The sequence below is a fragment of the Tachyglossus aculeatus genome, chromosome 4 (assembly GCF_015852505.1).
Source record: "Tachyglossus aculeatus isolate mTacAcu1 chromosome 4, mTacAcu1.pri, whole genome shotgun sequence".
NCBI lineage: Eukaryota > Metazoa > Chordata > Mammalia > Monotremata > Tachyglossidae > Tachyglossus > Tachyglossus aculeatus.
The window spans coordinates 43,120,323-43,242,218 of NC_052069.1; the positions used below are offsets into that span (position 1 = coordinate 43,120,323).

The 121,896-nt window shown below is 44.5% G+C and overlaps 1 protein-coding gene and 3 non-coding genes across 4 annotated transcripts; 2 read left to right on the top strand and 2 right to left on the bottom strand.

Annotated features, from left to right (window-relative positions):
- The first annotated feature begins 7,225 nt into the window (after positions 1-7,225).
- On the top strand, positions 7,226-7,363 carry LOC119927762. The gene has a single exon (XR_005450735.1). It is a non-coding gene; the product is annotated as a small nucleolar RNA SNORA7 (small nucleolar RNA).
- A 20,847-nt stretch (positions 7,364-28,210) lies between these two features.
- LRRC8B (leucine rich repeat containing 8 VRAC subunit B) lies at positions 28,211-116,933 on the top strand. The gene is made up of 5 exons (XM_038745525.1): positions 28,211-28,305; positions 79,740-79,796; positions 101,907-102,036; positions 108,380-110,538; positions 115,268-116,933. The coding sequence occupies exons 4-5, from the start codon at positions 108,406-108,408 to the stop codon at positions 115,538-115,540; spliced, it is 2,406 nt and encodes an 801-aa protein (XP_038601453.1). The 5' UTR covers positions 28,211-28,305; positions 79,740-79,796; positions 101,907-102,036; positions 108,380-108,405; the 3' UTR covers positions 115,541-116,933.
- Positions 44,029-44,166, bottom strand: LOC119927668. Its single transcript, XR_005450649.1, has one exon. It is a non-coding gene; the product is annotated as a small nucleolar RNA SNORA7 (small nucleolar RNA).
- LOC119927881 lies at positions 59,335-59,441 on the bottom strand. The gene has a single exon (XR_005450847.1). It is a non-coding gene; the product is annotated as a U6 spliceosomal RNA (small nuclear RNA).
- Positions 116,934-121,896: the final 4,963 nt, after the last annotated feature.

A 121,896-nucleotide genomic window follows, 5' to 3' on the forward strand; every position in this document is an offset into this window, starting at 1 on the left:
GCATTTAAAGTGAGCAAGGGGGGTTAGAGCTTGGTGTTAGTATGACACCAAATCTAAGCAGGGTAATCCCTATTCCAGGACATTTGAATATTTTTCTTCTATTGCCTGGGAAAGTTTCTGGGACTTCCCAGTTAAACCAGGACATAAAACCAGCCTCTGACAAGAGCCACATTTAGGGTTTTATAGCCTAGGTGATCAAAGACCAAGGTGGCTAATGAAAAGATATTAGAATCCATTAGATATACCTCCCTCATAATACCTACCCAAAGAAGTTTTACAATGTCTAGAAAAAAAACACTATTTCCTAATTACTAGGTCCACTGACCATATTCTCCCTGACTTCAGAAGAAGCCACAACAGAAAGTCTTGGTAGTGGATTTTTCACGTGCTACATCCTTAGTAGGGTGACTCAACATCCTGTCATGGCCCCGGGCTGATTTAGTGCCATAAAAAAGCTACCAGTAACAGACAGACCTTACTCAATTATGTAGGCTGAAAGGAGTTAATGAACAAATCCCCAGTCAGCCCTCAGAATAGAATGTTTTATTGTGCTAACAGCCTGCTTCAGCTCAAGTTCCAAATACCATGATTCTTTCTTCCCCAAATAAAATCTCATACCCAAAGCACCAATATCCATGAGTTTTCTCAACAGTGTCTCTTGCCCGAACCCTTAAGATTGCTCTATTCCTGGAAAATTATGATTCCAGACCATCATTTAACTTCCCTGGGCCTCCGTTTCCTCGCCTGTAGAATGGGGAGTCAATGCCTGTCTCCCTGCTATTCATTCATTCAAAAAACTGTGAGCCCGTTGTTGGGTAGGGACCGTCTCTGTTGCTGAATTTTACTTTCCAAGCACTTAGTACAGTGCACAGCACACAATAAGCGCTCAATAAATATGACTGAATGAATGAATTTATTGACTGCTTACTGAGTGCAGAGCCCTGTACTAGGCACTTGGAAAGTACAATTCAGAAATAAAAAGAGACAATCCCTGCCCACACCGGGCTTACAGTCTAGACGAGGGAAGACAGACATCAAAACAAGTAAACAGGTATCAATGTAAGTAAATAGAATTATAGATATATACACATCAAAATGAGTAAATGGGCAGCAATATAAATAAATAGAATTATAGATATATTCAGATGTACATAAGTGCTGTGGGGTGGGGAGGGGGGAGAGAAAATGGAGTGAAACAGGGTGACGTGGAAGGGAAGGGGAGCTGAGAAAAAGGGGGGCTGAGTTAGTGTGTGGGCCTTTGTGGGACAGTAACAGGGTCCAACCTGATTATCTGAATCTACCCCATCCCTAGAGAAGCAGCGTGGCCTAATGACAAGAGCACGGGCTTGAGAGTCAGTGGTAGTGTTTTCTAATTCCTCCTCCACCACTTGTCTGCTCTGTGACCTTGGGCAAGTCACTTAACTTCTCTGGGCCTCAGTTACCTCATCTGGAAAATGGGGATTGAGACTGTGAGCCCCACGAGGGACAACCTGATCACCTTGTATCTACCCCAGCGTTTAGAACAGTGATTGACAAATAGGAAGTGCTTAACAAATACCGTAATTATTATCATTAGTTATTATTACTAGTCCAGTGCTTGGCAGGTAGAAAGTGCTTAACAAATAGCACAATTCATTCTTCAGTCAGATTGGAACAATTCTAGGAAGGAGGATGGATTATGGGCAACTGGGGTATGTGAGGGTTTTAGCTTGAGTTGCCATTTTGGTACACTCTTAACTGTCGATCAGTCAATCAGGCGTCTTTATTGAGGTCTTACTGTCTTCAGTGCACTGTACTAAATGTTTAGGAGGATAGACTGCAAGCTCATTATGGGCAGGGAACGAGTCTACCAACTCTGTGCACTCTCAATTGCTTAGCACGGTGCTCTGCATACAGCAAGTGTAACAAAAATACGATTGGTACAGCGCAACAAAGTTGCTAGACATGTTCCCTTCCCACAACGAGCTTACAGTCTAGGGGAAGTGCTTACTGTCTAGAGAAGACTGTAAATTACTCATTGGAGGGAGATGCAAGGCTGTAGTCACACCTCACCCAAAATCATAGTTGCTCTAACAGCAAGGGACATCGCTAGCTGTGTCTTCTCCTTGCTCTTGGCACATCATTCAGTCAGTCAATCATATTTATTGAGCACTTACTGTGTGCACAGCACTGTACTAAGCGGTTGGGAGAGGATAATGCAACAATAAACAGACACATTCCCTGCCCGCAACAAGCGTACATTCTATAGGGGGAGGCAGGCATTAATATAAGTAAATAAATTACAGATAAGTACATAAGTGCTGTGGGGTTGGGAGGGGGGATGAATAAAAGGACCCCAAATTGGTGAAGTCCCTGACTACTCAGTGATGATGCTGGGTGAGGGGGAAGACAACGACTTTAAACTGTCTGCGATGTCTTTCATTCATTCAATCGTATATATTGAGCACTTACTGTGTGCAGAGCAGTGTGCTAAGCGCTTGGGAAGTACAAGTCGGCAACGTATAGAGACGGTCCCTACCCAACAACGGGCTCACTTTCACTCCCATGGAGTTGGAAACTGTGCAAGGAAAAGGTTGAATCGATTTGTCTCTAAGTAAAAACTTTTCACTGAATTTTGATTCTATCACATAAAAGGCAATTGACTCACAGTTTACAACCGGGCTTTGTTTTATTGCATCCTTATAATATTTCCTCTGCCATCCTTGCTTTCGATTTCTCAATTACTATTCACCATAAAGACAATCAATCAGTGGGATTCATTGAGTGCTTCGTTTGTGAAGAGCCAGGTACAAACACTTTCTAGAGTACAGTACAGAGAAGCAGCATAGCTCAGTGAAAAGAGCACGGGCTTTGGAGTCAGAGGTCATGGGTTCAAACCCCGGCTCCGCCAATTGTCAGCTGTGTGACTTTGGGCAAGTCACTTAACTTCTCTGTGCCTCAGTTACCTCATCTGTAAAATGGGGATTAAGACTGTGAGCCCCCTGAGGGACAACCTGATCACCTTGTATCCTCCCCAGTGCTTAGAACAGTGTTTTGCACATAGTAAGCTCTTAATAAATGCCATAATAATAATAATAATACTAATAATTCAGTACAATAATGTCAGTAGACATGATCCCTGCCCTCAAGAAGTTGCAATATGGTGGCCATTTGGAAATCAAAAGATACAGAATGGCCTATTGGAAAGAACAACAGACTTCGAGTCGGGAAAACTGGGTTCTAATCTAATCTAATCTTAACTTCACACTCTCAGTTTCCTCCTCTGTAAAAAAATGGGGATTTGTACCTGTTCTCCTTTCTACTTAGGCTGTGAGCCCCATGTGGAACAGGGACTGTCTGACCTGATGATCTTGTATCTACTTCAGCACTAAGTACAGTGTTTGGCACATAGTAAGCACTAAACAAATGCCACAGTTATCATCATGAGCCCTTTGTTGGGTAGGGGTTGTCTCTATTTGGTGCCGAATTGTACGTTTCAAGTGCTTAGTACAGTGCTCAATAAATACGATCAAAGTAATGAATTATCATGCTGTTGTCCATTCTTTTCTCAATTACTTCCGAGTGCAGTGTTTTAGTATTTTAGACTGTGAGCCCACTGTTGGGTAGGGACTGTCTCTGTATGTTGCCAACTTGTACTTCCCAAGCGCTTAGTACAGTGCTCTGCACACAGTAAGCGCTCAATAAATACGATTGATTGATTGATTGATTGCAGTGGTACTGTGGGTAGCTGAGCTTCAGTGCTAGGAAATTAAAACAAGGAACTAGAGACCCAGGGACAGGTTATTGAAAGCCCGGACACCTAACGAGTTGGACTGTAGACTCCTAGCTTGTTGTGGGCAGGGAATGTGTCTAACAACTCTATTCTACTGTTATAGCATACTCTCCCAACAGCTTAGTACAGTGCTCTACACACAGTAATAGCTCAATAAACACAATTGATTGATGGATTGATTGGCGGAAGAGTCTGAATTTATATTCCTAGCTCTCTCTCCATTCTATCCTTTAGTCTTGGTTACCCCTCTCCCAGTTCCCAACACCAAACCTAGAGTAAATAGCTGGGATTCATTTGTCCCTGATCCTAATGGCAAGACCTCCAATTCAGCCTTTGGCAATGAAAGAGAATCTGCTTATTTGCGGGAAATATTTTCCATAATCCCTTAAATAAAAATGATGAAATGAAAAAATGGATACCCATTCTGAATTTCGTACCTGGAATATATAGCGATTCAAGGATAATTCAGTTTTCAAGTGGCAAAGTGCTTTCATTTGTCTGTCAGAGGTCTGTAATTGCTCACTTCATAGCAACTGTTGAAATAAAATACAGCAACCTTGTGTGCCAGAGATTATGAACCCACAGGTTCCTTTCATTAAGGCAGGAACAAAGAAGCATTTCTAAAGCTGACATTTGCAGAGTCTTCAAAAACTGGAAGTCCAATGCCAGTGCCCCTTAAGAACAGCAATGTACTAAAATCCTCGGATACAGCTGAGAGGGAAGAAGATGATTTTTGGTGAACAGCTCTTTTTGTTAGCCATTTTACAATAATACAGGGCACCACTACCAAGGAAAAACAATGACTGTCAAAATAAATGACTAATAAATGACATTTGCCAAGTTCATGGGTTGAGATCCAATTCAAATAGTAGACAACCCTACGAAAACTTGAGCTTTTTCAGCAGACTCATCCATTCATCCATTCAATCGTATTTATTGAGGACTTATTGTGTGCAGAGAGAGCACTGTACTAAACACTTGGGAAGTACAAATCGTCAACAGATAGAGATGGTCCCTACCCAACAACGGGCTCACAATCTAGAAGGGGGAGACAGACAACAGAATAAAACAAGTAGGCAGGTGTCAATACCATCAGAATAAATAGAATTATAGCTATATGCACGTCATTAATAAAATAAAGTAGTAAATATGTACAAATAAAATAGAGTAATAAATATGTACAAATATATACAAGTACTGTGGGGAAGGGGAAGAGGGTAGAGCAGAGGGAGGGTGGGGAGCGATGGGGTGGGGACAAGGAGAAGGAGAGGGACAGACTTATTTTTGTTTAAAAATGAAACTAAATTACAAAGAAAACAGTGCCCATCCATATCACCAAAATAACTAAAAGCAACAGACTTGTAGTAAGCTTGTCGTGGGCAGGGAATATGTATACCGACTGCTGTATTGTACTCTCCCAAGTGCTTCATACAGTGTTCCACACAGAGTAAGTGCTCAATAAATGTCATTGATTGGTTGATTGACAGCAGAGAGTCAGTCAATCATATTTACTGAGCACTTACTGTGTGCAAATCACTGAACTAAGCACTTGGGAGAGTGCAATATAACAATATAATGGGCATCTTCCTTGCCCACAGCGAGCTTGCAGTCGAGAAGACTGTGAACAAAGAGCAGCTTCTCATTTAGAATGACAACATCAATAACCTAAATTTCCCTAGGTTTTGCATGATTCATTCAAATGAAGCTGAAGAATTAATAAGGTGGAAGGCTTCAATTAACATTCTTTGGTGGGCAGTAAATCCTCCTGCTTTAACATATAAAAAAGAACCAGAGAATCAAGCTTTGCTCATTGGCGATTGGATGAGGACAGAGAAGCAACGTGGTTTAGTGGATAGAGCACAGGCCTGGGGGTCAGAAGGACCTGGGTTCTAATTCAGACTCTGTCACATGTCTGCTGTCTGAGCTCCCCAAAGTCACTCCTTCGTCTACTACTCTCCCATCCTTCCCAGCAGTATCCTCAGATGAGATCTCCTCCCTCCTCTCAAGAGCTACTCTGGCCACCTGTGCTTCTGACCCCATTCCCTCTCATCTTATGAAATCTCTCGCCCCGTCCCTCCTCTCCTCCTTAATTTCCATCTTCAACCGCTCACTCTCCACTGGTTCCCTCCCCTCTGCCTTCAAACATGCCCACGTCTCCCCCATCCTAAAAAAACCCTCTCTTGACCCCACGGATCCAAGTGGATAGATGACACTGAAGGGAAAGGGAACTGGGGAAAAGAGGACTTAATCGGGAAAGGGTTCCTGGAAGAGATGTGACTTTACAAAAGGCTTTGAAGTTGGGGAGAGAGGTGGTCTGGCGGATATGGACGGGGAGGGAGTTGTAGACCAAAGGGATGACATGGGAAAGGGGTCAGCAGTGAAACAGACGAGATCAGGGCACAGTGAGCAAGTTGACTCTAGAGTAACGAAGCACGCTGGTTGGACTGTAGTAGTAAATCAGTGAGGGAAGGTTGGAGGCGACAAAATGATCAAGTGCTTTAAAGCTTATGTTAAGGAGTCTCTGTTAGATGTGGAGGTAGATGGCCATCCCTCGGAGGTTCTTGAGGAGTGGGGAGACGTGACTGAACTTGTTTTTAGAAAAATCATCAGGGCGGCAGCATGAAGTAGAAACTGGAGTGGGGAGAGACAGGAGGCAGTGGGGGTCAACAGGGAGGTGGATGAAGTAGTGAAGACCTGAAAGGATATGTGGGAAAGGGAGTGTCTGACTTGATCAATCTATCCCAGCATCTAGTACTTTGCTTGGAACTCAATAAGTGCTTAACAAATACCAGTATTATTAATTATGTACCATGGTTATTAATTATATAATCAATATTTTAATTACATATCATGATACCATACATTATAATACATTATATAATTAATAATCATGGGACTTGTCAATTATATACTTAATGAGAATAATAAAAATATGATCACCATTATTATTATTATTATTATGGGGTACTACTGGCACATCTCCCTGCTCTCTTCACTTAAACATACCTTAAAACATGGAATGCCCTCCCTCCACACATCCACCAAGCTAGCTCTCTTCCTCCCTTCAAAGGCCTACTGAGAGGTGAACTCCTCCAGGAAGCCTTCCCAAATTGAGCCCCCTTTTTCCCCTCCTCCTCCCCGCCCCCCTGCCCTACCTCCTTCCCCTCCACACAACACTTGTATATATTTGTACAGATTTATTACTCTATTTTGCTTGTACCTATTTACTATTTTTGTTAATGATGTGCATATAGCTGTAATTCTAGTTCTGATGATTTTGACACCTGTCTACTTGTTTTGTTTTGTTGTCTGTCTCCCCCTTTTAGACTGTGAACCTGTTGTTGGGTAGGGACCATCTCTATATGTTGCCGACTTGTACTTCCCAAGCGCTTAGTACAGTGCTGGGCACACAGTAAGAGCTCAATAAATACGATTGAATGAATGAATGAATGAATGCTCTCAGGATCACAGCTGGAGAGTTTCCAATACTCTACCAGTCTTGATTACGAGAGGGAGAATCAAGCAGAGGCCTACCCAATCCATTCCTAGCTTGGCCGGTGGCTAGCGAGTGGAAGGTAATCTGCTACAAGTCAAAACTCACCCATGCAGGGCAGCAGCGGCGTGGGAGAGAGCCAAGGGCGGAGATTCAAGTTTACCAGGTGGAAGAAAGCAACGGTGAACCACCTCCATATTTTTACCAAGAAAACTCTACGAATCCACGACCAGAACGATTGCAGACGGAGGTGGGACGTTCTGGGAGAGGTGTGTCCACGGAGTCACCGTGGTCGGAGACGACTTGACAGGACTGCCACACCAGGATAGGGGCAGGAAGAATCCCATGAAGTCATTGCTGACCCCGCACCCTTCCCCTCCCCGGACCGTTACTTAACCACCGCCTCTTCATTTAGAGTGTGAGGAACGTGGATGTCGGGAAGCCAATAACGGAGAATGATTTTTAGAAACAGAGTTTGTCGCTAGTCCAGCTGGTTTCTCCCACGTGAACAACCACCCCAGCTTTCCATCTGCCAGTAAAAGATTTTGAAAGTCAGGAATGTTTATTCATACTGCCTGTAAAAAAATCGCTCAGCGCTTGACAACCCTGGGCATAAGGGACCTTAATAATAATGATGGTATTTGTTAAAGTGCTTACTATGTGTCAAGCACTGTTCTAAGCACTGGGGTAGATACAAGCTAATCATGTTAGACACAGACCCTACCCGACATGGGGCTCACAGTCTTCATCCCCATTTTACAGTTGAGGTAACTGAGGCCCAGAGAAGTGAAGTGTCTTGCCCAAGGTCCCACAGCAGACAAGTGGACAACCCAAGTCCTTCTGACTCCCCAGGGTATCCAGTTCACCCTGCTGCCTGTGGGCAGGTCTACCTGCTCTACCTTGCTTTAAGAGATTCCCGGAAAATGTCTGTCAGGAATGATAATAATAATGATAATTCATTCATTCAATCATATTTATTGAGCACTTACTGTGTGCAGAGCACTGTACTAAACACTTGGGAAATACAAGTCGGCAACATAGAGAAACGGTCCTTACCCAATAACGGGCTCACAGTCTAGAAGGGGGAGACAGACAACAAAACAAAACATGTGGACAGGTATCAAGTTGTCAGAACAAATAGAATTAAAGCTAAATGCACATCATTAACAAAATAATTAGAAAAGTAGATATGGACAGGTAAATGGAGTAATAAATCTGTACAAACATATATACAGGGGCTGTGGGGAGGGGAAGGAGGTAGGGCCGGGGGGTTGGGGAAGAAGAGAGGAAAAAGGGGGCTCAGTCTGGGAAGGCCTCCTGGAGGAGGTGAGCTCTTAGTAGGGCTTTGAAGGTTAGAAAGAGAGCTAGCTTGGAGGATGGGTGCAACCTGGCTCAGTGGAAAGAGCCTGGGCTTTGGAGTCAGAGATCATGGGTTCAAATCCCGGCTCCACCACTTGTCAGCTGTGTGACTTTGGGCAAGTCACTTCACTTCTCTGGGCCTTAGTTCCCTCATCTGTAAAATGGGGATGAAGACTGTGAGCCCCCCGTGGGACGATCTGATCACCTTGTAACCTCCCCAGCACTTAGAACAGTGCTTTGCACATAGTAAGCGCTTAATAAATGCCATTATTATTATTATTATTATTATTATGTGTGGAGGGAGGACATGATTATACTGTTTGTAAAGTGCTCTCTATGTGCGAAGCACTGTCCGAAGTGCTGGGGTAGATACAAGCAGCATGGCCTAGTGGCAAGAGCACGGGCTTGGAAGTCAAAGGACATGGGTTCTAATCCCAGCTCCACCACTTGTCTGCTGTGTGACCTTGGATAAGTCATTTCACTTCTCTGTGCCTCAGTTACCTCATCTGTCAAATGGGGATCAAGACCATGAGCACCACGAGGGACAACTGGATTACCTTATATCTACCCCAGGGCTTAGAACCATGCTTGACACATAGTACCTAGTTCTCGCCTGTCCCGCCATCGACCCCGGGCCCACATCATCCCCCGGGCCTGGAACGCCCTCCCTCTGCCCATCCTCCAAGCTAGCTCTCTTCCTCCCTTCAAGGCCCTACTGAGAGCTCACCTCCTCCAGGAGGCCTTCCCACACTGAGCCCCTTCCTTCCTCTCCCCCTCGTCCCCCTCTCCATCCCCCCCATCTTACCTCCTTCCCTTCCCCACAGCACCTGTATATATGTATATATGTTTGTACATATTTATTACTCTATTTATTTATTTATTTATTTTACTTGTACATATCTATTCTGTTTTATTTTGTAGTATGTTTGGTTTTGTCTCCCCCTTTTAGACTGTGAGCCCACTGTTGGGTAGGGATTGTCTATGTTGCCAATTTGTAATTCCCAAGCGCTTAGTACAGTGCTCTGCACACAGTAAGCGCTCAATAAATATGATTGATGATGATGATGATGATGAGTAAGCGCTTAGCAAATACCATCATTATTATTAAGGTCCCTTATGCCCGGGGTTGTCAAGGTTGCTTGGCACATAGCATTAAACAAATACATCATCATTATTATTTTCATACAGGATAATCAGGTCCCTTTGGGGCTCACAGTCTGAGTAGTAGGGAGAACAGGTACTGAATCCTCATTTTGTGGAAGAGGAAACAGAGGCCCAGAGAAGTGAAGTGACTTGCCCTAAGGCCACACAGCAGATATGTAGTGGACTGGGGATGAAAACCCAGGTCCTTTGACTCCTGGGCCATGCTCTTTCCACTAGGCCATGCTGCTGTCTCTAGATCGGGACACCAACTGATCAATTAGCCTGAGCCCTAATAACGACCCTACTAGTCCCAGAGAACTGGAGTCCAGACACCTGACATTCTATGGGGCAATGGGAGGAGTCTTATATAGGTGATAGAGCAGGGGCCTGAGAGCCAGAAGGACCTGGGCTCGAATCCCATTCCACCACTCATCTGCTGTGTGACCTCGGGCAAGTCCCTGAACTCCTCTGTGCCTCAGTTCCCTCATCCGTAATATGGGGATTAAGACGGTGAGCCCCCCGTGGGACAGGGACTGTGTCCAACCCGATTTGCTTGTATCCACTCTAGTGTTTAGCACAGTGCCTGGCATGTAGTAAGAACTTAGATACCACAGTTATTAGTAGCAGTAATAATAATAATAATAATGGCATTTATTAAGCGCTTATTATGTGCCAAGCACTGTTCTAAGCACTGGGGAGGATACAAGATGATCAGGTTGTCCCACAGGGGGCTCACAGTCTTAATCCCCATTTTACAGATGAGGGAACTGAGGCCCAGAGAAGTTAAGTGACGTGCCCAAAGTCACACAGCTGACAAGTGGTGGAGCCGGAATTTGAACCCATGACCTCTGACTCAAAAGTCCGTGCTCTTTCCACTGAGCCATGCTGCTTTCCCAGTGGTATTTGTTAAGCACTGACTATGTGCAAAGCACTGTTCTAAGCGCTGGGGGGATACAAGGTGATCAGGTTGTCCCATGTGAGGCTCAGAGTCTTAATCCCCATTTTACAGATGAGGGAACTGAGGCCTAGAGAAGTGAAGTGACTTTCCCAAAGTCACACAGCTGACAATTGGCGGAGCCAGGATTTGAACCCATGACCTCTGACTCCAAAGCCCGTGCTCTTTCCACTGAGTCACACTGCTTGTAGTAGCGTGGCATAGGGAATAGAGCATTGGGCCTTGGAGTCAGAAGGTCATGGGTTCTAATCCCAGCCCTGCTACATGTCTGCTGTGTGACCTTGGGCAAGTCACTTCACTTCTCTGGGCCTCAGTTACCTCATCCGTAAAATAGGGATTTAGAGTATGAGTCCTATGGGGGACAGGGACTATGTCCAACCTGACTACTTTGTATCTACTCCAGCGCTTAGAACAGTGCTTGGCACATAATAAGCACTTAACAAGTACCATTATTGTTATTATTAAAACGTGGCTCAGTGGAAAGAGCACGGGCTTGGAAGTCAGAGGTCATGGGTTCTAATCCCGGCTCCGCCACTTGTCAGCTGTGTGACTTTGGGCAAGTCACTTCACTTCTCTGCGCCTCAGTTATTTGTTCATTTGAGGGTATTTATTGAGTGCTTACTGTGTGCAGAGCACTGTACTAAGCGCTGGGGAAGTACAAGTTTGCAACATAGAGAGACGGTCCCCACCCAACAGTGGGCTCACAGTCTAGAAAGGGGAGACAGACAACAAAACAAAACATATAAACCAAATAAAATAAATAGAATAAATATGTACAAGTAAAATAGATAAATAAATAGAGTAATAAATATGTACAAACATATATACATATATACAGGTGCTGTGGGGAGGGGAAGGAGGTAAGGTGGGGGGGATGGGGAGGGATCTTCTAGACTGTGAGCCCACTGTTGGGTAGGGACTGTCTCTATATGTTGCCAACTTGTACTTCCCAAGCGTTTAGTACAGTGCTCTGCACACAGTAAGCGCTCAATAAATGCAATTGAATGAATGAATGAATGAATTTTACAGATGACAGTTATGTCATCTGTAAAATGGGTCTTAAGACTGTGAGCCCCACGTGGGACAACCTGATAATCTTGTATCTACCCCAGCGCTTAGAACAGTGCTTGGCACATAGTAAGTGCTTAACAAATGCCATTATTATTATTATTATTATTGTTATTATGTGGCATCTCCGATCGTGAATTCCTGGCAGCCTCTTGCTTTCACCTCCCTTTGCTGAGCCATGAGGAAGCAGTTCTCTGGGGCTGGTGGAACGGGAGGCTTGGAGCTGTTTGGACTCCCTTTGGAGTTGGGTACAGGGAGACACTTTGGCAGGGGAAGAGGAAGAGGAGGAGAGAGGGAGAGATTTAAGGGAGGAAACTTTGTTCTTTCAACCTCTCCCCAGCCCAACCCCACCCACCCACTCATCGTCCATCTGAGTAACTGCCCGGTGCCCACATTCCCCTCGGGTCAGCTCTGGTCAGAGGTGACAGGCAGCTCATCCTGTGAACTGGAGAATAGATGGACGACAGCTGCCCAGCGGAAAACTGCCCAAGCCTATTTGCTGATTTCCCAAAAAAGATCAGTGGCTCCAAACGTAACTTAAGTGTCCCTGGAGTCTGAACCTAAGGACGTAAAAGAAATGCCAACCGGGATAGAACCACTGGTGCTCCCAGCTCGGTATGTTGTCCAGCAAAGAGAAGTTGGCATCCTCTTAACTCACTCCTTCCCAGAACTGATGTCTCGAAAAGTGTTCCTTTTTGGTTGTTCATTCCGGCTTAGTTCTGTGAGCTATGTGATTCAACCCTGAGAGTTCAGATTCATTCATTCATTCGATCGTATTTATTGAGTGCTTACTGTGTGCAGAGAACTGTACTAAGTGCTTGGGAAGTACAAAATGGCAACATATAGAGACGGTCCCTACCCAACAACGGGCTAGTTTTGAATGGGGGGGCCAGTCTCCTCTGCCCAGAGCAGTTGGCACCCTTAACTGGGTCACTCCCTGCCAGTTTACATAGCAACTACATGACCCTAGAATCATTCCTATTTCTGAAACTCGAATGCATTGCAGTCACCAGAGAAAACGGGGCATTGTCGTCAACAGCTCTGAGGAAGCCTTTCAAGGGGATTAAGTATGCGCTAGGAAGATCAGTCAAGACAGTCACAGGGCCCACAAGGAGCTCACAGCTGGAAAGGGGGAGGATTGGCAAAGGGAACAGTTGGAATATCATCAGAACATCTCATGAAAAGTTTGAAATTCAATCTTTTGAAAAGATCAACTGTAGGGAAAAAAATCATAACAGTTACTGCTGGAATGGCCTGGGCAGTTTTGGGCTCCTCACCCCTTCGTTCAGCCAATCAATGGTATTTATTGAGCCTTTACTGTCTGCGGTGCATTGTATTAAGCGCTTGGGAAAGTATAATACAAAAGACTTGGTAGATCATTCATTCCATCGTATTTATTGAGAGCTTCCTGTGTGCAGAGCACTGTACTAAGCACTTGGGAAGTACAAGTCAGCAACAAATAGAGATGCTCCCTACCCAACAACGGACTCACAGTCTAGAAACTGTGATACGATCCCTTCCTGCAAGAAGTTTACAGTCTTGAAGGAGAGACAGACATTAAATTAATTACAGCTAGGGAACATTGCAGACCATAAGGATATGTTATATTCATTCATTCATTCATTCAATCGTATTTATTGAGCACTTACTATGTGTCAGTCAGTCAGTCAGTCAGTCAATCGTATTTATTGAGCGCTTACTGTGTGCAGAGCACTGTACTAAGCGCTTGGGAAGTACAAGTTGGCGACATATGGAGACAGTCCCTACCCAACAGTGGGCTCACAGTCTAAAAGGGGGAGACAGAGAAAAACAAACATGCTAACAAAATAAAATAAATAGAATAGATATGCACAAATAAAATAAATAAATAAATAAATAGAGTAATAAATATGTACAAACATATATACATATATACAGGTGCTGTGGGGAAGGGAAGGAGGTAAGATGGAGAGGGGGACGCTATGTGTGCAAAGCGCTGTACTAAGCACTTGGGAAAGTACAATAGAACAACAGACAGGCACATTCCTGCCCACAACAAGATCACAGTCTAGAGGGGGAGACAGGCAATTAACATGAATAAATGAATAGATAGATAAATAAATAAATAAAATATAAATAAATATATATATATATGGAGAGAGAGAGAGAGAGCTGCTGTGGAGCTGGGAGGAATGATGCATAAAGGGAGCAAGTCAGAGTGGCGTAGAAGGGAGTGGGAGAAGAGGAGAGGAGAACTTAGTCAGGGAAGTCTTCTTGAGGGAGATGGGCCTTCAGTAAGGCTTTGAAGGCAGGGAGAGCAATGATCTCAGATGTCATGGGTTCAAATCCCGGCTCCTCCAATTGTCAGCTGTGTGACCTTGGGCAAGTCACTTAACTTCTCTGGGCCTCAGTTACCTCAACTGTAAAATGGGGATTAATACTGTGAGCCCCCTGTGGGACAATCTGATCACTTTGTAACCTCCCCAGCATTTAGGACAGTGCTTTGCACATAGTAAGCGCTTAATAAATGCCATTATTATTATTATTATCTGTCAGATAGGAGGCGGGAGGGCATTCCAGACCAGAGGTAGGAAGTGGGCGAGAGGTGGGCCAGGGGCGGGGGGTGCATTTGTGTGTGTTACAGATTGTACAGGCCAATGTGGGCCCCAGAGGCCTGAGTGCATTTTGTACATACTCAAGATACGATGATGAGAACTTTTATAACTGATCCAGATGGGAGCAATACAAATGGAATTAACCACATTTTAAGGGCACCCAAGGGGTGAAACTTCAAGAGGGAGGGAGTGAAGGAGAGAGAGCCAGAGACAGAAGCGTGGCCTAGTAGAAAGAGCCTGGGCCTGGGTTCTAATCCAGGTTGCCACCTGTCTGCTGTGTGACCTTGAGCAAGTCACCTCACTTCTCTGGGCCTCGGTTATCTCATCTGTAAAACGGGGATTAAGACGGTAAACCCCACATGGGACTGGGACCGTGGACAACCCGACCAGCTTGCTTTCACCCCAGCACTTAGAACGGAGCTCTGTATGTAGCAAGAGCTTAATAAATACCATAATTATTATTACTCCATCACTCACCCTCTAGGTTTCCATTTTTTCCTCCCAATTCCCTTTCGACTATTGAACAAAACTCTCTCTTGTTCCGATTTCCTTCTCGTCTTCTCCCGACTTGGTTTTCCACTTGACCTCCCGGGACTTTGGTGAATTACAAAATCGTGCAGAATTCTTCCTTCCCTCCCCTCCCATGACTCGAATCGCAGCTCCCCCGGCCCCTCCGCCACCAAAGGCAGGTCAAAGGAGCAATCTTAAGTCTTCCATCCAAAGGTCGGCCCCCTAAACACTGCTCCTTTATTCAACTTGGCGCTTATCACCTCCACATCCAACAGAGATGCCTCTAAAGCCCTCTTTCAGCTGCTTCCCTCCTCCCACACCTCCCTGCTCTCCTCCTCCAGGCCAGCCTGCACACTCCGCTCCTCTAGCGCCGACTCACCTGATCTCTTCCATCTCACCGCCGACCCCTTTCCCCATCCTCCCCCAAGCCTGGAACTCCCTCCCATTCCATATCAATCAATCAATCAATCAATCAATCGTATTTATTGAGCACTTACTGTGTGCACAGCACTGTACCAAGCGCCTGGGAAGTACAAGTTGGCAACATATCGAGACAGTCCCGACCCAACATATGGAAGCAACGGGGCCTAATGGTTAGAGCCCCTGGGAGTCAGAAGTCATGTATTCTAATCCTGGCTCTGCCACTTGTCAGCTGTGTGAATCTGGGCAAGTCACTTCATTTCTCTGGGCCTCAGTTACCACCCCAGCACATAGTAAGCGCTAAATAAATACCATATAATATAATATGTATATAATAATAGTAATGATGATATTTGTTAAGCACTTACTATGTCCCAGGCACTGTTCTAAACACTAGATGACAAGATAATTGGGTTGGACACAGTCCCTGTCCCACACAGGGCTCACAGTCTTAATCCCCATTTTACAGATGAGGGAATTGAGGCAAAGAGAAGTGAAGTGACTTACCCAAGGTCACACAGCAGACAAGTGGCAGAGCGGGGATTAGATTCCATGACTTTCTGACTCTCAGGCCTGAGTCTATCCATTAGGCCGTGCATATTAATGAGGGCTGAGGGTCGGGGGGAATATCAAGTGTTTTAACTCATTACCATAAACTTAACCTCCTTACCATAGACTTTAAAGTACTCAGTCACCTTGTCCTCTCCTACCTTACCTCCCTGATTTCTCGCTACAACCCAGCCCACAGACTTCACTCATTCATTCATTCATTCATTCAATCGTATTTATTGAGCTCTTACTGTGTGCAGAGCACTGGACTAAGCGCTTGGGAAGTACAAGTCGACAACATCTAGAGACGGTCCCTACCCAACAACGGGCTCACAGTCTAGAAGGGGGAGACAGACAACAAAACAAAGCATGTAGACAGGTGTCCAAATCGTCAGAACAAATGGAATTAAAGCTATATGTACATCATTAACAAAATAAATAGTAAATATGTACAATTAATAGAGTAATAAATCTGTACAAATATATATATATATATGCAGGTGCTGTGAGGAGGGGAAGGAGGTAAGGCAGGGGATGGGGAGGAGGAGAGGAAAAGGGGGGCTCAGTCTGGGAAGGCCTCCTGGAGGAGGTGAGCTGTCAGTAGGGCTTTGAAGGGAGGAAGAGAGCTAGCTTGGCAGATTCTGTTGTACTGTATACTCTCTACACAGAGTAAGCGCTCAATAAATACCACGATGTATTGACAGATCCAAGGGCCTAGGCAGTGCAGAGGGGAGGATGGTTAGGGAAAATGAAGACTTAGTTGGGGAAGTCCTCTTGGAGGAAATGTGATTTTAGTAAGGCCCTGAAGGTGGAGAGAGTGGCAGTTCATCATTCATTCATTCAATCGTATTTATTGAGCGCTTACTGTGTGCAGAACACTGTACTAAGCGCTTGGAAAGTACAAGGTGTCAACATATAGAGATGGTCCCTACCCAACAATGGCCTCACAGTTTGGGCTCACATCATATCAGCATGGCGTATGAGAAGCAGCATGGCATAGTGGAAAGAGCAAGGGATTTGGAGTCAGAGGTCATGGGTTCAAATCCCGGCTCTGCCAACGGTCAGCTATGTGACTTTAGGCAAGTCACTTCACTTCTCTGTGCCTCAGTTCCCTCATCTGTAAAATGGGGATTAAAACTGTGAGCCCCCCGTGGGACAACCTGACCGTCTTGTAACCTCCCCAGCGTTTAGAACAGTGCTTGGCACAGAGTAAGCGCTTAGCAAATATCATCATCATCATAGCGGCTGGAGCATGGGCCCGGGAGTCAGAAGGCCATGGGTTCTAATTCCAGCTCTGCCACTTGTCTGCTGTGTGACCTTGGGCAAGTCACTTTAGAAGCAGCGTGGCTCAGTGGAAAGGGCCCGGGCTTGGGAGTCAGAGGTCATGGGTTCAAATCCCGGCCGCACTGCTTGTCAGCTATGTGACTTTGGGCAAGTCATTTAACTTCTCTGTGCCTCAGATACCTCATTTGTAAAATGGGGATTAGGATTGTGAGCCCCACATGGGACAACCTGATCACCTTGTATCCTCCCCAGTGCTTAGAACAGTGCTTTGCACATAGTAAGCGCTTAACAAAAGCCGAAATTATGATTATTATTGAGAAGCAGTGTGGGTCAGTGGAAAGAGCCCGGGCTTTGGAGTCAGAGGTCAAGGGTTCAAATCCAGGCTCTGCCAGTTGTCAGTTGTGTGACTTTGGGCAAGTCACTTCACTTCTCTGGGCCTCAGTTCCCTCATCTGTAAAATGGGGATGAAGACTGTGAGCTCCCCGTGGGACAACCTGATCACTTTGTAACCTCCCCAGTGCTTACTTTGCACATAGTAAGCACTCAATAAATGGCATTATTATTATTATTATTATTCTCTGAGCCTCAGTTACCTGTGGGGTCTGTGTCCAGCCCCATTTGCTTGTATCCACCCCAGCACTTAGAACTTTGCTTGGCACGTAGTAAGCACTTAATAAAATACCACTATTATTATTATTATATGAAGAGGGAGGGAGTTACAGCACAGAAGGAGGACATGATTAAGGGGTGGGCCGTGAGATAGATGAGATCAAAGTGTAGAGAGTAGTAGGTTGGCGTTAGAGGAACAATATAGCAGGAAATCAGCGAGAAGGGGCAAGCTGATCATGTATTGCCTTATTATCTTCCCACCACCAGAAAAGCCACTCACTTTTTCTGGCTTGGGCCTGCCAACAGTGCCCAGGAAGATGAACAGAAACAATACGATAGGCAAAGGGAAGGGACCTTGAGAATCCGACTTCTCATAATTCACCTGAAGGTCAAACAGAGCTTGGTGAAGAGCAAGCTCGACATTCTAACAACTGCGCTGCCTTCTTGCTGCCTTTCCGCGGGCAACTCCCAGATCTCTGAGGGCACGGAGGGGCTTGGATATGCCCGGATCAGCTTGTGTTCACCCTCCTTAAAGCTTCAGGTCCCAGGGCTAACAAAAGTCAGGTTGCTCAGGCCTTGGAGCTGGGTGATGGGTGTTTGCTTATTTGTTATTTGTTGTAACACAAGAGCTGTGGCCTGAAAAGACCGAGAGCAGCTTCTCAGAGACTGGAGCTTTCTAAAGTCTCCTTTCAGCAGCCCTTCAGAGCTCTATTTTTCTGTGCCTGGAAAGATCAATAGTGTCTGATTCCTTTCCCTTGCCAAGCTCTCCAGCCTCCTCACAGTACTCTGCCCTCTTCATTCCCTTATCGACTTACTGCTTTAAATAATTAGATTTCCAGGTCTCCCCTGCAGTTGCCTTAAATAGGTTTCCAGAATCAATCAGCTAGCTGTATGTATTGAATGCTTATTAATAATAGTATTATTAATATTACTCTATTTATTGATTGATTTTACTTGTACATATCTATTCTATTTATTTTATTTTGTTAGTATGTTTGGTTTTGTTCTCTGTCTCCCCCTTTTAAACTGTGAGCCCACTGTTAGGTAGGGACTGTCTCTATATGTTGCCAACTTGTACTTCCCAAGCACTTAGTACAGTGCTCTGCACACAGTCAGCGCTTAATAAATATGATTGATTGATTGATTGATTAATAGTAATGATGACATTTGTTAAGCACTTACTATGTGCAAAGCACTGTTCTACGCGCTGGGGGGGGATGCAAGGTGATCATGTTGTCCCACGTGGGGCTCACAGGCTTCATCCCCATTTTACATGGTATTTGTTAAGCTCTTACTATGTGCCGGGCACTGTACTAAGCTCTACGGTAAATACAAGCTAATCAGGTTGGTCACATCCCTGCCCCACATGGGCCCCAGAGCCCCTCATTTTTCAGATGAGGTAACTGAGGCTCAGAGAAGTTAAGTGACTTGCCCAAGGTCGCACTTATTGTATGCAGGACACTGTACTAAGCGCTTGGGAGAGTACAATGTAACAGGGAACTGAATACATGTATATATGTATATATGCTTGTACATATTTATTACTCTATTTTATTTGTACATATTTATTCTATTTATTTTATTTTGTTAATATGTTTTGTTTTGTTCTCTGTCTCCCCCTTCTAGACTGTGAGCCCGCTGTTAGGTAGGGACCGTCTCTATATGTTGCCAACTTGTGCTTCCCAAGTGCTTAGTACTGTGTTCAGTCCCTCATTCTCTCTGGACTGAGCAAGGAGGAGCCTGAGTAACTGGGAATGTCTCGGAAAGGCCTAGGAAAGGAGCCCGAAAAGCAACTAGAACATTCCTGCTGAAAGTTGGATTTCCCCACCAAAGCCTCCCATTTATCGGTTCTGCTTGGATGTGAGAGTATTTCATAGGAGAGGTGAGAACCCAGTGGGGGAAAAGGCCATTGTAAGCGCTCAATAAATACGATTGAATGAATGAATGAATACGTTGTTCCCAGAAGGTCCCTTTCAGGCCGATCCTGATTGTGGATGCAGAAGAAAAAGGAAGAATTGAGAGAAGCAGCATGACTTGGTGGATAGAGCATTGTCAGGGAGTCAGAAGGACCTGGGTTCTAATCCCTCCTCTGCCACTTTGCTGTGGGATCTTGGCCAAGTCACTTCATTTCTCCATGTCTCAGTTCCCTTATCTGTAAAATGGAGATTAAGACTCGGGGGCCCATGTGGGACAGGGATGTGACCAACCTGATTAGCTTGTATTTTACTGTAGAGCTTAGTACAGCGCCCGGTACATAGTATGTTGCCAACTTGTACTTCGCAAGCGGTTAGTACAGTGCTCTGCACACAGTAAGCGCTCAATAAATACGATTGATTGATTGATTGATTAGTAAGAGCTTAACAAATACCATTTAAAAAACAAAAAGAATTCTCTGTGCCAGCAGGCAGGTATTTTCCCTCATTCTCTCTGGACTGAGCAAAGAGGAGCCTGAGTAACTGGGAATGTCTTGGAAAGGCCTAGGAAAGGAGCCCGAAAAGCAACTAGAATATTCCTGCTGAAAGTTGGATTTCCCCATCAAAGCCACTCATTTATCGGTTCTGTTTGGATGGGATAGGAGAGGTGAGAACCCAGTGGGGGAAAAGGCCATTGTCCCAACTCTCTCGTTGGATGATAATGATGATCCTGAAGAGGATGGGGGTCTCCAAGAGAACACACTACCTCAGGGGCTTTGGTGAACTTGATCTGATCTGAACCGCTGTTTGAATCCCTGGTTTATCCGGGGGAGAAGGGCAAACTTCTTTAGACTGGAAATTGCTAAACTAGACCTCCTGGGCCCAGTCCAAACCAGAGTGATCCCTCAAACACATTGAATTCCATTCATTCTTCATTCTAATAATTGTGGTGTTGGCCAAGCGCTTACTTTGATAAGCAACGTGGTTTAGTGGAAAGAGCACAGACTTGGGAGTCAGAGGATGTGGGTTCTCATCCCGGCCCCGCCACTTGTCTGCTGTGTGACCTTAGGCAAGTCACTTCACCTCTCTGTGCCTCAGTTCCCTCCTCTGTAAAATGGGGATTGAGACTGTGAGCCCCATATGTATCCAACCCAATTTGCTTGTATCCACCCCAGGGTTTAGTACAGTGCCTGGCACATAATAATAATGATGATGGCATTTGTTAAGTGCTCATTATGTGCCAAGCACTGTTCTAAAGGCTGGGATAGATACAAGGTATTCAGGTTGTCCCCCGTGGGGCTCACAGGCTTAGTCCCCATTTTCCAGATGAGGTAACTGAGGCACAGAGAAGTTAAGCGGCTTGCCCAAGGTCACACAGCAGACAGGTGGAGGAGCTGGGATTATCCATGAACTTCTGATTCCCAGGCCTGTGCTGTATTCGCTACGCCATACTGCTTCTCCAGACTGCAAGCTCTAGACTGTAAGCTCACTGTGGCCAAGGAACTCTGTTGCATTATAATTTCCCTCTGCATATAGTAAGCACTCAATAAATGCTATCAATCATTCATTCAGTCATCATCATCATCATCAATTGTATTTATTGAGCGCTTACTGTGTGTAGAGCACTGTACTCATTCATCACCCACCCTCAGCCCCCCAGCATTGATGTAATAATGATGATAATGATGATATTTGTTACACGCTTACTACATGCAAAGCACTGTTCTAAGTGCTGGGGGGGATACAAGGTGATCAGATTGTCCCACGTGGGGCTCACAGTCTTCATCCCCATTTTACAGATGAGGGAACTGAGGCTCAGAGAAGTGAAGTGTCTTGCCCAAGGTCACACAGCAGACATGTGGCGGAGCCGGGATTAGAACCCATGATGTACATATCCATTATTTATTTTGATGACTGTCTCCCCGTCTAGACTGTAAGCTCCCTGTGGGCAGAGAACTTGTCCACCACCAACTCTGCTATATAGTCAATTTTCTCAATAAAGTAGGTGGCCAGGTTATCAGGGGCAAAGGATCGGGGGGTATCGGGAGGACAAGGGGTTTGAGGAGGGAGTTAAACATTTGGGGAAGCATTAGAGAACATTAGAGAAGCAGCGTGGCTCAGTGGAAAAGAGCCCGGGCTTTGGAGTCAGAGGTCATGGGTTCAAATCCCGGCTCCGCCACTTGTCAGCTGTGTGACTTTATGCAAGTCACTTGACTTCTCTGTGCCTCAGTTCCCTCATCTGTAAAAATGGGGATGAAGACTGTGAGCCCCCCGTGGGACAACCTGATCACTTTGTAACCTCCCCAGCGCTTAGAACAGTGCTTTGCACATAGTAAGCGCTTAATAAATGCCATCATCATCATCTGGAACTACTGGTGAGGGTGATGGGCATGGGCGTCAGTAAGGATGGAGAAATAATTCTGCCAGGCAGAGGAGAGGGCAGAGTGGAAGCCTGTCTCACCATCGAGACTGTAAACTAGCTGTGGGCAGGGACTGTGTCTGTTTTATTGCTAAATCGTTCTCTCCCAAGCAGTACAGCAGTGTGGCTCAGTGGAAAGAGCACGGGCTTGGGAGTCAGAGGTCATGGGTTCAAAGTCCGGCTCTGCTGCTCGTCAGCTGTGTGACTTTGGGCCAGTCACTTCACTTCTCTGGGCCTCAGTTACCTCACCTTTAAAATGGGGATTAAGTCTGTGAGCCCCACATGGGACAACCTGATCACCATGTATCCTCCCCAGAGCTTAGAACAGTGCTTTGCACATAGTAAGCGCTTAACAGATACAAACATTATTATTATCATTACAGTGCTCTGCCCATAGTAAGCCCTCAATAAATACGATTGACTGACTGATTAGATTGTACTTTCCCAAGCGCTTAATACACACAGTACGTGCTGAATAAATATGAGTGATTGTTTCAATTAATTCATTAATTAATTCAATCCTTTAGTCAGTAGTATTTATTAAGCTCGTATTATGCAATAAAGAGAGCCTGAGAGCCTGCAGGTAAAGCAAATGGCAGAGTTTCTGCCCTCACATATTTTACCATCTTTAGAGAAGCAGCTTGGCTCAGTGGAAAGAGCCCAGGCTTGGGAGTCAGAGGTCATGGGTTCTAATCCAGGCTCTCCCGCTTGTCAGCTGTATGACCTTGGGCAAGTCACTTAACTTCTCTGTGCCTCAGTTACCTCATCTGTAAAATGAGGATTAAGACTGTGAGCCCCATGTGGGACAACCTGATTACTTTGTATCTCCCCCAGCAATTAGAACAGTGCTTCACACATAGTAAGCACTTAACAAATGCTGTCATTATTATTATTATTATTATTGTCAGCTGTATGACCTTGGGCAAGTCACTTCATTTCTATGCTCCTCAATTACCTCATCTGTAAAATGGGGATTACGACTGTGAGTCCCATGTGGGACAACCTGATTACCTTGTATCTCCCCCAGCAATTAAAACATCGTAAGTGCTTCATAATGATGGCATTTTTATTAACCGCTTACTATGTGCAATGCACTGTTCTAAGCACTGGGGAGGTTAGAAGGTGATCAGGTTGTCCCCAGGGTGGCTCACAGTCTTAATCCCCATTTTACAGATGAGAGAATTGAGGCACAGAGAAGTTAAGTGACATGCCCAAAGTCACACAACAGACAATTGGCAGAGCTGGGATTTGAACCCATGACCTCTGACTCCAAAGCCCATGCTCTTTCCATTAGGCCACTCTGCTTCTCTAGTGCTTAATGAATATTATTATTATTATTATTATTATTATTATTATCTTTGGGGATGACAAGCAGCCATAAATTACATGCATAGAGTGGGAGCAGCATAACAAGCTGTTAATCACAGCTCTTATCAAGCAGCTTAACAAATACCAAAATTATTATTATCATCATCATTAAGGGGTCAGTGGTAACAGAGTTGAGAGGGGTCGGTGTTAGAGGAACGAAGTGAGGAGGTTGGATTATACTGGGAGAGGAGAGTTGAGTCAAGGATAATGCTAAGCTTTTAGGCTTGTGATAAATGGAGGATAATGATTTGCCAGTAATGATGGGAAAATTGAGGGGAGGGGAGGGCTTGGGAGGGAAGCCGAGGAATTCACTTTTAGATATATCGAGTGTAAGGTGTCGGCGGGACATCCAAGTAGAGATGGGTAGATCCACGCAGCGACTTTATGGGGCAGATAACCAGAATATTTCTAATTTTAGGAACTGGTCACCCGCCCCAGAATGCCGATTCCCCAGAAGCCTGCAGTTTTTTCCCCTCAAGGATCCCTCCCTGAACCTTTGCTGGAACTAAGTCAGAACTGATGGGTTTTTGTACATTAAAAAATAATCCTGGAACACTCAAGGAGCCACTTGGAGCCAGGCCTGGAAGGGGGATTACCACCAAGCCCCCACTTCTACCCTTGCCGTCTCCTTGGTCAAAAACAGCCCCAACCTCACTTCCCTTGTCTTCCTCTGTACTTCCCAAGCGCTTAGTACAGTGCTCTGCACACAGTAAGCGCTCAATAAATACGATTGATTGATTGATTGATTGATTAAGGCCCTGAACTGTGTGACAGGTGTCTTCTTCAGTGACTGTTCACCGCCCCCTCATCCTCCCCCTCCTCCAGGAAAACCCATTTTTCTCACTAACAGTTCAGAAAGCTCACTAGCCCCCCTGGGCAGCAGGCACAACCTGCCTTCTGGAGATATATACGTATATATATAATATATATATTATATAGATATATTATTTTATCTATATTGTATATAGATGTATTATTATATATAATATATTATCCTATATCTATATTCTATAGATATTATATATATAATATCTATATTATATAGATATGTTATTTTATCTATATCATATATAGATGTATTATTATATATAATATATTATTCTATATTGATTTCCAGCACCTACCCAAAACCACAATAATGAAAGAAACAGGGACTAAATCTCCATAGCAACACAGATCTAAATCGAGCGTATTGAATTTTTGTGTTCCAGAACCCATACTGGGAAGAGAACTTTTCGAGCTAGACGCAGCGACAAACCCCATTAATTTAGGAGGGCGAAAAATCGCCCGGCGTTGATTGTAAACCAATCCTATTTGTTTTCTTCTGCACAGCACTCAGTGAGCCCACTGAAAACCCCACGAACCAGTACCAATGAGATTAGAGAAGCAGGGTGGCTCAGTGGAAAGAGCCCGGGCTTGGGAGTCAGAGGTCATGGGTTCTAATCTCGGCTCCGCCACATGTCTGCTGTGTGACCTTGGGCAGGTCACTTAACATCTCTGAGCCTCAGTTCCCTCATCTGTAAAATGGGGATGAAGACTGTGAGCCCCACGTGGGACAACCTGATCACCCTGTATCCCCCCCAGTGCTCAGAACAGCGCTTTGCACGGAGTAAGCGCTTAAAAAATGCCATCATTATTATTATTATTCAGGTGCTGTAGTGGAGATGCAATTCCCAAGTGCAGAAACGTGGGCAGGGAATGTGTCTACCACCTCTGTTGTGTGGTACTCTCCCAAGCGCTTAGTCCAGTGCTCTGCAATCAATCAATCAATCGTATTTATTGAGCGCTTACTGTGTGCAGAGCACTGGACTAAGCGCTTGGGAAGTACAAGTTGGCAACATATAGAGACGGTCCCTACCCAACAGTGGGCTCACAGTCTAGAAGAGTGGGCTCACAGTCTAGAAGTCTCTGCACACAGCAAGCCCTCACTAAATATGATTGATTGATAGATCTATCATTAGGAATTCCATATTACATTACGTGTCCCACAGCATCTAAACGGGATGGGGAATCTCACATCCAGGACTTGTTATCATTATCATTATTATTATTATTATTACTGCGTTTGTTAAATGCTTACTCTGTGCCAGGCTCTGTACTAAGTGCTGGAGTGGATACAAGTAACTCCGGTTGGACACAGTCCCTATCCCCATTTTACAGATGAGGGAACTGAGGCCCAGAGAGATGAAGTGATTTGCCCAAGGTCACGCGGCACGCAAGGACAGAGCGGGGATTAGAGCTCATGACTTTTTGTTGGACAGAGGAGCTCCAGGGGCATTAGAGGATTGTTCTAGTACCCAAGAAACTTTCAAACATGATAGTGGCTTAGTGATGCACATGTATGAAGGTTGGCGTGTGTATGTGTGAGATTCATTCAATCGTATTTATTGAGCGCTTACTATGTGCAGAGCACTGGACTAAGTGTGATTGTGCATGGGATGCCAAGGGAGGGAAACTGAGAAAGGGGGGAGGGGTGTTGAAGGAATATTCATTCATTCATTCAGTAGTATTTATTAAGCGCTTACTGTGTGCAGAGCACTGGACTGAGTGTGATTGTGCATGGGATGCCAAGGGAGGGAAACTGAGGAATGGCGGCTGTTGTAGGAATATTCATTCATTCATTCAGTGGGGTTTTTTTGAGCGCTGGGCTGTGTGATTGTGCACGGGCTTAGAACAGTGCTTTGCACCTAGTAAGCGCTTAACAAATACCATCATTATTACTATGAGCTGCCAAGGGAGGGAAACTGAGGAATGGGGGGTGTTGTAGGAATATTCACTCATTTGTTCAGTGGTATTTATTGAGTGCTGGGCTGTGTGATTGTGCGTGGGCTTAGAGCAGTGCTTTGCACCTAGCAAGCGCTTAACAAATACCATCATTATTGTTATGGGCTGCCAAGGGAGGGAAACTGAGGAATGGGGGGAGTTGTAGGAATATTCATTCATTCGTTCAGTGGTATTTATTGAGGGCTGGGCTGTGTGATTGTTCATGGGCTTAGAACAGTGCTTTGCACCTAGTAAGCGCTTAACAAATACCATCATTATTGTTATGGGCTGCCAAGGGAGGGAAACTGAGGAATGGGGGGAGTTGTAGGAATAGTCATTCATTCATTCAGTGGTATTTATTGAGGGCTGGGCTGTGTGATTGTTCATGGGCTTAGAACAGTGCTTTGCACCTAGTAAGCGCTTAACAAATACCATCATTATTGTTATGGGCTGCCAAGGGAGGGAAACTGAGGAATGGGGGAGTTGTAGGACTATTCATTCCTTCAATCGTATTTATTAAGCAGTTACTGTGTGCGGAGCACTGGACTAAGCGCTTGGGCAAGACACATACAATGGAGAGTGACAATCCCTTCGCGTAACAGTGATAATCATGGGATTTGTAAAGCGCTTCCTCCGTGCCAAGCGCTGCCCCAAGCGCTGCGGGACGTCCAAGGCCGCCAGGCCCCGCCTCCTGACCGAAGCCCCGCCCCTCATCAGGCCCCGCCCACGTCGCAGGCTCCGCCCCTCGTTAAGCCCCGCCCACTTACAGCCCCCGACCAATCCGCAGGTCCCGCCCCCTTTCCAGGCCCCGCCCCCGACCGAGGCCCCGCGCCATCATCAGGCCCCGCCCCCCTCGTTAAGCCCCGCCCACTTTACAGGCCACAGCCAACCCGCAGGTCCCGCCCACTTTACAGGCCCCAACCAATCCGCAGGTCCCGCCCTCTTTCCAGGCCCCGCCCCCTTCGAGGCACCACCCAATCCGCACGCCACGCCCACTTTCCAGGCCCCGCCCCCTCGTTAAACCCCACCTCAGGCCCCGCCCAATTTCCCGCCCCTCCCCCTCGGGCCGCGCCCCTTTCCAGGCCCCGCCCCTCGTTAGGCCCCGCCCACTCTCCAGGCCTCTTGTTCGGATCCCCCTTTGCAGGCCCCACCCCCTTCCGGGCACCCGCCCATCATCAGGCCCCGCCCCCTTCCAGGCCCCGCCCACATAGACAGGTCCCGCCCCCTTTCCCGGCCCGCCCAATCATCGGGTCACGCCCCCAGGCCCAGCCCACATCCGCCGGCCCCGCCCCTCTTCAGGCCCCGCCCCCTCGTTGCACCACCACAGGTTCCGCCCCTCGGTAATCCGCGCCCCTCAGGCCCCGCCCCCTCTGTAGGCCCCGCCCTTCTCTAGACCCCTCCCCTTCACCAGACCCCTGACGGAGCCCCACCCCCTCCTCTTCCCCCGCCCCTGCCGGGACTGCTCCCTGAAGAGGCCCCGCCCCTCGCTAGACTCCGCCCACTTTCCGGTCCCGCCCCCTCCTTTGGCCCCGCCCCCCTAGAGTCCGCCCACTTTTGGTCCCCGCCCTCTCATTGGGCCCCTCCTCTCGCTAGACCCCGCCCACTTTCGGTCCTCGCTCTCATTGGACCCCGCCCCTCGCTAGACCCCGCCCCTCACTAGCCCCCGCCCACTTTCTGCCCCCGCCCTTTCATTTGGCCCCGCCCCTCATCGGCCCCGTCCCTCGCTAGACTCCGCCCACTTTCCGGCCCCCGCCCCCTCAACGGTCCCCTCCCCTCGCCAGACTCCGCCCACTTTCGGTCCCGCCCTCCCATTGGTCCCCGCCCCTGGCGAGACTCCGCCCACTCTCCGGCCCCGCCCCCCGCCGAGGCTCCGCCCCCTCCGGCCGCGCGCAGCGGTTGGATTCCCCGCGCCGCCATTGGCTGCGGGGCGGCGTTACGTCACAAAGGAGCGGGCCGGCGGCCGCGGCGGCGGTGAATCCTCGGCCATCCTCGGGGATCTTCGGACGGCTTCGGAGGTCCCCGGAGATCCCCGGCCGAGCCGCGCAGCCCGGAGGCCAGCCCGGAGGCGGCGCGACGCCAGCAGCAGGTGCGTGCCCCCAATCCTCGCCCCCAGGGCGCCTCCCCCGTGCCCGGCGCTGTACTAAACGCCTCGGCGGCCACCGGCCCAGCCGGTCCCTGCCCTCCTCCACCCACCCACCCATTTCCCAGAGGAGGAAACTGAGGAACGGGCAAGGGACTTGTCCAAGGTCACCCGGCACTCATTCATTCATTCAGTCGTTTTTATTGAGCGCCTACTGTGTGCAGAGCACTGGACTAATCAATCAATCGTATTTATTGAGCGCTTACTGTGTGCAGAACACTGGACTAAGCGCTTGGGAAGTCCAAGTTGGCAACATCTAGAGACGGTCCCTCTCCAACAGCGGGCTCACAGGCTAGAAGGGGGGAGACAGACAACAAAACAAAACGTATTAACAAAATAAAATGAATAGAATGAATATGGACAAGTAAAATAAATAGAGTAATAAATACGTACAAACATATATACATAACCCCCTCCTCTCCATCCCCCCCGCCTTACCTCCTTTCCCTCCCCACGGCACCTGTGTGTGTATATATATATATATATATGTTTGTACGTATTTATTACTCTATTTTATTGTACATATCTATTCCATTTATTTTATTTGGTTAATACGTTTGGTTTTGTTCTCTGTCTCCCCCTTCCAGACCGTGAGCCCGCTGTTGGGTAGGGACCGTCTCTATGTGTTGCCAACTTGGACTTCCCAAGCGCTTAGTACAGTGTTCTGCACACAGTAAGCGCTCAATGAATAGGATTGAATGAATGTATTACTCTGTTTATTTATTTTATTTGTACATATTTATTCCATTTATTTTGTTAATACGTTTGGTTTTGTTCTCTGTCTCCCCCTTCTAGACTGTGAGCCCGCTGTTGGGTAGGGACTGTCTCTATGTGTTGGCGCTTAGTACAGTGTTCTGCACACAGTAAGCGCTCAATAAATACGATTGAATGAATGAATTTATTACTCTATTTTATTTGTACTTATTTATTCCATTTATTTTATTTGGTTAATACGTTTGGTTTTGTTGTCTGTCTCCCCCTTCTAGACTGTGAGCCCGCTGTTGGGTAGGGACCGTCTCTATGTGTTGCCAACTTGTACTTCCCAAGCGCTTAGTACAGTGCTCTGCACACAGTAAGCGCTCAATAAATACGATTGAATGAATGAATGAAATTATTACTCTATTTATTTGTACATATTTATACTATTTATTTATTTTGCTAATATGTTTGGTTTTGTTCTCCCCCTTCTAGACTGTGAGCCCACTGTTGGGTAGGGACCGTCTCCATGTGTTGCCAACTTGGACTTACCAAGCGCTTAGTACGGTGTTCGGCACACAGTAAGCGCTCAATAAATACGATTGAATGAATGAATTTATTACTCTATTTTATTTGTACATATTTATTCTATTTATTTTATTTTGTTAATATGTTTTGTCTTGTCTGTCTCCCCCTTCTAGACTGTGAACCCACTGTTGGGTAGGGACCGTCTCTATGTATTGCCAACTTGGACTTCCAAAGCGCTTAGTACAGTGCTCTGCACACAGTAAGCGCTCAATAAATCCGATTGAATGAATGAAATTATTACTCTGTACATATTTATACTATTTATTTCATTTTGCTAATATGTTTGGTTTTGTTCTCTGTCTCCCCCTTCTAGACTGTGAGCCCGCTTTTGGGTAGGGACCGTCTCTATGTGTTGCCAACTTGGACTTCCCAAGCGCTTAGTCCAGTGCTCTGCACACAGCGCTCAATAAATACGATTGAATGAATGAATGAATACAGGTGCTGTCGGGAGGGGAAGGAGGTAAGGCGAGGGGGGCCCACTGTTGGGTAGGGACCGTCCCTTTATGTTGCCAACTTGTACTTCCCAAGCGCTTAGTACAGTGCTCTGCACACAGTAAGCGCTCAATAAATACGATTGATTGAATGAATGAATGAGGGGGAGGTGGGGGCCCAGTCTGCTCACCAGCAGACAGGTGAGGAGGTGAGATTAATAATAATAAATAATGATGGCATTTGTTAAGCGCTTACTATGTGCCAAGCACTGTTCTAAGCGCTGGGGAGGTTACAAGGTGATCAGGTTGTCCCACGGGGGGGCTCACAGTCTTCATCCCCATTTGACAGATGAGGGAACTGAGGCCCAGAGAAGTCAAGTGACTTGCCCAAAGTCACACAGCTGACAATTGGTGGAGATAGGATTTGAACCCATGACCTCTGACTCCAAAGCCCGGGCTCTAACCACTGCGCCAGGCCTCCTCCCGCACCGGTTAATAATAATAATAATTAACAGGTATTTGTTGAGCGCTTACTATGTGCCAGGCACTGCACTAAGCGCTGGGGTGGATCCAAGCAAGCAGGTAAGCGCTTAGTATATAATGTTTGTATTTGTTAAGCGCTTACTATGTGCAAAGCACTGTTCTAAGCGCTGGGGTAGGTACAAGGTAATCAGGTTGTCCCATGAGGGGCTCACAGTCTTCATCCCCATTTTCCAGATGAGGTAACTGAGGCTCAGAGAAGTTAAGTGACTTGCCCAAGGTCACACAGCAGACATGTGGTGGGGCCGGGATTCGAACCCATGACCTCTGGCTCCAAAGCCCGGGCTCTTTCCACTGAGCCACGCTGCTTCTCTAGTATGTGCCAGGCACAGCACTAAGCGCTGGGGTGGATCCAAGCAAGCAGGTAAGCGCTTAGTACAGTGCGCTGCATCCAGTAAACGCTCAATAAATACGATTGAATGAATGGTCCAGCCCCAGCTGTTCCCGGTTTCATTCATGCGTATTTATTGAGCGCTTACTGGGTGCTGAGTACTGTACTAAGCGCTTGGGAAGTGCCTCGCCCTCCGAAAGACGATTGAATGAATGGTCCAGCCCCAGCTGTTCCCGGTTTCATTCAGTCGTATTTATTGAGCGCTTCCTGTGTGCAGAGCACTGTATGTACTAAGCGCTTGGGAAGTACAAATTGGCAACATCTAGAGACGCTCTCCTTTCTCCCCCTCTGCAGCATTCTGTAGAACACGGGCCTAACAGTCAGAAGGTCATGAGTTCTAATCCCGCCCCTGCCACTTGTCTACTGGGTGACCTCTCCGGTATATATGTTTGTACATATTTATTACTCTATTTATCTTGTACATATCTATTCTATTTATTTTAATTTGTTAGTGTGTTTGTTGTCTGTCTCCCCCTTCTAGACTGTGAGCCCGCTGTTGGGTAGGGACCGTCTATGTGTTGCCGACTTGTACTGCCCAAGCGCTTAGTACAGTGCTCTGCACACAGTAAGCGCTCAATAAATATGATTGATTGATTGATTCACCTCCTGGGCCTCAGTTCCCTCATCTGTCAAATGGGGATGAAATCCCTGAGCCCTACGTCGGACAGGGAATGTATCCAAACCGTCTAGCTTTAATTCTATTTGTTCTGACGACTTTGACACCCGTCTCCATGTCTCGTTTTGTTGTCTGTCTCCCCCTTCTAGACCGTGAGCCCGTTGTTGGGTAGGGACCGACTCTAGATGTTGCCAACTTGTACTTCCCAAGCGCTTAGTACAGTGCTCCGCACACTGTAAGCGCTCAATAAATACGATTGAATGAATGAATGAATCCACCCCAGCACTTAGTACAGTGCCTGCTAGTCTCCCCAGCCCACATCACTTATAATAATAATAATAATAATAATAATGGGATTTATTAAGCGCTTACTATGTGCAAAGCACTGTTCTAAGCGCCGGGGAGGTTACAAGGTGATCAGGTTGTCCCACAGGGGGCTCACAGTCTTCATCCCCATTTTACAGATGAGGGAACTGCGGCCCAGAGAAGTGAAGTGACTTGCCCAAAGTTACACAGCTGACAACTGGCAGAGCCGGGATTTGAACCCATGACCTCTGACTCCAAAGCTCGGGCTCTTTTCCACTGAGCCACACTGCTTCTCTGATTCACTTATGTATATATTTGTAATTGGATTTATTTCTATTGATGTCGGTTTGATTGTATTGCTGCCCGTCTCCCCCTACTTTAGATTGTGAGCTCACTGTGGGCAGGGATTGTCCCTCTTTATTGCTGTATTGTACTTTCCCAAGCGCTTAGTACAACACAGTAAGCGCTCAATAAATACAATTGAATGAATTAAATATTTAAAACACGACCTATATTCGTTCATTCAATCGTATTGAGCACTTACTGTGTGCAGAGCACTGTACTAAGCGCTTGGGATGTACAAGTCGGCAATATATAGAGACGGTCCCTTCCCAACAACGGGCTCACATGTAGATACACACTCATAGGGGTGTTTGTATAGGCATAGTCATTCAATCGTATTTATTGAGCACTTACTGTGTGCAGAGCACTGTACTAAGCGCTTGGGAAGTACAAGTCGGCAACATATAGAGACGGTCCCTTCCCAACAACGGGCTCACGTGTAGATACACACTCATAGAGGTGTTTTTATAGGCATAGTCATTCAATCATATTTATTGAGCACTTACTGTGTGCAAAGCACTGTACTAAGTGCGTGGGAGAGTACAACATATATACACACATTTGGACCACATGATTAACATAGTAAGCGCTTAACAAATACCACTGTTATTGTGTGTGTGTGTGTGTGTGTGTGTGTCCATCTACTATCCACCGCCCTAAATTGGGGGCGTGTTATGGTTATAGTATTTAAGTGCTTGCTATGTGTCAGTCACTGTGCTAAGCACTGAGCATGGCTCAGTGGAAAGAGCCCGGGCTTTGGAGTCAGAGGTCATGGGTTCAACTCCCGGCTCTGCCAATTGTCAGCTGTGTGACTTTGGGCAAGTCACTTCACTTCTCTAGGCCTCAGTTCCCTCATCTGTAAAATGGGGATGAAGACTGTGAGCCCCCCGTGGGACAACCTGATCACCTTGTAACCTCCCCAGCGCTTAGAACAGTGCTTGGCACATAGTAAGCGCTTAATAAATGCCATCATTATTATCATGTGGGCTGGGTGGTTGTTTGGAGGAGGGGGGATGCCTGGTGGAGGGAGGAGCCCTTCAAGGCCCTACTGAGAGCTCACCTCCTCCAGGAGGCCTTCCCACACTGAGCCCCTTCCTTCCTCTCCCCCTCGTCCCCCTCTCCATCCCCCCATCTTACCTCCTTCCCTTCCCCACTGCACCTGTATATATGTGTATATGTTTGTACATATTCGTTACTCTATTTTGCTTGTACGTATCTATTCTATTTATTTTATTTTGTTAGTATGTTTGGTTTTGTTCTCTGTCTCCCCCTTTTAGACTGTGAGCCCACTGTTGGGTAGGGACTGTCTCTATATGTTGCCAACTTGTACTTCCCAAGCGCTTAGTACAGTGCTCTGCACACAATAAGCGCTCAATAAATACGATTGATGAGGAGGAGGAGCGAGTCGGGGAAAATTTACCTCGGTTTCTTTGGAAGCAGGTGCCCAGGATCAGGAAGGAAAGCTCCCCGGCCGACCGGGGATTGACCTCAGCTGACTCACAGAGTCCAGAGGTTGCTTTTCCGTCCAAATGCCATTTCTGGATGATTTCCCGGTGGGTCAAGAAAGCAGGCTAACGAAACCCTCCTTTATCCATCACGGATTAACTCCTTCAACTGCTAACAAACGTTTTAAACGGATGCCCGATGAACAGAGTTGCTTTTAGCAGGGGGCACGATTTTAATAGCGGAGTCAACTCAAAATGGGCACCAGCTCTAAGAACCGAAGACAAACGGGGCCCACTGTGATAACCGCCCCCTGTTCCCCTCATCAACACCCCTTTGGGCAAACTCCTCCCCAAGGGAATCTGAAAATAATACCCCAAGCGTAGCCATGCTTGAGGGTACGGCTCAAGGATCGAGGGTGCTGAATGCAATAGGCCTCAGCTCTTGTTCTCTCTTATTTTTAGTCAACATTTTCATCCCTCCGGACATCAGCTCCTGAGCACGATTTTAGCTAATCATCTAGGATCAATCAATCAATCGTATTTATTGAGCGCTTACTGTGTGCAGAGCACTGTACTAAGAGCTTGGGAAGTACAAGTTGGCAACATATAGAGACAGTCCCTACCCAACAGTGGGCTCACAGTCTAAAAGGGGGAGACAGAGAACAAAACCAAACATACTAACAAAATAAAATAAATAGAATAGATATGTACAAGTAAAATAAATAAATAAATAGGATCCCCGGTTTACCTCATATAATTAAAGGTTTGAAGCGCTAAAGTTGACAGAATTTCCTCTAGCTCGAGGGCCTGTCGTGTTTTAAAAATCATGTGGTCCAAGTGTGTGTGCGTATATGCTGTACTCTCCCCCACACTTAATAATAATGATGGCATTTATTAAGCGCTTACTATGTGCAAAGCACTGTTCTAAGCGCTGGGGAGGTTACAAGGTGATCAGGTTGTCCCACAGGGGGGCTCACGGTCTTAATCCGCATTTTACAGATGAGGTAACTGAGGCACAGAGAAGTTAAGTGACTTGCCCAAAGTCACACAGCTGACAGTTGTCAGAACTGGGATTTGAACCTCTGACTCCAAAGCCCGGGCTCTTTCCACTGAGCCACACTGCTTCTCTAAATACGATTGAATTCACTCATTCATTCAATTGTATTTATTGGATGCTTACTATGTGCAGAGCACTGTACAGAACGCTTGGGAAGTACAAATCGGCAACATATAGATACGGTCCCTACCCAACAATGGGCTCACAATGAGTATGCCTATATGCCTCTGCCAACACACACACCCCTATGTGTGTGTCTATACATATATATATAAGTTGTGTTTTAAAAATCTTGTGGTCCAAGTATCCGTAACCAACCAGCTGAGCTTGTTGAACTTTCCTAATAATTAATGTCTGAATAGGTATTAGTCGCATTCAGAACAGCCATTTTTGTGTTGGGGTCAAAGTTGGATCACCTGGGAAGCCAGGCCTTTTTTGAAATTTGAAAGACATTCTAACCTGTTTTACCTAACAAAAATATCCTTCCGTTTTACTAAAACCCAGTCTGTCTTGTTTAGTACTGAGGTTTACCCTAATGCAAATATTCACTCAATGTCAAATTCTGTTGGAACGTTTCAGGTTTCTCAGAATGAGAATCCTAATCCTGATGAAATGAAAACCTTTCAACTCCATAATTCTTTAGAAGTACAGCAGGATACAAGTGCCATATTCACGGGAGAGAGAGTGAGAGTGTGAGTGTGTGGTGTGTATGTACACATAGGTACACACCTGAGGCTGCCTCCACTCTTCCTGTCTGGCCTGTCGGTCTGGCCAACTATTTGAAGTGTATACAATAATTATAACCTTCCAGAAGCTCACACTGAATGCAGGGCATTTGGAAATATTTTATTTGTAAATAAACTTTGACTTTGAGTACCTTGTTTTACATTCTGGCTCCCATTTTAATCCTAACCATGTATTTATATTAGTTTTTTTTGTCTTAATCTTCAGCTATTTGGCTTTATTTGATTTTTCATATATTGGTCTCCCCACCATTTTTCATTTGTAATGTTTTTCCCCCAAATCTTTCCAGCATATGTTCCTCTAAAGTAACTGATGTATTTGAAAAGCAGCTTGGCCTAGTCTGCTGGGTGACCTTGAGAAAGTCACTTCACTTCTCTGTGTCTCAATTACCTCAACTGTAAAATGGGGATTAAAACTGTGAGCGCCACATGGGACATGGGTTGTATCCAACCTGATTAGATTGTATCTACCCTCTGCACTAAGTACATAATAATAATGATGGTATTTAAGCGCTTTTTATGTGCCAAGCACTGTTCTAAGTGCTGGAGTAGATAGAAGATGATCAAGTTGGCCCACATGGGGCTCACAGTCTTCATCCCCATTTTACAGATGAGGTAACTGAGGCACAGAGAAGTTAAGCGACTTGCCCAAAGTCACACAGCTGACAAGTGGGATTAGAACCCGTGACCTCTGACTCCCAAGCCCATGGTCTTTCCACTAAGCCACGCTGCTTCCCATGCCTGGTACATGCTGGTAAATGCTTAACAAATACCATTTTAAAAAGTGACGGTGTATTAGGCTAAGCATCTGCAAAATAATTTACCATGGAATTATTTGTATATTCTTGTGACTCAGTTGACAAAATCTCTGCGTAGCCTGATTTTTGGGATTTTCTTTTTTTTATTATTGTCTTGCACCGTTACTTACATTTCCCACATTGGTTTAGCTACGTTCCTCATGACCAAGTTTTAATTTTTTTAATTTAAAACTACTCCCAAGCCCACGTTTTCTCCCTTTCATTATACCTGACTCCTCTCTGGGGTTTAAAAATGCTTCCTCCTCTAAATCACTCTCAGTCCTACTGAAATGGCTTATTTTATGCTCCCTCTGTTGAACTGTAAAGAAGGATCTTAAATGAGATCACACCTACCCCTGATCCCGGTATCATTACCCTAAGCTTCCTTATCTCCACTGTTCTTTGCAGTTGTCTGAACAAAAGGGTAATAATAAACGGTACCATTCTTCAGCTTACACTGATCCCACTCGCACAGACTCAATTGAAATTCATTTCTTCAGCGGCCTTGTGAGCTTTTGTAAAAGAAATGATTAAAAATGAGTGATAAGAAATAAAATCCTGGGCATTCTTCTGCCATTGATATCCAGCTCCTTGACTTTTTCAAAATTTGAATCCTATGACCTGTTTTAGTTCTTCCACCTTTTCACCTGTCATTTCGGCCTTCTGATCCTCCTGGATATCCTCCTCCTGTCTCCCCATTGTGTAACAGGAGCCCTCCCTCGCTTTGACAGTTTCATTTTCATTTTTTTATCTCTTCAGTCTCACTGTCTGTTGAAATTCGAAAGCTTAGACAAATTTCAAGCAGGGTATTGTGATAAGTGTGTGGACACATATACACACCCTGAATTCAGTAAGCGCTTACTACATATTAGTTTTACCGTGCATAGATAGGTGTGTTTATACAAATCATCAATGGTATTTGCGTGCTTAGAACCTAATAATAAGTCTTTTGAATCACATAATAATGATGGCATTTGTTAAGCGCTTACTATGTGCAAAGCACTGTTCTAAGCACGTTAATGAACGATATAAGTATATGTGTTCATTATACTGCTATTTTTCTTTTCTTTCCGTATTGACCTCTCTCATCCTTCTGAAACTAGATTGAGTCCAGAGGCGAGGAGGAGGTCTAATTCTATGTTGTATGCGATGCCTGAACGTTGACACACACTAACTGTTCATTGTTCTTAACAAGGGGTATAGTGAGTGGAGGGAAATATTTTAAATGCCATAATTCCTACTGATTTTGTAAATGTTAAGTGTATTTTTTTCAGAGGAGCTCAATTAGTGAACATCTGGGTAGATTTTAAGAGCTGCATTCTGTAGGAGAAAGAGCAGACTGGAGCTATTTGACTCCGAGCTGTATTCTCCCAAGCACTTAGTACAGTTTTCTGCTCACATTAAGCCCTCAAATATCATCGATTGATTTCATGTCCATGTGTGTCCTGAGCGGGAGAAGTAGTATGGCCTAGTGAATAGAGCACAGTACTGGGAATTAATTAAGACCTGGGTTTTAATCGTGGCTCCACCACTTGTCTGCTGTGTGACCGTGAGCGAATTACTTAACTTCTCTGTGTCTCAATTTCTGCACCTGTAAAATGGGGATTTAAATACCTGTTCTCCCGCCCCCTCAGACTGTGAGCCCTATGTGGAGTCAGGGTCTGTATCTGATCACATTTTACCTACCCCAGGTGTAGTGCAGTGCTTTTCACATGGTAAGCACTAATCAAATCCCATTATTATCATTCATTATTATTATTTTTGTTATCATTATTAAGCCCCTTAAATCATCATCATCAATGGTATTCGTGGGGTTTCGACTGAGTGCAGATCACTGTACTTTGTTCTTAAAATGAGTAAGTTCATTTTGGGCAGGGAATAATAATAATGATGGATTTATTAAGCGCTTACTATGTGCAGAACAGTGCTTTGCACTTAGTAAGCGCTTAAGAAATGCCATCATTATTATTATTATTCTAAGCGCTGGGGTGGTTACAAGGTGATCAAGTTGTCCCACGGGGGGCTCACGGTCTTAATCCCCATTTTACAGATGAGGTAACTGAGACCTAGAGAAGTTAAGCGACTCGCCCAAAGCCACACAGCTGACAATTGGCGGAGCCGGAATTTGAAGCCATGACCTCCGACTCGAAAGCCCGGGCTCTTTCCACTGAGCCACGCTGCTTCTCGTGTCTGCTAATTCTGTTGTAATAATAATTAATAATTATGGTACTTGTCAAGCGCTTATTACGTGCCAAGCACTGTTCTAAGCGCTGGCATAGATACAAGTCTCTCCCAATCGCATAGTACAGTGCTCTGCCCATCAAAGTGCTCAATAAATACCATTTATTGACTGAATAGAGCGGAGGCAAGACACGCATGCTGCCTCCAGGAACTCTACTCCTTATGTGGATCTGAGGAGGCAAAATCCCTTCCCTTCCCCGCCCCAGCCGCTGATGACGGCTCAGGATTTTCCTAATTCTCTCGGGATCAGAGAGTCTCGGAGTTTCTCTCGCAGAGTCAGACGTCATTCCCAGCTGCTGCAGAAATGGTCAGGGTGGGCTGCTATGAGTACTGGAGCCAGGAGAGATGGGCCAAGTCTAGGAGTTGTAAGCCTTCTATATACCGAACAAATTAAGCCTGCAGAGCAGGGTATTTTGGACAATTCTGTGTGAGTTTTCTCTACCTCCAAGGTCATCCGTTCTGGCAGCTTAACCAGATTTTGACCTGGCAATGTGAGCTGCATCCGGGTCATGGGTTCGAATTCCTGCTCCGCCACATGTCTGCTGTGTGACCTTGAGCAAGTCACTTCACTTCTCTGAGCCTCAGTTACCTCATCTGTAAAATGCAGATTAAGACTGTGAGCCCCCCGTGGGACAACGTGATCACCTTGTAACCTCCCCAGCGCTTAGAACAGTGCTTTGCACATAGTAAGCGCTTAACAAATACCATTATTATTATTATTATTATCCAAGTGACATTGAGAATGAAATCTGGACAAGGTTCTAGTCCCTAGTTCTGTAACCTTGAGCAAAAACCTCCTGCTACCTCAATTTCCCCATCTTCAAATTCATTCAATCATATATTTAGAGAAGCAGCGTGGCTCAGTGGAAAGAGCCCGGGCTTGGGAGCCAGAGGTCGTGGGTTCTAGTCCCTGCTCCACCACTTGTCAGCTGTGTGACTTTGGGCAAGTCACTTCACTTCTCTGGGCCTCAGTTCCCTCATCTGGAAAATGGGGATGAAGACTGAGCCCCCCCCGCCCCCCGTGGGACAACCTGATCACCTTGTATCCCACCCCAGCTCTTAGAACAGTGCTTCGCACATAGTAAGCGCTTAACAAATGCCACCATTATTATTTATTGAGCACTTTACGTGTGCAGAGCACTGTACTAAGTGCTTGGAAAGTACAATTCAGCAACAGAGAGACAATGCTTGCCCACACCAGGCTTACAATCTAGAAGGGGAGAGACAGACATCAAAGCAAGTAAACAGGCTCAATATAAATAAATAGAATTTTAGCTATATACACATCAAAACAAGTAAACAGGCATTAATACAAATAAATAGAATTATAGATATGTATAGTTATAGATATGTATAGATATAATATCTAGAAGATATTATAGATATCTTCTAGACTGTGAGCCCACTGTTGGGTAGGGACTGTCTCTATATGTTGCCAACTTGTACTTCCCAAGCGCTTAGTACAGTGCTCTGCACACAGTAAGTGCTCAATAAATACTATTGATATGTGAATATATACACAAGTGCTGTGGGGCAGGGGGAGTAGAGCAAAGCGAGCAAGTTGGGGCAACACAGAGGGGAAGGGGAGCTGAGGAAAAGTGGGGGCTTAGTCTGGGAAGGCCTCTTGGTGGAGGTGAGCCATCAGTAGGGCTTTGAAGGGGGAAAGTGTAATTGGCAGATTTGAGGAGGGAGGGTGTTCCAGGCCAGAGGTAGGACGTGAGCCAGGGATCGACAGCGGGACAGATGAGAACGAGGCACAGTGAGAAGGTTAGCACCAGAGGAGCGGAGGGTGCAGTTTGGAATGTAGAAGGAGAGAAGGGAGGTGAGGTACGAAGGGGTAAGGTGATGGAGAGCTTTGAAGCCAGTAGCAAGGAGGAGGGTGACATCTGAGAACGTTTCTGTACGAAGATAATCCGGGCAGCAGACTGAAGTATGGACTGAATGGGGAGAGACAGGAGGTTGGGAGATTAGAAAGGAGGCTGATGCAGTAATCCAGTAGGAATAGGATGAGAGATTGAACTAAAGTGGTAGCAGTTTGGTTGGAGAGGGAAGGGTGGATCTTGGCGGTTGTTGTGAAGGTGAGACCGGCAGGTTTTGGTGATGGGTTGGATGTGTGGGGTGAATGAGAGAGTGGAGTCAAGGGTGACACCAAGGTGGTGGGCTTGGGAGTTGGGAAGGATGGTAGTGCTGTCCACAGTGATGGGGAAGTTAGGGATAGGGCAGGGTTTGAGAGGGAAGATATGGAGCTCAATCTTGGACATGTTGAGTTTTAGGTGGCGGGAGGACATCCAGGTGAAGGTGTCCTGAAGGCAGGAGGAGATGAGAGCCTGGCGGGAGGGAGAGAGAACAGGGGAGGAGATATAGATTTGGATTTCATCCATACAGAGATGATAGTTGAAGCCATGGGAGCGAATGAGTTCACCAAAGGAGTGAGTGTAGATGGAGAACAGAAGGGGACCAAGTTCTGATCCTTTAGGAACCCTTACAGTTAGGGGATGGGAGGGGGTGGAGAAGCCCGCGAAGGGGGCCGTCTCTATATGTTGCCAACTTGTACTTCCCAAGCGCTTAGTACAGTGCTCTGCACACAGTAAGCGCTCAATAAATACGATTGAATGAATGAATGAGATTGAGAATGAAATTGGAGACGCTGCCTATCCAGACATAGGGAGAGGAAAGGGAGGGAGAAGAGAAGAACAGAGGAGGCGTCAAGGGGAGGAATGGGGAAAGGAAGACTTGCAGGGGAATTGGGGTGTGAGGAAAGAGTGCCCTGTTCATGCAGCCCTTTGTGTACTGGTGTCAAAACCACTGCCAATTAGGTGGTTGTGGTGATAGCAAAAGCTGGGTGGGGACAGCTGTGAGTTCTTTCACTCAGGATTTTAATTACTTCAGCTTAATGTAATCTCACCATGCTTTACTTCAGGCTAGGCGAAGGTTGTGGTGTCCGGTTGTGGTTACTGTAGAGCAGGTGGACTGCCTGAAGATCTAAGGGACTCCGGACAACACTCATAATTTTCTGCCACCCTTGTGGATTATCTACCCAGGATCAGGATTAATAGATTTCTACACCAAATCTGCATCAGGTTACTTGCCTATTCTAGAGGTCGGCTATTCTGTATTAGTAACAAACAGTACTCTGGGAGGTGTACTACTGTAAATTGCTACTGAACCCAAAAGTAAGGCCCTTGATGTGGCTTGAGAGGTGAAAATTGATCCTTATTTTATTTTATTTCTATTTTATAGCCTTGAGGTTCAGGTCAGAAAGACCTCTATTAAAGGATCTGGGATTTTCTAGCAATGATCACATCTCCCGTATTTCTGCCGTTCAAAGTATCTTTTGTATCTACTGCATTTTCAGAAATCTCTTCCTTTCTCTGTGTCTTTGGGCAATTCCTCCAACTTCTCTGTGCTTCAGATACGGGTGTGAATTGGGAAGGTACTTTTGACTGGTTTTCAGGGGAGGGCCTGGGTGTTCATATCGAATTGTCTTCCACCTAATTGTAGGGGCTGATTTATGACGTGATAATGCGCCACATGCTCTGATTAGTTCTTGTAGTCAGGATCTCAGTGATTGAAACCCATCCGCCACTTGCTCACAATTTTTTCTCTCCCATTGCTGCTTGTCATTACAGCCAATGGAAAGAAATTTCAGGCTAGAGATTTTTCTTTGCTACGGAACATTGCCGCAAGCTTCACAATGTGGCATCCCGGCTCCTTGGTGGGAGTGGGGTATCGGTCCCCAGGAGCCTCAAAATGCTGTTTCCTGCTTCCTCTGAACGTGCTCACAGTGCTGTATCCTGGCTTCTCAGGGTTGGGGGCCTCATCCTCACGCTCCTCACACACACGTGTGAGCCTCATCATCATCATCAATTGTATTTATTGAGCGCTTACTATGTGCAGAGCACTGTACTAAGCGCTTGGGAAGTACAAATTGGCAACATATAGAGACAGTCCCTACCCAACAGTCTAAAAGGGGGAGACAGAGAACAAAACCAAACATACTAACAAAATAAGATAAATAGAATAGATCTGTACAAGTAAAATAAATAAATAGAGTAATAAATATGTACAAACATATATACATATATACAGGTGCTGTGGGGAGGGGAAGTACTGTGTCTAGCTCCTCAACCTTAGAGGGTGTCATGTCCACCATAGCCTCACAGTGCATTCCTTTAATTCTGTTTATTCTGACGACTTGACACCTGTCCACATGTTTTGTTTTGTTGTCTGTCTCCCCCTTCTAGACTGTGAGCCCGTTGTTGGGTAGGGACCGTCTCTATATGTTGCCAACGTGTACTTCCCAAGCACTTAGTACAGTGCTCTGCACACAGTAAGCGCTCTATAAATACGATTGAATGAATGAATTCCCTTCCACAGTCCTTGGCTCCCGCTGCCCCCTCCCTTCTGGAGGAAAAAAAGAAGAGTCTGGGGCACTCTTGGGGGTATTGTCACCTCCACCTGTCCGGGAGATAGGCGGAGAGGAGGGCACCTAGCCACTCTAGGAGGGTTAGAAGCCGACTCACTTAGATGTCCCTGCTCCTTCTTTCCCAACTCCACTCCTTAGTCACTAAGTGGGCGGCTTACGTAGTTTAAACCATTTAGACGATGGATGAGGCAGCAGGACATTGCGCCACTTACTCGGTCATCTCGAAGGACTTTGCCAAACAAACAGGTTGTAGTTCAAAATTATGATAATCCTTCATGGAATTTTTCCACTCCCGTTTTGGGAATCCAATCTAATTATATTCTGTCTACTCCAATGATAATGGTATTTGTTAAGCACTTAACAGTGCCAAGCACTGTTCTAAGGTCATCAGGTTGTCCCACATGGGGCTCACAGTCCTAATCCGCATTTTACAGATGAGGGAACTGAGGCCTAGAGAAGTTAAGTGGCTTGCCCAAAGTCACACAGCCGACAAGTGGCGGAGACGGGATTAGAACCCACGACCTCTGACTCCCAAACCCGGGCTCTTTCTACTATGCCACGCTGCTTAGCGGTTAGTAGCTAACCGGTTCCCCCACAGGTCTGCTGTGCGACCTTGGGCAAGTCACTTAGCTTCTCTGAGCCTCATTTAACTCATCTGTAAAATGGAGATTAAGACTGTGAGCCCCACGTGGGACAACGTGATTACCTTGTATCCCCCCCCAGTGCTTAGAACAGTGCTTTGCACATAGTAAGTGCTTAACAAATGCCATCATTATTATTATTGTTATTATTACTCTAGAGGTTAGCACAGTTCTCGGCACATTTGTTGCTGTCTTATGCTGTTGTCGTGTCCGACCCATAGCGACGCCGTGGACACATCTCTCCCAGAATACCCTACCTCCTTTTGCAATTGTTCTAGTAGCATATCCATAGAGTTTTCTTGGTAAAAATACAGAAGTAGTTTACAATTGCCTCCTTCCGCGCAGGAAACTTGAATCTCTGCCGTCAATTCTCTCCCATGCTGCTGCTGCCCAGCACGGGTGAGTTTTGACTTGTAGCAGATTGCCTTCCACTCGCTAGCCACTGGCCAAGCTAGGAATGGAAAGGGTAGGCCTCTGCTTGACTCTCCCTCCCATAGTCGAGACTGGTAGAAGACTGGAAACTCTCCAGGTACAACTCTGAGAGGTGGCTTGGCACATAGTACTTAGCAAATACAATTTAATTGTTATTATTACTTATCCCTTATTTCCCTCAGAACCTCTTTTGCAAGCAGCTGCCTTCTGGCCATTCTTGCTCTGAGTGGAGAAAATGTGATCAAATAATTAATAGTATTTTGCCATCCTCATTGGTATTCACTGAGCAAAGCTTGTAGATGGTAATAATAATACTGCTACTAATAATAGTAATAATAATGTTGTTATTTGTTAAGCGCTTACGATGTGCCCAGCACTGTTCTAAGCACTGGGGTAGATACAAGGTCATCAGGTTGTTCCACTTGGGGCTCACAGTGTTATTCCCCATTTTACAGATGAGGTAGCTGAGGCCCAGAGAAGTGAAGTGAGTTGCCCAAAGTCACACAGCTGACAAGTGGCGGAGTCAGGATTAGAACCCACAACCCCTGACTCCCAAGCCCGGGCTCTTCCACTGAGCCACGCTGCTTCTTCTGGTGCAGTAATGCAGTGAATAATCATTTTTTAGTCAGATCCTTGAAGCGCCATTGGTAAACATGGGTGAAATGAGAAGTGTATGAGGGTTAGGGTAGGGACTGTCTCTATATGTTGCCAACTTGTACTTCCCAAGCGCTTAGTACAGTGCTCTGCACACAGTAAGCACTCAATAAATACGATTGAAATGGATAAAATGGGTGGGAGAGTAGAGATTTCTGTGCCTCTTCTTTTCAAAAGAATGGAGAGTAACCGTTGATTCATCCATTCAGTAGTACAGAGCACTGTACTAAGTGCTTGGGAGGATACACCATAACAGTAAACACATTCCTTTAATGGTTTGGGAGTTGGGAGCTGGCCCTTGTCAAATGGGAAATGATCACTGATTGATTGATGGACATAGTCACCAACTTATGGCTTGAGTTAAACAAAAGACTTTTCCCCAGAAGTGACTTCCTTTTGGGCAGAATAAGAACTTTTTATCCAAAAATAATAATGTGGGAGATAAACTTGCTACCTTCAAAAAAAGCCCTCATGGCGAGTACTTATCTTAGTAAACACACTTCCTTTAGAGCTATCTCAAGTCTTAGTATTCCCCCCCAAACTGAATTTATAATATCCATCCATGTACCATAATGAAGCCTGTGTCTTCCCAAACTGCACCTCTGAATCCCCAAATGGAATAGGTTTCTCTCTTCTGGGCAAGGTGGTAAGAAAACATGTTACAGCTGTTTGCCCCTGTTAGACCCTGACAGTTTTGGGGTTCAGCGCATTCTTAGTTGGAGGAACTAAACTGAAATTCTGTCTTCAACTTAGGTTTGCTTGCCAGGGAAAGCAAATTCCACTCAACTCTTCACCCATATTTCCCCTTGACACTGCTCGAACAGGAAGCTGGCATCAGTGATCCAGGAAATTCTAAACTTTTCACTTCTTAATCAGATATGGGAGCTGGGGAGTGGTAACGTGCTGTCCCTCAAGTTGTTTTTTTTTTTTTGGTGTTTCCAGCCCTGTGTTCCATCTTCTTGCCTAGTTGCCATGGAGATGAGCACCATAGAAATATATGAGGAACAAAACAGATGTAATATACATTCTCTACGTGTTTCACAATTCTAAAAAAGGTTTCTTTTTTTGGCCAAGACTTGTCCCATATCATAGTGTCTCTCTCTTCTTTTTTTTTTTATGAAACACATCCTTGCAAATAATAATGGGAAATGCTTACAAGATTCACATTTTACCAGTTCCTGCTCTTCGCAGGGTAACTGGAGTAAAATGTAAATAAAGTGTCTAACTAATAAGGTCATTGGCAAACTACACATTCAAATCTATCTGAACTTTTAAGTAGCTTAGTATGGTGCACTGCATAACTGCTCAATAAATAGAATTGATAGTCAGATTTGTGACACAGTTTGTTCCTTGAAAACAGCTTTATAAGTTGAAATGTAAATCAGAACCAATATTCCCGACGAAACAATATTATAAATAGGGAACTGGTTCCTGAACCAAGCTCAGATCATCATCATCAATCAATCAATCAATCAATTGTATTTATTGAGCACTTACTGTGTGCAGAGCACTGTACTAAGCACTTGGGAAGTACAAGTCGGCAACATCATCATCATCATCATAATGATAGCATTTATTAAGTGCTTACTATGTGCAAAGCACTGTTCTAAGCACTGGGAAGGTTACAGGGTGATCAGGTTGTCCCACATGGGGCTCACAGTCTTAATCCCCATTTTACAGATGAGGTAGCTGAGGCCCAGAGAAGTTAAGTGACTTGCCCAAAGTCACACAGCTGGCAATTGGCGGAGTTGGGATTTGAACCCATGACCTCTGACTCCAAAGCCCGTGCTCTTTCCACTGAGCCACACTGCTTCATAGCTGGATTGTGTCTAGGAACTCTGGTGTATTGTTCTCTCCCAACTGCTTCATACAGTCCTGTGCACACAGTAAACACTCCGTAAATACTGTTCATTTATTTATTCAATTGTATTTATTGAGCACTTACTGTGTGCAGAGCACTGTACTAAGCGCTTGGGAAGTACAAGTTGGCAGCATATAGAGACGGTCCCTACCCAACAACGGGCTCACAGTCTAGATTGATTGATAGCCACATAGGTGACTTTACGTTGTTAGGTTCCCTGATTTTTTGAACGTCATTGGAAATTCATTCATTCAATCAATCGTATTTATTGAGCACTTACTGTGTGCAGAGCAGTGTATTAAGTGCTTGGAAAGTACAATTTGGAAATAAAACCAATATGTGACTCTGCCATACCATCAGTTAACCTCCACCCCTTCTACCCTCCTTTAACTGCCCCCTCCCTTGTTCATTCATTCATTCAATCATATTTATTGAGTGCTTACTGTGTGCAGAGCACTGTACTAAGCGCTTGGGAAGTACAAGTTGTTGAAAGCAGGGAATCTCTGTTTACTGTTGCATTTATACTCCTAAGCATTTAGTACAGTGCTGTGCACACAGTAAGTGCTCAATAAATATGATTGACTGACGGATTCTTCCCTTCCTCGTCACAGCTCTTCATATTGTTCCCTCATTTCCCTGTGGCTTCTGTGCACTCCCCACCCCTGTCACTGCCTGTACTCCCAGACTGAGTTCCATAAAGGAGAGTAGTGTTGTGTAGTTGAAACAATGTGTTGTATTTCCCAAGCGCTTAGTACAGTGCTCTGCACACAGTAAGTGCTCAATAAATACGATTGATTGTTGTGAAGAACAGAGTAAATTTGAATATGTCCATGGTGTTCACCTGAACTAGAAATATTTTTCAGTTGGGGTTATTTTGTCTTCGGCCAGCTATTACTTCCAGTAGAATTTAGATAATTTCTCGCTTAAAATAGCCTTCTGGGTTTTTTTGTATTCATCAGAAGAGACTAAATCTTTATAATGCTTCCCGTGGAATGGCCTGCCCTAATTTGCACTGGTATTGCCAGGATTTTATAAACTGACTCATAATGCAACTACACAATTCTTTTGCTTTGTCTTTAATTCCAGTTTCTGCAATGCTGCTTCTTATCGTTGGGCTTTTGTTCATTGATTTACTCAATCATAATTATTGAGCGCTTACTGCATGCAGCGCACTGTACTAAGTGCTTGGAAGAGTACACTATAACAATAAAGAGACACATTCCCTGCCCACAACAAGCTCACAGTCCAGACTTTATATTTGTCTTCAACTATGGGATAAAGCTATTTAAAAGGAAAAAAGCCGTATTTTAAAAGTGTAAAGAATCCCAGCTCTGCCACTTGTCTGCTGTGTGAGCTTGGGCAAGTCACTTAAATTTCTCTGTGCCTCAGCTCCCTCGTCTGCAAAATGAAGATTCAATACCTGTTCTCCCTCCTACTTAGACTGTGAACCCCATGTAAGCTACCACAGGACTTAAATACAGTGCTTGGCACACAGTAAGTGCTTAAAAATAAGGGCTTATTCAAATAATAATTATAAAAAGAGGGTGGGAACAAAGTACAGTTTGACATCATTCCTCTTCGGAGTTGCTGAATGTTTAATTTCAAAATTTTCAAATGCACAAGACAAATACTACCCCATTCCAAAGCCCTTCACTGAGTGCAAGTTGGTTATTTAGAGAATAATCTTTCAGACGTTGAAGACGATGATTGCTGCGCTGCTACAGAATGTGATGCCTGGAAGAAACAACATAACAAGCTCGCTATTGTGGAAAGCTTACTACCTGATCTGAGTGGGGCCAAAGCCAATTCAAATCATGAAAAAAGGTTGACAAGCTTTTGCCCAGGTTTATTCCGTTTTTCAGTAGTGTGATTTTTTTTTGTTTGTTTTTTGAAGGAGAAAAGTGAATAAGCAGGAGATTGAACTGGTTTTAATCCGAGTGACTGTCTACTAAGATAATGACTTGCCACTGCAGCGGGAAGGGGATTTAAATATCTGGGAAGAATCGTGTTCACTAGCGCTCAAGATTCTGTGAAAGTTTTCCTGGGTTTGCTCCCTGGTTTCCCAATTGTTCCTTCTGAAGTGTTCCTCTAAGACTCCCCTTGTAAGTCTCTTCTTGAGCGAATGAAACGGTCTGATTGAGCCCAAGAGTGGGAGTTGGGAACTGGAGTTCCCATCCTGGTTCTGCCGCTGACTTTCCACAGGCAAACCTAACTCCTTCTGTTAGTCTGTAAAATGGTGGTTACTGGCCTTGCAGAGATGTTTTATGGATTACTGGGTAAATTTGCTTTGTGAGGGGTAAAAAGAAATGGTCAAACACTTGATTATTTTAACTTTTAAAGAGACATGCCTTTGTAGTCCATTCTTTCATTAGATTCCTTCAATCGTATTTATTGAGTACTTACTGTGTGCAGAGCAGTGTACTAAGCGCTTGGGAAGTACAAGTTGGCAACATATAGAGACGGTCCCTACCCAACAGTGGGCTCACAGTCTAGAAAGGGGAGACAGAGAACAAAATAAAATGGATAGAATATGTACAAGTAAAATAAATAGAGTAATAAATACGTACAAACATATATACATGATCCTGTAACACTTAAGGGAGTTACTGAAGTTCATCCGAAAAACCCCTAACCCAACACTTTTTTCAGAAGTTCCCAGAAGGGGATATTATATTTCAGGCTTGAGAACGTCCTCCGTGTTAAACTGATTCTTAGGGGCTTTTGAGGGAGAAGTGCAAAGAATTGTTGGGGAGTGTGGCAGGTGTGGTATTTGTTGAGCACTTACTACATGCCAGGCACTGTACTAAGTGCTGCGGGGAGGGAGTACAAACAAATCAGGTTGGACACAGCCCCGTCCCATATGGGCTCACAGTCTTAATCCCCATTTTACAGGTGAGGTAACTGAGGCACGGAGAAGTGAAGTGACTTGCCCAAGGTCACACTGCAGACAAGTGGCGGAGGGGGGTTAGAACCCATGACCTTCTCCTCCAGGAGGCCTTCCCAGACTGAGCCCCTTCCTTCCTCTCCCCCTCGTCCCCCTCTCCATCCCCCCATCTTACCTCCTTCCCTTCCCCACAGCACCTGTATATATGTATATATGTTTGTACATATCTGTTACTCTATTTATTTATTTTACTTGTACATATCTATTCTATTTTATTTTGTTAGTATGTTTGGTTTTGTTCTCTGTCTCCCCCTTTTAGACTGTGAGCCCACTGTTGGGTAGGGACTGTCTCTGTATGTTGCCAACTTGTACTTCCCAAGCGCTTAGTACAGTGCTGTGCACACAGTAAGTGCTCAATAAATACGATTGATGATGATGACCTTCTGACCCCCAGGCCATGCTGCTTCAGTTTATGTAATAGTAGGGTCGAGAGCCTGATGCTGCATTTTTCCAGGATGGATTATCCACCGTGTGAATTATCCAAACCCCTCACTTCTCTTTCCACTTCCTACCCTTTGCTCATTTCTCAGTGGTTGGTACTTTCACCGGGGAGTGAGACAGGGAAGAGAGGATGTACCAATTTCCGTTGAATAATCTGAGTTGTGCATCAGTCACCCTAACCGAGCCCAATAATTACCAAGACACTTAACTCTGACACAGACACTGAGAAGCAGCGTGGCTCAGTGGCAAGACCCCGGGCTTGGGAGCCAGAGGTTGTGGGTTCTAATCCCGGCCCCGCCACTTGTCAGCTGTGTGACTTTGGGCAAGTTACTTAACTTTTCTGTGCCTCAGTTCCCTCATCTGGAAAATGGGGATTAAGACTGTGAGCCCCATGTGGGACAACCTGATTACCTTGTATCTTCTCTAGCGCTTTGAACAGTGCTTGGCACAGAGTAAGCACATAACAAATACTGTTAAAATTATTATTATTAACTCCTTAGACTAAAGCACAAGGAGTAGAGCTGTGTTCTACATTTGCAAAGCAAGCGAGTTACATGGCTTAAATGTACATTTTAGTCAGCGCTATGTATTGGGATCTGACTGTGAGCCCACTGTTGGGTAGGGACCGTCTCTATACGTTGCCAACTTGTACTTCCCAAGCGCTTAGTACAGTGCTCTGCATACAGTAAGCGCTCAATAAATACGATTGATTGATTGAATAGACCTTTGTTGTCAGTTAAGCCTCATGCAGTATATAGTGGGTGCAGATGGTTCTTATCAACCAATGGCATTCATTGAGCACTTACATAATAATAATAATGATGATGGCATTTGTGAAGCGCTTACTATGTGCAAAGCACTGTTCTAAGCGCTGGGGGGGATACAAGGTGATCAGGCTGTCCCACATGGGGCTCACATCTTCATCCCCATTTTACAGATGAGGTAACAGAGGCCCAGAGAAGTGAAGTGACTTGCCCAAAGTCACACAGCTGACAAGTGGCAGAGTCAGGATTAGAACCCATGACCTCTGGCTCCCAAGCCCGTGCTCCTTCCACTGAGCCATGCTGCTTCCCTACTGTATCAAGCTCTTATACACTAAGAACGGTGAGCATGCATCGGAGGCCCTGAGAGCAATTTTTTTAATGGTATTTTTTAAGCCCTTACTATGTGCCAGGCACTGTACTAAGCACTGGGATCGATAAACGATCATCAGGTTGGACACAATCTCTGTCCCTCATGGAACTCAAAGTCTTAATCCCCATTTTACAGATTAGGTAACTGAGGCACTGAGAAGTAAAGTGACTTTCCCAAGGTCACACAGCAGACAAGAGGGGGAGCTGGGATTAGATTGTGAGAAGGCAGGGGGCAAATGGCAGAAGAGCCAAAGGAAATTCAAGTAAGATCAAGTATCGTTTGTTCATTCAATCATATTTATTCAGTGCTTACTGTGTGCAGAGCACTGTACTAAGCGCTTGGGAAGTACAAGTTGGCAACATATAGAGATGGTCCCTACCCAACAATGGGCTCCCAGTCTAGAAGGAGACAGACAACAAAACAAAGCACATAGACAGGTGTCAAAGTCGTCAGAATAAATAGAATTATAGCTAGATGCACATCATTAACAAAATAGAGTAGTAAATATGTACAAGTAAAATAGAGTAATAAATCTGTACAAATATATACAAGTGCTATGGGGAGGGGAAGGAGGTCAGGTAGCACCATGGGCTTTGGTGTATTCCAACAGTAGCAGGTGGGAATAATAATAATAATGATGGCATTTGTTAAGCGCTTACTATGTGCAAAGCACTGTTCTAAACGCCGAGATACAAGGTGATAGGGTTGTCCCACGTGGGGCTCACAGTCTTAATTCCCATTTTACAGGTGAGGGAATCGAGGCCCAGAGAAGTGAAGTGACTTGCCCAAAGTCACACAGCTGACAAGTGGTGGAGCTGGGATTAGAACCCACAACCTCTGACTCCTAAGCCCGGGCTCTTTCCACTGAGTCACGCTGCTTCTCATAAGTGCTGAAGTAGAGCACTCAGGTCTGGAGGAGCAGCAACTGAGACTGTGTTTTATAAATAGTTTAAAAGAAAACAGGTTTTTTTTTTATATAACTGAGAAGCAGCATGGCTCATTGGATAGAGCAGGGGCTCGGGAGTCAGAAGCACCTGGGTTCTAATCCCGACTCTGCCACTTGTCTGCTGTGTGACCATGGGCAAGTCACTTCATTTCTCTGTTCTTCAGCCACCTCATTTGTAAAATGGGGGCTAAAACTTTGAGCCCCATGTGGGGCAAGGACTTTCTTCAACCTGACTAGCTTGTATCTACCCAATGTGTAGTACAGTGCTTTGCACACAGTAAGTGCTCAATAAATACAATTGACTGAATGAATGGCACATAATAAGCATTTAAATACCTAAAAATCAGTCTCTGTCCCTCTCTCTGTATATGTGTATGTATTGTACTTCCCAAGTGCTTAGTACAGTGCTTTGCACACAGTAAGCACTCAATAAATATGATTGAATGAAGGAATATATATGTGATATATATTCCTTCATTCAATTGTTATATTGTATATATATACACATATATGTATATGTGTGTGTATATATAGTACATATATGTAATATATATGCATATGTTATATATATGTATATAATATATTGTATATATTATATAATATATAACATTATATAATATATAATTATATATATAATTCCCATTGCTTGGCTTAATTTTCAGAGAGATGACACAGTGCATATAAGCAGCAGGGCCAATGTGCTAGAAGCAGTGGTGACAGATTAGGAGCAGATTGGGCGAGCGGGCAAGGAGACTAAGTGAAGATGATCAGAGAGGGTTGTGGAGGGCGGGAGAGAGAAGCAGGGAAGAGGGAAAGATACTTATGGTATTTGTCAGTCCTTACTATGTGCCAGGCACTGTACTAAGCACTGGAATAAAAGGGAATACTCCTAAAGTTCTCATAATATAGGGATAACACTGTTACACAGCTCATCCTTGTGTGACCTTGCATCCATCCATCAATCAGTCATATTTCCAGAAGGTACACGGTGTGTAGAGCACATTGCTAAGTACCTGGGGGTGTACAGTATAACAGAGTTCATTCATTCATTCAATCGTATTTATTGAGCGCTTACTGTGTGCAGAGCACTGTACTAACCGCTTGGGAAGTACAAATTGGCAACATCTAGAGACGGTCCCTACCCAACAGCGGGCTCACAGTCTAGAAGGGGGAGACAGGCAACAAAACAAAACATAATAACAAAATAAAATAAATAGAATAAATATGTACAAATAAAATAAATAAACTGAGTAATAAATTCATTCATTCAATCGTATTTATTGAGCGCTTACTGTGTGCAGAACACTGTACCAAGTGCTTGGGAAGTCCTACTTGGCAACACACAGAGTTGGTAGACATGTCTACCCAGTATGAGCTTACGGTCTAGCACAGGAGACAGGTGTTAATATAAGCAAATCATGGTTATGTACATAAATCCTGTGGGGCTAAGGGAGGGGTGAATAAAGGGAGCAAAGCAAGAGCAACACAGAAGGCAAGAGGACATAAGAGCCATGTTGGGAAAGGCCTCTATTTACATCACTCTGAATGCAGGTAGTCTCATATCATTGGAAGAATGTTCCCTAATTCCCAAAAGCCACATTGAAGACTTGCAGGAATTTTTCCCAAGCCTCAGATTAACAAGGAAGAGTAGGCACAAGGTGCAGATTTGCTGTGCACCGTTCGGTTTTGAGCAGTGGAAGTGTCCTGTAATAGCTGGATGCCTTACTAATCATTTGAGGAACACAAATCTTCATGAGGCTTCCAGGAATAAATGAAGTTATTGTATTTGCTCAACAGCAATTCTGAATTAGAAAGGATTGGACCAGGCCCATTAGACATTTTGTCAGTGATGCAGAATTCCAGGAATCTGAGTTAAAGAACTTGAGCTGATTGCTTCTTGGAGAAAAGAGACTTCTCCCTTAGTGGGGAAATTGCTCAAATGCTTTTCAAGCTCCTGGCCAATCCTACAAGCAGCAATTGATCACTGGTGTGAACTGTTTTTCCTCTAGGAAAAGGGAGAAGAGTCCCATAAATTCCAAATCAATGAATGAAGAGTTCAGGAAGTAGAAGTCTGGGAAGAGTTAGAGAGCACCCAAACCTCAGCTTCCTCAGTGTCCCTCAATCAATCGTCAGTATTTATTGTGTGCTTACTATGTATGGAACACTGTACTAAGCCCTTGGGAGGGTGCAATATAATAGAAGTGGTAGACATGATCCCTGCCCTCAAGGAATTTACAATCTGCTTCCATGAGCATCTAACCTCAAGACCAACTCAGGTCTGCATCTTACTAAATCTTACAACAGTGCTTGACACATAGTAAGCGCTTAACAGATACCATAATTATTAATAAATCTACTCTTTGTAAGTGCCACTGGAGAAAGGACCTAGTTTTAAGGCAAGGCAGGATGAAGAAAAGTCTCTGGTAGTCAAATTATTGAGTGTGAACGTTTGTTTCAATATACTTTTTGTTTGTTACCCAGATTTCCCAATTTAGCAATTCTTTAACACTTGTTAGCAGTGCCTTTCTCTGTATGCTTCTCACAAATCCCCATTTAGAGGTGAAGCACTGTGGAGTCAACTAGACTGTGAGCCCACTGTTGGGTAAGGACCGTATCTATATGTTGTCAACTTGGACTTTCCAAGTGCTTAGTACAGTGCTCTGCACGCAGTAAGCGCTCAATAAATACGACTGAATGAATGAATTTATTACTGCATTTATTTATTTATTTTATTTGTACATATTTATTCTATTTATTTTATTTTGTTAACATGTTTTGTTTTGTTGTCTGTCTCCCCCTTCTAGACTGTGAGCCCGCTGTTGGGTAGGGACCATCTCCATATGTTGCCAATTTGTACTTCCCAAGCACTTAGTACAGTGCTCTGCACACAGTAAGCGCTCAATAAATACGAATGAATGAATGAATGAACAGGACTCGTCAGAGCTAATTTGACAGTCAGAAACAGAACTATGGCTCCACTGTCTTCATTTATTTCACTTATTGAGCCTTCTAGTTTTCAAATTCTTACGGAAATAGTTGTACCATGACATGCCGGGAAGAGATACCCTATTCAGAGAGCTGCCTACCATAAATCCAGAGAATATTTTATTCTTCCCCAATGTATATTTTCCTGGAAATGTATTTTCCGGTCATCACCTCCTCCCTAATTTTGCTTTACTTGCTCTGCAGGTGCAAATCCATGCTTGTATTAGAGTCAGCTCTACCTGATTTATTCATGTCATAATTCAGACCTGCCATTTGAATCGCATGCTTACATTTCATCTTCCACAGTTGGCTCTGAAGTACTGCCAGATTTCTTGGTCCTTAAAAATTTCACTTGCTTAATAGTTGTCCCGAGGAACATTTTAATCAAAATAAAAGAATTGGTTATCCCAGTCATAAATCAGGAAAGCTCTACATGAATATCTTTTTACTGACCCTGTTCAGTAAATAGCCAAATTAAGCCATGCTAATAACCTTCTTTTCCAAACAAGGCACTTAAAAAATGTGCATTTTCCTCCTTAAAACCCATTAGATGTTTCATGGTGAGTTTCTTCACTAGTGAGACTTCATTTGATAATTGGATATTTCTAGTGATGGATGTTTCAGATGTGTACTCTAGTATTTGTACCTTCTAATGCTTTTTGGATTTGCTGTTTTCGTTGTCCGTGCAGTGAGAGCTGTAGAAAAGTACTCTCTGAGATAGAAATTTGCTTCTCAGATGAAGTAGAGGCTCTCAGTGGTACTATAATCTAAATAGTGCTTAATATCACGTAATTGGCTCCGCCACTTGTCAGCTGTGTGACCTTGGGCCTGTGTGACCTGTATATATGTTTGTACATATTTATTACTGTATTTATTTTACTTGTACATATCTAGTCTATTTTATTTTGTTAGTATGTTTGGTTTTGTTCTCTGTCTCCCCCTTTTAGACTGTGAGCCCACTGTTGGGTAGGGACTGTCTCTATATGTTGCCAACTTGTACTTCCCAAGAGCTTAGTACAGTGCTCTGCACACAGTAAGCGCTCAATAAATGCAATTGATTGATTTCTGTCGTGTGCTCTTAGAGGAAGTGGTACATGATACAGAAGAGTATCAGAGTATTACAGCAGATCTGAAAAGTCAGTGGTCAGTCACTGGTCAACCATTGGAGGCAGTTGAGGAATAGGGTGAACTCATGCAGAATTAGGTTTTAGAAAAATGATTTGGGAGGTGGTGAAGTATGGACTAGAAAATGAATCCATCAATCAGTGGTATTGATCGAGAAGAACTATGGACAAACCTGCCTATTTTTTATGCATGTTGCTTAAGATCGGCAAGATCTGTTCCCAGTTCTTATCACAAATGTTGTTTCTCTAGCCTTTTTATAAGATCTGTTCTCCATTTTGGAAGCCATTACTCCTGAAATGGTTCACATAGACCAGTCAGTGTTTTAAAATCTGTTTTTCATTGAATGAAATCAGGAAATGACCCTTTGCAATTTACCATCCCCACAAGGCCCCAAAAATTAAGAGCCCCACTTCCTGAAACCCTGAAAGCTTTTAGTTCTTTATTTTGTGGGGGAAGGGAGCCCTACATTTTGTGGCTGACAATTTTCTGTGCCGAAGCAACCGCTCAGGCAGTGGAGAATGAAACAATACGATGCTCAGAGGGGGACTTAAGAGGCTAGGACTGTGATGTGCTGTTTCAATTCCTTCTCTTTTCAGCTACTGATTAAGAGCTAAAGCCTAGGAGCAGCATCGGGCAGTTCAGAAATGTAACGATAATAATAATAATGATGATGGTATTTGTTAAGCACTTACTGTGTGTCAAGCACTGTTCAAAGTGCTAGGGTAGATTCAAGCTAATCAGGTTGGACACAATCCCCATCCCCCTTGGTGCACACAGCCTTAATCCCCATTTTTCAGATGAGGTAACTAAGGCACAGAGAAGTTAAGTGATTTGCCCAAAGTCACACAGCAGACATATGGCAGAATCAGGATTAGAACTCAGGTCCTTCTGAATCCCAGACCCATTCCCTGTCCACTAGACCGTGGATGTGAACAGAGTTTCCTAGATGCAGATGACTTGGGTCTCCATGAATACTGTTGTTGGGTAGGGACCGTCTCTATACGTTGCCATCTTGTACTTCCCAAGCACTTAGTACAGTGCTCTGCAAACAGTAAACACTCAATAAATACGATTGAATGAAATGAAAAGAACACGGGCTTTGGAGTCAGGGGTCGTGGGTTCAAACCCCGGCTCTGCCAATTGTCAGCTGGGTGACTTTGGGCAAGTCACTTCACTTCTCTGGACCTCAGTGACCTCGTCTGTAAAATGGGGATTAAGACTGTGAGCCCCCCGTGGGACAACCTGATCACCTTGTAACCTCCCCAGCACTTAGAACAGTGCTTTGCACATAGTAAGCACTTAACAGATGCCATTATTATTATTATTATTTTTGTTATTATCGTTATTATTTGACTCTGTCCCTTAGTTTCTTCAATTGCAAAATGGGGATTCAGTACCTGTTCTCCCTCCTACTTACACTGTGAGACCCATGCCGGACAGGGTCTACCCCAGTAAGCGCTTAGCAAATACCATAAAAAAAATGATCTCAACACCATGTCGAGCCGTATTCAGACAGGCTCTAAGACTGTAAGCTCGTTGTGGACCGGGAACATGTCTACCAACTCTGTTGTACTTTGCCAAGCAGTTAGTACAATGCTGGGCACATAGTAAGTGTTCAATAAATGCTACTGATTGACTGAGGCTCAAAGAATGTTGCCTAATTATGCCTTCACATTTTAGCCAAAGTACATAGTGAAAACCTGAGTTCAGGCAGAACTGAGTATAATAATTAGTCTTCCCACCTTCAAAGCCTTATTGAAGGCACATCTCCTTAAAGAGGCCTTCCCTGACTACGCCCTCATTTCTTTTTCTCCCACTCCCTTCTGCATCACCCAGACTTGCTACCTTTATTCACTGCTCCCCGCCGGCCCCGCAGCCCTTAGGTACATATCCACAATTTATTTATATTAATGCCTGTCTCCCCCCTCTGGACTATGAGCATATATTTATGTTTATATTTATATTTATATTATATTGTTATAATATAATATTTATTATATTTATATTTATATATATTATATTTGTGTACATATTTATTATTCTATTTATTTATCTTGTACATATCTATTCTATTTATTTTCTTTTGTTAGTATGTTTGGTTTTGTTCTCTGTCTCCCCCTTTTAGACTGTGAGCCCACTGTTGGGTAGGGACTGTCTCTATATGTTGCCAACTTGTACTTCCCAAGCGCTTAGTACTGTGCTCTGCACACAGTAAGTGCTCAATAAATATGATTGATGATGATGATGATGATGAGCTCATTGTGGGCATGGAATGTGTCTGTTATATTATGGTGCTGTACTCTCCCAAGCCCTTAGTAGAGTGCTCTGCACGCAGTAAGCACTCAATAAATATGATGGATGATTTGCCATCTGTGTTCATAAAGGTCACTTCCTCCTAGGTGCTGTTAGGGAAATATCCACATTGATGCTGAAAGTTTTGACACTTTGACCCTGTCACATAGGTTTGTTAATCAATAAAAGGCCCCAGTTTCTCTCTCATATTGCCTTTTATTGGCTAATCTCATCCAGGGAATTCATGGTGAATACTTTGATCATCTAGTAGTGATCCAGGAGGTACAGCACCGTGGCTCAGTGAGAAGCAGCATGGCTCAGAGGAAAGAGCCTGGGCTTTGGAGTCAGAGGTCATGGGTTCAAATCCCGGCTCCGCCAACTGTCAGCTGTATGACTTTGGGCAAGTCACTTGACTTCTCTGGGCCTCAGTTACCTCATCTGTAAAATGGGGATTAAAACTGTGAGCCCCCCATGGGACAACCTGATCATCTTGTAACCTCCCCAGCGCTTAGAACAGTGCTTTGCACATAGTAAGCACTTAACAAATACCATTATTCATTCATTCATTCAATTGTATTTATTGAGCACTTACTGTGTGCAGAGCACTGTACTAAGCGCTTGGGAAGTACAAGTTGACAACATATAGAGATAGTCCCTACCAACAGCGGGCTTACAGTCTAGAAGGGGGAGACAGACAACAAAACATATTAACAAGATAAAATAGATAGAATAAATATGTACAAATAAAATAAATAGAGTAATAAATACGTACAAACATATACATATATGCAGGTGCTGTGGGGGGGGGAAGGAGGTAAGGCGGGGAGGAGGGGGAGAGGAAGGAGGGGGCTCAGTCTGGGAAGGCCTCCTGGAGGAGGTGAGCTCTCAGTAGGGCTTTGAAAAAAATATGGAACGCTTCATGAATTTGCATGTCATCCTTGCGCAGGGGCCATGCTAATCTTCTCTGTATCATTCCAATTTTAGTATATGTGCTGCCGAAGCAAGCAATTATTATTGTTATTGTTATTTTAACCAGTGTCTATTCTAGCAAAAATGTCATATTTATCACCTGTAAATCTCTCACTAATTTGCAAAGATGATTATTCATGATGGCTCTGACAACACAACTGTATTATTCTAAGCTCCTTGTGGGCAGGGATCACGTCTACCAACTCTTATATTGTGTGTTTGTCTCTTGTAATATGGTACTCTCCCAAGTGCTTACTGTAGTGCTTTGCACACAGTAAGTACTCAGACAAATGTGATTGAATGAATGAATGCTCTCCCAGTGCTCTGCACCCACTAAGTGCTCAATAAATACCATCGATTATCTATAGAATAATAATTATATTATATATAATATATATATTATATATTATACAATAATAATAATATATATATATATCTATATAATTGGGGTTGCGATGTTTAAAGTGAGGAAAACATACAGATTGCTGAGAAAGGGCCAGGATGTGAGGCCAGTTCTGTTACGGCTCCAAAGGGAACGATGAAAGCAACCACCATCTTGGTCAGTGTTTTTCCCATCTCAACAGTAATAGTATTGAGGGTGAATCACATTATGAAAATTTCTCTGGCAAAGTTGCTTCTCCCGGTTGAAAGGAAATGCTGGCCTCTTTGTTCACCTCTGGTGATTACTACAGGTAGTGATAGTGGTGCCCTAGAGAAACTGCTTCTTTCTGAAGAGAGGACAAACCCAGTAAGCCAGGGCTTGGTCAAGAAGAGAACAAGAATATGTTTGTACATATTTATTACTCTATTTATTTTATTTGTACGTATCTATTCTATTTATTTTATTTTGTTAGTATGTTTGGTTTTGTTCTCTGTCTCCCCCTTTTAGACTGTGAGCCCAATGTTGGGTAGGGACTGTCTCTATATGTTGCCAATTTGTACTTCCCAAGCGCTTAGTACAGTGCTCTGCACATAGTAAGCGCTCAATGAATACGATTGATGATGATGATGAAGAGAAGCAGCTTGGCTTAGTGGAAAGAGCAAGTGAGTCGGAGGACCTGCGTTCTAATTCCGTCTCTGCCACTTCCCTGCTTCTAGTCCTTGAGCCCATTGTTGGGTAGGCACTGTCTCTGTCTGTTGCCAACTTGTACTTCCGAAACGCTTAGTACAGTGCTCTGCACACAGTAAGCACTCAACAGATACAATTGAATGAATGAATGATCGTGGGCAAGTCCCTTAACTTCTCTGCGCCTCAGTTCCCTCATCTGCAAACTGGAGATTCAATACCTGTGCGCTCTCCTACTTTAGAATGGGAGCCCCACGTAGGACCTGATTATCTCTTATCTAACCCAGCTCTTAGTACAGTGTGTGAACACTTACCTAAATGCAGCATGGCTCAGTGGGAAGAGCACAGGATTGGGAGTCAGAGGTCCTGGGTTCAAATCCTGGCTCTGCCCATTGTCAGCTGTGTGACTTTGGGCAAGTTACTTAACTTCTCTGTGCATTACCTCATCTGTAAAATGGGGATTAAGACTGTGAGCCCCCCGTGGGACAACCTGATCACCTTGTATCCTCCCCAGCACTTGGAACAGTGCTTTGCACGGAAGTAAGCGCTTAACAAATGCCATCATTATTATTAAGGATTATTTGTATTAATATGTATGAATCAATATCAATATATTTCTAATATTCAGAGGTATTTAAATTATTAATAATGAATGTTTTAAAAAGGCTTGGGAAATTCTCCATTTCCTCTGAACTCGTGTCATTGACCCGAGGACTGACTGCCCAGCTGGATCCGGCTATAATGGGGAGGGATGGGAGAGGGAGGAGAGAGTGAGAGGGGGATGGGTTATGCCCCAAACTGTATAAAACCTCATACTTTGGCAACTTCATGTATTACTCTCATAATTAAAGTAATATTTCCAAAGGAGTGAATTTTTTCTACGGGAAATTTTAATAATGCTGAAAGTGATTTTCAAAGCACCACGGAGCTGTTAAATTCAGCTTTGATAATGGCTAAGCTATTTAGCTCCACTTCCTGGATCATCCAAGGGAGACTGTAGTCGGGAAACGTGTAAATACAGAAGTGTTCCCTAATGATGTATGCTGTTCTCGACTGATGGGAACATTTTAGTTCACATCTGAGAATTGCAGAACTACAGTACTGGTTAAGGAAACTCTAGTCTTCCTGGGACAGAGCCATCAGTTTAAACTAATTTGTGGAGGGGAAAACCATTCCTCGAGTACCGGAGACAATTAATTTACCTCAAACAAAAGTTGCTCTCCCTCCCAAAGAACTGTTGGATTAAGCAGCAGTTAGTGAAACTGATGAAGTGCTTGTTTATAATTAGAGTGATTGCAACTTGGTTCTAAAATGGAAGAGATTTGACACATGGTGACACAATGGCCTCTGGTTGCTATATAAATAAAGGCAAGTTTATTCTTCCTGCGGAGGATTTACATGGATTAATTAACCATTCTTTAAGAGTGGAAAGTGCTATTCTGTTGGACTCTAGACTGTTCTGTGTGTGTGAGAGAGGGAGAGGAGGAGGAGAGAGAGATCTTCTTTTTAAATATGACTCTTCAGAACTATCAAAGAGCCAGGACAGACCTAAAAGTGGGAGAAGGCCAAAATGGAACAGGAAAGGGGGCTGGGGGGAGTTTGTCACTGCCTTGGCCATTCCAGAATGGACTGTTGGAGCCTAATCGTATTTATTGAGCGCTTACTGTGTGCAGAGCACTGTACTAAGCGCTTGGGAAGTACAAGTTGGCAACATCTAGAGATGGTCCCTACCCAACAGTGGGCTCACAGTCTAGAAGGGGGGAGACAGACAACAAAACATATTAACAAAATAGGAGTCAGAAGGACACGGGTTCTAACCCCGGTTCCTCCTCTTGTCTATGGTAACCCATAGAACCCAGCATGAGAAGCAGCATGGCTTAGTGGGTAGAGCCCGGGCCATCCAAGCGCTTAGTACAGTGCTCTGCAAACAGTAAACGCGCAATAAATGCGATTGAATGAATGAAAGAATGAATGACCTGAGACTAATCCCGGCTCTGTGACCTGTCTGCTGTGTGACCTTGGGCAAGTGATTTGACTTTTTTGTGCCTCAGTTACCTCATCTGTAAAATGGGGATTCAAACTGAGCCCTTTGTGGAAATGGGACTGCATCTGGGTCTGATTAACTAGTATTTACCCCAGCACTTAGTACAGTTCCAGGTAACAGAGTAATTGCTTAAAAAATACCATAAAAAAAGTCTCCTGACTCCTAGCCTGTGTCTTTCCACTGCACCACACTGCGTCCCTTGGGAAATCAGAAGCTGAAACAGAAGCGATAAATCCAGGTTGCTTTGGGATATGGGAATGGAATGAGGAATAATGATATGGTATGCCTGTCTACTTGTTTTATTTTGTTGTCTGTCTCCCCACTTCTAGACTGCAAGCCCGTGGTTGAGTAGGGATTGTCTCTGTTGCCAAGCTGTACTTTCCAAGCACTTAGTACAGTGCTCGGCACACAGTAAGTGCTCAATAAATACAATTGAATGAGTGGTATACCATCTGTGCCCCTGAAGGTGGCTGAAATCAGATACTGATTTAACATGTGCTGTTTTGACCATGGCCCAGTAAATATAATAATAATAAAAATGATAATGATAGCGTTTATTAAGTGCTTACTATGTGCAAAGTACTGTTCTAGGCACTGGGGAGGTTACAAGGTGAACAGGTTGTCCCACTGGGGGCTCACAGTTTTAATCCCCATTTTACAGATGAGGGAACTGAGGCACAGAGAAGTGAAGTGACTTGCCCAAAGTCACACAGCTGGCAATTGGCGGAGTTGGCATTTGAACCCATGACCTTTGACTCCAAAGCCTGTGCTCTTTTCACTGAACCATGCTGCTTCTCATCATGATTGATTATATGATTGTTATGGCCCATCAATTATATTCATTGAGCACTGTAGTAAGCTCTTGGGAGAGTACAATACAACCTGGTGTATGGGTAGAGATGGTAGTGAGTCCCTTAAATACAGACTGAGCTTGAATTATTTATGCACTCTGTCCGCAAATCTGGTGCCTAAGTGGTTCCTTTTAAGGATTGTGCAATCAGACTTGATCCTGCCTATTCTTTAATTCATTCATTCGTTCATCCAATCGTATTTATTGAGCGCTTACTGTGTGCAGAGCACTGGACTAAGCGCTTGGGAAGTACAAATCGGCAACATCTAGCGACGGTCCCTATCCAACAACGGGCTCACAGTCTAGAAGGGGGAGACAGACAACAAAACAAAAGATGTAGACTATTCCCAATATCTGTCTTAATTATATTGTCGTCAGCCCGGAGACAGCCGTTGTTGATGCTGCTTCATTAAATGCACTTATGAATTAATGGTTTGCTGTAGAAAAACAGTGCTTTTTTTTTTTTTTCTTGACACTGTGTATTTTAGCTTCTCTGGGTGGTTTGGAAGATGCTTATGTTGTGCATGGCCAGCACGAAACCTCTGCTTTGGGACCTGCTAGAATGACCCAAATTTAGATCCAAATAGTTTAAATAAAATAAACACTTTTACAGTTTGGTAGGGCTGTTTCTCGGTAGTTTGGTAACTAAAAAACAAAAAGGTTTGATAATCCTTTTAAATGTTCAGTTAAATTTGGTGACGTCCCAGGTCTTTCTGGGATTAGAGCCTGGAAGAGCTGGGTTTTAATCATGGCTCAGCCACTTGTCTGCTGTGTGTCTTTGAGACCGTTAATTTCTCTGTACCTCAGTTACCTCATCTGTAAAATAGGGATTAAAGCTGTAAGCCCCATGTGGGACATGGGCTGTGTCCAACTTGATTATCTTGTATCTACCCCAGTGCACAGTACAGTGCCTGGCACATATTAGGCATTTAACAAATACCATAAGCAGCAGGAACTAGTGGAAGGAGCACGGACCTGGGCCTGGTTTCTAATCCCAACTCTGCCAAATTCTTGCCAGGTGACCTTGGGCAAGTCATTTCCCTTCTCTGTGCCTCAGTGCTGCTTAAAAGTGGGGATTTATTATCTATTCTTCTCCACTTTACACTGTGAACCCATGTGGGGCCTGATTATCTTGTGCTTAGTACAGTGCTTGACACTTAGCACTTGAGAAACGCCACAATTATGATTATTATTATTGCCACCCCTAAAGAATCAATCAATCAATCAATCATATTTATTGAGCGCTTACTGTGTGCAGAGCACTATACTAAGCGCTTGGGAAGTACAAGTTGGCAACATATAGAGACAGTCCCTACCCAACAGTGGGCTCACAGTCTAAAAGAAAAGCCAGAAAGCGTTAGTGAATGCCCACCATATGAAGGCATGTAGGAGGTATGAGAGATACTATAATCATGGTTTGGTAGTATGCCCAGATCCCTCCATTTTACCCAAGATTTACCTTTTTTTCCCCACAATTAGAGAGGTAGTGTACATCAGGGATTATCCATCTCATTGTTGATGATGAGGCAATTCAGCTGTCCTTTGAGCTTGATAGACACTCCCCATAGGGAAAGATCTCCTTCAAGAAGCCTTTCCCTTGACTAAAACCTTATTTCCCTCTCCTTCCACTCCCCTTCTGCTTCACACTTGCACTCGGATTTTCTCCCTTTATTTCACCCCTCCCCTCAGTCCCACAGCACAGATGTCCATATCTGTAATTTATTTAGTTGCATTAATGTGTGTTTACTCCACCCCCCTAGACTGAAAGCTCAGTGTGGGCAGGGAACATATCTGCCAACTCTGTTCTACTGTACTCTCTCAAGCACTTAGTACAGCGCTCAGCACACAGCAGGTGCTCAATAAATACGACTGATAGAAATAACTGTACGGAACAGGTAGTCAAATGTGGGAGAAGTAATGTGAAAAATCAGTAAACGCTGGAGTTTGGGGGAAGTCCGACTTTATGAACAAACCCCCAAAGGCTGAGTGGATCTTAAGCATGCAGTTAGAACCCTGGTTCCCTATATACTTATTCAATCATATTTATTGAGCGCTTACTGTGTACAGAGCACTGTACTAAGCGCCTGGGAAGTACAAGTCGGCAACATATAGAGACGGTCCCTACCCAGCAATGGGCTCACAGTTTAGAAGGGGGAGACAGATGACAAAACAAAACATGTAGACAGGTGTCAAAATCGTCAGAACAAATAGAATTAAAGCTATATGTACATCACTAACAAAATAAATAGTAAATATGTACAAGTAAAATAGAGTAATAAATCTGTACAAATATATATACAGGTGCTGAGGGGAGGGGAAGGAGGTAGGGCAGGGGGGATGGGGGGAGGAGAGGAAAAAGGGGATTCAGTCTGGGAAGGCCTCCTATATCTACATACATAGGGGTGGCTCTCTTTTCTAGCCATTCTGAAAGCCTTTTCTTCCTCCAACACCGGAGCCAAAATCGCTGCCCTTCCGTGAAATCGTCATGATGATGACAACTATGACATTTGCTCAGTGTTTCCTGTGAGCCAAAAACTGTATTTAGCACTGAGGTAGATAGTAGATAATCAGGTCGAACATAGACGGCGAATTCCATATGGGGGCATGAGCTATGGGGGAAGGAGAACAGGGATTGAATCACCATTTTGCAGATGAGGAAACGGAGGCACGGAGAAGTTAAATGATTTGCCCAAGGTCACACAACAGGTAAGAGACAGAGCCTGGATTAGGAGCCAGGTCCCCTGACTTCCAAACCCCTGATTTGTCACACTGCTTCCAACTCCTGCTTGGTTGCCTGTGTGTACGTACTCACACGCAAAGACTTCAGCCTCTGACCGAAGTGACTAAACTTCTCAGACACAACTCGGTGGCAAATAGCAATTCCACTTTCTTTGCTTGGTACCCTTCATGCCTTTAACTTCCCCTTGCCAAATGCCTGATCCAAAGAGAGTTGATTAAAAAAGAGAATGCTAGGGTACATGGAGTCAGATCATGGGTTTAAAATCCCAGCTCCGCCACTTGTCAGCTCTGTGGCTTTGGGCAAGTCACTTAACTTCTCTGTGCCTGTTACCTCATCTGGAAAATGGGGATTAAGACTGTGAGCCCCACGTGGGACAACCTGATCACCTTGTAACTTCCCCAGTGCTTAGGATAGTGCTTTGCACATAGTAAGCGCTTAATAAATGCCATTCATTCAGTCAATCGTATTTATTGAGCGCTTACTGTGTGCAGAGCACTGTACTAAGCGCTTGGGAAGTACAAGTTGGCAACATATAGAGACGGTCCCTACCCAACAGTGGGCTCACAGTCTAGAAGGGGGAGACAGAGAACAAAAACAAAACCATATTAGCAAAATAAAATAAATAGTATAAATATGCAAATAAAATAAATGAATAAATAGAGTCATAATACGTACAAACATATATACATATATACAGGTGCTGTGGGGAGGGGCAGTAGGGGGAGGGGGAGGAGGGGGAGAGGAAGGAGGGGGCTCAGTCTGGGAAGGCCTTCTGGAGGAGGTGAGCTCTTAGTAGGGCCTTGAAGGGAGGAAGAGAGCTAGCTTGGCGGATGTGCAGAGGGAGGGCATTCCAGGCCAGGGGGATGACGGGGGCCGGGGGTTGACTGTGGGACAGGCGAGAACGAGGCACGGTGAGGAGATTAGTGGCAGAGGAGCGGAGGGTGCGGGCTGGGCTGGAGAAGGAGAGAAGGGAGGTGAGGTAGGAGGGGGCAAGGGGATGGACAGCCTTGAAGTCCAGGGTGAGGAGTTTTTGCCTGATATGTAGATTGATTGGTAGCCACTGGAGATTTTTGAGGAGGGGGAGCAACATGCCCAGAGCGTTTCTGGACAAAGACAATGTGGGCAGCGGCGTGAAGTATGGATTGAAGTGGGGAGAGACAGGAGGATGGGAGATCGGAGAGGAGGCTGATACAGTAATCCAGACGTGTTAGGATGAGAGCTTTAATGAGCAGGGTAGCGGTTTGGATGGAGAGGAAAGGGCGGATCTTGGCAATGTTGTGGAGGTGAGACCGGCAGGTTTTGGTGACGGCCTGGATTTGAGGGGTGAACGAGAAAGCGGAGTCGAGGATGACACCAAGGTTGCGGGCTTGTGAGACGGGAAGGATGGTAGTGCCATCAACAGTGATGGGAAAGTCAGGGAGAGGGCAGGGTTTCGGAGGGAAGACAAGGAGTTCAGTCTTGGACATGACATGTTGAGTTTTAGGTGGCGGGCAGACATCCAGATGGAGATGTCCTGAAGGCAGGAGGAGATGCGAGCCTGGAGGGAGGGAGAGAGAGAAGGGGCAGAGATGTAGATTTGGGTGTCATCAGCGTAGAGATGATAGTTGAAGCCGTGGGAGCGAATGAGGTCACCAGGGGAGTGAGTGTAGATCGAGAACAGAAGGGGACCAAGAACTGACCCTTGAGGAACCCCTACAGTAAGGGGATGGGAGAGGGAGGAGGAGCCCGCAAAAGAGACTGAAAATGAACGGCCGAAGAGATAAGAGGAGAACCAGAAGAGGACGGAGTCCTGTGAAGCCAAGGTTGGATAGCATGTTGAGGAGAAGGGGGTGGGTGGTCCACAGTGTCGAAGGCAGCTGAGAGCTCGAGGAGGATTAGTATAGAGTATGAGCCGTTGGATTTGGCAAGCAGGAGGTCATTGGTGACCTTTGAGAGGGCAGTTTCTGTGGAATGTAGGGGATAGAAGCGAGATTGGAGGGGGTTGAGGAGAGAGTTGGTGTTGAGGAATTCGAGGCAGCGCATGTAGGTGACTCATTCAAGGAGCTTGGAAAGGAATGGTAGGAGGGAGATAAGGCGATGACTAGAAGGTGAGGTGGGGTCAAGAGAGGGTTTTTTTTAGGATTGGAGAGACGTGGGCATGTTTGAAGGCAGAGGGGAAGGAGCCAGTGGAGAGTGAGCGGTTGAAGATGGAAGTTAAGGAGGGCGAAGGGACGGAGTGAGAGATTTCATAAGATGAGGGGGAATGGGGTCAGAAGCACAGGTGGCTGGAGTAGCACTTGAGAGGAGGGAGGAGATCTTCTCTGACGATACTGCTGGGAAGGATGGGAGAGTAGCGGAGAGGGTTGGGAGCCAGGGGGTTGGACAAGCAGGTGGAGTGACTTTGGGGAGCTCAGACCTGATGGATTTAATTTTATTAATGAAGTAGGCCAGATCGTTGAGGGTGAGGGAAGGGAGCGGGGGGGGAGGAACCGGGGGGCCTGAGCAGGGAGTTGAATGTACGGAAGAGCTGATGGGGATGATGGGCATGGGTGTCAATAAGGGAGGAGAAATAGTTTTGTCTGGCAGTGGAGAGGGCTGAGTTAAGGCAGGAAGGGATAAACTTGAAGTGAACGAGGTTGCCATGGTTTGTAGACTTTCGCCAGCAGCTTTCAGCAGCTTGAGCATAAGAGCAAAGGAGCTGGACAGTGGCAGTGATTATTATTATATTAGTACAGTGCTCTGCACGCAGTAAGTACTCAATAAATACGATTGAATGAATGAATCTCCCAGAGCCACTGACCATTCCACAGGAACTACACCGAAGAAGAATTTCTAAGCATTGCTTCTTCCCCATCAAGGAGGCTAATGCTGTGATGATTAGTTGGAAAATCCTGAGGTTTGATTAGGGTTTCCTTCTGAAATTCATTAATTCAATTTGTCACCTGCTGGCCACAGAGCACCAAACATCCATTTCTATTTTGTAAGTTGAGTTCTAGACTATAAGCTCATTGTGGTCAGGGGATGTGTCTGTTTATTGTTGTATTTTACTCTCCCAAGCACTTAGTACAGTGCTCTGCACACAGTAAGCACTCGATAAATATGATTGAATGAATAAATGAAGTTCTGGCAAAACCCCCTGATAAGGAGAACATGTACTATATTACTTGTAATAACAATAAATAATACTTATGGTATTTGTTAAGCGTTTCCTATGTGCCAAGCACTGTTCTAAGCACTGGGGTAGATACAAGGTAATCAGGTTGTCCCACCTGGGGCTCACAGTCTTCATCCTCATTTTACAGATGAGGGAATTTAGGCCCAGAGAAGTGAAGTGACTTGCCCAAAGTCACACAGCCAGCAAGTGGTGGAGCCCTGATTAGAGCTGGGTTCTAATCCCAGCTCTGCCAAATTCTTGCTGTGTGACCTTGAGCTAGTCACTTAACTTCTCTGTGCCTCAGTTCTCATATTGTCCCTCTGACTTAAACTGTGAACCCCATGGAGGACAGGGATAACGTTGAACCTAATTTACTAGCATCTACCCCAGCGCTTGGAATAATGTTTGACACACAGTAAGTTCATTCATTCATTCAGTAGTATTGCTTGAGCGCTTATTGTATGCTCAGTAAATGATTGAATGAATGAACAAACTTACAGTAAGTGCTTAACAAATACCATTAAAAACCAATCCATTCTGATACCATGTATGTGTGATCTTCTGATACCATGGCAGCCACATCTAAGCAGTCTCATAATGCCAGACGAGCTGCCTGTAATTCCAACAATGCTTTTAGCCAGAATAAAATCCATGCGTCATTCTAGCAGAAGATGCACACTGGGAGAATACAGTGGGGGAAAAAAAGCCTAATCTCTGCTTTTAAAGAGTAAAAGCATTCTCAAATTCATATTAGAGATTAGGTTAGCTGGTGTCCAGATGTTTGTAAATGTGATTTGTTAGTGACTATAGGTTTGGGTACAGACCTGACCTGATTTGAGCGTAGTCTTTTTTTCAGACCAGTTCTTTAGGGTCTCTCAAGTGTTTAGTACAGTGCTCTGCCCACAGCCCTTCAGGAGACTCACAATCTAGAACTATGAAGAAGGGATAGGGGATGAAACAATAAAACACAATCTAGAACTGTGAAGAAGGGATAGGGGAAGCAGCTGAGCACGCTGAGAAGCAGCGTGGCTCAGTGGAAAAGAGCATGGGCTCTGGAGTCAGAGGTCATGGGTTCAAATCCCGGCTCCACCAGTTGTCAGCTGTGTGACTTGGGGCAAGTCACTTCACTTCTCTGCGCCTCAGTGACCTCATCTGTAAAATGGGGATAAAGACTGTGAGCCCCCTGTGGGACAACCTGATCACCTTGTAACCTCCCCAGCACTTAGTGCTTTGTACATAGTAAGCGCTTAATAAATGCCATTATTATTATTATTATATTAATTATAATTACAATTATATAATTATAATTATTATTATATATTATTGATAATATATTATTTCTATTTTATTATTATAAAAGGCAAGGATAAATAAACAAAAATAATAGTCAGCAGAGAATCGACATGGCCTAATGGGAAGGACACAGAGTTTGGGAATCAGAAGGACCTGCGTTCTAATCCTCGTCCACCACTTGTCTGCTCCCTGAACTTCGGCAGGTCACCGGTCTGCTGTGTGACCATAAGTCATTTAACATGACTCAGTTACCTCATCTGTAAAATGGGGAATAAAAGTGTGAGCCCCACATGGGACAACGTGATTACCTGGTATCTACCCCAGCGCTTAGAACACTGCTTGACACATAGTAAGTGCTTAACAAATACCATAATAATAATAATCATTATTATTACTTAAATTATCTGTGCCTGTTACGTCACTTGTAAAATAGGGTTTAAAGTTGTGATCCCTATATAGGACATGGACAATGTCCAACCGGATTAGCCCGTATCTACTCCAGCGCTTCGTACAGTGCCTGGCACATAGCACTTACAAAATGCCAAAAAAGCATGCTGTGGCTAGAGGAACAGAATTTCAGGCTCCTCATGATTGAGAGTCCAAGGCTCACCCTTAGCCTCATTCATTCACTCAATCGTATTTATTGAGCGCTTACTGTGTGCAGAGCACTGTACTAAGTGCTTGGAAAGTACAATTCAGCAACAGATAGAGATGGTCCCTACCCAACAATGGGCTCACGGTCTAGAAGGGGGAGACAGACAACAAAGTAAAACAAGTAGACAGGCATCGATACCATCAAAATAAATAGAAGTAATAATAATAATAATGATGGCATTTATTAAGCGCTTACTATGTGCAAAGCACCATTCCAAGCGCTGGGGAGGTTACAAGATGATCAGGTTGTCCTATGGGGGGCTCACAGTCTTAATCCGCATTTTACAGATGAGGGAACTGAGGCCCAGAGAAGTGAAGTGACTTGCCCAAAGTCACACAGCTGACAATTAGTGGAGCTGGAATTTGAACCCATGGCCTCTGACTCTAAAGCCTGTGTTCTTTCCACTGATCCACGCTGCTTCTCTAAGTATAGCTATATGCATATCAGAGCCCGGGCCTTTGGAGTCAGAGGTCATGGGTTCAAATCCCCGCTCCGCCCGTTGTCATCTGTGTGTGACTTTGGGCAAGTCACTTCACTTCTCTGGGCCTCAGTTCCCTCATCTGTAAAATGGGGATGAAGACTGTGAGCCCCCTGTGGGGCAACCTGAGCACCTTGTAAGCTCCCCAGTGCTTAGAACAGTGCTTTGCAAATAGTAAGCACTTAATATATGCTATCATTAAAGCAAAATAAAATAATAATAATGGCATATAATATAAAATGCATTATTATCTATGATATATTATAAATAATATAATATAATTTATAAAAATATAATATATAAATATAATACCACTCCTGCAGATGCCAGTCTTCGTAAGGGTTTGTGGAGACCTCATGCTGCAGGTTCTGCAGCTTTCATCCCCCTGGCGCTGTGCACAAAAGCATGTTGGGAGCAGGGGCCCTGGGTGGCATTCATTCATTCATTCTTCAATCGTATTTATTGAGCGCTTACTATGTGCAGAGCACTGTACTACGCACTTGGGAAGTCCAAGTCAGCAACATCTAGAGACGGTCCCTATCCAACAACGGGCTCACAGTCTAGAAGGGGGAGACAGACAACAGGACAAAACATGTAGACAGGTGTCAAAATCGTCAGAACAATTAGAATTATAGCTATGTGCACATTATTAACAAAATAAGTAGAATAGTAACTATGTACAAGTAAAATAAATAGAGGAATAAATCTGTACAAATATATACAAGTGCTGTGGGGAGGGGAAGGAGGTAGGGCAGAGGGAGGGATGGGGAGGAGGAGAGGAAAAAGGGGGCTCAGCCTGGGAAGGCTTCGTGGAGGAGGTGAGCTCTCAGTAGGGCCTTGAAGGGAGGAAGAGAGCTAGCCTGGCGGATGTGTGGAGTTATGTTGCCAACTTGTACTTCCCACGCGCTTAGTACAGTGCTCTGCACACAGTAAGCGCTCAATAAATACGATTGATGATGATGGCACAGAGGAGAGGAAGCAGCTTCGCTCAGCCATCATGGAGGGGATTGAGGAAAAAGCAACACGTTGTTTTAGCTTCCCTATGGAAAGCAATTCTCAACTTCTTCTCGTCTATATCTCTCTAAGATTACATTTTTATATTAGGAGTTTTTACCATTGACTCTCAACTTCAGTAATAATAATAATAATGGTGGCGTTTGTTAAGTGCTTACTATGGGCCGAACACCGTTCTAAGCACCTGCGGGGGATAACGATGTAATCAGGTTGTCCCACATGGGGCTCACAGTCTTCATCCCCATTTTACAGATGAGGGAACTTCGGCCCAGTGAAGTGACTTGCCCAAAGTCACACAGCCGACAAATGGTGGAGCGGGAATTAGAACCCGTGACCTCTGACTCCCAACCCCAGGCTCTTTCCACTGAGTCATGCTGCTTCTCTAATTCTCAGCCTTCAATCCAAAATTGGTATTAATGCCTGTATGTGGTATCCTCAAATTAAATACAGGGGGATAGCGACAGACAGTCCATCCCCCTGCCTTCAGAATTCCTTGACCAATGAAGAATCTTACTTCTTCTCTGGGCAATTCATTCTAGGGTTTTAAAACCGTCACTGTGGAGACAAGCATGTTGGCCTAGTGGCTAGAGCATGGGCCTGGAGTCCAAAGGACCTGAGTTCTAATCCTGGCTCTGCCACTTGTCTGCTGTGTAACCGTGGGCAAGTCACTTTACTTCTTTGTGCCTCGGTTACCTCATTTGCAAAGTGGGGAGTAAGACTGTGAGCCTTTGTATCCACCCCAGCACTTAGTACAGTGCCAGGCACATAGTAAGCACTTAACAAATACCACTATTATTATTTTTTTTCTTATGTTAACCCCAAATCTTTCCTATTCAGTTCTTTGTTAAAGTGCATATCAGACACCAATCCAGTAAATAACTAATGATAATAATAATAATAATGGTATTTAAGTGCTTACTATGTGCCAAATACTGTAGTAAGCATTGGGGTGGATACAAGAAAATCAGGTTGGACACAGTCCCTGTCCCACATAGGGCTCAGGGTCTTCATCCGCATTTTACAGATGAGGTAACTGAGGCACAGAGAAGTGAAGTGACTTGCCCAGGGCCACACAGCAGACAAGTGGCAGATCCAGGAGTAGAACACATGACCTTTAGAGTCCCAGGCCCGTGCTAATGGTTGAAATAGAAAAACACAGTGTTCATTCATTCATTCATATTTATTGAGCGCTCACTGTGTGCAGAGCACTGTACTAAACGCTGAAGCAGCGTGGCTCGGTGGAAAGACCGTGGGCTTGGGAGTCAGAGGTCATGGGTTTGAATCCTGGCTCAGCCACATGTCAGCTGTGTGACCTTGGGCAAGCCACTTAACTTCTCTTTGCCTCAGTTACCTCATCTGTAAAATGGGGACTAAGACTGTGGGCCCCATGTCGGACAACCTGATCACCTTGTAACCTCCCCAGTGCTTAGAACAGTGCTTTCCCGTAGAAAGCACTTAATAAATACTATCATTATTATTTTTATTATTACAATGCAGCACTAAAGAGTTTACCTCACTAAGGCACCAGAGACACATGATTGACGTTGACCACTGGATGGGTCCCTCATTGATCAGTGATGCCTTCCCCAGAGGATCAGAGAGATGGGATCATGTTTGCATTGGCACTTTCTGATCCACATTTTTTTTTTAGTATTTATTAAGAGCTTACTATGTGCAAAGCACTGTTCTAAGCGCTGGGGAGGTTACAAGGTGATCAGGTTGTCCCACGGGGGGCTCACAGTCAATCGCCATTTTACAGATGAGGTAACTGAGGCACAGAGAAGTGAAATGACTTGCCACACAGCTGACAGTTGGCGGAGCTGGGATTTGAACCCATGACCTCTGACTCCAAAGCCCGGGCTCTTTCCAGTGAGCCACGCTGCTTAGAACAGTGCTTTGCACACAGTAAGCGCTTAATAAATGCCATTTTATTATTATTATTACTATTATTAAGAAGACAATTTCCACTTGGCCAGCTTCAAATCTTGCAGGGTTCAGTTTTGAGAGTTCATCTTGGAGGGCTGTCTTTCTGAGGGGCATTCATCCAGTCATATTTATTAAGTGCTTACTGTGTGTGGAGCACTGTACTAAGCGCTTGGGAGCAGTGTGGCCTAGTGGAAAGAGTACAGCTATTGGAGTCAGAGGGACCTGGTTTCTAGCCCCAGCTCTGCCATTTGTCTTCTGTGTGACCTTGGGCAAATCACTTCACTTCTCTGGGCCTCGGCTACACCATCTGTAAAATGGAGTTGAAGAGTGCGAGCCACGTGGGACGTGGACTGTATCCAACCTGATTACCTAGTATCTATCCTAATATTTAGAAAAACGCCTGGCACATAGTAAGTGCTTAGCAGAGACCGTTTAAAAAATAAAGTTTCAGTCTCTGAGAAGCAGCGTGGTCTGTGGAAAGGGCACGGGCCTGGCAATGAAAAGATCAGGGTACTAGTCCTGGCTCCACAAATTATGATGATGATAATAATGATAATAATAATTGTATTTACTTCCCAAGCGCTTAGTACAGTGCTCTGCACACAGTAAGTGCTCAATAAATACGATTGAATGAATAAATACGATTGAATGAATGAATGAATACTGTACTAAATGCTGCAGTGAATACAAGCAAATTGGGTTGGACACAGTCCCTGTCTCACCTGGGGTTCACAGTCTCAATCCCCATTTTACAGATGAGGTAACTGAGGCACAGAGAATGAAGTGACTTGCCTAAGGTCACAAAGCAGACAAGTGGCAGAGCCAGGATTAGAACCCTTGACCTTCTGTCTCCCAGGCCCGGGCTTTATCCACCAGGCCATGCTGCTTCTCTGCAAGGTGAAGTGTTTTAAAGTGAAGGAGTGAAAGTGAAGGAGTGTGGATGGCTTTCTGCAAACCATCACCACTATGAGAAAAGCAATTTAAATGCATGTCCGATTGATAGTGGGGTGCTCCTGTCCCAAGGTCACACAGAAGATAAGAGGTGGAGCCGGGATTAGAACCCATGACTTCCTGACTCTTGGGCTTGTGCTCGATATGCTGCTGTGTGACCTCGGGCACCTCCTGTAACTTCTCTGTGCCTGAGTTGTAAAATGGGGATTCAATACCTGGCCTCCCTCCTTCTGAGACCGTGAGCCCCATGTGGGACAGGGACTGTGTATAACCTGATTAACTTGTATCTACCCCAGAGTTTAGAATGTGCTTGACTCTAGACTGTAAGCTAGCTATAGGCAGGAAACATATCTGCTATCTAATTTCATTATATTGTGCTCTCCCAAGTGTGTAGTACAGTGCTCTGCACACAGGAAGTGCTCAATAAATACCATTAATTGGTTGATTGACACATAGTAAGTGCTAAACAAATACCATCATCATTATTATTAGCAGTAGTAGTAAAACTTGCATCCCACCTTGTAGAAGAAGAATGATGAGAAACCAATTTTAAGGTAGCAGATCATTCAAGCACTTAGTAAAGTGCTTTGCACACAGTAAGCAGCGTGGCTTAGTGGAAAGAGCAAGGGCTTGGGAGTCTTCTAGACTGTGAGCCCACTGTTGGGTAGGGACTGTCTCTATATGTTGCCAACTTGTACTTCCCAAGCGCTTAGTACAGTGCTCTGCACACAGTAAGCACTCAATACGATTGATTGATTGAGTCAGAGGTCATGGGTTCTAATCCCGGTTCCGCCACTTGTCAGCTGTGTGACCTTGGGCAAGTCCCCTCCTCAAAAATCTCCAGTGGGGTTGCCTGTCAACCTACGAATCAAGCAAAAGCTCCTCACTCGGCTTCAAGGCTGTCCATCACCTCGCCCCCTCCTACCTCACCTCCCTTCTCTCCTTCTCCAGCCCAGCCCGCACCCTCCGCTCCTCTGTCACTAATCTCCTCACCGTGCCTCTTTCTCGCCTGTCCCGCTGTCGACCCCCGGCCCATGTCCTCCCCCGGGCCCGGAATGCCCTCCCTCCGCACATCCGCCAAGCTAACTCTCTTCCTCCCTTCAAAGCCCTACTGAGAGCTCACCTCCTCCAGGAGGCCTTCCCAGACTGAGTCCCCTTTTTCCTCTCCTCCCCAACACCCCCGCCCTACCCCCTTCCCCTCCCCACAGCACTTGTATATATTTGTACAGGTTTATTACTCTATTTTATTTGTATATATTGACTATTCTATTTATTTTGTTAGTGACGTGCGTATAGCTATAATTCTATGTTCTGATGATTTTGACATCTGTCTACATGTTTTGCTTTGTGGTTTGTCTCGACTGTGAGCCCGTTGTTGGGTAGGGACCGTCTCTATATCAGCTGTGTGACTTTGGGCAAGTCACTGAACTTCTCTGGGCCTCAGTTACCTCATCTGTAAAATGGGGATTAAGTCTGTGAGCCCCCCTTGGGACAGCCAATCACCTTGTAACCTCCCCAGCGCTTAGAACAGTGCTTTGCACCTAATAAGCGCTTAATATTCATTCATTCATCCAATCGTATTTATTGAGCGCTTACTGTGTGCAGAGCACTGTACTAAGCGCTTGGGAAGTCCAAGTCGGCAACACGTAGAGAGGGTCCCTACCCAACAGTGGGCTCACAGTCTAGAAGGGGGAGACAGACAACAAAACAAAACATATTAACAAAATAAAATAAATAGAATAAATATGTACAAATAAAATAGAGTAATAAATGCCATTATTATTATTATATGTTTCCAACTTGTACTTCCTAAGCACTTAGTACAGTGCTCTGCACTCAATAAATGCGATTGAATGAATGAAATCTTACCGTGTGCAGAGCACTGTACTAAGTCACCTGATAACCTTGTATCCATCCCCGCACTTAGAACAGTGCTTGGCACATAGAAAGTGCTTAACAAATACCATTATTGTTATTATTGTTATAAACGCTCAATAAATAACGATTGAATGAATGAATGATTCCTTGAATAGCACCCAGACCCTGAGGAAGAGTTCATTTGGAAGCTAGTTCTGTCAAAACCATGTTGTGGAACTCTGTGCTCTTTATAAATGGTGTCTAAAATAAATATTTGGATTTTCGGAGCCTTACCATTAAGTGTGCTTTGCTTTTGTTTTCCCTGTTTGCTTACTTCATGCATTCTGGCTGAGGAAAATGAACTTGATTACCCTTTATTTCTGAAGAGTTTGCAAGCTTGGCTTTGTGCAGTTATGGGGGCAGAGGTGCTATAAACCTACAAATTCCACCACTGTGGTCTAGTTTTGTAACACTTCCATTGTGCGGAGCTCAGAGAGCGGAGTTTAGAGCTCGGGCCTGGAGTCAGAGGACTTGGGTTCTAATGTTGGCTCTGCCAGTTGCCTTCTATGTGACCTTGGGCTAGTCACTTCACTTCTCAGTTGCCTCATTTATGAAATGGGGATTGAATCCGCATCCTCCCTCCTACTTGGATTGTGAGCCCCATGTGGGAGAGGGACTGCGTCTGACCTGGTTGACTTGTTTCCACCCCAGCGCTTAAAACAGCAGCGTGGCTCAGTCGAAAGAGCCCGGGCTTTGGAGTCAGAGGTCATGGGTTCGAATCCCGGCTCCACCACATGTCTGTTGTGTGACCTTGGGCAAGTCACTTAACTTCTCTGAGCCTCAGTTACCTCATCTGTAAAATGGGGATTAAGACTGCGAGCCCCACGTGGGACAACTTAATCACCTTGTATCCCCCCAGCGCTTAGAACAGTGCTTTGCACATAGTAAGCGCTCAACAAATGCTATTATTATTATTATTATTATTATTATTATTATGCCCTGGGGAGTCAGAGGACATGGGTTCTAATTCCGACTCCGCCAGTTGTCTGCCGTGTGACCTTGGGCAAGGCATTTAACTTCTTGGTGCATCATCTGTAAAATGGGGATTAAGACTGTGAGCCCCACTGGGACAACCTGATTACCTTGTAGCTACCCTAGCACTTAGAACAGTGCTTGGCTCATAGTAAGCGCTTAGCGTCTAGTCCGTCCAGACTGTGCGCCCGTTGTTGGGTAGGGATTGTCTCTGTTGCCGAATTGTACTTTCCAAGTGTTTAGTGCAGTGCTCTGCACACAGTAAGCGCTCAATAAATACGATTGAATGAATGAACAAATACCATAATCATTATTAGTAATATTAAAACAGTGCTTGAAACATATCACTTAACTACCATAAAAAAATGAGTGTTTGAATTTATGCTCTGCTCATAATTCATTCAGTCGTATTTATTGAGCGCTTACTGTGTGCAGAGCACTGTACTAAGCGCTTGGGAAGTACAAGTCGGCAACATATAGAGACGGTCCCTACCCAACAACGGGCTCACAGTCTAGAAGGAGGAGACAGACAACAAAACATGTGGACAGGTGCCCAGTCGTCAGAAGAAACAGAATTCAAGCTAAATGTACATCATTAACAAAATAAATAGAATAGTAAATATGTACAAGTAAAATAGAGTAATAAATCTGTACTAACATATATACAGGTGCTGTGGGGAGGGGAAGGAGGTAGGTTCAGAATCAAGTTATCTGTAGATTCTGAATTTGGCAGACCTAATTTGAATTCTCCTGGACTGAGAGATTGAGATCCATTGTGTTATTTCTCTTGTTCTCTTCATTGTGTTGTTTCTCAGTGTGCATACTGTAGGAGTGTCAATATTGGAAGGATTTTTTAAGCCTTCACCAAGCAAAATACTTTTCTGGTTATGGTAAAATGCAGAATTGTGCAGCTTGCTGGGCCCAGTGTTCCTGGATTGAATTATGCGTCATTAATATAACATTTCTCAATTAGAAGTAATGATCTAGGGGAATAATACTCTGTGATAAAGTGTTCCAAATGTAAATCTAGCAGTTTTGGTAGAGCCACAAAAATATGGTCAGGATTTTTTGTGCTGTTATTCTCAAAATTGGGATTATTTGTTTTAAAATAGTAATAATAAATTAATTTATTAATTTAAATTTGTTTAAAATTGTTTTATTTGTTTTTTTAAGGTAAACTTCCCATAATTAAAGATCATTAAGGGCAGTGCTAGACATTGTGGAAATGGATAAATAGAACTAGTTTTAATTGGGCTGCGAGCAGAAAACTTTACATCCTCTTTGTGATTTCTCTTCAGGGATTCTTCAAGCAAAAATTGTAATTATAGAGCTTCCAAGTGACCAACATTAAGAGGGTAAGTTGAAGTTAATCTTTTAATCTTTGAGAGGCATGTAAGAGTTTGATTTTCTTAATACAACTGAAAGACTTATTGAAGAAAATCTGGGAGACTGGGACGATTATTAAATTGGCATTCCTTACACACTAGCTCTCGAGGGGGCTTGCATAAGAGGTATTAAATGGGACAGAAAAGAAGGGAAAATAAGCATATCTGATCTTGCAAATCTTTGCCAGTAGGCTCTGCTCTTGTAGAGGGCGGTTTGGAAAACAGCATCTTCACATTTACACTTTGGCAAGGTATGGACTCCATCATAATGAGCGCTTTGTGCGTTCTGCACATTACCATAGTAAGGATGCCAGTAGTTCGTTAAAGATATTGAGCTCAATTCTTCCAGTGCCTGAACTCGCCTCCTGCTTCATAACATAAATTGTGACCGTGCTCTTCAGTACATAAAATGGTTCCCTAGTGGTCTGGAAAAGTTGACGCTTTTCCTGAAGGGCCCAATTTGCTATGGTATAACCTAAAAAATCCGGCATCCATGACACTAGCACCTGCTAGGGATTTGAATATTCTGGATTTTGGAAACATAAAGTGTATAGTTTACCAGTCCCGTAACAATTTCTAGCCCTGCTGTTTTAATTTGAAGTGAGGAGGTTTTACTTTTAATGTACATGGAGTTGTTTTAGACTGTGAGCCCACTGTTGGGTAGGGACTGTCTCTATATGTTGCCAACTTGTACTTCCCAAGTGCTTAGTACAGTGCTCTGCACACAGTAAGCGCTCAATAAATACGATTGATTGATTTCCTCACCTCAGCATTGCATTGGAAAAGGCATGTAGTGTTCAGTAAAAGGAGCTGGATTTGTGAAAATTCAAGTTTTTTTTTTTTTTAGAGAGTGGATTAATGAAATTATATTGCAGCCACTTATTTTAGTGTAATCACTTAAATTCTATGTCCTTTTAGTGCTTTTCTTATCATATGCTTTAAGTATTGGGAACAGTGTTTATAATAGGCAACTCCAGGTCACATTCCAATCATATGTCTTCTGGAGATGTGGTCTAGGAAGTCTAAGTGGATAGGGCATCGAGCTGGGAGTAAGAAAGCCTCTGGTTCTATTCCCGGCTCCTCTACTTGTCTGCTTTGTGACCTCGGGCAAAACCCTTAAGAGCTCTGTGCCTCTGTTACCTCATTTGTAAAACGGGATTAAGATTGTGGGACAGGGACTGTGTCCAACCTGCTTTTATTTAGCCCAGTGCTTGGTAGAGTGATGATGATGATGGCATTTGTTAAGCGCTTACTATGTGCAAAGCACTGTTCTAAGTGCTGGAGTGCTTTGCACATAGTAAGTGCTTAACAAATATTGTTTTTCAAAAAAAAGGCGGGGGCGGGGGGCAGGGAATCACTGAAGTCTCCATTTTCCATGACAGCTGGAACAATCAATTTAGCAGTGGTAACACTTAACAATAATAATAATAAAAAATAATAAAAATGATGGTATTTGTTAAAGCACTTACTATGTGCCAATCACTGTTCTACGTGCTGGGGTAGATACAAGCCAAACATTTTTCAGGTGTGGTAACTGAGGCACAGAGAAGTTAAGTGGCTCTTTTAGACTGTGAGCCCACTGTTGGGTAGGGACTGTCTCTATATGTTGCCAACTTGTACTTCCTAAGGGCTTAGTACAGTGCTCTGCACACAGTAAGCGATCAATAAATACAATTGATTGATTGTCAAAGGTCACAGAACAGACAAGTGGCGGCGGCGGGATTAGAAGCCACGTCCTCTGACTCCCAAGCCCATGCTCTCGCCAGTAAGCCACGGGAGTTGAAGTTAGGTAGTCATAGTTATCAAGGGCCTGAGGGGAGCCAGGCACTGTACTGGATATGTGGACACCCTTATTGGATTTACCAGATGTGGTCCCATGCTCAAGGGGTTTACAAATGCATGGGGAAGTCAGGACAAATGTAGACCTCGATAAGAAATCCAAGACCATGGATTGGAGAATACAAATATATACTACAGTGAGGTAATTAGATGGGAGTTACTGAGGAGCAGCTTGGCCTAGTGGATAGATACCAATCCTGGGAATCAGAAGGACCTGGGTTCCAATCCTGACTCCACTACTTGTCTAGTGTGTGACCTTGGGCAAGTAACTAAATTGCCCAGAAACACTCTGGGCATATTACTCCCCTCCTCAAAAATCTCCAGTGGCTACCAATCAATCTGCGCATCAGGCAGAAACTCCTCACCCTGGGCTTCAAGGCTGTCCATCCCCTTGCCCCCTCCTACCTCACCTCCCTTCTCTCCTTCTCCAGCCCAGCCCGCACCCTCTGCTCCTCTGCCGCTAACCTCACCGTACCTCGTTCTCGCCTATCCCGCCATCGACCCCCGGCCCACCTCCTCCCCCGGGCCTGGAATGCCCTCCCTCTGCCCATCCGCCAAGCTAGCTCTCTTCCTCCCTTCAAGGCCCTACTGAGAGCTCACCTCCTCCAGGAGGCCTTCCCAGACTGAGCCCCTTCCTTCCTCTCCCCCTCGTCCCCCTCTCCATCCCCCCATCTTACCTCCTTCCCTTCCCCACAGCACCTGTATATATGTATATATGTTTGTACATATTTATTACTCTATTTATTTATCTATTTATTTTACTTGTACATATCTATTCTATTTATTTTATTTTGTTAGTATGTTTGGTTTTGTTCTCTGTCTCCCCCTTTTAGACTGTGAGCCCACTATTGGGTAGGGACTGTCTCTATATGTTGCCAAATTGTACTTCCCAAGCGCTTAGTACAGTGCTCTGCACACAGTAAGCGCTCAATAAATACAATTGATGATGATGATGATGATGAACTAAATTTATCCAATTGTATCTAACAAAAACTTCACATCATTGGCTTTAAAGCACTCCATCACCTTGCCCCCTGCTACCACACTTCGCTTCCCTCCTTCTACAACCCAACCTGCACACTTCTTCACTCCTCTGGCGCAAACCTTCTCACTGGGCCTCCATCTCGACTATCAGACCACAGGCCCCTGGCCCACATCCTACCTCCAGCTTGGAATGCCCTCCCTTCTCAAATCCAAATCCAACAGACAGTTACTCTCCCTCCCACTTCAAAGCCTTACTGAAGGCACGTCTCCTTCAAGGGGCCTTCACAGACTAAGCCCCACTTTTCCTCATCTCCCACTTCCTTCCGCCTCACTCCCTTTGCTCTTCCCCCCGCCACACCCCACAGTACTTATGTATATATCTATAGTTTTATTTATTCAATTGACGTCTTTTTACTTGTATTGATATCTGTCTCCCTCCACCCCGCACCCCCTTGACTGCTGTGAGCTTGTTCTGGGCAGGGATTGTCTCTATTACTGTACTTTTCCAAGCACTTAGTACAGTGCTCTGAACACAGTAAGCGCTCAATAAATACAATTGAATGAATGAATGAACTGAACTTCTCAGTGCCTCCCTTATCTGTAAAATGGGGATTAAGACTGTGAGCCCCACGTGGGACAGGTACTGTGTCCAACCTGATTATTTTTTATAATAACAATAATAATGACGGTATTTGTTAAGCGCTTACTATGTGCAAAGCACTGTTCTAAGCGCTGGGGAGGTTACAAGGTGATCAGGTTGTCCCATGGGGGGCTCACAGTCTCAATCCCCATTTTATAGATGAAGTAACTGAGACACAGAGAAGTGAAGTGACTTGCCCAAACTCACACAGCTGACAGTTGGTGGAGCCAGGATTTGAACCCATGACCTCTGACTCCAAAGCCCGGGCTCTTTCCACTGAGCCACGATGGCATGGGGGGGGATTCAGAGGACCTGTGCGTTCCTGTTCGATTGGCTGGTCTGCTCCTCGCCTGCTGTGAGGCCTCGGGCAAGTCGCTTCACTTCTCTGTGTCTCAGTTTCCTCCTCTGTAAAACGGGGATTCAATAGTTGTTCTCCCTTCTACTCAGACTGCGAGCCCCAGGTGGGTCTAATTCAATCGTATTTACTGAGCGCTTACTGTGTGCAGAGCACTGTACTAAGCGCTTGGGAAGTACAAGTCGGCAACATATAGAGATGGTCCCTACCCAATAACGGGCTCACAGTCTAGAAGATGATTACCTTGTATGGATCCCAACAATTAGAACAGGCAAGCAGTGTGACTCTTTTATCTACCCCAGCACTTTGTACAGTGCCTGGCACATAGTAAGTGCTTAACAAATATCATTTTTTTAAAAAAAGAAATGTTCACTAAGTGCCAGGGAGTTTATTAAAGTGCTAAGAGTTTCTTGAGTTACTGGAGCCTGGTTGCACTGTCTGAAATTTGGGCTATGTTCTGTAAAAGATTTGTGGAAGAAGAAAGTTTTTAGTTGAGTTTTAAAAGAGAAAAGCGAGCTGGACTAAGTGGGATTAGGGCAATCTGGGTGGGCGGGAATGCCATAATAGCAGAAGATGATGGCAGTTAAGTAAGAGGAAGATAAGGATAAGGACAAACTCAAGGAGGGGGCAGAGTGGGTTGAGGGCTTTAAAAGCCAGGGTTAGAAGTTCTGAACTGATGTGAGTGCAGGCTGTATAGTCCTTCCAGAAGGTCAGTAATCAGTAGATAGAAGCTGAAGGAAGAAACATTTTGAGAAGCAGTGTGGTCTAGTGGAAAGAACACAGGCCTAGGAGTCAGATGACCTGGGTCCTATTACCAGCTTTTCTACTAGCCGGCTGTGAGACACTGGGCAGTTCACCTAACTTCTTGTGCCTCAATTTTCCAATCTGTTATGGTGTTTGACATCTGTTCTCCTTCCTACTGAGACTGGGAAAGCCAGGGAATACCTAGTACAACCCTGGTAGCCCGCCCACTTCACTCCTCTATTGCCAGCCTGCTTACTGTACCTTGATCTTGTCTATTTTACCACCAGGCTCTTGTCCACCTTCTCCCTCTGGTCTGGAATATCCTCCTCCTCCATACGTGTCAGACAACCAGTCTCTCCTCCTTTAGAGTCTTTTTTTAAATGGCATTTGCCAAGCACTTGCTATGTGCCAGGAACTGTACTAAGCACCGGGGTAGATACAGGCTAATCAGGTTGGCCGCAGTCCCTGTCCCACATGGGGCTCACAGTCTTCATCCCCGTTTTCCAGATGAGGTAACTGAGGTCCAGAGAATTGAAGTGACTTGTCGAAGGTCACACAGCAGAAAAGTGGTGGACATGGGATTAATTGCCCAAGTGCTGCAGGTTAGTATCCCCATCTCCTTTTTAGACTGTGAGCCCACTGTTGGGTAGGGACTGTCTCTATATGTTGCCAACTTGTACTTCCCAAGCGCGTAGTACAGTGCTCTGCACACAGTAAGCACTCAATAAATACGATTGATTGATTGATTGATCTCCTCCCTACCTGGGCTGAAATTAAGCACTTGGTATTTAATGGATCTTGGAGGACTCTCTAGCCTTCAGTTTGTGTCAGATTTTTCAAGACTTAGTAGAGACCTCTGACCGGAGTAACTGTAGACGTCTTCATCTACCCCAGTGCTTAGTACAGTGCTCAGCACATGATAAGCATAGTAAACCCCACTTTTCCTCATCACCCACTCCCTTCCATGTCACCCTGACTCACTCCCTTTTCTCTTCCCCCACTCCCTGCCCCATAGCATAGTATATATCAGCACTGTGAGCTTGCTGTGGACAGGGATTTTCTCTCTATGTGCTGTATTTTACTTTCCCAAGCGCTTAGTACAGTGCTTTGCACACAGTAAGTGCTCAATAAATATGATTGAATGAAAGAATGAATAAGCACGAAACAGGAATGATAAGTAATAATAAGTGGAGGGACAACAATTTAGAAATGGTTGATGCAGATATCAACAAGTTGCATCTCATTCATTCAGTTGTATTTACTGAGCATTTACTATGTGCAAAGCACTGTACTAAGTGTTTGGGAAAGTATGGTATAACAGTAAACAGACACATTCCGCGCCCACAAGGAGCTTAAAGAGGAATCAAGTTGTTGCCAACTTGTACTTCCCAGGCGCTTAGTACAGTGCTCTGCACACAGTAAGCGCTCAGTAAATACGATTGATTAATCAATGGACTGTCCAATATATCATTGCAAGATACTGAAACAAATGAAGTGTTTATGGGCTCTTTCCAACACCAGGGATGAAGAAATCTTGCATTAGTTTTCAAGAAGGCAGATGAAGTTCTGAAAATGATTGTAACCACATCCTCTAGACTGTAGGCTTGTTGTGGACAGGGGTTGTATCTGCCAACTCCATTTTCAAATACCATTGAAAATAAATAAAAATACCAACTCTGTCATATTGTACTTTCCCAAGTGCTTAACCCGCAGTAAATGCTCAATAAATACGCTTGATTGATTGAAGGAGAAAACCTTGCGAGAGAAAAGTTTAAATGTGCACAGAGGTGGTCAGAATGAGTTTTCCTGTTATAAGGTTCTTGAGGAAGAAAAGGAGGCTCAAGTAAAACTCAACCTAAATTGGATAAATTATTCATGAAAGCTGAAAAACTCCCTCCACGGTCAGCAGAACAGGCTACCTCTGCAAACTCAGAAACTCAATAAATGGTATTTTTTGTGTATTTTGTGCAGAGTAAGCACTTAACAAATACTGCAATGATTATTATTACAGAGCACTCCTAATCACATTATAACTCTCCATTTAATCAGTTTTGATGTCCTTTATTAAACTATTTTTTACAAAGATTAAACTGACTTTGTGGATTTTAACATTATAGTAGATAGCATGTAAAAGAATTTCATGTTTTTCCAAAATTTCTGGAAATTTATTCTATGGGAAAACACACCCACCCAATCAATCGGTGGTGTTTATTGAGTGCTTTCGGTGTGAAGAGCACTGACCCAAGCGTTTGGGACGTATAGTACAGAAGAGTAGGTATAGGCAATCCCTGCCTACAAGAAGTTTACAGATCAAAGCGGGAGACAGAAATTAAAATCAATTCCTGATGAATTATATGTACATAGGTGCCCTTCGGCTAGGAGAAGGGTAAATATAACCACATATTCAAGGGACGGAACATCTTGAACAAATAATATTTGCAGTATTTAAGTGCTTATTCTATGCCAAGCACTGTACAAAGCGCTTGGGTCGATACTACACAATCAGGTCAGACACTGTCCTTATACCACATTCATTCATTCAGTCGTATTTATTGAGCACTTAGTGCAGAGCACTGTACTAAGCACTTGGGAAAGTACAATACAACAATAAACAGTGACATTCCCTGCGCACAACAAACTCACAGTCTAGAGTTGAGGAGACATAAATCAATACAAATAAATAAAATTACAGATATGTATGTAAGTGCTTTGGAGCTGGGAGGGGGAATAGAGAAGCAGCATGCCTCAGTGGAAAGAGCATGGGCTTTGGAGTCAGGTCATGGGTTCAAATTCTGGCTCCGCCAACTGTCCGCTGTGTGACTTTGGACCAGTCACTTAACTTCTCTGTGCCTGTTACCTCATCTGTAAAATGGGGATTAAAACTGTGAGGCCCCCGTGGGACAACCTGATCAACTTGTAACCTCCCCAGTGCTTAGAAAAGTGCTTTGCATATAGTAAGCGCTTAACAAATACCATCATCATCATCATCAAAGGGATAAATAAAATTACAGATATGTACATATGTGCTTCGGGGCTGGGAGGGGGGAAGAGAAAGGGAGCAAGTCAGGGCAAAACAGAAGGGAGTTGAAGATGAAGAAAAATTGGGCTTAGTCTGAGAAGGCCTCTTGGAGGAGATGTGCCTTCAGTAAGGCTTTGAAGAAGGGGAGAGTGAGGCTCACAGGTCAAGTAAGACAGAGAGCAGGTATTTAATCCCAATTTAACAGATGAGGAACTGAGGCACAGAGAAGTGTAGTGACATGTCCAAGGTAACAAAGCAGGCAAGTAGCAGAGTCGGGATTAGAACTCATGTCCTCTAATTCCCAGACCTATGCTCTTTCTGTATCGTGGAATATGCCTGAACTACTTTTGTGTAGAGGTAGCTCATGATCACTGAATTAATATTCATTTAATCTGGAGAAATGTGGAGATGTGACATAGTCACGATATCTTCAGAGGAACACTTGAGGGCAAGATTTGTATTTTCTAATCTATTTTTCTCTCCCAAGTGCTTAGTAGAGTGTGCTGCATATAGCAAGCGCTCAGTATATGCCATTGATGTTGAGTGAATTGAGTAATTGAGTGAATATCTGTTCTTTGTCGCCAAAGAGGATTAGAACAGAAGAAATGGGCTCAAGTTGGAGGAAGAGAATCTTTGTAAGCAAAGGCCTGGGATCTTTGTGCTACCCTAATTGTTCTGGAGGATTTCCCTGACCAATCACTTATATCCCCACTCTTTGTCCCTCCCTACTTGAATTTTAATTCCTACCTGCAAAGCACTTAAGGTACTCAACCATACCCCCTCCCATAGGGCTTATCTTTTCACTTAGTTGCTTCCCCTACATGAAATGTATTTTAATGTCTCCCCGGGGCTAGGCACCAAGCCCCTCGATCTATCAATCAGTCAGTTGTATTCATTGAGTGCTTACTGTATGCAAAGCACACTGTACTAAACGCTTGGGAGAGTACAGTGCAACGGAGAGAAACGGCATGGCATAGTGGATAAAGCACCGGCCTGAGTCAGAAGATCATGGGTTCTAATCTCGGCTCCACCACTTGTCTGTTCTGTGACCTTGGACAAGTCACTTGACTTTTCTGTACCTCAGTAACCTCATCTATAAATTGGGGATTAAGACTTCTAGCCTCATGTGGGACAGGGACCGTGTCCAACGTGATTAATTTGTATCTACTCCAGTGCTTAGAACATCATCATCATCATCAGTCGTATTTATTGAGTGCTTACTATGTGCAGAGCACTGTACTAAGCACTTGGGAAGTACAAATTGGCAACATATAGAGACAGTCCCTACCCAACAGTGGGCTCACAGTCTAAAAGGGGGCTCACAGTCTAAAAGGGGAAGCCTACAGCACCCGGTATTCCCAGGCGGTCTCCCATCCAAGTACTAACAGTGCTTGACATATAGTAAGCACTTAATACAATTATTGTTATCATTACTATTATTTTTTTTAGAGTTGGTAGACACATTCTCTGACCAGCTAGGGGGGAATCGGACATTAAGATAAATTACTGGTAAGTACATTCTGTGGGACTGAGGGTTGAGTCAATGTCAAATAATCATCATGGTATTTTATGGTCAAATGCTTAAAGGGTACAAAATCCAAGTCATAGGTGATGCAGAAGGGAGAGGGAGTAGGGAAAAAGATGGTTTAATTGAGGAAGGGTCATGGAGGAGATGTGATATTAATAAGACTTTCGAGGTGGGAAGTGGTGGTCAGTCATATGTGGATGGGGAGGGAGGCCTTGGACAAGGGGTCAGCAGTGTCCTAGTGGAAAAGGCACGGCCTGGGAGTTGTGACTTTGTGCAAGTCACTTCACTTCTCCGGACCCCTGTTCCCTCATCTGTAAAATGGGGATTAAGACTGTGAGTCCTATGTAGACTCTGTCCAACCTGATTATCTTGTATCTACACCAGCGCTTAGTACGGTGCCTGGAACTTAGTAAGCACTTAACAAATACCAACAACCAAACAGTGAGACAGAGGAGATTGTTGTTATATTGTACTGTCCCTAGCGCTTAGTACAGTGCTTTGTATGATTGAATAAATGCGATTGAATGAAGAGTCTCCCCTTCCACTGCATCCCTCAGTGATACCATGAGGGCTGAATCCATTGAAGGGGCAGTTGAGTCCAGAGGTTTAGAATTTTGGCAAGACTTGTTAATTGTGACTAAAGTGCTGAAACCAGTCAGATCAGTGAGTAGCCTCAAAACTGCTCTTTCAACCAAAATGTGCTCCAGCTCTTCTTATTCTTACTGTTGTCCTTGTTTTCCTGTTTGTTTTGCTGCTTGGTTTTATCCTTCCGGGCAAGTCCAAGACTGAGCTCCTTATCTTCCCTCCCAAACCCTGTCCTCCCTCTGACTTTCCCGTCACTGTGGACGGCACTATTATCATTCCCATTTCACAAGCCCGCAATCTTGGTGTCATCCTTAACACCACTCTTTCATTCACAACACACATCCAATCCATCACCAAAACTTGCCGGTCTCACCTCCACACATCACCAAGATTCGCCCTTTCCTTTCCGTCCAAAACGCTACCTTGCTGGTTCAATCTCTCATCCTATCCCGACTGGATTACTGCATCAGCCTCCTCTCTGATCTCCCATCCTCCTGTCTCTCCCTGCTTCAGCCTATACTTCACTCTGCTGCCTGAATTATCTTTCTACAGAAACGCTCTGGGCATGTCACTCCACTCCTCAAAAATATCCAGTGGTTGCCAGTCAACCTCCGTATCAAGCAAAAACTCCTCACTCTCGACTTCAAAGCTATCCATCACCTTGCCCCCTCCTACCTCACCTCCCTTCTCTCCTTCTCCAGCCCAGCCCGCACCCTCCGCTCCTCTGCCGCTAACCTCCTCACTCTTCCTCGTTCTCGCCTGTCCTGCCGTCGACCCCAGGCCCACGTCCTTCCCCTGGCCTGGAATGCCCTCCCTCCGCACATCCCCAAACTAGCTCTCTTCCTCCCTTCAAAGCCCTACTGAGAGCTCACCTCCTCCAGGAGGCCTTCCCATTCTAAGCCCCCCCATCCTCTGCTCCTCCTCTCCTCCCCATCGCCCCCACTCCCTCCCTCTGCTCTACCCCCTGCCCCTCCCCACAGCACTTATGTTTATTTGTACATATTTATTACTCTATTTTACTAATGATGTGTATATATCTATGTCTATTTTGATAATAATAATAATAATAATAATAATGGCATTTGTTAAGCGCTTACAATGTATGAAGCATTGTTCTAAGTGCTGGGGTGGATGCAAGGTGATCAGGTTGTTCTACGTGGGGCTCACAGTCTTAATCCCTATTTTACAGATGAGGTAACTGAGTCCCAGAGAAGTTAAGTGAATTCCCCACAGTCACACAGATGACAAGTGGCAGAGCTGGGATTAGAACCTGTGACCTCTGACTCCCAAGACCGTGCTCTTTCCACTGAGCCACGCTGCTTCTCTTTGATGTGATGGTATTGACACCTGTCTACTTGTTTTGTTTTGCTGTCTGTCTCCCCCTTCTAATCTGTGAGCCCGTTGTTGGGTAGGGACCGTCTCTATATGCTGCCATATTGTACTTTCCAAGTGCTTAGTACAGTACTCTGCACACAATAAGCGCTCAATAAATACGATTGAATGAATGAATGAATGAATGTTCCTTGCCAATTCTTCCCACTCCTCCCGCCCTCTTTTCTTTGACTGTGAGTCCCCTGTGGATTGTCTCTGTATGTTACCAAATTGTACTTTCCAAGCCCTTGGTACAGTGCTCTGCACACAGTAAGCGTCCAATAAATATGATTGAATGAATGACTAGGTACTGGATCATGGCCTTAGAGGATAGAGCATGGGCCTGGGAATCAGATGGGTTTTAATCCTGGCTTCACCACCTGTCTGCTGTGTGACCTTGGGTAAGTCACTGTACTTCTCTGTGCCTCAGTTCCCTCATCTGTAGATTGGGGATTAAGACTGTGAACCTTATGTGGGACAGGGACTGTGTCCAACCCGATTATCTTGTATCTACCCCCGCACTTAAAACAGTCCCTAGCACATAATGAGCACTTAATAAATATCATCATTATTGTCATGCTTGTACCTTTCGTCAGCCCTTAACACAGTGCTCTGCATCCAGCAGGTCCTCAATGAAAACTAACAATTGCATGAAAGAGATGCCCAAGGTATGGAATGGCAAATACCATCTTAGGTTCCTCAGAGAGGTTCTTGGATCCCTCTCCCTGAAGGATTTTCAAGATAGGATCAACAACTACAAATAAATCTCATTTCCCAGAGGACTTTTTCCCCTGGAAATCTCCTCTCTTTTTGGAAAGTAGTCCTTGTGGGTGTTGTCTGGGTTTTTTTCCATGATCTCTGCTGCCCTGACCTCCATCTGCTCCTACCAAGGCTGAAGAAGCTTCATGTCTCTTAAAAATCTTCCAAGTCAAGCAAACAGACTTGGCCAGGAGCCCCAGCTCTTTACCTCTCAGGGAAAAGATCCTTCATACACTTAATGGTGTTGTAATGGAATTCCCTTTCTCTAGAACATTGGTTATTAGCAAGAACTTGCCCCAGTCATTCGATTAGATTGTGATGTACCCGTTCCTCTCGCATGGGTGACATTGTAGCCTTGCCCATAGGCAGGAAATTGGGCCAGATAGTACCCAAAGTTCCGTTCATTTTAGGATTCAAAATACCAGTTAATCACACTTGGGTGGTTTTTTTTAAATTTTATTTTGTTGACTAATACAGTGAGGGTCTTGCCTGCCAATAAAGATTATGGGGAAGATGTCTAGCTCTAGCGTCGTCATTTCCTTTCTTAGGCCCTGGAGACCCAGGTTCTAATCCCAGTTCTACCCTAGCCCTGCTGTGCAACCTTGAGCAGGTCACTTAACCTCTCTTTGCCTCAGTTTCCTCACCTGAACAATAGGGATAAGAAACTGCCTAGCAAGCTCGGAGATTATGATTCCCATGAGGGACAGCGGCTGGATCTGATCTGATTTTGATCTATTCCAGGGTGTAGCCATAAAAAGCGTTTAATAAGTCCCGAAACTAAATTTAGAAACTTAAGGGTAGAATTGTCAAATAGATTCATGGACTTTGGTAAGCTTTTATGGTTTGGTGACGAAGGTTAAAAGTTATGGGAATAGAATTAGCACCATAAAAGTCTTTCACTTCAAATCGTTTCTTTGGTCTGATTTAGTATGCTCATACTAGGAACACAGATCTGACTTGGAATATTTCTTAAATGCTCGGTAAACACTAATTCTAGAGATAATGTCTTCAAAATGCACTACAAGAAAGGGTGAAGCTGCGAAAACCCCAATTAAGGACTGAAGTTATAAGTATTGTAAATTAACTTTAACATGTGCACAACTTTCCAGAGGCTTTAGGACCTCCATAAATCAATAAATGCAGCTTCTGTATGATTAAAGTTTCAGAAATCTGATTTGGTTAAAAATTTAGTAGGAGTGCTCTTTGTATAGGAAAATAAATAACTTATTTCCTGGTTTTTCATGGTGTTAGTCCAATCCCCTTCCCCTTATGGGCGAAAAATTGTAGATTCATTTGAAATCTTGTCAAGAGGAACTCTTAATAATTCTTATAGTAATTATTGTATATGTGCCAAGCACTGGTGTAAATACAGGATAATCAAATCCACACAGAGCTCACACTGTAAGTGGAGAAGCAGCGTTGCTCAGTGGAAAGAGCCCGGGCTTTGGAGTCAGAGGTCATGGGTTCAAATCCCGGCTCCACCACTTGCCAGCTGTGTGACTTTGGGCAAGTCGCTTAACTTCTCTTTGCCTCAGTTACCTCATCTGGAAAATGGGGATTAAGACTGTGAGCCCCCTGTGGGACAATCTGATCACCTTGTAACCTCCCCGGCGCTTAGAACAGTGCTTTGCACATAGCACTTAATAACTGCTATTATTATTATTATTATTAAATGAGAGGGAAAACAGGAATTTAACCTCCATTTTACAGATGAGGAAGCCAAGTCACTTAACTTCTCTGCACCTCAGCTACCTCATCTGTAAAATGGGGATAATGACTGTGAGCCCCCCGTGGGACAACCTGATCACCTTGTTACCTCCCCAGCGCTTAGAACAGTGCTTTGCACATAGTAAGTGCTTAATAAATGCTGTCATTATTATTATTATTATTATTAAATGAGAGGGAAAACGGGAATTTAACCTCCATTTTACAGATGAGGAAGCCGAGGCACATCAGAAGTGAAGTGACTTTCTCAAGGTGATGGAGTGAGCATTAGAACCCAGATCTCCTGGCTTCCATTCCTGTGCTCTTTCCACTTGATAATAATGGTGGTATTTGTTAAACCCTGACTACGTGCCAGGCACTGTACTAAGCGCTGGGGTGGATACAGACAAATCGGGTTGAACACAGTCCCTGTCCCACATGGGGATTAAAGTCTCCATCCCCATTTTACAGATGAGGTAACTGAGGCCCAGAGAAGTGAAGTGACTTGCTCGACGTCTCACAGCAGACAACTGGGGGAGCCGGGATTAGAATCCACCACCTTCTGACTCCCAAACCTGTGCTCTGCTTCTCAATTACCAAATTTGTGTGTGCGAGCTCCACATTTGCAAAACATCTAGTAAAGGAAAAGCCACGTGTAGAGCGGGGTTTCTCAGGTGTAAGCGCTGAAAGATTTCTGTCCAAGTTATTAAAAGGCTGCAGCTGCTGCTGAAAGGCAGCGGGGCAGGGAAAGGAGGAGGAGGGGGAGAGAAGAAAGAGGAGGAGGGTAAGTTGATGCGACTGTAAGTAGTCTTTTCTTTTCCTCTTTCCAAATTCTGTGGCTGCTTTGTTCCCAGCTTGTTACCCTTTGAGAAAAACACAGGACATGAGTCACAACTGTTCTGTTCCATGTCCATGCTCTTGGTCCCTTTCTATTCCCTAGGGCCTGCTCCCTTTTACAGCTCGTCATTCGTTCATTCAGTTGTATTTATTGAACACCTCCTGTGTGCAAACTGTACTAAGTGCTTGAACTCCATTGGTTCCATTGCCTTTTCTAACCCTGAAGCTTATAATAAAGCAGCATGGCTTAGAGGAAAGAGCTCGGGCTTGGGAGTCAGAGGTCATGGGTTCTAATCCCGGCTCCACCACTTGTCAGCTGTGTGACTTTGGGCAAGTCACCTAACTTCTCTGGGCCTCAGTTACCTCATCTGTAAAATGGGGATTCAGACTGTGGGACAACCTGAATGCCTTGCATCTACCATAGCGCTTCACAAATACCATCATCATTATTATTATTATTATTGTAATACTCAAGAACCTGCATTTTTCCCACCTGCCCATCATGTGACGAGGGTCTTCAGAGGGTTTGAAATTGTTTGGGAGTACTTTGGGGCTCTTTTGATTCCCCAGTTGCTGTTCTGTTCTTCCAGGGAAAAGCCAGGTCTCACTGTCTTGTCTTCCTGGAGCAAGTATCTTGTATTGGGTCTGCTCTCTGAATTTAATAATAATTGTGGTAGTCAGAGTGCTTATTACGTGTCAAGCACTCTTATAAGTGCTGGGGTAGATTCAAGTTAATCAGGTCAGACACAGCCCCTGTCCCATTGGGGCACACAAACTAAGTAGGAGGGAGAACAGAACAAATATATGTTTGTACAGATTTATTACTCTATTCATTTTACTTGTATAGAGTTACTAGTCTATTTATTTTGTAAATGATGTGCATCTAGCTTTATTTGTATTTACTGTGATGACCTGACACCTGGCCACATGTTTTGTTTTGTTGTCTGTCTCCCCCTTCTATACAGTGCCTGTTCCAGGCACTGTACCAAGTTCTGCGCAGGGAATGTGCCTGTTGTTGTATTGTACTCTCCCAGGTGCTTGGTACAGTGCTTTGCACACAGTAGGCCCTACTTCCCTTCAAGGCCCTACTGAGAGCTCACCTCCTCCAGGAGGCCTTCCCAGACTGAGCCCCTTCCTTCCTCTCCCCCTCGTCCCCCTCTCCATCCCCCCCCATCTTACCTCCTTCCCTTCCCCACAGCACCTGTATATATGTATATATGTTTGTACATATTTATTACTCTATTTATTTTACTTGTACATATCTATTCTATTTATTTTATTTTGTTAGTATGTTTGGTTTTGTTCTCTGTCTCCCCCTTTTAGACTGTGAGCCCACTGTTGGGTAGGGACTGTCTCTGTATGTTGCCAATTTGTACTTCCCAAGCGCTTAGTACAGTGCTCTGCACATAGTAAGTGCTCAGTAAATACGATTGATGATGATGAGTAAACACTCAATAAGTACGATTGAATGAATGAATGGATACAAGCAAATTGGGCTGGACACAGTCCCTGTCCCACATGGGGCTCACAGTCTCAATTCCCAATTTACAGATGAGAAGCAGCGTGGCTCAGTGGAAAGAGCCCGGGCTTTGGAGTCAGAGGTCATGGGTTCAAATCCCGGCTCCGCCAATTGTCAGCTGTGTGACTTTGGGCAAGTCACTTCACTTCTCTGTGCCTCAGTTACCTCATCTGGAAAATGGGGATTAAATCTGTGAGCCCCACGAGGGACAACCTGATCGCCTTGTAACCTCCCCAGCGCTTAGAACCGTGCTTTGCACATAGTAAGCGCTTAACAAATACCATCATCATCATCATAACTGAGGCACAGAGAAGTGAAGGGACTTGCCCAAGGTGACACAGCAGACAAGTGGTGGAGCCAGGATTAGAACCCATGACCTTCTGACTCCCAGGCTTGTGTTCTATCCACTCTGCTCTGCTGCTTCTCTCTTTGGATTTGGAGAACTGTCAAATGTGCCATTTGCAAGAAGTGGATGGAGCTGAAGAACCCATTTCATTCCTCTCCTAAGGACAGGCTGGAACCACCCTTCCTTCTTCAGAGAATTCAGCCATTCCCTTCCATTCACAAACATAGGAGATTTTGATGGTCCCACGTTGCTCTTCTAGGTTGGTGCTTCAAGCATTGTGGCTTAGTGGATAGAGCAGTGGCCCGGGTGTCAGAAGGACCTGGGTTCTAATTCTGACCCTTACCACATGTCTGCTATGTGACCTTGGGCAAGTCGTTTCACTTTAGTGGGCCTCAGTTATATCATCTGTAGAATGGGGATTGAGTGTGAGCCCTATGTGGGACAGGGATTGTGCCCAACCTGTTTAAATTGTAGCTACTCCAGCGCTTAGGACAGTGCTTGTCACATAGTAAGTGCTTATGTAACAGGAATAAGTCTGGGTTGGGTTTTTTTAGTGTTTCTGAGCATTTGGGTACTTCTTCAATCAATCAATGATATTGAGCACTTACTGTGTGCAGAGCACTGGAGTAATAATAATAATGGCATTTATTAAGTGCTTACTATGTGCAAAGCACTGTTCTAAGCACTGGAGAGGATACAAGATGATCAGATTGTCCTACGGGGGGCTCACAATCTTCATCCCCATTTTACAGATGAGGTAACTGAGGCACAGAGAAGTGAAGTGACTTGCCCAAAGTCACACAGCTGACAATTGGCGGAGCTGGGATTTGAACCCATGACCTCTGACTCCAAAGCCTGGGCTCTTTCCATTGAGCCACGGGACACTTGGAAGTGTACGGTACAATAGCATTGGTAGACACATGCCCTGCCCACAGGTAGTTTACAGATTTTTTTTTTATGGTATTTGTTAAGCGCTTACTATGAGCCAGTCACTTTTCTACACGTTGGAGTAGATACAGGGTAATCAGGTTGGACACAGTCCATGTCCCACATGGGGTTTACAGTCATAATCCCCATTTTACAGATGAGGTAACTGAGGCACAGAGAAGTTGTGGCTTGCCTAAGGTCATGCAGCAGACAAGTCGCAGAGCTGGGACTAGAACTCAGGTCTTTCTACCAGGCCCGTCCTCTATCCACTACTAGTTGTCTAATATTAATAATAACGCTGGTATTTGTTAAGCGCTTACTATGTGCGAAGCACTGTTCTAAGCACTGGGGGGGATACAAGGTGATCAGGTTGTCCCACATGGGGCTCACAGTCTTAATCCCCATTTTTACAGATGAGGGAACTGAGGCACAGAGAAGTTAAGTGACTTGCCCAAAGTCACACAGCGGACAAGTGGTGGAGCCAGGATTAGAACCTGTGACCTCTGACTCCCAAACCCGGGCTCTTTCCACTGAGCCACGCTGCTTCCCCAGTCTAGTATAATTAGAGTGGTTGCAATTTGTCTCATCACCTGGTGAGAGTATTTAGGATCATTTTCTTTCCTTCCATCATATTCATATACTCTGAAAATTAGTTTGGTTCTTATCCTTGCTTCTAATTGTGTGAACTTATCCCAGCCATTCTTTGAAATAGCTCCTGTTACCTGACTACTTCAAAGGTGAGTAGACATCAAAGGTTTGAAAGAGCGAAGAGTGTTAGATGTCAGTCATGTGAGGTTTCAAAAAGTGTCACTTTTCCTTTATGGTAAACAGAATAATAATAATAATGGCATTTATTAAGCGCTTACTATGGGGAAAGCACTGTTCTAAGCGCAGCGGAGGTTACAAGGTGATCAGATTGTCCCAAGGGGGGCTCACAGTCTTAATCCCCATTTTACAGATGAGGTAACTGAGGCACAGAGAAGTTAAGTGACTTGCCCAAAGTCCCACAGCTCAGAAGAACTGAGGACCAGAGAATAAAGTACCTAACCAATAAATAGTCAGTTATACCATATATTGGCACCAAGCTCACTGAGATTCTTGGCTGTCTCTCATTTTCTGTGCAAGATATCGTTCCCTGATCTTGCCAGGCTTCTGTGATTCGAAGGTCCATTGCAAGTTTTACACCACACAAATGAAATTTCAATTAGTAGGCTGTCTCCTGGGTTTACAAGTGGAGGACCGTAAGAGAAGTTTAACTCCCACTGCTATCTTGGACTGTTTTTAATATTTAGGGAGGAGAAGGAAAAACAGACCAAATTCAAATGCTTGCATTTTATCAACATCATAACTATACGGGTTTCTTAAATCCCAAGCAAATTGCCCCAGGAACCTAGATAAGCGCACCAACATTTTGGGACCTGAGCATGTGTATTCAAAGTTCTCCGTGTAGAGGGAGCCGGGAGGTGATCCTTTAGAGAGTCCACAAAGGATTATCGTCATTTTGACTGTACTTCCCAAGCGCTTAGTACAGTGCTCTGCACACGTAAGTGCTCAGTAAATACGATTGAATGAATGAATGAACTATCGCCCCTTTATCTGGCTAAATCTTTCAAGATGACTATACAAACTGCCACCAGCAACAGTGTCTTAATAATAATAATAATAATAATAATAATAATAATAATAATAATAATAATATTTGTTAATACTTTGTTAATAATAATAATTTGTTAATCAGATAATAATAATAATAATGACATTTATTAAGCACTTACTATGTGCAAAGCACTGTTCTAAGCGCTGGGGGGATACAAGGTGATCAGGTTGTCCCACATGGGAGCTACAGTCTTAATCCCCATTTTACAGATGAGGTAACAGGCACAGAGAAGTTAAGTGACTTGCTTAAAGTCACACAGCTGACAAGCGGCAGAGCTGGGATTAGAACCCATAACCTGTGACTCCCAAGCCCGGCCTCTTTCCACTGAGCTTACCATCATCATCGTCATCATCAATCGTATTTATTGAGCGCTTACTATGTGCAGAGCACTGTACTAAGCGCTTGGGATGTACAAATTGGCAACATATAGAGACAGTCCCTACCCAACATTGTTTAAGGGGTTTAAACTATATGAGTTGCCCATCTACCGACCAGGGGGAGGAGTGGGGAAGAGGAAGGTAAGACATCCTGTGAGCCTGGCACTTACCTCTTCTGGAGTGGCCTCTCTGTCTTCCCCATCATCGTCATCATCATCAATCGTATTTATTGAGCGCTTACTATGTGCAGAGCACTGTACTAGGTGCTTGGGAAGTACAAATTGGCAACATATGGAGACAGTCCCTACCCAACAGTGGGCTCACAGTCTGAAAAGGGGAGACAGAGAACAAAACCAAACATACTAACAAAATAAAATAAATAGAATAGATATGTACAAGTAAAATAAATAAATAAATATGTACAAACATATATACATATATACAGGTGCTGTGGGGAAGGGAAGGAGGTAAGATGGGGGACGAGGAGGGACGAGGGGGACCATCACCACAGTCAGTCATATTTGTAATAATAATAATAACAATAATAATGGTACTTATTAAGCCTTACTATGTACAAAGCACTGTTCTAAGCGCTGGGGAGGCTACAAGGTGATCAGGTTGTCCCATGTGGGCTCTTTCCACTGAGCCACGCTGCTTCTGCTTTATTGAGCACTTCCTATGTGCAGAGCACTGTATTAGGCACTTGGGAGAAGCAGCGTGGCTCAGTGGAAAGAGCCCGAGCTTTGGAGTCAGAGGTCAGGGGTTCAAATCTCTGCTCTGCCAATTGTCAGCTGGGTGACTTCGGGCAAGTCACTTAACTTCTCTGTGCCTCAGTTACCTCATCTGTAAAATGGGGATTAAGACTGTGAGCCCCCCGTGGGAAAACCCGATCACCTTGTAACCTCCCCAGAGCTTAGAACAGTGCTTTGCACATAAGTGCTTAATAAATGCTGCTATTATTATTGTTATTATTATTACAGACACAGTCTCTGCCCACAAGGAGCATACAGTCTAGAGGGGGAGACAGACATTAATGTAAATAAATTACAGATATAATAAATTACACCACCCATCCCAGAACTCCCCCGTGCCTCTTTTTCTGCCCCCCGGAGAGGCGGCCATCACAGGGGCTGGGGATTATGGAGGTGATGCCCCCAACAGACATGACCCCTCTTGAGGAGCTGGGACAGAGCCGCCGTGGTTTTTTCCTCTGCTTCCTCACGGTCCTACAGGGTTGAGGGCAGGTGGTGTGGTGTGGTCAGGCCCCAGTATTGTGAAGTCCATCCCCCCGCCTTACCTCCTTCCCTTCCCCACAGCACCTGTATATATGTATATATGTTTGTATGTATTTATTACTCTATTTTACTTGTACATATCTATTCTATTTATTTTATTATGTTAATATGTTTTGTTTTGTTCTCTGTCTCCCCCTTCTAGACTGTGAGCCCACTGTTGGGTAGGGACCATCTCTATATGTTGCCAACTTGTACTTCCCAAGCACTTAGTACAGTGCTCTGCACACAGTAAGCGCTCAATAAATACGATTGATTGATTGATGAGTGTGGCGTAGTAACGAAGCTGGGGATGTTGATGGACACAGTTCCAGCCAGGAGAAGTGTGTGACAGGGCAACAGGGATGGGGACGGGGAAGGAGACTGATGATGACTTTTCAGAAACATTCTCTTTCTCCATCTGTGTGCCCCGCTATATTTTCACTGCATCAGAAATTGACAGATCTTCCAATCAATCAATCAATTGTATTTATTGAGCGCTTACTGCGTGCAGAGCACTTTACTAAGCTCTTGGGAAGTACAAGTTGGCAACATATAGAGACAGTCCCTACCCAACAGTGGGCTCACAGTCTAGAAGACTAGACTAGAAGTCTAGAAGAATCAGATCCTGTCCGCGAGAACCAGTCAGAGAGCAGGGCTCACAGAACATGCTGGAAACCAACCCCTTCAACTGGGTAGGGTGCAGTCAGATAAGGATGCCCATAATCCAATCAGACGTACCTTAGGTAATGTGCACCTGACTCATGCACCCCCTTCAGACAACTGGCAGAGAATGAGTTAACAAGGAGACAGGACCGGAGAAAGTCTGAAACATCTTTCCCTCCATCACCCCCCAACCAAATCCCTTGCCCTTGAATTTCAAAGCTTTGCCCAAAGTGGTAATTATTCCCATCTCCTTCCAGCTGGTTCCAGTCTCCTGAAGCATTTTATTTATTTTATTTTGTTAATATATGTTGCCAACTTGTACTTCCCAAGTGCTTAGTACAGTGCTCTGCAAACAGTAAGCGCTCAATAAATATGATTGAATGAATGAATATGTTTTGTTCTCTGCCTCCCCCTTCTAGACTGTGAGCCCACTGTTGGGTAGGGACCGCCTCTATATCTTGCCAACTTGTACTTCCCAAGCGCTTAGTACAGTGCTCTGCACACAGTAAGTGCTCAATAAATACGATTGATTGATTGATTCTGTGAAATGTAGTTCCCAGGAAGGAAACTACGTTCCTTTCTTCCCATTTCAACTTCAGTTCCACGTTTAATAGGGTCTGAGTGCTTAGACAACTAAGCTCTGCCAACAAATATTTGGAGATTTAACAAGGATCTTCGGGATACAATGCATTTTGAACAGCTTCTCGTTATGTATGAAACAAGCTATTTCCATTTTTTATTTACAGGATATTTGTGTCTAGAGAATTGTTTAGCTCATCGAAAACAGTTTGCACAACAATCATCGTCAAGAACTATCGAATATGTAAAGAAAGCATTCTTCAATTCATTTTAGAGCAAGGCAAAGTGCTTGTTTACTAGGTCGTCTCTCAAACTTATAAGTATCTTGACGGAGATTGACATTCGGTGTTTTTTTTTGTTTGAATTGCCATAGTGACTTCAAGATGCCCGTATGTTCCCGTCCAGAATGAAGACCAATGCAGAGATGGTGTTTCTAAGGACTTACAAAAGGTGTAGGCCTCCTGATTGAGATGTTCCTCTGTCTTATTCATTTGGCCGGGACAGTAAGTAGAAATGTTAAAGATGCAATAGTTCCACAAATCTGAACTGTGCTTCTTGGGAGCAGTGGGTAAAAATCATATTTCTGAACATGGAAGCCAAGTTAAATATCACTGTGGGTGTTGAAGCACTTTCCCCTTGGAGTGGGCAGTCAGCAGATTTTGGACTTGAAGCATTATATGTAAAATGAACTCTTAAGTCATTAGCATTGTGGAGATTCCTTGACTGTAGTAGCCTTTTGGGTCGCCGTGAGGATTAGAGCCTGAAAATTCACCTTCAACTGACATGAAGGAATCCAGATCCAAGGCTGGTACAGAACTAAGAGAAGCAGCATAGCCCAGTAGAAAAAGCACGGGCTTTGGAGTCAAAGGTCATGGGTTCGAATGCCGGCTCCGCCACATGTCTGCTGTGTAACCTTGGGCAAGTCACTTAACTTCTCTGAGCCTCAGTTACCTCATCTGTAAATTGGGGATGAAGACTGTGAGCCCCCCGTGGGACAACCTGATCACCTTTTACCCCCCCCCAGCACTTAGAACAGTGCTTTGCACATAGTGAGCGCTTAACAAATGCCATTATTAATTAATTAATTGACTGATGAAAAGTTAATCTAACTGTAGTGAGAGGTACTCTTTTATCTTGCGGCCTCCTCCTTACCCCCTCACTCTCATGGCAGTCACATCAATTAGCCCCCGCACTCAGGAGGGAGAGAGATTTACCCCTAAGTGCCCCCTCCCTGAGGGAAGTTTGTTTAAACAGGTACTACTACTACTACTACTACTAATAATAATAATAATGGTATTTATTAAGCCCTTACTATGTGCAAAGCAGTGTTCTAAGCGCTGGGGAAGTTACAAGGTGATCAGGTTGTCCCATGTGGGGCTCACAGTCTAGAAGGGGGGGAGACAGACAACAAAACAAAACATGTAGACGGGTGACAAAATTGACAGAACAAATGGAATTAAAGCTATATGCACATCATTAACAAAATAAATAGAATAGTAAGTATGTACAAGTAAAATATTGTAATAAATCTGTACAAATATATACACAAGTGCTGTGGGGAGGGGAAGGAGGTAGGGCGGGGGGTGGGTGAGCTCTTAGTAGGGCTTTGAAGGGAGGAAGAGAGCTAGCTTGGCGGATGCGTGGAGGGAGGGCATTCCAGGACAGGCAAAGGACGTGGGCTGGAGGACGACAGCGGGATGGGCGAGAACGAGGCCCAGTGAGGAGGTTAGCGGCAGAGGAGCGGAGGGTGCGGGCTGGGCTGGAGAGGGAGAGAAGGAGAGAAGGCAAGCACTGTTAATTTGGCCGGAAACAGTCCCTGTCCCATTTGGGGGCTCACCGTCTTAAGTAGGAGAGAGAACAGAGATTGAATCCCCATTTTACAGTTGAGGAAACTGAGGCACGGAGAAGTTAAGTGACTTGCCAAGGGTCAGACAGCAAGAAATGGGCAGAGCCTGGATTAGAAACCCAGGTCCACTGCTCTTTTTGGGCAGTGAATGCATCTATTTATTGTTATATTGGTACTCTCCCAAGCGCTCAGTGCACTGCTCTGCACATAAACAGCATGAAGCAGCTGGCTCAGTGGAAGGAGCACAGGATTTGGAGTCAGTGGTCATGGGTTCAAATCCTGGATCCGCCAATTGCCAGCTGTGTGATTTTGGGCAAGTCACTTAACTTCTCTGTGCCTCAGTTACCTCATCTGGAAAATGGGGATTGACTGTGAGTCCCCCGTGGGACAACCTGATCACCTTGGATCAGGATCACCTGATCCAGCGCTTAGAACAGTGCTTTGCACATAGTAAGCGCTTAACAAATACCATCATTATTATTGTAGCCTCCCCAGCACTTAGAACAGTGCTTTGCACATAGTAAGTGCTTAACAAATTCCATTATTATTATTATTATAACCATTCAATAAAATATGATTGAGTGAATGAATGAACTAGACCATTTCTCTCTTCCCACTCACCCTCTCCCTAACAAACCAACAAACCAAAAAAGCCCAGTCGCTTTACAATGCAACATTCTTAAAGCTGGGAGGGAGAGAGAGAAAATGGAAGATGTGAGATTTGTGTCCCCCTGTTTCTTTAGCCCACAGATGGCTGTTGTTAAATAGCAATGGGGGCTTGTGTAGCCCCTAGAGAATCTCTGTTAGACTATGCGCTGGGAATCTAAATGTCCATCTGTTCCTGGCTGTCCCTCGGGCAAGTTGTTTAATGTCTCTTTGATTTGATTTCTTCATCGTTCCACCTGCCAGTCTGTTGTGAACCAAGGCTTGCTTTACTAGTGAATTAAAAAAAAAACACACAAACCTAAACCGGTATGACTCATCAAATAGATGTAAAGGCATTTGTTTTTCCTCTGGATGGTTCTTGAATTGTTAGAGGACCTTCTAACTTGTTTTCTTGAAGAGGAAGTATTATTTTAATAATGCTGGGAACTCTCAGTGACTAAATGATTTTACCATAAACTTTGATTGAGAAAAAGCACCCTAATCCCCAAAGCAACCCAACGTCTCTGTGGGAGTGGGATTTCTCTCTCTGTGGCAATCGTGTGTATGCAACTACGTTGTGGCCATTTAGGTAACTGTTCTTATCGCTCACCAATATTTAAAATACTCTTGTTTCATCATTGGCTCCAAGAGATGACTCTTAAAGATAAGGAAGGCTTTGGGAAATGCACTTTGTATTTAGTGAGCATGAAGATGTTGCACAGGGATCTTCCAGAGAGGAAGTTGCTAAAAGTAGAGGGATCTTTAAAATTTGAAATAACCACATTTTTCAAAACCGCACTTAATAAATAATGATAGCATTTATTAAGCGCTTACTATGTGCAAAGCACTGTTCTAAGCGCTGGGGAGGTTACAAGGTGATCATGTTGTCCCACAGGGGGCTCACACTCTTAATCCCCACTTTGCAGATAAGGTAACTGAGGCCCAGAGAAGTTAAGTGACTTGCCCAAAGTCACACAGCTGACAATTGGCGGAGCCTGGGTTTGAACCCATGACCTCTGACTCCAAAGCCCGGGCTCTTTCCAATGAGCCACGCTGCTTCTGCTTGGTCTGGAAGTGTTGTGTGAGCAAATACTGGTCAGCTGTGTGACTTTGGACAAGTCACTTCACTTCTCTGTGCCTCAGTTACCTCATCTGGAAAATGGGGATTAAGACTGTGAGCCCCACGTGGGACAACCTAATCACCTTGTAACCTCCTCAGCGCTTAGAACAGTGCTTTGCACATAGTAAGCGCTTAATAAATGCCATTATTAAATACTCCAGTGTCAATTTGAACTGCGTAGCCCACAGATTGCCTTTGGTTATCAGACCATCAAGTTGGACTTATCAGAACAAGTGACCGTTTTTCCCCACATTTTGCATCCAGCTGTTAATGATGTGCATATAGCTTTAATTCTATTTGTTCTGACAACTTTGACACCTGTCTACATGTTTTGTTGTTTGTCTCCCCCTTCCAGACTGTGAGCCCATTTTTGGGTAGGGTCCGTCTTTGTATGTTGCCAACTTGTACTTCCCAAGCGCCTAGTACAGTGTTCTGCACACAGTAAGCACTCAATAAATACGATTGAATGAATGAATGAATGAATGCTGAGGCTGGGAGGAACTCGTGATAGAGAAAAGGTTTGCACTAGACCAGAGTAACTCTGGAAAAGTCCCATCCTATGTCATCCCAGTTCTAAAATGTCCTGAGGGTCTGGTTGGCTTTAGGAGTAGTTTATTTTAAGTCTGTTCTGGGGAGAGCCAGGATTATTATTAGTATTATTATTGTATTTGTTGAGCACTTATATGTCAATTACTACTTTAAGCACCAGGGTAGATTCAAGATAATAAGGTTGGTCACAGTCCCTATCCCTCATGAGGCTCATAGTCTAGGAGGGAGGACAGATATTGAATCCCGATTTAACAGGTGAGGAAATTTGGGAACAAAAAAGTTGTGACTTGCCTAAGGTCCCACTGCAGAGAAGTGGCGGAGCTGGAATTCGAACCCAGGTCCTTTGACTCACGGGCCCATGCTCTTTCCAGTAGACCACGTTATTTATCAGGCAGAACTAAATGTCCAAGGGTGGATCTCCTGGTGGGCGGGCATTCACTTTACTCCATCTTCCTCGTCGTCTCTCTCCAGACTTCTTCAGAGTTTGAGATTGTGTCATCAATCTGTCAATGATATTTATTGAACGCTTACTGTGTGCAGAGCACTGTACTAAGCACTTGGGAGAGTACACTACAACAGAGTTGATATATTCCCTGTCCTCAACGAGCTCACATTCTGGAGGGAGAGACAGACATTATTATAAATAAATAAATTACAGATATGCACGTAAGTGTTGTGGGGCCGAGGGAGGGACGAATAAAGTATGCAAATCTAAATGCCAGGGCGGTGCAGAAGGGAGTGGGAGAAGAGGAAATGAGGCGTAGTCAGGGAAAGGCCTCTTGGAGATATGTTTTTTAATAAGGCTTTGAAGGTGGTGATCGTCTGTCAGATATGCAGAGGGAGGGAGTTCCAAGGAAGAGGCTGTAGGTCGGCAGCCAGATAGATGAGATTGCGTTAGAGTGAGCAGTTTGGCATTAAAGAGAAGTAGAGAAGCAGCGTGGCTCAGTGGAAAGAGCATGGGCTTTGGAGACAGAGGTCATGGCTTCAAATGCCGGCTCCACCACTGGTCAGCTGTGTGACTTTGGGCAAGTCACTTCACTTCTCTGTGCCTCAGTTACCTCATCTGGAAAATAAGACTGTGAGCCCCACGTGGGACAACCAGATCACCTTGTAACTTCCCCAGCGCTTAGAACAGTGCTTTGCACATAGTAAGTTCTTAATAAATGCCATGATTATTATTATTATAAAAGGAGCAAAGTTCTAGTAGGAAATATTGGAGGTAAAGTGAGAGGGGGCAATGTGATTGAGTGCTTCAAGGCTGACGGTAAGGAGTTTCTGTTTGATTCGGACATTCATTCATTCAATCGTATTTATTCATTCAGTCGTATTTATTGAGCGCTTACTGTGTGCAGAGCACTGTACTAAGCCCTTGGGAAGTACAAGTCGGCAACATATAGAGATGATCCCTACCCAACAATGGGCTCACAGTCTAGAAGGTCCAGACGTGGACGGGCCACCACTGGAGGTTCTCAAGGAGTGGGGAAGCATAGATTCAGTGACTTTATAGAAAAATGATCTGGGCATCAGAGTGAAGTGTGGACCAGAGTGAGGAGAGACAAGAGGCAGGGAGGTCAGCAAGGAGGCTGAGACAGTAATCAGGGTGGGATAGGGTTAACATGGAAGCAGTTTGGATGGAGAGGAAAGGGCAGATTTTAGTAATATTGTGAAGGTGGAACCCATAGGATTTGGTGACAGATTAAATATGTGGGTCGAAGGAGAGGTGAGTGGAGATTAATGCGTGGTGGTTTCAGTTTTCTCAGTAAAGTGGCCAGTCATTGGCAGCAGGAGATGGGGAAGGTAGGGGCCAGGGCATTTGAAGAGGGAGTTAAATTTTGGAAACTGGCGAGGGTATTGGGCTTGGGAGTTGACAAGGATAGAAAAATAATGTTGGTGGGCAGAGGAGAGGGCGGAGCTAAAGCAAGCAAGCATGAATTTGAGGTGGATGAGGTCGGCCTGGTATCTGGATTCCTGTCGGCAGCACTCTGTGGCTCATGCACAAGGGCGAAAGAAGCAGACTGTGGAAGTGATCCAGGGCTGTGGGGTAGTGGTTACGGCAAGGGGAGCGAGTGAATTGAGCTCATCAGAGGGCGTGTTCATTCATTCAGTCATATTTATTGAGCGCTTACTCTGTGCAGAGCACTGGACTTAGTACTTGGGAACGACAAGCAGGCAACATAACAAAGTACTTAAAACAGTGTGGCCTAGTGGAAAGAGGAAGGGCCTCAGAATCTGAGGACCTGGGTCCTAATCCAGGTTCTGCTAATTGCTCTGCCAATTGCTTGCTATGTGACCTTGGAACACTCACTTAACTTCTCTGTGCCTCAGTTTCCTCAGCAGTACAAATGGGGTTACCTGTTCTCCCTTGTACTCAGACTGCGAACGCCTCGTGGGACAGGGACCTAATTAGCCCATATCTACTCCAGCGCTTAGAGCTGTAACCGCTGTTGGGTAGGGACCATCTCTATATGTTGCCAACCTGTACTTCCCAAGCGCTTAGTACAGTGCTCTGCCCACAGTAAGCGCTCAATAAATACGATTGAATGAATGAATGGAGCAGTGTTAGACCTATAGAAAGCGCTTAACAAGTACCGTAAAACAGACGGAAGGAGTTCACAGTCCCGCTTTGTAGATGGAAAAGGCCCACCGTTTCCCCTTCTTTCATGGCGATCTTTTCTTTTCCTTCCAGGTGCTGCTGCCGGCCAAGCCTACGTCATGATTACGCTAACGGAACTGAAATACTTGGCCGACGCCCAGTCCTCCTACCAAATACTGAAACCATGGTGGGACGTCTTCTGGTACTACATCACCCTGATCATGTTACTGGTGGCCGTGCTGGCCGGGGCCCTCCAGCTGACGCAAAGCAGAGTCCTCTGCTGTCTTCCTTGTAAAGTGGAGTTGGACAATCACTGCGCAGTGCCTTGGGATCTGCCGCAAGCGGGCCCGAACGCGTCCTCCGTTCCCGCGATCGCGCGGCCCTTCCGGATCCAGACCGACCTGCACCGCCAGCAGTATTCCTACATCGACGCCGTCTGCTACGAGAAACAGCTCCACTGGTTCGCCAAGTTCTTCCCCTACCTCGTGCTCCTGCACACACTCATCTTCGCCGCCTGCAGTAACTTCTGGCTCCACTACCCCAGCACCAGCTCCAGGCTGGAGCACTTCGTCGCCATCCTGCACAAGTGCTTCGACTCCCCGTGGACCACCCGGGCCCTGTCGGAGACGGTGGCGGAGCAGTCCGGGAGACCCCCGGCCTTCGCCAAGTCCAAGGTCCTGCTCTCGTCCTCGGGGAGCTCGGCGGACACCGAGGCCGGTAAGCAGTCGGTCTCCTACGGCCAGCCGGGCCTGGAGCCGTCGGGCCTCGAGGGCGCGACCTCCAGCGTCTTGGACAAAAAGGAAGGGGAACAGGCCAAGGCCATATTCGAAAAGGTGAAGAGATTCAGGACGCACGTGGAGCAGAAGGACATCATCTACTGCGTGTATATGAAGCAGATCGTGGTCAAAGTCATTCTTTTCATCCTGATCATCACTTACGTCCCCTATTTCCTCACCTACATCACCCTGGAGATCGACTGTGCGGTCGACGTCCAGGCCTTTACGGGGTACAAGCGTTACCAGTGCGTCTATTCCCTAGCGGAGATCTTCAAGGTCCTAGCCTCGTTCTACGTCATCTTGGTCATCCTCTACGGCCTCACCTCATCTTACAGTTTGTGGTGGATGTTGAGGAGCTCCCTGAAGCAGTATTCCTTCGAGGCACTGAGAGAGAAAAGCAACTACAGCGACATCCCCGACGTCAAGAACGACTTCGCGTTCATCCTCCACCTCGCGGACCAGTACGACCCCCTGTACTCCAAACGCTTCTCCATATTCCTGTCAGAGGTGAGCGAGAACAAGCTCAAGCAAATCAACCTCAACAACGAATGGACGGTGGAGAAGCTGAAGAGCAGGCTGGTGAAGAACGCCCAGGACAAGACGGAATTACACCTTTTTATGTTAAGCGGCCTGCCGGACAACGTCTTCGAGCTGACCGAAATAGACGTGCTTAGCCTGGAGCTGATTCCCGAGGTCAAGCTGCCCGCCACCGTGTCTCAGCTGGTCAATCTCAAAGAGTTGCACCTCTACCATTCCTCACTGGTGGTGGACCACCCGGCCCTGGACTTCCTGGAGGAAAATTTGAAAATCCTGCGCCTGAAATTTACCGACCTGGCCAAAATCCCCCGGTGGGTGTTTCACCTGAGGAACCTCAGGGAGCTCTATTTGTCCGGCTGCCTCCTCCCCGAGAACCTGAGTTCTTTGCAGAGCGACGGCTTTCAGGAGCTAAAGAACCTCAGGACGCTGTACTTGAAGAGCTGCCTCTCCCGGATACCTCAGGCTGTCACGGACCTGCTGCCTTCTCTGCAGAAGCTGTCTCTTGATAACGAGGGCAACAAGCTGGTGGTTCTGAACAACCTGAAAAAACTGATGAACCTGAAAAGCCTGGAACTGATCAACTGTGACCTGGAGCGGATTCCGCACTCCATTTTCAGCCTGAACAATTTGCATGAAATAGACCTGAAGGAAAACAACCTCAAAACGGTGGAGGAGATCATTAGCTTTCAGCATCTGCAGCACCTCTCTTGCTTGAAGCTGTGGCACAACAACATCGCCTATATTCCCGCCCAGGTGGGCTCCCTCTCCAACCTGGAACAGCTCTTCCTAAGCCATAACAATATCGAGAATTTGCCCTTGCAGCTTTTCTTGTGCACTAAGCTCTATCATTTGGATCTCAGCTCAAATAACCTAACCTTTATTCCGGAGGAAATCCAATATTTGAGTAACCTCCAGTACTTTGCTGTGACAAACAATAATGTGAGTAGTTTCATGTTTTGTGCTTTTTTTTAAACCTGCTTAAATTCCTGCCAGAGTGAAACTTGCTCTTCTTTTCGTTGGGGAGCGGGCCTGATGGGACGTCTGTTGGGAGAACAGACATTTTAAAAAAACACTGGAGGAATTAGTCATTACCCTACAGGTGATGCGGGGAGGAAGTAATGAAATGTCCATGTCTGAAGGAAGACTGGATCATCTTAGAGACACAGTAACTTAGACCCAGAAATTGGCCAGCTGACCTAAGGAAGGCTTTCATGGTTTTAGAGGAGAAGGAAAACCTGGCACCTGCAGGCCTGAAGCAGAGCCCGTTGTTGGGTAGCGACTGTCTCTATATGTTGCTGACTTGTTCTTCCCAAGCACTTGGTAGAGTTCTCTGCACACAGTAAGCGTTCAATAAATATGATCGAATGAATGAATGAGCTATGGAAACCCTTTGTTGGCACTGTACAAATGAAGGGCCATCAGAGAGAGGTTTTCTAGATAAACTTTGAAGGCAGAAGAAACACTACTGGCTACGAGGGAGGAAAAAAAGTCAGATTTATCAGTGGCCATGGGAAAAACTGGTACAAAGTTGGACCATGAAGGCACAACATGGATTATCCGTAATCGTTCGATGGTATTTGAGCGCTTACTATGCACAGAGCATTGTACTAAGTACTTGGAAGAGTACAGTACAACAGTTAGACAAGTTTCCTGCCCACAGTGACCTTGTGGTCTAGAGGGAGAGACAAACATTAAATTATATATAAATTACTTCTTTATATTAAAGATATACACATAGGTGCTCTGGGGTTGAGGACTGTGTGATTATCAAATGCCCAAATAATAATAATAATGATGGTATTTGTTAAGCGCTTACTATGTGCCAAGCACTGTTCTAAATGCTGGGGAGGTTACAAGGTGATCAGGTTGTCCCAGCGGGGAGCTCTCAGTCTTCATCCCCATTTTACAGATGAGATATCTGAGGCACAGAGAAGTTAAGTGACTGGCCCAAAGTCACACAGTCAGGTCAGAGATCCAAGGGCATAGATGATGCAGAAGGGAGAGGGAGCTGAGGTAAAGAGGGCTTGTTCCAGGAAGGCTTTTGGGAGGAGGAGTGACCAGCTTCTGTTAAAATGAATCGAAGAGCTTACTGTTTCCTCGACCTTCTGCATTTTAGTTCATTGTTCAGTAATAAGCAGAGCAATCCTCAACCAGTAATTAGGGAATGGCAGGGCAAAATGGCGAGGTGCCAGAAAGCAAAGGTCTTCTTGATTTTTCGGGCAAGATAATTAATGACTCTTGGCCTCTGCTCTCAGACTTTGGGCCCTCTTGAAAGACTAGATCTGATTTGAAGGGGAAGAGAATCTATAAAAGGGGAAAGAATTCAGGAATGAGAAAGTTACAGTTCTAGAGACCCTCCTGCAGGTTTTACTGTTAATGTAAACCATAAGTAGCTATTGGACAAACATAATTTTTCAGAATATGCTTGTTTCAGCATAATCTCCGTGAAAGACTTAAGGAATTTGGCACTATTGTACCAAATGTAATCAATATGATCAATTTGGGGAGTATTTTAATGAAGGAGAATATTTGCTTCTTTCATTCATTCATTCAGTCGTATTTATTGAGCGCTTATTGTGTGCATAGCACTGGACTAAGCACTTGGGAAGTACCACATATAGAGACGGTCCCTACCCAACAACAGGCTCACGGTCTAGAAGGGGGAGACAGACAACAAAACAAAACATGTGGACAGGTGTCAAGTCGTCAGAACAAATAGAATTAAAGCTTAGATGCGCATCAGTCACAAAATAAATAGAATAGTAATTATGTACAAGTAAAATAGAGTAATAAATCCATACAAACTTATATACAGGTGCTGTGGGGAGGGGAAGGAGGTAGGGTGGGGGGGATAGGGAGGAGGAGAGGAAAGAGGGGGCTCAGTCTGGGAAGGCCTCTTGGAGGAGGTGAGCTCTCAGAAGGGCTTTGAAAGGAAGAAGACAGCTAGCTTGGCGGAGGGAGGGCATTCCAGGCCAGGGGGAGGATGTGGGTTGGGGGTCGACGGCGGGACAGGTGAGAACGAGGTACAGTGAGGGCGTATATTTGGTGGTGGACATTTTTGCCTAGTATTGAGCAAGCAGTCTCAAGACCAACTAACATTTATGCCACCAGATGAATTTGCTACTTGAAATGGCCCACTGTTAGTGGGAGTTCATGGAAATTCAAATCTAGCGCTGAGATGGCCTGACTTGCCTGGCCTACCCTGATCCTTGTCCTCCACCCTAATGTCATAGTGATGGGCGATCCTTTAGCGTGGCCCAGTGGAAAGAGCACGGTTCTGGGAGTCAGAGAACATGGGTTCTAATCCTGGCTCTGCCACATATCTGTTGTGTGACCTAGGGCAAGTCACTTCCCTTCTCTGAGCCTCAGTTACCTCATCTGTAAAATGGGGATTAAGACTGTGAGCCCCATGGGGGACCTAACTTGTCTACCCCAGTGCTTAATACAGTGCTCGGCTCATAGTAAGCGCTTAATAAATACCACGATTAGTCTTCTAGACTGTGAGCCCGTTGTTGGGTAGGGGCCGTCTCCATATGTTGCCGATTTGTACTTCCCAAGCGCTTACTACAGTAGTCTGCACACAGTAAGTGCTCAATAAATACTATTTATTTATTTTTAGAAATCAATTCTATTCATTCAGGTTTTGACACCTGTCTGCATGTTTTGTTCTGTTGTCTGTCTCCCCCTTCTAGACTGTGAGCCCGTTTTTGGGTAGGGACCGTCTCTGTATGTTGCTGACTTGTATTTCCCAAGCGCTTAGTACAGTGCCCTTCACACAGTAAGCTCTTAATAAATGTGATCGAATGAATGAATAAATAAATACGATTGAATGAATGAATGATTATTATTATTATTCCCATCCCAACCCACAGCTGCTCAGAGATCCAGTAACCAAAAGATCAGGGTCAAAACAAAAGGAGAACTGATCAATGGTGGTAGGGTATCACGCTGCCAGAATACGACTGATTCTTCATGCCCATGTCCATGAGCCACAGGCCGTCAAACGGGCTTTAAAATGAGTCAGAAAACATCCAAATGCAGAAAGACAGCATCAGCAGGTTTTCCATTTTATTTTTTAATGACTTTGGGGGGAGCCACATTCTAGCAAGTAAAAAAAGCTTGGATGGGAAGAAAACCCAAGAGGCAAAAGAGTTCCAGAAAACTGGTTGAAAATATTCTGCTGGCGTTTGCACAGAATACCAGTGGATAGAGAGGGTGAGAAAGGTCATCAGACGCAAATGACCAAACTTGAAAATATCCAGTAGTGTTTGGGGCTAATGGGAAATTACAAAAAGTGGAAGTTTGGCCAGATCACCAAAGAGGAGTATAAATAGTATATTCAGAATTGAGATAAAGCCAGAAAGGAAGTGCAGCTAACACAAGACATGAATTGGAGATATAATTAGGCAAAAGACTAGGGTCTGAAATGGTTTTACTTTGCTTCCCCCTCTTTTCCTCTCCTCTACCCCCTCCCAACCTCTTTCCCCCTCCTCATTTCCTTCCTGTTCCCAGACTCCAACCTCCCCACCTCCCTTCAGAAGCAGGAAGGGAATCTAATAAATCAATCAATCATATTTATTGAGCCCTTACTGTGTGCAGATGATTATGTGCATCTCCCAGTGAGATTGTAGGCTTCCTGAGGGCAGGGATCACATCTGCCAATTGAACTGTATTTTCCCAAGAGCTTAGTGCAGTGTTATGTATACTGTAGGTGCTTAATGAATACTGTTAATTGATTGCTATCAGACGACTCATGAAAAAGTCAGGATTGGCCTTTCCATTTTGACTTTACGCAAAAAATGAAATCTGTCCCATGACTTGGGAAGGGTGAGCAAGGTAACTCTGAGTCCACAGACCAACAAGTCTTAGAGCATGGGTTAGCTTTGTTATCACATGCACTGCTCTGCAAATCTGTAGTTTTAATAATAATAATACTGGTATTTGTTAAGCATGTACTATATTCCAAGCACTGTTTTAAGCACTGGAGTAGATACACGTTAATTAGATTGGACACAGTCCCTGCCCCATATGGGGCTCACACTCTTAATCCCCATTTTAGAGATGAGGTAATTGAAGCAAACAAATTGTTTTGTTGCCTGTCTCCCCCTTCTAGACTGTGAGCCCATTGTTGGGTAGGGACTGTCTCTATATGTTGCCGACTTGTACTTCCCAAGTGCTTAGTACAGTGCTCTGCACACAGTAAGCGCTCAATAAATACAATTGAATGAATGAATGAAGCCCAGAAAAGTTCAGTGACTTGCCCAAGCTCATGCAGCAGACATGTGACAGGGCCTGGATTTGAACCCAGGTCCTTCAGACTCTCAGGCCCTGGCTCAGTGAAGAACTCTCACATGGCCAGCCTCGATTTTGTGTGTGAGCAATACAAGGAAAAACAGTCTGACCATTATTGAAGATGGATGTGATACGAATATCTTCCCTTTATTTAGAAGTTCACATGTAAGTGATTATGAAATGGGTAACTGTGGCACTTTTGTGACCTTAAGGTCCTTACAATAGCATGCAATTTATTATGATCTAAAAATTTCCTTGGCGAGATGGCCCTTCCATCGAAATCTTGCCCATGAGCAAAAAAGAACACTTTCCACCATGGCGGGAGTGTGTGATATGACAAGAGCTCATTTTTCACGTCCTTTCTTTCACACTGTAGATCGAGATGCTACCCGACGGATTGTTTCAGTGCAAGAAGCTGCAGTATTTACTTCTGGGGAAGAACAGTTTGATGAGCTTGTCTCCTCGCGTGGGTGAACTGTCGAACCTCGTTCAGCTGGAGCTCATTGGAAACCACCTAGAAACACTCCCAGCCGAGCTAGAAGGATGTCAGGCTCTGAAGCGCAGCTGTCTGACCGTAGAAGAGAACCTGCTGAATACACTTCCTCCCCCGGTGACGGAACGTTTGCAGACATGCTTAGATAAATGTTGATGAAGGGAAGACACGATCTCAAAATCCCTCGAAGGGCTTGGATTGAAAAATAAAAAGCTGTTGTCTAAACTGTAAAGGTTGGGAAGAGAGGAAAGAAGAGCATTTTGGGTCTCAAGTCTAGGCAGGTGCGTTGACCTTCTCTTGCTCTTGTTAGGGACTCCATGCAGAGTTGAAACTGAAATCCTGAGAGGTAAGACACGCTGGAGAGGTGCTTGGTGAATAAATTATCCTGTGGCGACTGAGGTGTCTTAGTGCAGCGGTGTCGGGATGGAAGGATCATGGCTGTTCAGAGGCCAGGGGAAATTGGGCTGTTTTTCTCCCATCGTTCCAAATGTGAGAAATGTTTTCACTGACGTTGATTTGGCATCTGAGGCCAAGATCATTGAGATGGGTTCGTGAAATATGCACTGTACTGACTTTAACAGGCTTAACTGCCTCGATGCATTGTTTTGGGGAGGGGGGGGACTTTTTAAACTTCTAATTTCTCTCCCAGCTTAGCTACGTCTTCCTCATTCTGCTGTTCTCAGATATGTACAGAATGAGCCCTGAGACCTCTCCTACCCCAAGCTGTCCAGAACCGAAGTGATCCTGAGAATATGCAGTTGGGCCAGGGTGATTCTCTACGTCAAGGCCCTTATTTCGTTTCCCTCAGTTTTCTATTCAAAAAGTCATAAAGAAAAAAATGTACCTAGCTCTTTCCATTGAGGGATCTTGACCTCTAAATCCAGAAGTGAATTTTGCAGTCTACTATGAATCAAAGAACTTTTAACAGCAAATTGCTTAGAGCTGCTGTCAATTGTTAATCTGATGTTTGTAATATATTCGGTTCTGAAATATTGCCATCCTGTAACAGATAACCACTGTCTGCCGGTCTAGCGAAAGAGATGGAGAGCTACCTTTTGTCGAGTTCTTTTGGGGGATGCCCAGCATATCTGGGGAGAGGGCAACTCTCCCTACCCGTCCTCCTCAGGGGAGAGGAGGTGGGCGACTGCCTCTGTCCTCCTCTCCCCCAGGGTAGCTGCTGTGCAGGTACGAATATCAATTTGCAAAAACTGCTGCTTTGTTTATAATTCAAGAAAAGCAACTGTCAAGCATTAGTAAATGTTTAAGCAAAATCCCGAAATATTTTCTCTTTCCCCATAAACGAGGCAAAAGACTTTGCCCCAACTCCGTATTTATTCAGAAAGAATGTTCAAAGTTTGCAGAAGGAATATGTACATTTTCACCTGTGAATTTGTTTTATATCTACGTTGTGTGGTTCTTCAGGAATTCATTTGCTTCTCTTTTAAAGATCTGTATGTTTTACCTATGGTGTGCCCATTGTAAATTTAATAAAATGGCTGGCAAACTTTCAGGGAATGTACATTTTCTTTTTTCCTTTTTTTTTTCCAATTAAAAAAAACCTGAAAAGCATTTTGGGTAAAGAGCACTGTAAATATGGACTTTGTGTTTATACGTTGAAATATTTTTCTTCACTTTCTGTCCATATCTGATAAAAACCAGTCGTTGTTAAATTAGGGAAAGGTGTAGTTTATGTTAATTTTATTTTTCTCCGTGACTGATAGTAAAAGTACTGGATCCCCTGCATGTTGACCTAGGTTTTCACACTTCATGATAGAAATGTGGTCTCCAGGAAATAATCAACAAGTTGTGGCCTCCTGTTCCACAATCCTAATGTTCAAAGGAGGAAAAAGCCTCATCCCTTAGCCAAATTACCTAGAGTCCAGATCTTTCAACTTCTCAGGGAGCAACTTTGTGATGGGGACTTTAGGTGGCAAATCTTCCTAGGTTTTCTACACTTTCTAAAAGAATGAGGTTTTTAATGAGCCGATGATGATATTTAACTTGTTATGCAATAGGATTTTTTTTTCATTTCTTAGAACATGAGTATATGAATGAATACTCGGGTGTAAGTCTCAAAAAGTAAATTCCTCGCTTAATAAATGGTATTTATTAAGCGCTTACTATGTGCAAAGCACTGTTCTAAGCGCTGGGGAGGTTACAAGGTGATCAAGTTGTCCCACAGGGAGCTCACAGTCCTAATCTCCATTTTACAAATGAGGGAACTGAGGCCCAGAGAAGTTAAGTGACTTGCCCAAAGTCACACAGTTAAGTGGCGGAGTCAGGATTTGAACCCATGACCTCTGACTCCAAAGCCTGGGCTCTTTCCACTGAGCCACGCTGCTTCTCCGCGTATTTTCTGGTCATCTATCCAGCCAGGGTACTTCTTACAACCCCAAAGAAAGTAAACAGGAAGTAAAGAAATGAAGATTGAGTTATGACCCAGCTGGAAAAAAAAAAAAAAAAGGAACAGTCCTGGGTGAGGAGCTAAATGGCCAAGATGGTGTGTGGTACTGCAGAGCTCCTTGGTGTGATTTCTGAAGTCTCTAACATTTTAGGGCAGGACTCTGACATTACCAATCGAGGAGAGAGCATTCTAATCTTCTCTGTGGGCATTGCGGGAAGCAGGGAGGAAGAGATGATCACATCGGAGCAGAAGCCGTGTGAACCATGAGTTTGCCTGTAACCTTGGTGCTTTCCCTGAGTCACTAAAATTCTGGGTGGCTTTTTGTCATCTGATTAGCATGGGTGAGTTGAACTGGGGTCATACACAAAATGTCATGGAGAAATCCATTTTTTAAAACTTTTTTTTTAAGGAAACTTTTGTTAAATCAGGGTGTTTATCTTTTAAGAGACTTAGGGCAGTTTCAAACACTCTAAGACAGCAAGCTAGGTAGTGAATTTTGAAGAGAGATAGGGATTTTTGTAAAGGAGCACCTAGTTTATGACTTAAGAGTTCGGTACAACTCCTTTAGGGTCCTTATCTCCACCACCATTTTTTTTCTGTCATTGTAATGGACTAAGAGAAATCAATCAATCAATCGTATTTATTGAGCGCTTACTGTGTGCAGAGCACTGTACTAAGCGCTTGGGGAGTACAAGCTGGCAACATATAGAGACAGTCCCTACCTAACAGTGGGCTCACAGTCTAGAAAGTGTTATGCCTAAATGCCATCTTATTGATGACCAAATTCAATATTCACTCAGTTCACCTTATGCATAACCTGAGCCTACATATTTGTTTTTTAAAATAAAAAAAGGACAAAGTCACACCCCTTACCTGAATGCTGGCATCCATTCATTCATTGTCATATTTATTGAGCCCTTACTGTGTGCAAAGCACTGTACTAAGCGCTTAGCACTGTACATCCAGGTAAAAGGACTAGAGATCGATTCCTCTCCTTAAGTATCAGTCAGCTTGTTTTGTGATATTGCCCAACACCAGACATAATATCTGCATTCTTTAGTCTCAATTTTTCCTTTTGACTTTCTGGAAGCTTATATCTTGTGCGGCCACCAAAACGCACCTTAGATTCAGTACTGAGTTAAACTGGGCAAAGAGAAGGAATCCAGAGGGACTCTAAATCTCATATCAGTTCTAGCATCCTGTGGTAAGACAGTGATTTGTTTGCATAATAGCGTCGTTCTGTAGTAAGTCTTTGCTGTCGCTACTTGAATGTTTTGATTTATGCTTTTGTATTACAACATTGCATATTTTGTGATTGCTTAAACTGTTCAAGTGTTGGGTGATTCTGCAAACTTGATTGTGTCCACATACCTCCATTTCTTACTATTTTTCTTTCTTTTCTTTTCTTTCTATTTCTACTGGCAAATCTGTGCTTTGTTGTGTGTTGTATCCAAAGGTCTATGGGTTTGCAAACCTGAAGGACCCAAACACCCCTGGGATCGTCGTACCTTTTCGTTTTTCATACCAAAGAATATGTTTTTGTGCGTCCCCTCCCCTCCTCCCATGTCCTTCGTTGTTGTAATCCTTGTTTCTCACTGGAATCATCCAGAGGACCAACAGAAACCCTTCTGGGTTTATTGCACCCTTTCAAGCACAGAGTAAGCGCTCAATAAATACCACCGATCTTGTTTGCTGGTTTAAATTTAAAGAAACCGGGTCTCTGCAATCTTAAAGAACTGAGGGAGCCAGCAAGTCTAGGTCAAATTACAGTGTACTTTCATTCCATTTACATGGAAAAGACAGGAGATGCTAAAAGAGCCGCATTCAAATTTGGCTTCTTCCTGGCTTATCCTCTAGACTGTAAGCTTGTTGTGGGCAAAGGAACGTGTCTATCAACTCTTGTTGTGTTGTACTCTCCCAAGGGCTAAGTACAGTGCTCTGCGCACAGTTAAGAGTTCAGTAAATACCAGTGACCGACTGATTATTCATCATAAATGTTATGTCACTAGGATCAGCGTAGTAAAGAATAATGAATTCAATTTCCAAAATTAAAAATTTATTTTCATTAAGCTCTCCTAGCCACTTTCTGAAGGATTAACGTAGTGTGTATGTATGCATATATATACACACAGATATATATTACATATATCAACTTGTACTTCCCAAGTGCTTAGTACAGTGCTGTGCACACAGTAAGCGCTCAATAAATACGATTGAATGAATGAATATATTACATATTGCATATATATATGTGTGTGTATGTGTATATATATTTTCCAAGCTTTAAAAATGACTTCAATTGGTATTCAAGTATAAATTTATTGTGGGCATGCAAAGAGTCTGAATTTATACCATATTTGAGTTCCTATATTTTGTTTTTACAGTATACAGTAAGAGAGTTATAGTGTACTATGCAAGTTACTCCAATAGAGTGGTGAGAACTGATTTCTGCTGCATGCTAAGTGTTTATTTGGGGTCTTTACACCACAAATGGAGGAAGAGTTGAAGTTGTGTATTGTATACAAGCAAAACGTATATAAGATATAATCTCAGCATTAAAAAACCTCTGAAACAAACTTTTCTGAATAAAGAATTCAAATTTGTGAGTCAATTTTTAGAAATCTGCTAAAAATTTCTTCCATTCCCTTTCCAACTCTGTATTTTATAAACATTATTGATTCTCATCCAGTTGTTTTTATGTCATATCTTGAGGGTGGCTTGTTTGTTGATGTCTTCTAGACTGTAAGCTCGTTGTGGGCAGGGAACGTGTCTGCTAATTCTGTTGTGTTGTACTTCCCCAAATGCTTAGTACAGTGCTTTGCACGTTTCAAGCACTCAGTAAATACCTGATTTATTGGTGTGTGAATAATTAGAAATTCAAGATTTCATACTGTGGCAATATGTTGAATACCAAGTTTCCGTAAAATGTCCTTGGGGGGAAATCCCTTTGCTTGAAACTTTATGGTGTGTTGACGAACTCCAACCAGGTTTCCAAAGTTTGTTTTGGCAGATGAAAAATGCAACATTTATATGAAGGCAAAATAAACTTACTAAATGTAGGTGGAACTTGGCTGTGCTTTATTTTAACTGACAAAGCATTGAACTCTGCATCGCCATGAAGACCACGTATAACATATCGGTTTCTCTCCACCTCTTTCCGGAGTCGGGTCGCGCTGGTTAAAACACTTGACTTTGGCTTGCACATTCCCCCTCAAAGTACTATATTCATTGGATTTAGAATCCAATTGGATCTGAGCGGTGAAATAGAAGTGGCCATGTGCAACTGAAATAAAAATAAAGCTGGAGTAGCTCTCTGCGGCAGGGTGAGGGTGGACAAATAACTGTCTGTCCTGGCGAAGGCCCAGTGGAGTGACCGTTCTTTACATGATGATGCTAGGGCAGTCAAGAGCCCGTCACACCGTTTGATCTGCCAGTAGCTCTTTTCTAAGCCCCCTGGGCTCCAGGCCAAGCTCGGAGTTGCCAGAACGCTTCTTTCCGATGGCTCTGGAAAAGGCCACGGCCGAGTCTGGCGTCAGGAATGGATGGGTCTTCCCAGCCCTGTTGACAGCCCCTCTTGCTCCCACTCATCCAGCTCGGCCGATTGCTTTACGTCATCATCATCATCATCAATCATATTTATTGAGCGCTTACTATGTGCAGAGCACTGTACTAAGCGCTTGGGAAGTACGTCCTAGACACCCCGCAGCCCCAGTCCAAGTTCCCAGGCAGGGGATGTGGAGAGGGGCTGCTGAAAAGACAAGGGCTTGGGTGGGGCTGTAGAAATAAAGTTACAGTTCCCAAACCGCTCAGGGAAATCAATCCCAGAGTCCAGCGAGTATCCTGAGGTGGGATCCCATCTTGCTCCAGCTACCTCACCTTCAATCTATTTATCTTCTACAATCTTACTCTTTATTTATTTTACTTGTACATATCTATTCTATTTATTTTATTTTGTTAGTATGTTTGGTTTTGTTCTCTGTCTCCCCCTTTTAGACTGTGAACCCACTGTTGGGTAGGGACTGTCTCTGTATGTTGCCAACTTTTACTTCCCAAGCGCTTAGCACAGTGCTCTGCACACAGTAAGCGCTCAATAAATACGATTGATTGA

Coding starts and splice junctions, on each gene's coding strand:
- LRRC8B (XM_038745525.1), top strand. CDS start 108,406: ATGATTACGCTAACGGAACTGAAATACTTGGCCGACGCCCAGTCCTCC. Junction 110,539..115,267: donor TTGCTGTGACAAACAATAAT/GTGAGTAGTTTC, acceptor TTCACACTGTAG/ATCGAGATGCTACCCGACGG.